This window comes from Brachyistius frenatus, unplaced genomic scaffold (assembly GCF_029030835.1).
Source record: "Brachyistius frenatus isolate BFR_SWC_R1_liver_20210118 unplaced genomic scaffold, ASM2903083v1 Contig_67, whole genome shotgun sequence".
Classification (NCBI taxonomy): Eukaryota; Metazoa; Chordata; class Actinopteri; family Embiotocidae; genus Brachyistius; species Brachyistius frenatus.
The window spans coordinates 1,511,540-1,624,316 of record NW_027210666.1 but is presented as its reverse complement, the minus strand read 5'-3'; the positions used below and the strand labels follow the sequence as shown (position 1 = coordinate 1,624,316).

Below are 112,777 nucleotides of genomic sequence, written 5' to 3'. Positions count from 1 at the left end.
CAGAACACAAAACTAAAAGTCCAAACAAAGCGTGTGTGTGTGTGCGAGTGAAACTCCTTTTCCCTCCCTCCTTCCTCCTGCAACCAACACTGTCCATCCCGAGCTGCTTTCTCTCTTCTGGTGCAAAAATAACGGGAAGCCTGATCCCTGCTTTGGGAGTCTGCTGGTCACCATGGCAACTACTCAAACACGCCGGGAGGAGGGGGGGGGAGGAGGAGGTTGGTGTTGGGATAGCTGCCAAATTTGTTGCGTTGCTCCTCTGGTCTTCCCGTCCAGGAATCCGTATCGGCGCAGGGGAGGGCAGGTGGGAACACCGAGGGAAGAGGAGGAGAGAAAAGAAAAGAGAAAAAGAGGCCAATCCTTCTCAGAGGTCACAATCTCTCCTTGTGCAGCTCGGGTGGAATCACATCACCATCCTCGGTTCACTCATCCCATCACTGGACTTTTCGCTGTTGGTTATTTATCACTCGTGATAGACGAGCAGTTTACTGTCGAGGCAAAGAGAGTACGTGCACACGTTGTCATAGTTTGGGTCCTAGCCCAGAATACGTGACCTCTTCTTGTAATTTCTTTCAGCTAGAGGCATTAAAACCTGGAAGATTTGTGGGTTTTTTAGTTTTTTTTTTACCATCATCCACCGAGTAAGTAGTTGCCGCCACGCTCAAAGGCATTCCAACAGTAGTTCCTGAAAGACGTGAGGGAGCAACCGCTTTGTCACTTTTTCTCAGCAAGGATTAAATCGGTATTATATGCACTCGGCTTAGTCACGCTCAGCTTTAGCTCATCCACCTTTCATGTGTCATTTTGGCGTGATACCAAATTAGCAAACATGTTTGAATGAAGCCTCCTCAAGAGGGGTTGTTGACAAAAGGACAACAAACATTTACAGAAGCTGCTGCACCCTCCTTGGCAAGACGAGTGGGAGATGATGACATCAGAGGAAAACACAGTAATTCGCTGTTTACGTGGTTTATTTTCAGGGTCCTGATTGTGTGTAACTCCGACGTTTTAGAGGCTTTAAGAACACTTTTAACCATCGGGGCCCTCGGCCAATCTTATTATTGCCTGCATCTGTTGAAAACCAAATAATGGTGGGTGGTCACCTTTCATCATGGAATGATGGGAATGGGTTCTGTAAGGTGAAACCGTCCAACGCAGGCTCGGCTGTGACATCACTGCTTTTAAATTTGTTTTCTGTCCGCTCGCTAGCAGTGACAGGAACCATCTGGGCTGGTTGGAGAAGGCCTGGATGATCAAGGGGATAGCTGTGTGTGTGTGAGTGTGCGCGTGTGCGTGCGTGTGTGTGTGCGTGTGTGTGTGTGTGTGTGTATCTGCACTTGTTTAAGTAAATCCTTAAACTAAAGCAACAATCCTGTGATCATATATCTAGCAGGTACACAAATAAAAAAAAAAAAAAGCTATTCTATACAAGTGGAAAAGAGGTACGCGTAGCACAGTCAGAATGTGTGAATTTTTGAAGCTGACACTTGTATGTTGTGTTATTCTGTAGCTTTTTAAGATGATCGCGCTGTGGCTTTGTAACCCATTTTCCAGTTTGACTTTTAATGTGCTCGTTGAAGAACGAGACGGCGCATCGTGAGGAATGTCGGGTTTCTGGGTGACACTGAACGATAAAACGCGTTTGGAATCACGGAGCGATGATCCACCTTAAAAAACTTTCCGGCGCTCTTCCGGTCTCCTCCACTAAGCTTATTCTATTTGTGCAACCCTGCCTACACTAAATACACGTATGACTGCACACACACCACCACAGACACACACACACACACACACACACACACACACACACACACACACACACACACACACACACACACACACACACACACACACACACACACACACACACACACACACACACACACACACACACACACACACACACAGCTACCCACTACCGCCACCCTGCCCACACTCTATTTCAGTCTGGACTTTACCGTTCCAGAGACCACAGGCCCCACCACATAGAGAGGACTGTGTTGGGCTCCCTAACCCCAGTCAGACCAGGGTACAGTCGCCGAGGTGGGGCGGGGTGGGGCGGGGCGGGGCGTTGTCGGCGGGAAGGTGGGGTGAAGGTGGTGGTGGTGGTGGTGTGGTGTGCGTGCGTGTGTGTGTGGGGGGGGGGGGGGGGGGAGTGGTGGTGGTGTCGTGCTATCTCGCAGCTGTTTCGCTAAGGACGGTGAGGTCTCGCAGCATAAATTTCACTGATATCACCTCCATCAGAGGGCCATAAAGCTGATTTATTATAAATACAGCTCTCGTGTGTTTACTGCGCGCATTCTTGAGCCTGCAACATCTTTCAAAGTGAGCACTTGCAGGTGCTCTGGCTCACTCTCCGTGGGGCAGACTGGAGGAAATCAAGGGAAAAAAGAGGAGGGAGGAAAAAGAAGAGAAGAGAAACCCAACAACTGGGAGACGCAGCTTGAGGGGAGGAGAACAGGAGGAGAGAGGGATGAAGCTGGTGAACAAGGGAAAACATGGCAGCCACAACAGCAGTGATTGAGTTACTTTCTGTCACCTCGCTTTTAGCTCTCCGAAAATATATCTGCAGGTGAGATACTTTCCTCCGGCCGAGAAGGAAGTCACAGCTTTGATGATGATGATGGTACACAACATGCCAGAGAAGAAGGTTTTTACTGTCAACATTTTACATATGTACTGTTCATGAATTTTTAATTTGGATTATGTTTGGGTCATAATTTGGGTCATTTGACAAAACAGTCTTATTTCAGGGTCCCCTTATTTTGAAGTTTTGCAGAATATTGTACTAAACCTATTATTTACCGAGATCTAGGAATACATCAACATCTTTCTTTAAAAAGAAAGAAAAAAAACAACAACGACGAAGTGTAACATTATTGCCCAATTATTGTTCCCTAAAACGATAACAATGTGTAGTCTACGTAACACACTAGATTTCCCGTGTTAAGTTTAGGACTGTCTTTAGGTCGCTTTGGGAGTGAATGAAACACGGCAAATGTTTGCAGTTTAAAACATGGAACTGAACTGCAATTTATTATAGTTATTAACACGCACAGAAAATCAAGGGAACAGCTTAAAAGAAAAATAACAGATTCAAGTAATAACCCCAATACCGGTATTTCTCCCAGTCAGTCAGTTTCAGTCTGTTGTCTTTCAGTCTACTACCCGGGTAGTGTGTGTCTGTCGGCTCTCAGACTAACTCTTCACACACACACATGTACTCATGTCTCAATGGAATCTATCACTTATACCCAACAGGCATTATTTAAACGTCCACAGTTAGTAAGCAACACGCACTCAACACTGTTCTCACAATCTGACCGTTTACCTCTGTCGCTAAGCTAAGAAAATGGCGTCAACATGCTGAATACTTACAACCTTTTCCACCTTTTTGGACTTAACTACACTGTGGTCCAAGATCTTACTGAATAGTTTGGTAAATACAATATAATTGATGCAAGACTACAACAAGAATAATTAGGTTGTAATAAACCAGCTTTATCTGCAAAATGCAGTGCATTATTTCTGTATCCTTTAAATCATGTATGAAAGGTAAACAGAAATTATTTTATTGACTAGTTCCTCTTGCTGTCATGAATACAATAAACCTTAATGATAATTCCGGTAGTTAATAAGAGGTTTCCTGCATTTAAACACATTTTGTCTCATGTTTTTTCATCAATGAACTACCTGTTTCTGTTGTCAGACAAGCAGCAGGATAAAATCTTATCCCTCCACCTTCTGGACATGAACCTGTTTTTGTATAGCAGCGCTGCTGTCAGGGGGCATGGGAAAACACATGATGCAGCGAGGACATGAAGTGGCATTTAATCTTGTTTATGAAACAAAGACTTGGCACCAGCCTTGTGGAAAATCATCATTTCTCATCTTTCAACTCCTGTTTATTTGAAACAGTTTTATCAGCTCACGTAACAGGCCTTCTCCTCCTTAATCTTGCCACTTTATTGTTTGATTGCAAAGCAGTGTGACAGAAAGATAACATCTAAAGGAAACAAAATGGAGTCCAGATGACCAAGAAGGGAGTATCCTTCACCGTATGCTCGGTGTATTTTGCTTTCTCTTGATCATCTCACCTCAGTTTCCAGCAGTGACACTGCAGAAAGGACAAATCAAGAAGGGAGGAAGGAAAGTAGAGTGGGGAGGGGGGGTGGGGGGGAGGGGTGTACATCTGAGTAGATCAGCAATAATTAAAAAGAGGACGGCGAGGGAGAGAAGAAATGTGAGTCATTCCAGAAATGCGAGGGAGCTGCTTGCTTTGTGGATACAACAGGAGATTGACTAAACCTAACACCAGGAACTGTGAACACACCACTAAGCTGCATCATTGTGTCTGTGTTTTATGATGCCAAAAGTGAAGAAAAAGTAAAAGCTTTAGATCCTGAAAACAGGGTTAGGGTTAGGGTTGAGAGGATCTGCAGTTAATACACAAAAAAGTAAAAGAGCGGTGGGAGCTCCAGGTTTTTGATGAAACGAGGACAATTATGAGGAAATCTTTCACTTTGATGGAAGCCTTTTAGTAAACCTGTCAGCGATGAATGTGTTCACTTCATGCTCCAACAACCCTTTGTAACCCCTCACTTCTTCCCCTCAGCTTCATCCCTCCTCTTTTATTTGTTGAACACTTCAGAATAAAAGCATGGGAAGCAGCTTTGGTAAACAGTAACATTAAGCCACCATTGTTCCAGAAGCACCTGCTATGCCATGTAAGGGCGGTTAGGCTTGGTATTTATTTGTAAAAGGCACACACAGCAACATGTAAACAAATACCCACAATCGTTCTACCACTAGTCCACAATCTGGCCTGTGTTTGCTCTCCAGCATTTTTTCACAGGGTGGAAATATTTAGCCCTGATGAAACGTGCATTTATCTAGCGTTTTTATTTTTTTCTCTCCCCAACCACAGCCTCTAAAATCAAATAAACGAGGGAGCTCTATTCTTTTTTTCTTTTTTTTTTCTCCATAAAACCCCATCAAGAGGAATGCTGGTAATCCATGTCTACTCCTCCATCATGCCTTGTTCCTCTCATTACCAGCCATGTTGTTCCTATTACGCCTCAACATCCTCTGCTCTTATCAAGATAAATGCGCTGAGATATCATTTCATGTTCCCCCGTTTTTTGCTTATTGCCTGCCCAAACACAGAACACAGGTTCACTGCACTGAACCAATTTACTGCATGGTTGTGGTGTGGGAGATACTTTTTTTTTTCCCTTCCTTTTTCTCTTTTTCTGTTTGGAGAGAAATTTCCACTGACTTTCCTGGCTGTTCCACATTTTTAGTTTTTTTACTTTAACAAAAGGAGTTGTTTACTTGGCTCTTGTTAAAGATTGAACACAAGCCTCAGAAACTTGAGTTAGTTAAAGTGATGCAGAGGAAGAAAAAAAAAAATCTGTACAGAAGGGAAGTGATCAGAGAGGGCATTACAGTGAGATTTGACAGGTTCCACATCAGAGGAGCTTTTCAGAAACCAGATTTTGAAATTCCCTGATATTTACAGTTTTTGATTTGCAAACTCATTGTACATGTACAGGATGTCTAATTTCTCTACAAAAATACCACCGAAGAAACAGCTTGGCGCTCCAGGGTATCATGTTCGACGATCACATATCTCACAGTTTATATTCTGTGCAGAAAGAAATGTGTCCATGTCAGATTTTCAAACATACATCTGCCTTTTTAATGACTCTTATCATGATCTGTCCCAATAGCCTTAAAAACTCTCCACTGATTTTATCATCACCCGTTTCGAGATGCCAAATCATCCATCTTTTCATTCTACAGCGGCCTGGTAAACGCCACACCTACAATTTTGTTTTTTCATTACAAACTTATCTCCCGACACAGTCAACATTGACTTAAGTGATATCAGAGACTCTTAATGTGTAAAATTGGTGCAATTAAAAATTCTAACCAGACCGTAGTTGCCAAGTAGCATTTTCTTAAGTTTGGCATAAGAAGTTACAAAAACAAGAAAAACATTTGTCAGAGACATCATCTTATCTGTTTTGTAAAACCGTCCAATTCTAATATCACATCTCCTATCTGGCAGAATGGAAAAGAAAGACAAGCTAGAGGGTCCCTCTATAAAGACCAGAAGCCCTAACGTACTTCTTTTTCCCTTTTTTCTATCACATCTCATATAGGGTATGATTAAAGTTAAGGAAAGATTGTTGTCATATTGGATAAGCAATACATAATGCAATGTTATGTAACTAAAAGACTTCATAATACTAAAGAAAACATTGTGATATTGATTTAAAATAAAATAAAACATTAATCTCAGGTCACATCTAGATGCGTTAAATGGCCACCCACCACACTCATGCTTCCTACTTGGCACCACTTTTCGCACCAATGCAAATCGTATTTTGCAGATTCGTCCAATGTGAACATAATTCTCAGAGATACTTGGCTGTCAGCAGTGACTGGTATCAAACAGCTGCTTTCTATGTTGGTCCTTCAGCAGACTGACTAAACCTCCAGGAACTGTGAGCACATCAATTGGTCATCACTGTTTGCCTCCCTCACACACACACACACACACACACACACACACACACACACACACACACACACACACACACACACACACACACACACACACACACACACACACACACACACACACACACACACACACACACACACACACACACACACACACATTTGTAGTTCCTTGTACAAACCATATGATGTAAAGATGAGGCTGAAAGTGAAAGAAAATGAAAAGCATAGTGAATGAACTCAGTGCTGTAACGTTTAACCTGTGACAGGGATCAAATCGAGACAAATGAAAAGACATGACATTCTTTGAAGCAACATTTTTTTTTGTGGTTTAAAATTGAACTTGAACGCTTCAGTTTTACTTCAGGTTTCTTTCCTGTGCTTCTTCTCCACACAAACTGAGAATGTGCAGAGACGACGACAGGAAGATAGAGGCCGAGGGTGGTGTGAGAGAGAGAGGACAAGTATGAGTACAATTAGCCAGTGTGTGAACAAGCTCTTGTTTATTGACTTTCAGGGGGAAACTTTATTAACCTGCCCAGCCTTGAATGGAAGACACCTGCTGTTGGCACTTAGGCTGTCATTACTGCTGTAGAGAGCCGCAGGGAGGGCCCTCGCCATGCCCGGTGCTGCCTGCTGTTCCATTGTCCTGCACCCCATCATCCAGCAATTGAGTGCTACAACGTTTACAATGAGATTGCCCTTTGTTGGGTATCGTCGCTAAGCTGACAGACCTTTTTCCCCTCACTTGTCAGCAATCAAATTATGGTAGACAAACCCACCGACTCCCGTTTTGTTCCTTTTGTCTGTCAGTAAAAATAGACGCTGCCCGTGATTGACTTTTTTGTTGGGGTTGCCATTGGTGAAGTGGGTGATTGCAAAAGAATTAAATTCACCACAATGCTTACACAAAACAAGTTTAGATGGATAAAGAGCCCAAATGAGAGACACTGAGTCATTGTAGGCTATAAGTGAGCGAGTGTGGACACCGGAGATAAGACCGGTCTTTCTGATTTCACACACTTCCCTGTCAGCGAAGAATTCAGCTCTGACACTTACAGCAGCGGCGGTAAAAGCAGCAGAATGGTGCTTATTTATTACAGCTTGGGTCTTGTTTTGGTAGTTTTGGCAATCGTTTTTCTTCATCACATGCAATGTAGGGATTTGAGAAGCGTCAAAATTACTATGATATTGTCTGATGGAGAAAGAAACGTGCAGTGTGAGAATCAGACATGCTCTAAACAAGCCAGCAGTTAATCCAAAGTATCTAGATATGTAAATAGTATTTGAATTTAAAACAAAAAGTGAGTTGGTAATGTGATGGATGTTTAAAATGATAAGATTTAAGTATTCATTTTACAATTCACCTTTGTTTTCTCCTACAAATAAGTTTGACTAATCTGGAGGTTTGTTTAAAACATGCATGATCATTTTAAATTAAAATCTGTCAATCTTAAATTGATGCAAGCGGCGGCCAAAACCACAAAATGAGTTCCAGGTTATATGAAACCGAAGTTTTATTTTTTATCATCTGCTGCATGACAGAAAATCTATTTACCGATGAATAAAGGGAGTTAATGGTCAAATCCACATTTTATAGCCAACATTATAGTGATAATGATAAGCTAGCAACCAGTACGAATCTGTCTTTATCTGGACGTACTCGTGAATAAATGCAATTCCGATGTTGCCCCAGAAAGGGGAACTAACTGTCACTGAGGAGATGAGAGGATGGATGGGTCCTCCTACTGAGTGATACTTCCTCTAAAGTGCTTAGTGTCAATGGCTGACTTTCAGCAGAACAGATAAAAACCCAGCTCCTCTGGCTTTTATCGTCTTTCCTGGGCTCAGGGAGCGCTGATACCACCCATTACAAGGACAGCAGTAAAGGCGAGCCTGGATGCGTGGGCTTCAGTGTGTCTGCAGCTAAAAGGAGTATCTGTGTGTACACTTGTGTGAGTGCTTTTCCGCGCGCTGTGTGTGTTCACTAAAAAAAGGTAAGGGGAAGGAAAATTAAAACGATAAAACTGGAGTGTGCATAGCCGTCTAAAGTCTCTTTATGTAAGTGTGTATTTATTTATTTGTTCTCATTCAGGAAATTAGGTAACTGGAAACCAAAAGCAGTTTACAACCAAACATCCACAAATATACAAGCTGTGCACATCCAACTTTTAACCTTACTGGGGCCAACATGTACTCTGCAGACCCCTCGGGCAAACATTATGTTGATGATCACAGCTCAACAAAAATAATGTTGCAAAATCAGCCACTGGCTTGTCCTTCCGTCCTCCCAACGCGCAGCAACAAACTATTCATTTGTTTATACAACGTTGGAGAAGATTTGATAGCAGACACTGAATTTCCTGCTTTTGCTTCTTTGTGTGCAACTTCTGCTCTCATTCCTGTCAAACTGGCCCACAGCTCTGAGCATGTACGAGAGCCGTGGTGATTAGCTGTCGCAAATTCCCAAGGATTACCAGTCGACTAACAGTTACAGGTCAGTGCTGCCTGCCTTCAGAAATACCAAACTGTAAACAAGTCAAAGCATGACATAAGCACACATCTTCAGCTTTGCTGCAAACCTGCATTCTACGATACCCTGAAACAAGCTGCTATATGATGTTATTCAAAGAAAACCGTGTAAATGAGGTGTGTGTGTGTGTGTGTGTGTGTGTGTGTGTGTGTGTGTGTGTGTGTGTGTGTGTGTGTGTGTGTGTGTGTGTGTGTGTGTGTGTGTGTGTGTGTGTGTGTGTGTGTGTGTGTGTGTGTGTGTGTGTGTGTGTGTGTGTGTGCGCGTGTGCGCGCGCGCCTATGAGTGAAGCATGGGGAGTGTTAATTAGGAGTGGAATGATGACCTTTGCCAGGCCTAAAGGGACCTTTATGCATAGCGGCTATGGAGAGAATAATAGGTATTGCTAGGCAACATGAATATGGGGTCTGAAAATTCCATCTGAAGTCATTAAAAACACCTCATTTGACCATGGCAGCACCAAAACTACATGCAGTGTTTAAATGTGGACCGTAAAGCTATGATTTATCCCATATAAATGATCTACATGAACTTTGTTAATGCTAGGTTACCCAAAATAGATGACATGCAACGCTCAGATTAGTTTGTGTACTTGACACTCGTGGCTTCTTAGTGACCAATTCGCTGACAAAAAGTAACTACATGTGAAACAATGCAGAGATAACAGAGGCCGTTTGTCCAAATGAGGAATGAACAGCATTGTCAAAGCTTCTGTTCATTGTTGTCTCACTTAGCCTCACGCTAACAATACACATATAAAGCAGAAGCCACGTTAGACGGATTGATGTCTGTATAAATATAAATGTATTGTCGACTTCCAAAAGGCATTCATTTTCATGACTCCCAAAACCTCCTTTCCACCCGTCGTCTGCTGCTCGTTGGCCAGACTCTGCTAACCAGCCCTCTCAAGAGAAGAGGCAGAGGAGCTGGTGTGGTGGATCGACCTGTATAAATAGATATTATAACATAAAGGCACTACGTTTCAAGCTTCCGCTCCGTCTTGAGTCGTTCAATCCGCTCCATTATGTGTTCAAGCCTCGCCGAAGCCACTTTTGTGGTGCTTTTCAAGAGGAACCCCTTTGAGAGGCAGCTCCTCAGGGACTGGGGACAGGCAGTCGGCCAGCTTCCAGAGTAAACATATAATCATCCCTCGGACAGCTATAATTATATCTGGGACGTGAAGGAACAGAAGCGAGCAAGAGCCGGGCAGATGCACAGTAGCAGAGGTAAAGCAGAAAGCCGTTCACTTAATATTTGTTTTCTGCTGCGAAATAAAGCTCGGGTTGTGTCGAGGAAAACAGTGAGAAGGAGAGGGGTAGCTGGAAAAAGCAAGTCGGCTCGCAGCCTGTCGTGGCGAGTTCGGAGGCAGTGTCAGTTTTGCACACGGTGTCCGTTGAATGTCAAGACGGGTCCGCGTCCCAGCGTATATTCACTGGCATACACACCTTGCATGCACATCGACACCCACGTACATTTGAACCACAGAAGGAACAGTGGGCGGTTTCAGGGACAGTATGGGGCGCTCCCCTCAGGCCTATTCTTTTATCCAGCGTCTCTCAACAGAACTACTTTAATGTGGTTAACTAACTGGCAGGCTTTTGTGGTGAACTACCATTCCAACAGGCCACGCTGAAGAGAAATTGATTACAGTGTCCGGCTGGAAAATCAAATGACTTCCAGGATGGTTTTTTTTCTGTTATTAAAAATTAATTTGTCACTACTGAGCAGCAAAAAAATGAACCTGGCCTGTGAGTACCTGTTTTCCTTTGCATCACCTGACTCCGTTCAAAACCAGCCAAGCCTTCTTCTTTTATGAGAAAGTTGCCCTCTAATTTTCCTTGTCTGTGGTGCCCTCGAGCCAGGTTGGATGGGGGTGGGGAAGGGTGACATCACACCATTTAGGCAAATTCCATATGAAAGAAAAAAAAAAGGAACGGCTCAGGCTATTCTTGATAAAGCACTGGAAACACAGTAAATTTATAGGAAGCGATTAGCTGATAATTAAGCAACTTAAACAAACCCCCACCGCTCTCATACATCATTACTGCCTCCCAAACATACAAAGCAGTGCACATGTGCACACACACACACAGTGGAGGTTGAGAGAGAGTGTCTCCAGGGCCGCAGGTTTGAGGTATCAGGAGCAGCAGGGACCGAGGAGGGAGGGCCGAGGGACCGGGCTGCAGCTGGGGTCAGAAGAAGGCACGTTAATCACCGCTATCCTGTCAACAACAGAGAGCAGGCCTCACCCAAATGCTCTGCTCGGTAGCCATAATAATGCCACGTGAGTCATGCAGAGGTGTCACTCGAGAAACCAAGAAGAAGGAAGTGAAGACACGGTGTGATGATGCAATTACAGGAGTGAAACGAGAGGGGAGGTACGGAGAGTAAGACATGAAAAAAAAAAAAAAGGTTCCTTCTCTTGCTTAACTATCACTTAATTACAACCACAGGGTTTTTTTTGGAGCGAGATCCCACACACCCTCTCACCCCCCAATGAAAATGCCATAAATTACCATCATGGGCTGGTATCTGACATGACTTATTGCTTGTATGCCCCACCCATCCCAGTAATCACAGCTACTCTTTTCATCTGACACTGAGCTTGGATACATGTACTACTAGTTTCTTTATTTCTGCACTGAAGCTCTATGACCTCCTTCCTAATTATTTTAAGGTAGTCTAGACATTGAAGAGGCTTCTCTACCTCTCTGCCAACACATACATTCACATGCACTCCTTAGTTTCTCCCAGTAAACGTGTTGTTTCAAGCTCCAGTAATTGAAACACAAGCCTTTCCTCCAGTGACCAGACCGCAACCCCCACATCAGGTCACATTACTGAGCAATGGACATGTTTAGATGTTTCACTCCAAAAGAAAACATCATTAGGATCTGAGAGCGTGTTTCACTTTTCCCTCATGTCCACAACTCAGAGGTAATGGCCACCCTACTCCGCTCCAAGGACCGTGGCCTTAGACCTGACCTTCAACCTACTGGGCCTTCACAGTACACACAAACACACACACACACACACACACACACACACACACACACACACACACACACACACACACACACACACACACACACACACACACACACACACACACACACACACACTTCAAATTTCTGCATTACATTTTTTTTTTTTTTTTTTTTTTTTTTTTAGCATTAGAATTTGCACATGTGCAAACTGTCTCAAAGTGGTCATTTTTTCACCCTTCCATCTGGACTGTCTCTGCTCCAGCAGTTGTCTGATCTGACACAGCCTGATAATCGGGTCGGGCCCAAGTGAAACCAGAAACAATTTGTTTTGGTCTGAACTATCATTCCATTTCCCATAAGCCATGCCTCTCCCTTCTCTCCTCTCAGCCCCTCTTTGTATCTCTTGCCAAGAATTAAAAGGCATGACTTTAGACACAGTTACAAAAAGCAGCTGCTGAGTAACTTTCCTCTTAGAAACATACTAAAGGCCATTCCACATTTACATATCTTATTCCAAATCACAAACTTTGCATGCCTTTTGGAGAGCCCCGCGGCCCTCCGCTCGCTCAAATGGAGCAGCATTTCGGAGCCCACCTCTGGAATGAATAAAGGAGGAAGTGGAGAGGCCACACTCACCCTAAGGCAGGAAGTGACATACATGACGATGGGCAGCAGTTGTTTTGAATCTTGTAAGACAAAAAGAAAGTTCTTAAGAGCAGTGATAGAGTGATGGGGGGTGGGGGGTATGAGGAAAGGAAAAAGGTAATTTAATTAAAGTCATTGCCTACAGCAGCATTTTCAATTCCAAACATGTCCATCCTAAACCCGCTGATGTAAACACAGCGTGCTCTTTGACCTTTGTGGTAAACATCTGTTCAAGGATAGGCTTTCGCCCTCATTCAAGCACCGCCTGACATGACATTGATGCATACACTTTTAATCACCAAAAGTAACACATGAAATGAATCTTCATTATCTACTTAAGTACAAAAAAAGCAAACACGGCTGTCTGTGAGTACCCACAAGTAGAGCTGTGCAAGGAACTTTGGATGGACACAAATGGAACCGAAGTTTCAAGCTTGTAATTCGTTTATTGTGAGCTTCCAAAAAGTTTTTGTCCTTCAGGACTACTTTTACTTCATCAATTCTAGCGATATCAGCAATAATCCCTTCCCCTTTGTCTATTCAATCTTGCCAACAAATATGCTTTGCATGCTGGTGCCGTTCTATTGGCATCATCTGTAAATGAAGACACGTCTCTGTGCCTTGGGAGACATGCCTCGGGAGAGAAGGAAGACCCTTGAAAGGGTGAGCAGCAGCCGGTGGGTCCGGGTCCTGGGGCTCGTAAAAGAGCCGCAGCCAGCTCGGCCGAGGGGGAGGAGGAAGGAGGCAATTAAAAAGACCTGCAAGTGGCCTGAGCGCTGGCCACCAGCTGACTTTGTTCATGTGGTGGAATAAGTAGATGTAAAGGTGGTGGAAAAAGGAAGGAAGAAGGAAAAAGAGAGGAAGAAATCGGAAATGGAGGTACAGTGGAAGGGTCCAGTGACTCGGCTCTGGACTGGGGCTGTAGGCCTGGCCGGACCACCACTGAGAAAAGGGGCAGACTACCAAGACAGACGACTTCCTACCACTACTGGAGTCTGATTATCCCCTCGAGGCCCAGAGAGAGCCCTATAAAAGCCTCCTCATTAAGACCGGACCATTTATAGATGGCTTAATGAGTCTAGGCCACTAAAAGAATAGAGGGAATGAGGGACTGATAAAGAGAGTGTCCACTTACTACTTTGGGGTTCCCGTCTCTGCACCTCCCTGCTTAAGAGGCCTAGTCAAAAAAAAAATCACAACACTCTCAACTGAAGATAGAAATTACACACAGCCAAGGAAACCAATGCAAACTGAGAGCATAGTCAGATTTTAGAAATGAAAGTTTGAAGTTATCTGTCCCACAATATCTGTTAACTTACAAAAGGAAGAAAAAAAAATCCGTATTTTTTTGCTATTGCTGCCTTCTGTGCAGTGTTTGCTTTATTAGCATGCCCTTATTTCAAGGAAGTTAACATATGTGGACCGTAGAGTCATGCCACAAGTGTCTGAACATGTAAATCTACTTCCTTTTACCTTTGTGTATACCGGAATGTACCCAAACCTCCACATGACCTATTCAGCAGTGGGACAGTAGTAGTAGTAGTAGTAGTAGTAGTAGTAGTAGTAGTACATAGTAAGACATATCAAGACCATTGATTGCTCATGTAAATTACTTGATCACATGTCACATTTTGATTTTAATCATTTTTTGAAGAGTCTGCAAAACAACTCATAATTGTTGGCCTCAGAGGCAAAAACTTTACTCCAACCAAGCCACTGGACTGGCCCTCGGCATCTGATAAGTCCTACAGTACAAACAGAGCGATAAGCTCCTATAGGTCATTCATCATGCCACTCCCCCTCAAGCTCCATGCATCCTGGTCACCGCCCTGCATGACTGATAACCCACACTGATCCTATCTGTCCCCTCCGAGAACAACAAACGCTACACCTTGACACCAGCTCTTTTGAAATCACCCCAAACATACACACACACACACATACACACACACACACACACACACACACACACACACACACACACACACACACACACACACACACACACACACACACACACACACACACACACACACACACACACACACACACACGCGCGCACGTGCAAGGGCATAAATACCCACCTGTGGTAAGTACGCACAAGTATTTAGAGGCATAAATACAAACCACATCATCTTAATTAGAACCAAATACTCCTTAGAGAGATGTTTTAGAATAATTTAAATTAATTCATTAAGAAAAGGATAGAAAAACCAGCAAAATCTTTTTCATCTGCACTTTATCTAACACCATTCTCAAGACCACATTGTAAAACCCTTGTGAGACTAATCATGCAATGTTTATAATAATGCAATGCCCATAAATAGTGCAATAAAATTGCTGGCAGTAGTCCTGGAATCTTTTCACAGGGCACTTGTAAGGAGTGCAGATGAATAGGTCCCTACCTCCTCACTTGGTTGGTGGCTCGCTTGGTCTTATTCTCTTCCTCGCAAATAAAGAGGTGTTTTGTTCTTTCGAGAAGGGCTTTGGGGTGGTATCAGTGCGCCACTTTGTGCCAAGGCAGAGAAAATGAAAGTGAAAGCAAGTGAGACAGTGTGAAGAAGCGACCGAAACGAGTTGAGGATTAATGACGCAAGCAGCAGGTAGGAATGAGGCGCCACAATAACACAGAGTGATTAAACTCTTACACATTTAATGAGATAGGTCCCCTCCTGCAGATCTCTTTAGCATATGAATTCAGGTTGAAGCACAATGCCATGACACCCCAATGTGAAAGTGATATCATAAAGAAAAGTAGTGTCCCACAATCAAAGAATAGCTGAACCCAAGGGAACTTTTTTTTTCTTTCAGCCAAACTGGGAAGCACCTTGGAGCATGAAATGTGGCTCCAATTGTTTCTCTGTGTGTGTATCCACCCATAGCGCTGCAGAAGGGTTATTGGCAGGCAGGCAGGAGGGGAGTTTCGGGAGGGGATGCTGAGCTGAGAATGCCAGGAATGTCCAGCCCTGTTTACAGCCCGGGCCGGTTCACACCTGCAGGTCAGGGTGCTATCACCAGCTCCGGGCCCTCCCTCTCCCTTCTGCCCCCCTCATTACAAGGGGGTCAAGCTCAGAGGTGACCTAATTAGAAGCTCATTACATCACAGACAATCTCCATTAGCATGCCAAGCTGGCCTGTTAATCCATTAGCACCACAGAGGCCCCCAGTGCAGCCTTTACATTCCTGCCCCTGTGGCCCTCACTCAGGGCCCCTGTCACACACAAACACACACTCCTCTTCCTATTATGATGGGAGACACCGGAATAATGCAAACACTCTATCATGCACACAAACAGTGCTACCCATAAAGTTATCAACAACAAAAAGGAGCATGCCAAGCCTTTCAGTGAATATCTTAATGTATTGGTTGGCAATATGACTCATGTTGAACTGTAGTATCAAGCTTCAGTATTTTTAACTTTTAAAAAGTCATTAACTCCGCCAGGGAGTTTGTGTTTGTTCATTTGTCTGTTTGCCAGCAGAGTTACGGAAAAACTACTGGCCTGGTGGTCATGAAATTTGGTCTGACAGTGTAGCTTCGGTCAGTGAAGAACCCATTATATTTTTGCGTTGTTCCGAATCAAAGAATGAGTCCACCAATATTTTTTAAATAAAGTTTGAGGTTATTTTTTTGGTGCAGTTCCCTTGTTTGGTTGTTAATTCGTTGTCAGCAGGATTGCAGAAAAATTGCTCGCCTGATTTTCATGAAACTTGGTGTAAGAGTGGACGAAGGAAGAACCCATAAAATGTTTTTAATGGATCCAAATCACGGTGCGGATGTACAAGTTATTTTTCACTTTCATTAACATTGCGAGATAGAATGTTAGGTCCACTAAATGCTGTACATTTTAAAATCCAGTAGGCGGGGTTCTGTAGTGACAAAACATTAGAAATTCTAGAAATATGATGACTGTATTTCAGTCCGAATTCACAGGCACCAGTAATCCTATGGGATATATGGAGCACTCAAGGACAGTGGTTTTATAGTGGAGAACTGGAATTGTTACAACGACTGAGATGTGGTGCTTCAGCTTGGCTCAAGCCTATTTTGACATCATTCTCATAGTTTTAGAAATATGTCCAGACATATACAGTATGTAGAGGTTGCAGTTGCAGATTTGTACTTCATAGAAGAGTGGACTATTGGCCTTGGAGGAGGTTTGTGCTCTCTTATTGCTCTTCTATTTTTTTCAAGTGAGCCATCCTGTCAAAACAGTTTTGATTCCAGGTTTCATTTTTCATAAATCACATACTTTCTAAGGACACGGTATGTCTTTTAACCCAACACATCAATCAGGAATGCTGTGAAAAAAGTTGAGAAAATCCAAATCAGTCATGCGGTAACTTGGATTTTATCAAGTAGTGTTGGTTTTGTGAAAGCTTCCATTCATAGAAATAAGCTTTAGGTGGGATTCAGCCAACAGGAAAGTTAGTAATTTCGATGAGGCAGTGATGTCCTGACACTTCAAGGTGTGTAGGCACAGTGGGACAGGCAGAGGAGGGGGAAGTGTCAGCTACTCTGGGCTTTTATACGACTGTGGTCTCTGAGCAGGGCTACACCTGAGTGTTTTGGCTGCAGAACAGGCTGGAGACAAACTCAAAACATGTTAGCTCTAGTGTAACTTTCTACATCTGCTGAAGAGCATGTGCAGCTCCAAGATAAATCCTTTCCTCCCCCTTTTGACCATTAGAGAGAAATGAATAAAAAACACAAAACTGCAAGTCATATTTCAGTGGGCTGTTTTTGGCAGAGAAATTGCAAAGTTACAACCCTCTAAATACTTTTGTGTATTTGCCCTTGGTCTGCTTGTCATTATTGTACGCCAAAGTTTTTAAAAAAGTCAGAAATTTCAGATCCTCTCACAGTAAGGTGCTGGGGTGGAGTCAAGCATGTGTCAACAAATTTCCCTGCTTCTTTTTTTCCACTATTTACCCCCATAAATGAACTTCCCTCACTGTGTCTTTGTTGGATAAGGCCTCTAAAGTGCTGGGTGCAGCTGTGGGGTTGTGGCCCAGTGCTTGGGACTGAAAGAATCAGTATCTATCTCCTCACTGGGGACCTGGGAGACACTGAGCCCCACTACCTTCCCTTTGAAACCTCTCCCCTCTGGTGACTGGCAGACCATACAGCGCACAGAGCTTTGTAAGTGACTCCATTGTCGGGGGCAGATTGAGAGGAAAAAAGGGGACTAGCCCTAGGGATAGAAAAGCAAGGTGAAACAAAAAGGTCTGGCTCTGTGGTCTGAAGAGGGCAGGAATGGATCAAAGGACTGGGTGCTGACCTGCGGCCTTTGTCCGTCAGACAGCCCTGGCTTCATTTAACCTCTCTCTGGAGGTCGGCAAAGCCCATTGGGATATCGAGCTACACAGAAGCCATGCCCTATGGGGACATCTCAGTGCCTCCTCTGCAGCCCCTCCACCTGGGACAATATCACAGGTGAAAGTGGATGGGAGGGGTTGGTCTGTGCATCGCCCCAACCTGTCAGGGATCCACCACAAAGGGAGCTGAGCCCTCTCTCCGGATGCCCGGCGGCCAAGTCTTACCTTACTACACGGCATTCACATGGCCTCGCTGCCTCCCTGCCCCGGCTCCGCTGGGAGAGCCGCATCATGGAGGGAATCAGAACAGAGGGGAGCTCTCAGTCGCTCACCTGGGGATGGTAAACCTCAGCTATGTGGCCAACAAAGGTGAACTTAGTGGATCTCTGCTGCATTGTTTAGTTGTGGAAACTTAAATCTTCTACCCTTAATGAACTGTTGAATAGGGAGGATTTTCTATGGTTCAGGGGGCCATGTGTGACTTTTAAAAACCTGTCCATCACGCTCTCCGTAGACCCAACAAACAGGCTGTGCACAATACATCCTAGGATCTGCTCTGAAACAGTCAAATACAATTTTCAGCAATTGCATCAGAAGTACAGTGTTTACTTTAGAATAGGCCGCATGAAAATAATATACTTCTACTTTCAGCAAAATCTCCTGCTCATCTTGCTAGCCATGAAATTGCCTCATAAAGATGTTGTATTCGAGCAACAGGTGAACATTTCCAAGAGATTTACCAAACAAAAGCAATTTGCTGGATCGCTGGGTCATTCAGCCCCAAAAGGGTACCAGAGGTCAAGATGTGGCGCATTTGAAGAGGAAGAACTTGGGGATGGGAGGCAAATGGAAGCAGGAGTACCTGCACTCAAATGGGGATGGGGGTCTAACTATGTTGGGAACGAAAGCGGCTAAATTGTCCTGCTTTCATTAGTGCGCTGAGTGAAGCCTCTGCCGAGGCCTCGATTCCCAAGACTCTCAGATAACAAGTGGCTTCCCACACTGAGGCTTTCTGTTTTCTGTTTCCTCTCCAATAAAACCAGCAGCAGAGAGGGAGAGAGAAAGAAAGAGGGAGAGAGACGGGGAGGAAGAGTGATAGACTGGTAGGGAAAGGGGAGAGGGGACCCCCGTGGTCTGCTGTTATCTGTCTAACTCAGCCATTTGGAGAGGGGGTGCAGTTTGGTTTATTTTCCCCGAGCCCAATGAATGGCTGCCGACAGGGCATTTCTGATGGCTGTGATAAGATATCCCACCCCCAGTGTTCTACGTCTATAGCCCCGACCAGACCTCCAGGTCCGGCCTTTCAAGTAACCAGGTTAACCGTCCCTCCGAGAGCCGGTACTGAAAGACAAAGTAAGGTGGTCTTGTGCTGAAATGCACAAATGTAGCAGACTGAGTGAAAGCGGAAGGCAAGGAGTGGAGGTCGCTAATATGACCTCCCACACACAGTAATGCACCGACCAAGACAAAAGCATTCCATTGGCAATACCAGTCATCCTGTTAGTGATAGACTCTAGATAGGGTCCGCAGAGGACTCAACTCTATGCAGCTGGCTGGTGTATGCAGAGAATGTTATGTTTGTCTGAGGCCCAGCCACAGTCGTATGGATGCTGACAATTTGGATGTATAGAGGTCAGTTCTGTTGACTGTTTAACCAGCTGCCAGCTGCTATCGTACTGTATTATCAATTTATAGTCTATATATCCCCACCAGTAAAAATCTATAAAGGTTCATCATAATGTTATTGTTCCCTTAGAAAGAATTAAGCAGTGATTGGTAAGAATTTGTCGACCATTGTTTGCTTCGGTTAACACAAAGTTAAGAATGTAAGTTCAAACAAATGTAGATATATGGTGCAGGTTCTGTCACGAGGCCAGTCTTTGTGACAACATGGATGGACGGTTTCCTCCACTCTGTATAGTGGGCCTGTTTAACGCCACATAAAAAAAAGAAGTTAGCAGGAGGCCATATACGGAAGGCAGAGTTAAAATCCTGCAGACGCGGCCTTATTACTTCCTGTCATATAGCCGAGCAACCCTTCTCCCTCACAAATGCCATGAGAGGAACAAACATGTGCATTAAGATAAATGTAAGTGACACAGTCATAAACCACTTACTTACAAATATCTGCTATAACAGCCTAAAGTTTCTTGTCAAAACTAAGAATCCGGAGAGAGGATCTCAACGAACAATGAGGCAAGGTGAACACGCAACCACTGAATACTGAGCCAATCGGATTCTGATTTAGAGGTTCCATTACAGACCCCTACACCACCAAATGGTCCTAATCGAACCTCCCCGCTCTAACCCGTCCCCTCACCTCTGCTGATAGCAACAGGACGCTCAGCCCACTGGGAGAGGAGGTGGAGGGGGTGGGGGCGGGGCGGGGAGGGGAGGGGAGCAAGAGGGTGTCTGTGTTGGAGAGGTAGGGTGGCAGGGGTGATAAACTGTGACCTTCTCCTCATACTGCAACATGCCTAATGGCCACTCTGAGTGCTCCAGCTCAAGGTGTCTGAGCCTCTAAATGGAGGGGTATTTTTATCCCACACGCACACACGCACACACACACACACACACACACACACACACACACACACACACACACACACACACACACACACACACACACACACACACACACACACACACACACACACACACACACACACACACACACACACACACACACACATATTAACAAACACTGTGAACGGTGTGTATAGCCCGTAGCTGACGTCCCGGGTGCACCACAGGGTGAGCGAGGACTGGCGAGTTGGCACGCAGCGCTGGCAGTACTCAAGTTCCTGATAGCTTTCAGAGGCCTTTGATGTTCTTTGCATCCCCCCGGCCCCCCTAACCACTCCACCCCACCTCCCACCCCCCACTCTCCGGCCTCCCCCTCGCAGGAAATTGCATTCTATCCGCTGCCATAGCAGATAAATGAGCCAGGAGAGAGGGACTGCATACTGTCACCAGCCGACCTGGCCTGTCTCACACCGCAACCTGCAGTGTGTTAGCCGGCGTGTGCTCTCCGATCCAGTACCCACGGCCGGCCTCAGGGAAAGAGAACGCATTCGCACACACATGAATGTGGCCTGACACGTATACACACAGAAACATACAAAGTGTGGACAAGCATGTCATTGTATCTCACACACGCACACACACGCACACGCACACACGCACACGCACACACACACGCACACGCGCACACACACACACGCACACACACACTCTCCTGTGAGCTTAGAAGCTCATGCTAACAAGTGGTATAAAATATACTGGCCTTTTACAGGCAACTCCCAGTAGCATGTGTTCACGTGTCGTCTCTGACATTAGCGCATCAGCATCAGACAAGGATAACAACACTCTTCACGCTTGCATCATCCAGCGTGTCACAATTGATCACATCATTGTGAGATTCCTGCAATCCCTCCGTAGACATTGTCTGGGAATGTCAGGAAATAATACCACTGAAAAGGACCGCTCACGCAATGGGGACCCCAGTGGTACTTATGGGCATGGAGGCGACCAGAAATTTACGGGAAGTAGCCTACGAACATATGTGTACGTACACGTGTGAGATCATGCTTTTTCCTTGCGCTGTATGCGATGGTGTGCGAGTGTGCACGTGTGGATATAGGTGCATGTCTGAGATCATGGGCGTATGTTCAAGCCACTGGCCTCAGCCGACAAGTATGTTTGATTAGTGTTTCACTACATGCAATAGGGTCTGCTGCAACAAAATGAGTTGCAGCTACAAAGTGATGTCAGTCCGACTGGAACCCGACGGCACAACTCCACCCTGCGCGGTATAGGTTTAGAGTCCCTCTATCAGCGACCACTGTGTCACGCTGCTAAGAACTAAACTGTTGCTTTCGGATGCTGAAGTTTATCATCGTATGCTACAAACCTTTTAGGCACCAAAATGATGTAAGATTGCTTTCAAAAATAACGCCAGGAATAATTTATCAATGAACTTACATACTCAGTGCAATAAAAAGATATACCTAAATCAAATCAAATCAAAATATCACCACTTCTCACAGGTAGACCTGTGCACAAGTGGCAAGCAATCCAAACATTTTGGACAATTTGCCACAGTTCTTCTGTGGATTAAGGCCATCCCAAATCCCTTCGTCAAGTCACATGATCCAAAACTGACTCTAAAGTGTCTAAAATTCTTGCACAGTACCATACAGCATATTTATTAAATGTTTCATTCAAATTCATTTTTCATGTCAGAGTTCTGACATGCTGGCTCTGACCTTGGCTCTTATCTTTCTGAGGTTTTATCACAATGCTCAGCATTCTTTCAGAAACTTTAGAGTGCAATCCCACATTCCCAAGTGTAAAGTTTGATGTTGTATCTGACTTCATGTTCATTACATGCTCATGGCCTCAAAATGTATTACTTTATTAAATGGTAGTTAATCTTCCCACTCAATAGCCCTCCTCTTTTTCTCAGGCTAATGACTGAAGATGTTTGGCTTAGACTGAAAATAGTCTGTTCCATTTTCAGTGCAGTGTGTGGCCTGAACCAACCGAGGATGTACCAGTCTGTGTGAGTTGTGTCCTTTAAGACAAACACAAGAAATTTGAATGTCAAGCCAATTTTTGGTCACAGGTGCATTACATTATTTGGAATTAGGGACATTGCAGTGACAGGCATCCCACATCATGTTCTTTATTAAGGGGGTTTTCTGGTGGATTGGGGCCATGTGACATGGCATGATGCTTTTGTATTACATGCTGTATTTCTGTTTCTTTCAGCCATCAATGTGTATACTCTTTTGTGATAAGCATTTTTTTTTTTTAAATACAAGTTTAGCTACTTTTTGCTAAGTTTCTGGTGTTGCAGGTTTTTATCCGCAAAGTGAAAAATGTACCTGACGCCACTTGTATTGGCATATAACACCTGTCATAATGACACCGGACCGTACAGAATTTGTAGGTGACGGAATGTGGATTTCATAAAGTTAGTTCATAAAAGAATTCAATCATCTCAGTGAAGATAAACTTGAGTTGTCGAATATGTTCACGAAAACAGCTTTAAAAGCCAAAATGGAGAGAAATTCATGCATTTTTAACTGCAGACAGCTTAATTCCTTCAACCTCCTTCATCCCTCCTCCATGCAACCAGCAACACTCCCCTCCCAGCAACACTCTCCTGTTGATGGGAGTGATCCTGCATGTGGTGAGTGAAGAGAGCAAGGACACCATGTGGTTCTCTACTGTGTAACACTCACGCCACATGCACACACACACATTTATGTACACACCGACCCCATTACCCACCGCCGCCACCTCCACTACTGCCCCATATGACCCTTCATCCTCTCCTGAGCTGTAGCAGAGCCCCCCTACACATCAGCGAGCTTCTGATTGACAGGCCGTGAAGATACACCAACATGGTCTCCATTTAGCTCAAGTACCGCACCGCCAGCACCTCAGACACCCCTCCCTCCCCCTGCCCCTCCACACCCGCCCTCTTCTTCATGTCCCAGGAGAAAACACACTTGAGCCAAAGTGTTTCAGAGCAGGATGTTTCCTGGGGAGAAAAGGTTTCGTCTCGGGTCAGTGTGCACTGCTGTGATGGAGGGTGCTTTTTCACGAGGGTGTAGGAGGGGGGCAGTCAGCTTATGGTGAGAGGAAAAATGAAGAAGAGGAGGGGTAGTGAGAAATGGAAAGAAAGCGTGTGGATGTTTGAAGAAGCAAGCCATGGCATAGGTAGAGTGGCTGTGCGTGTGTGTGTGTGTGTGTGTGTGTGTGTGTGTGTGTGTGTGTGTGTGTGTGTGTGTGTGTGTGTGTGTGTGTGTGTGTGTGCGCGTGTGTGTGTGTGTCTGTGTCTGTGTGTATAAGGGGCTAGAAGTGGAAGTTAGGTGAATGTGTAACGAAGTAGTGGGGTGTCTAGGGGTTAGAGAGTTTGGAGAGATGAGGTGGTGGGGGGGTGCTGAGGGTGTTTAGTCCTGAGAGGAAACATTAGCAAAGCGAGGAGGAAAAGCTGCCAAATTAACTTCTCACCCTTTCAATCACACCCCTGAGAGTTCCTGCCCCACTTTGCCTCTGCCGATCTGGCTCCACTTTTTGGATGAAGGACTTGTTTCTTTTTTACCCTTTTTTTTGTTTTTTTTTTGGGCCCCGCACTGTAGAGAAACATCACACCCTCACACCAACCCAAGCGCAACCTTACGACCCTTTACACCCCTCCCCATGCATCTTGTCTTGTTCCCGCAGTTGCACCCTGTTTCATCCACTGGCCAAAACTGACTACAAACACCAGTTCCGCAGCCAATCGGCTTGCGGGACCTCACTCTGCCTCCAGCTCCCAGTTCTGCAGCAGCAGAAGTGCTTCGAATATGTCCATCCGAAGCAACAGTAATGCATCCGGGATCAAACTCGTACCTTGTTTAATAAATCCAGTCCCAAACACGGACCAAGAGAATGAATGAAGCCTGAGAGAAAAGAAAAAAAACAACAACACTGAGTTGATCGCATCATTCCAGCAAGAAGAAAAAAAAAAAACAGCATTAATGTTGGGTTTAAAAGATCACTAGAGGAGTGGAGCAGATGGTCTGTCATGACTGGTGCTTTTGTAAAAGCCATCCATGTGCATTGAGCTCAACTCCAACTCCAGCCTGTGCAGCATGGTCTGGAGTGTGGTAATACAGTTCAGATCTCTGCCATTCCCTCCCACCCTCCCTGACATTCCTCCACAGAGCCACTCTGGCCTAATTTGTTTGTATTTGTGCATTTTTTTTTTCAACCTTCCCCGCTTTCTGTTTTGCCTCTTGTCTTTTCTCACTCCCTCTCTATCATGTAGCAGATTAGGGGGTTGGTTCCTCCTCCTCAGGTCCCTTCAATCTAAAATAGATGATTAGAGTCATTCTGCAAGACAAATGTAACTTTTCTGGACGCTCTAAATCTGTTTAGGCACATTTAATAGTGTCAATTATTGTGGGGCCAGACAGGGGACTTGGGCCTTTCTGTAGTCAGGGCCCTTAATAACATTGGCTACAATGAGAAGCAGATGCTGACCCGCTTGGTCCCTTTGAAAAAAGACATTTGAGTAGTTCTGCTTCTAATTTATGAGCCCCCCTCCACATCTGGAATTCTTTATAATTAAAACATAAACCCCAAAGTTCTACTTCCACCTGTCAAATGTTGAGAAGATGAACATAGTAATGGGCTTCTCCTGCATTGGTGGAGAGATGGAAAGACTGGTTTTGCTTGTTCTTTTTTAAGGAAGGGGGAAAGGGGCAATAAGGGGGTGCAAAGAGAGGCCTACTTTTGTGATTGTTTTGCTTTATGGTCAGGTCTGGTGCGCCGCATGATTCTCAGCTCCTCGAGTCTAACCCAGACTGCTACAAATACATCCACAAGTGGTCGTGGAAGTGGACAAATTCATATTAATCAAATCCCCTCTGGGTCAATGATAGGTGAAGAAAGGAGAACAAATGTCGAGCCATTTTTCTTTTGATGTCTTTTTCTCCTTAACAATTAGGTTCAAAGTGATCTGAGACAAAAGCATTACGGCTAGACGGAAACACAGATTTCCGATCTCACACCCGACGGGAGCAGGAAGCATCACGTTCAAGCTTAATAGATTTCCTTTTTCTTGTATTAGGAAGTAATGAAAGCAAAGGAATGGATTTGCCATGGCTGGTGAATAACATAATTGCCCATAATAGGGTTTGTTCCAACAGATCAATAGGACCTACATGAGTGAGAGCTGAGTGTGTGTGCATGTGTACGTGTCTGTGGAGGTGTGTGAGCACAAAGCCTCTCAGACTTCAAACTCCCTTCATTAAATCGAATTAAGATCCTGCACCAAGCAGATTAATTTTCTTCGTCTTTTTCTCCTCTTTTCTTTCTCCCCTCCCTCCCTCCTCCTCCTCACACCCTCCCTCTTTGGAGAGCAAGACAAAAGCAGCTGTGAGAGGGGCCGTCGAGCTTGTGGAGGTTGGAGAGTGCAGCTCGTGCAGTTAATCCTGCTGTGAGTACGGCCAGGAGGACAGCATTCCTTCCATTTTCTCCGCTATTACCAGATCACCATAATTAAGTCTTCAGTGTTAAAGGGGCAACCAGGCCCAAACAGGGACCTGATCCACGCCAGCTTCCTGTGGCTACTGAGGGTTCCGTATAAGATAGGAGGAAAGGATCTGTCCGGTAATCTCCTCCCAAACGCACACCTGTAACACCAACAGTGGATATATAAGCATTCCAGGTCACATGGAAACGCAGCGAGACACATAGCTTTTTATTCCCAGCATCCTGCAGGTATCATGATCCGAGCGGGGTCCCCACAAATCTTGCACTCTCCAGACACTACTGTTAACTCATACTGCCAGCTATGATGAAGAGAGTCAACAGTGTCTGCAGGTGTGAAGCAGTTAAAACCAGACCAAAGCACTTCCTAACAACAGCATAAAATGCACAGCCTCAAAGGAGATGGAGGTGGGTGTTTTTAAAAGGAAGGAGGTTACACTCCTGTCCTTAGGAAATGAAATGAGCAGTGTGCGACAGGTTTTGGGAAAAGAGGGCAGCGGGGAGGAGAAAACGAGCTAAACAAGGTGAACGAAGAAAGAGGTTGAGTTGTGCACAAGCAAAAGTGGGGATAAGTGGCAGAAAAATAGGGTGAGAGGAGAGCAAGAGAGGGCGAGCTACTACACAGGGAGGAAGAGGGAGAGGGAGCCAGCGAGAGGAGGGCCTCTTTGTGGATCATTGGCAGATAATGGGCTCATTAGGCCAAACGTAGCTTTAAAAGGCTCTGGCTCTCTAAACAAACAGAACAGGCGCTGAGGAGACGGACTTAAGGGCCCGACATGGAGAGAGATATAATGAGGTCCTCCGCCCTGGTCCTGCAGAGCAAAGGAAAAGCCTACCAACTGGCTGCCCGCTCAAATTCCCCCAATGATCAGCCAACCTGCTTCAACCCCAGTTGGCCCCCCCCCCCATGAACCTCCTCTGATACTCTATTTGTTTCTATTCCTGTTTTTTTCTGTTTCTCTGGGTATTTGAAAACGTATTTTCCTTTCTGTTTTGACCCTCTGTCTGCACCGAGTTTCCATAATTAATTATGAAAACCTGTTTCCTGCATTATTGCTCTTCACAGTTGAGGTTTGGTCTTTAGTAACGTTATGGTTATGTGTCACAGAGATCACTGGTTGGAGTTAGGGTAAGGCTTAGTTGAATATAAACATCATAGAAAATGGTTGTGGTTAGGAAAAACGTTTGGGCTCAGGTTAAGGAAAAGGAAGACCAATACATCCTCCAACCCAAGGAACCATACAGGTCATTTGTTCCTACTCTTAAATATGATCCACAAGAGTGTTTCCTAAATTAGCTCCCCCTGGTTAGGTTTGGGCACATGAACCACTTGTTTAAGAAAAGATAATGGTTTTGGTTAAAATGACGACTTGGACCGTGTTGTTCTTTAAAGTTACTCCTTCCATAAAGTTACACAAACTAAGTCATTATGGATACTGTCAATCCGTTTTAGAGGATCTGAGGCAGAGGGAGGTCCTGCTTCCCGACTCATGGTTGGAAATGGGTAGCTTTCTGCAAACTTCATCGTCATGTCAACAGTAAACGCTTTTTTTTTTTTTTTTAAACTGTCCCAATTTGTAGTTGCAAATGAGTAATTGTCATGGCAACAGTAAACGCGCTTAAAAAAAAAACCCGACTATCCTGAGTTGTGGTTGGAAACTAGAAGCAAACACCATCCATCCAACCATCATCCTCCTGACATGGAAAAACTCACATTATTTAGACATCATCTGAACTGTGTCACTTTACCGGAACACCAGATTTTCGTTATTTGTACGACCACTAGAGGTCACCTAAATTTCAAAAGTAGCTGTGGGTCGTAATAAGCTGCTTGCACAAAAGAGCTATGGGGTAATTTTTTTTGGGGGGGGATGGGAGGGGGGGGGTGGGGGGAGTCACAGGAAAATTCAATGGGGAAACAGATTTCGACACAACAAAATCCCTGTTCTTTACTGGGCATAGGGGAGTTTTGGAAGATACAGTGTGGCTCACTCCGTCTTGACCAGGAGCCATGTGACATGAATGCCACCTCTCTGATCCGCTCTGTGAGCACTTAAATTACTGATTTATTACCCGTATTTAGGCTTACATAGATTCAGATGGTTCTGTGGTCATAAATTAATCTGTTTCCCAAAAGAATGACATAGAGGAAGAACTTTGACCATTTTGCTATTTCTTTGAAATTTCAGAGATTTTATTAAAAAAAAAAAAAAACTAAAAACACCAGTGTGGATGTGGATCATTTTGACGCACAAGTGCTGATTTCAGATATAGCCTGTTTAGTGTAGACATAGTAATAATTGTAAGCAGTTCTGTTTGTTGACGAGTGGGAGATACTCACATTGACTCATGCATTAGATTTGTACTCCACTACAAAAACACCTGGACTCAGTCACCTTATAAAATGTAGTCATACTGTACATAATTGTGCTGTATTATTCACTCATTAGGCTCAGCAACCAGGCACTGTCCTCGTCCAAGCTCTCCCCGAGGAGCATTAGTGCTCCGGAAAAAAAAAAACTCAAGTGATGCAAATAAAATGTTACAGAGTCAGAAGAAATGTGAGCTGGAGTGTTTAATGCTTGTGGTAAAAGGGTGCTGTTCCAACAAAGACGTCTGTGGGAAACTTGAATTCCTATTAAGCAACTGGGATGTGAGCTGCATTGCCAGAAGGGGATAGGCCTTCAGTTGTGTTCACTCGGATGCCACTTACAGTCAAGGACCATCTCTATTCAGCAGTTGCTTTGGTGAATAACATATTCCCTTTAGAGGTCCGAGTTGATATTGTATGACAGCGCATACGATTGAAGTGCTCCACTGTAGCATACTATTAGGTACCGTGGCTGTAAGCAATAACAGAGCAGTTTGCCTTGAACTCCTTTGTAATCAACTCAGGGAAACGTTAACACAGAGCATGGCTATCCGACCATTGAAACTGCCACAAGATTTATAGTGAGAAGAAGTAAAGAGGCTGCTGTCTGGTTCTCCAGGAAACCAAAATATCTTCCGCTCCCATTACTGAATGTTTGCCTTTGTTTGCCTTTATTAATACCAATATATTATGCTGTGAAAAGCAGGAGAGTTTTACTTGGAAGGACAGAAGCGGGGGATAAAAAATGGAGGTATTGCGATGGGGGCCGAGGCGGTTTCTGTTCATCTCCAGCTGCTACCCTGCTCATCACGCTGAGAACTAACATGAAACACACTCACGCTACGGCCTCCTCTCGCACACATCTGACATCCATTAAGGATACTGATGGAGGACCAAGCCTCTGAGGAGACTTGCGGTCCCATCTCTCAGCTCTTCTCATAGAAAAAGAAAGGAAAGGCAAGGGGGAAGACAAAAGAGATTGAAAGGAGGGGATATTTCTGACAACTAGAAACTGGTCCAAACTTGGAATACAATGCATGTTTTTTTTTTTTTTTTATCCTCTAGATGGGAATCCAACCACTTCAACATGTGCATATATTTTTCAACCGAGCTCATACAACAAAAATATGTACAATCTGGACACATTTCGAGGAAACACACCCCATTCTACCACGAAGACATAAATTTTTTAGCGAGTTTGATTACCAGTAGAACAATACGTAGCCACATTTCATGAAGTAGTGAAAAATAATTTTGTATAGGCGGGTCACTTTAACATAAAATTAGTGCTGTAGGGTTTTGTGGTCTAGCTTTATGCTTTATGACCCATCAAGGCATCCAAAGAAATCTGATTTGGTGGCCCTATTCCATTTCAGGTTGTCGGGTAAAATATATATATATAAAAATAAAAATAAAATACATAAACAGACAGACAATTGTGGCAGAGACGTTTCTTGCCCAGGTTACCAAAGAGGCAGTTTTGCATATGGAGCATAACTGTATTTGAGGGCCCCAGGCCGTTCCTGTAAAAACATTCCAAAGCTGTTCGTGGGATATGTCTATTCCCTGGGTACTTTTCCCCACTCAGATAAGTCAACCCTGACAGTGTGAAACATCATCTAAAAACACAGAGGATTGGCCAAACACATGTAAGGTCTTCCGTGCAGGCCCGCAGAGGTCCGGAGGGCAGAGCACTCACCTTGTAAATGACAGACAGAGACATTTTACTCACGGACAGTGGATTAGCCATCACCCTTTCTGCTTATACAGGGAATGTCATCCCTGCTGGAAGAGAGTAAAAGGCATGTTGGTCTGGCAGACACTAATACAGGTGCAGACAGTGACAAACAAAGTAAAAATGTGTGCATGCATGTAGACATAGCTTTGAACCATCTAACATCACTAAAGCTTGCTATTTTACCTTCATGCAAAAATCATACACGAAAAGTGTAAAAATGTACATTTGTTGTTTTTGGGGGTTATGGACCTTATGACCAGACAAGACGGCAAGAATCCCGGAAGTCACCGAGTCTGGCCAAGAAATAGTCCTGTCACTAATATTCTGTTACCTTCGGACGGAGCCATCCTATCAGCAGCTTGCTTTTGTTTTTAGGTGAATTCACTGTATGTGACAGTGATATCCATCATCTCCCCTAACTCTTAGCAAGAAAGACAATTAATGCATTTCCTAAAATGTCAAACTATTCCTTTAATAAGCCTCCTCAAGAGAACAAAATGAGCTGGGTGAGAATAATGCTATATGGTGGATTGAGGATGAAACCATTAGGAGACGATGAGCTTAAAAAAAAAAAAAAAAAAAAAAAGGTGTTTCTCCAAACAAGGTAACACAAACTCTTTGTTTGATGTGTATAAAGATGAATGAGAGGAACATTGCCCTGCTGTCTCCTCGGCTTGTTTACTCCAGCATGTTACCCCCGTAGGGCCACCCCACACGTCGCCCCGCAGCCCACACAGTCAAACGGGAGGGATAAAGAGAAGGATAGTGTGAAAGAGAGGAAAGGCACACCTCATTAATCTTCCTGCCACTTTCCTCTCTATGGCTGTCTGTTTTACCAGCGAGTTTACTTTTACGCAGAGGTGAAAGTGACAGATGCTCAAACGGCTGCCTTAAAATGCAAAATGTTCAACATCACCCACTATAACTCACACAGTTTGCGATGTACTTGCTGTCCTGTTTTCTGGACGTTTCCATTCCCTCCGCGTTGCTCGTCTCTTAAAATGGAATTCAAAATATATCTGGACGCGCACTCAACTGGCACGGCCAGCAGCGGAGTGAGTCTGTTATGACATGCTGGAGAGAGCACGTCAGAACTTTACCTGATATGTGTTCCCGTCTAAAGATGGCCTTCAAGAAGTGCACTGACTCACTCACACCGTCTTATTTTACTCTAGTTAAAGAGTTGTGTCTGCAGATACAAACCAGGCAGGCAGCCTTGTCCAGAGGTGGAGCGTGTCTTTCTGAGTCGCTGACTCTTCCAAGGAAGCAGTGGTCAGAGATAATGGAACTGTTTGACATTTTGGGAAATATACTTACTCACTTTCTAACAGAGCGTCAGACGAAAGGATTGCAACGAGGTTTAAAGGCAGCCGGAAGACTCCAAGAGTTTGACACATTATTTTTTAACAAATTAAAACACAAGATAATACCATGATAGTTTGTAAGCTTCACAGGTGCTGGCAGGTAGATTTATTCACCTTTGGGTCGAACCGGGCTAGCTGTTTCTGTCTGTTTCCAGTCTTTGTGCTAAGCTAACTATCTCCGGGCCTCAGTGGTATCGCTCTTCCCTTCAAAATCTCAGCCAGAAGGAAAAAAAAGTGTCTGTCCCCAAACTATTCCTTTAACCTTGCTTGTATGCAACCGTTACCTACTTATATAGTCTTTTTTTTGTGGTTTGTTTCCCAAGTCAGATGACAAAAGAGACATCAACTCAGACACTAGAACAAACTGTAGACTTGATAATTAGGAGGTCTTTCCCGTGGGAACGCGTAATTAAAACACACATTCACTCCCACAAACAGGGACAGCAGTAAGGCAGCGCACCCCAGGCCGGGCTCCAGTGCGGAGGGATATCAGACTTGTGAATTGTAGCAGGGAGTCTGAATGACAAAGGGTCTGGTAGCCCTGCAGGAGGTCATTAGGAGCAGGCAGTGGCTGCTGCGCGCTGGAGTCGACAGCCCCAATCACCTACCTGAAACCTGGAGCCCAGACAGCCTGGGGGGCGGGGGGGGGAGCCGACGGCCTGACGGCTGCAGGGACGGAGGATCCCCAAAAGCAGGGCTATGATGCTGTTGATAACCAGCAAGTACCCTTCCTTCCCATTATATTTGCCCAAAGCCAGCCTGGTTAAATTCCCCTCCATTTTCCCCCCATCGACAACCAGCTCCTCCTTTTTCAGGACCCCGTCGACCGCACCCACCACTCCCCACCTTAAACTGCTGGGCTCCGGTTTAATCACCTCTGGATGTGAGCGGAGGAGGGTGGGGGTGGAGGCGAAAACCACACATTACATCATGTATTTACTTATCCAGGGTAGCTAGCGAGTGACATGGAGAGTGGAGCTGGGGGTGAAAGGTGAAGGATTCAGGAGTAAATGAGTCATGACCAAAACCAAAGGGTTGGATTCTGGGGGACAAGGTTGCTTAAACACCAAAAGGTACACAACACCTCCACAAAGGCACGAACATGCCTGTGGTTGGAGGGTAAAAGTCCGAAAACTTTTCACCCTGAGGTTCATGTGATTGCTTCAGACAAATTTCTAAACTAATCCTCAGAGACTTCCCAGATGTACACGTCTTAAACATAACACCATAATGTTTCCCAGAATACAGAGTAAGCACTTTGAGATTATTTGCTATTAATGACAACAATTAGGGGCTCAGGCTTTTGGTAGCCTGCCAACTACTGTTTCAACATTTTCCCTACCTTGCAAATGGAATTTGAGCTCTCTAAATTGCTTCCCTTTAGTAACAATGCAGTAAACACCCTCCAATCCCCTCTCAACCATCTGTGCATGGTCAACATCACCTCAGTAACTGCCAGTGACATGTGCCGCAGATTGGCCTTGTAGTGCATCCAACTGCCCCACCTTGGCGAGGTGGTGCAGCTCCGAGAGACCAAACAGACGCGGAGAAGGTAATCTGCAGATTGTTCCATTTACTGCGAGTGTGGGATTTCTGTGTTGCAGTCAGGGGACCCTTCATCTTGCTACAACGGGTGCCTCAGAGAGGGTGAAACAGAGGTAAAAAGAAAGATAGAGGAAGCAAGGGAGGAAAAAGTAGGGATGAGTGGATGGATTTCAACTCATTCGTCTGCCATGTCCCGGGAAAAGCTTCCCTGTCTGTTGGAGCGGCAATGGCCCACGCGGAGACATCAAGCACATTCCAAGAGTCGGTCCAATTACGGGCAGATGAGGGGCAGTTCTCTTTGTTTAAGAACAAAGCCAGAAGTGACACAACTGGTCTTTAAAGGGAGCTCTCACAGCCCCGGCTGAGGAGAGGGGGGCCCGGTGGGTAGGGGGAGGTGACCAGCTGGTTATAAATATCTATTTGGTCAGTTACTGGAAGGAAAATTTGCAGTTTGTTTGTCATCCACTCATCCAGGTGGTGGGCCTGGCGGTTGCAAAACATCAGAGCACAGGGAGAGAGAGAGAGAAGAAGAGGCCAACCTGTTTGAGTTTGACTGCCAGAGAGGAGGAATTTGACTAATTCTTATATGAAAGCCATATGTCATCTTGCAGTATAAACCTGCAGTGAGAGAAAGCTCTTGGCAAGATCGGACTGCATATTTAACCCAGTAATTATTCTGGTCATACACATTAGAAATAGCAGCAATGGGAATTAGTCTTGCACTCATAACCAGAGCAGTTTTTAATGACTATCGCCTGGAAAATACCAATATTAGAATGTTCATATTGAGTTGATAGGGATGATAGAAGATTTTCAACAAAGCAACCAAAAATAAAAGGTTTCACATGCAGAAATTGGAGTTTTGGTCTCAGTAATACATCTATCTATGTTTTGAGTGTCAAACATTTCTCCCAAATGGGACAAAGATGCCTGTAGAAAGTTTTCTTGTTGCAAGTTAACAACTAGCAGCGGTTCACCATTCAGTTAGTGGCAACAGTTTCCAAAAGTGACAGATTTTCACGATAGACTTCCGCAGAAAAATGCTCTTTCCAAATGTTCATTCACAAATTCAGTGTTCTAAACAGCCACCTTTTCCCCCCAAAATACAGCTACATCCTGCTTCCACATAAGTCTAATGGCTTCAGAAGATCCAAAGCTCCTCCAGAAGCTGAGTCTTTGTGAAAGACAACATTTTTTTTACAGCCACCTTTCAAGCCTACAGGGGGTGTGAATTTGATACTAAAAAGACAGAGTTTGGGTGGAGTAACACTTTAATAACGCACATTGTGCAAGTGGTTGTTGATGGCCAGAAGCACAGAGTATCTGTGTGCGGAGGGGTGGGACGAGCTTAAAGTTTAATTCCCACTCTGCAGTAAATTAGAACACAGCAGGGTAATGTCTGTTTATTCCAAATCCAGCTGCCTGGGCCTCTCTCTTATCCCTCTCTTTCTCTCCCCACAGACCACACCACGGCCTCAGGATCACCTGGACCAGCAGTGTACACACAAGTGTTGCTACACAAAACACACATTGTGCAAACACACGCACTTGCATAAACAAACAAACAGGCACATGCATCCATGCAGGCATGCTCAGAGATACAAAGTCGCACTGCAAAGATGTAAACACACTAGGTAGCACTATAGCAGATGCATTGCAAGTTCAGTTCGGTGACACCGATGACTTCAGGGTTGAAATTTAAAAAAAATAAATAAAAAAAGAGGCAAATACTTTGTGGCTATTTGCTTCATTTTCATTTTGCGGGATGAAAATTTGATTGTATCTCACTGCACACCTACGTCAGTTACATATCAATCAGGTATCGTGAATAATCTTATGGAAAATAAGTTAGTCTATAAGAAGGACTCTGGACTGAGAATGTTTTCTTCAACCGTGGAAAGTGACGATGTACATTTACTCAAGTAATGCACTTACAATTTTGAGGCACTTGTACCTCCGGTTCGTCTGGTGTCCCTGTATACAAGATTGGTTATGAAGTTGTTCAAACTAGCTCCACCTGCAGCCTCTCCAACAGTAACACGCATCAAACGATGCGCATATAATATACGAGTCCGGTTTATCTACAGCCTGCTGCTAATACCTAAATATGTGTACTTTATAAGGTTTCAGTGCAGCAATTTTACTTGTAATGAAGTACTTTTACATTGCTGTTTTGGTACTTTTAAGGCTCTGAATACTTTGTCCAACACCGCTTATTTTAAATCTTATAGCCGTAACAAAGTTTTCACTGATGTGGTGTTGAACTCTTCCTATTATTGACTAGAAATGTGTGTTGTTGTTTTTTTAGAAAGTAAACCTACTCTAATCCCTCCTGAACAAGGGAAGCAGACCAGCCGGTACTTCGGTGTTCATTTATTTTTATTTTATTTTTTTAAATATAGATAGAGCTTTGCTGCCCTCTAGTGGGCAAAGTTAAGTCACCGCACGTCGTCAGCGACGAAAGCGAGGCCGATGACGATTAGTAGGTTTTTGTCTCCCTCTAGAGTCACGTTCAGAACAACGCATTTTTAAAAAAAAAAGAAAAAAATAAAAAAAGAATGAAGTTGTCATGGTCGCGCATTTTATCGACGTGCGCGTTCACGAGTGGATCCCGTGACCCGTGTGCGTCAGCTGTCAAAAGGCGTCCACACGCGTACTACAGCAGCGTCTCTATGCGAGATTTTGTTTGGACAACGAACGAGTCTGAAATTCCACAGAGACGCAGGTAGCCCTCCGAAAAGTACGGCGACTTTGCAGCGTTACGCCGGACCGAAGCGACTCGATGACGGGGAAGTGGTTCGCTGTCGGTTTGTGTTGTTTAAAGGAGAAGAAAACGGGTGAATTTGTTTTTTTGGTTGTTTTTTTTTCTCTCCCCCCGGTCGCAGACTTCCTCCAACGCGAGTTCCAACCGGCTTCGTTACCTTAGCAAAAGCTAGCCAGCGAGCTATAAGTGTCGTCGACAAAGCCGCGGCGGCGCTTCGCGGACATGCAGCCGGATCTCGTCCGCGGGTCTTTTAATTTGGACATTTTGAATGTAACGCTGTCTAATGCGAACCGCGACGATAGCTGAAGTCGGGGATGGCGTCGTCGGGGTGAAGTTAACGCGCACGAGGAGGTACTAGTGAGGCGGGGCGGGGAGAGGAGAGGAGAGGGGGGGGAGAGGGCTGGCTGCCTGGCTCCGATAGTTATGAGCGGTTTCAACAACATCGCGAGCAAAGCGGCGGAGGGTTCGTCTCTCGGTGTCGACGCGACCGACAACAACAACCGGTGGGATCTGGGGAGCGATGTGTTTTCGTGCTGTCACGAGCTGAGCCTCGCGGACGACTCGATGCGGGCGGGGGTGTCCTCGGTCCAGCCGGGGCTGTCGGACGGACACCTGCCGCTCCTCCACGCCAAACACCGCAGCGCCCAGGACGCGCTGCTGCTGGACCTGAGCTCCCCCGGGGGCTGCTACCTCGACGGCGGCTCTCTGGAGTACAGCGACAACGACGGCAGCGGCGGCGCCGGTCCGCTGTTCGACAGGAGGAAGAGGTCCCGGTCCAACAGCTCCAGGCACCGGTTCAGCGAGGTGGTCACGGAGCTCGGTCCGGAGGAGGTGCGGTGGTTTTACAAGGAGGACAAGAAAACTTGGAAGCCATTTCTCGGCCACGACTCGCTGAACATCGAGCTCGCGTTTCGGAAGTACTGCGAGCTGAACCCCGCTGCTACGGGCTCCCGGGTCGTCGGCGGCGGCGGGGGACAGGAGGAGGAGGAGCGGGGCGAGGAGGGCGAGGGGGGCGGCGGCGGTTGTAAAGGACTGAACGGTGCGGTGCCAGTAGAGACGAGGACCAGCAGCGTGCACGGAGGCCGGGGGTCCCTGGACACATCCACCGTGTCCTCTGACGAAAGGGACATTCTCGGCATTGAAATCAACGTCGACCCCGTGTGTGTCAGGGGAGGGCTCTACGAGGTGGACGTCAAAGAGAGGGAATGCTATCCCGTCTACTGGAAGCGTAAGTTTTTAATCACAAACACGCTCTGTAAAACCATATTTCTGCTCTGCATATCAGTCACACACATTATGCAGCTCCCATGTTTGCAAGTCCCAGAAGCATCATTGAGAAATTCCCGTTGTGTTCACGTGTTACTTTATCGACTTTATATTCTGCACTATAATGGCTGACGGCATCCAGATTAATGGCCCACGTCCACTCACAATCAAAGACTCAACTACAAACCACAGCCATCAATTCTCCTATAAAAGTTTAAAGGTCAAACCGGTTCAGTTAACTGCAGAGTCCTGCATTGTTTTGCAGTTGTTGTTGTTGTTGTTGTTGTTTTTTAATGACCAACTAATTAAACAGCCTCAGCGTTCAGGGTGCATTATCAGTCTACTGGGCTCAGCTGATCTGCACTAACTAATTCATGGACATTTCCAGGAAAAGGCAGAGAACAAACGAAGGCGGTCGCTGGAGAGCCTCGGAAAACCCGACCGCGATCAAAGGTTCAGGGGTTGCTGGTTCTTTTGAAGGTTAATGTTAAGTGACATCTAGAGAAGATGTTACTTTCCTGAATGTTCAAGCTGTGGATGTACTTTTAAGCCCTTTGTAGTCAATTCAGACCTCCGCTGCACAGTGAACTGCACTGTTTCAGCTTGGTCTACGCCAAAGCCAACACACATGCCACGTTATCACCTAAAAACCTTGATGTGCTACTTTTGAGATACTGACGCAAAAAGGAGACTTGAGAGGAGTCATCAAAAGCATATCTGAGAAAAGGAGCAAGAGTTCTGTTGAATGTAACAGAAGCTGTGGAAGGATTGTTGATAGGCTGTAACCCAAGAAGCAAAACGTCCAAATATGTGGACAATTACTCAACTAAACCACAAGGTTTTTGAAAAAGGATTTGGCACATTGTTCTCTTTCTGTTGACGTATTTCGCAAACAAGGTGAACAGGTCGGAGTTCATATCACGGTGACATTGTGTGCCAGCTTATCTTCTTCAACCAGGAGTGAACCACCTTTAAAAAAAAAAAAGAAAAAAAAAAGGAGTGAATGGTTTCTACTGAGTCTCTAGCTGTCTTGATATCAGCGTTGTGGTGGGCCACTCTGTCTGTAAATATATATGCTGATGTGGGTTTTCTTTTTTGTCCCGATGACTCCGTGCAGAAAAGGCCCTGTCTTCTGCAAAGCGTGCCTAATTTAAGATTTTCTATCACACCACCAGAGAATCAGTCGGTGATGTCAGTCGTGACTGTAATCAAACCTGGCCTCGCTCCGCTGAGACTCGGCCCTCCTGGATTTGTCAGACTCTTTGAGTTAAATGGAAATCGGTATACGTGGACCAGAACACCAAAAGTGACTGGAGTAACTTTTTTTGCTTTGATTTCTACTTTACTCACGCACAGCAATTTGAAAGGAAAAGGTATATTGTGTCTTCTTTTGTCCCCAGCCAAAAAAACAACAAAAGTCTATCTGTACAATGAAGTTATTGTTTTACATCTGCGACTTAATCAGTGCCGTCACTGTCTTCACAGAACAAGACCACATTCCCGTGATGAGAGGCCAGTGGTTTATTGACGGTACCTGGCTGCCGTTGGAGGAGGAGGAGAGTGAACTCATTGAGCGGGAGCACCTGAGCCATTTCCGCGGGCAACAGATGCAGGACACCTTTGAGACGGATTTGGTCGTCAGGACCGTTGACAGCAAAGACGGTGAGCGCCGGGGACGGGCAAGGGGAGAAGAGTTTTGAGTTTAGTGCAAGTTGACGTTCGAAACGTTGAAAGCTGCAAACTGTATCGGCTCTTTGAACAACACAGCACTGAAGCATCCATTCTTGTAATTATGCTCTCGGGAAATAAACACGATCGATTATCACTAAATTTAATAGTGAATGTTGTTGTGGGGTCAGGATGTAGTTGGGGGGGTGGGGGTTGAAACGAAAGCCAAAACACAAGTACACGTTGTTCCTTTTTGGATTCACCGGACTGCATTTTATTCCAGCCAGGCAGGCAGCATCTTGCACACACACAAAAAAACCCCACCTTTATGGCAGCGTGTAAGGGCAGTAAAGTGAGGAAATGCTCCCATAGGCTTTTATTAGTTATAAACTCCATTAAAAAGTAAGTCGCCATCTTCACAATAAAACCAGAGGAAAGGCATTGTGACTCATAAATGATGAGTTATGAGACAGTCCTGCCGGCTGTAGTATCGACACAGTCAAGAGAAATGAGTGAGGCAGGTGTGTGTGTGTGTGTGTGTGTGTGTGTATGTATGTATAGAGGTTTTTGTTGTGTCATCCTTCCAGCGTAAAAGCAGGTGCAGCTCGTACGTTCTGGCGCGTCACCCCTCTGAGGGCTGGCTCGGGGCAAAATGTAGCAGACCTTAGCTGTGAAAGGCAAAAAAAAGAAAGGGCTTCTTTGATTCAGCAGTCTCCTTAAGGCAGCCAGATCTACAGGACCTTCAGTGGTGACGAATGCGTGGGTGTGTGAATGTAGCAGATAAACAGAGCGAAGCAGGGAGGAAAAAGATGCGGCGGCCGTTAAGGAGAGTGAAAAAGTGTTGAGGCTTCATTGTAAAACCACGACGCAAAACATCATCAAGGTTAATCTGGAGCGTTCACACTAAAATACTATATTAATAACATATTAGACGACATGATGAATGGCAATTCAAATGTAATGACGCTTAGTGCCTGTGACTCTGATTGGCTGCGTTTGAATGACAACTGCTTAATGACGCACTGTGACTCGGAACAGAACGCCCGAGTCAGACCGTGGACAGGTTGCAGACGCATGTTGCGGGCGCTGACACGGTCGCGACCCTCTACTCTGCTCAGAATGAATTAAGGCCCACAAATAAAAGCCATCAGCGGAGCAGAGGTCCGGTGATTACACTCGGGCGGGCCACTTGCGTCGAATCACCATTTGCGTTGTACGCTCAGAGCGCCGTCGTCTGGCCGCCGTCGGCCCTTTTCCAACCGACCGAGTCGTAAAGTCACTCGTAAACTGCGCGCCCACACTAGAAGATGTGGACGTGTACGGATGCAGGTGTACGAAGTCACAGAGGACGGAGGCGTCATTGGCGGATTATCTGCCCGGTGCGTTTGTAATGCAGTGCAGGGGCACACAAATAGTCTTTGTGACGCCTGAAGGCCCCCCTCCGTTGCACAGCACGCAGATCACATGACCTCAACTTGTCCAGCAGGCGACTTGTGTTACTGCGCGGAGGGGTAGCGCTGCATATTTCTACCCACCTTGGGGGCACAGTGAGAAAAGTAGGGGCGAGGTTCCATGCCTGCTGCCCCCGTGTCCATATGTAATACGTGGATTGGAAACATTCAGTTCCTGCTCGGAAAGGTCCTGCTGCCTTTGTTGGCAGATTGTTTGCCGCGTCTATATTTAGCAGAGCATGAAAGCAAACCGAGTGATAGATCCTGTTCGCTCACCTCGTGGGTCGTCGTCGCAGGCGGCCTCTGCCGAAGAGTATTTCATCCCGGAACCGATAATTCAAAACGCCGGAAAGCCATAATGAGGCTACCTCGAACCGCGTGAAACAATTGATAAATAAGGCTCGCAACGGGAGCGAGCTACAGTACATGCGTCTCCCCTGCTACCGCTCGCGTCTCTCTGCCGTCTACTCCTTCACTACTGGAAGGTACCGGGTGCGCGTGGACGTCCTGTTTCTGACGATTGTCTGCGGACGATCGACACGCAAAATTTCAAAGTGTCACTAATTCACGATGCAGTTCATCCACCGAAAGACAGACCGGTGACTTTTTGCGGTATTGTCAAATGAACAGTGGGAGCTTCCACTGCAGAGCTTTCACAATGTTTGTAAAATAAAAAATACGCGTCGACTCGATGGGTTTTGTGGACTTGGAAGTGCTAAATTGTTTTTCACTTATGGTTCCCTTAAACCGAGATTCAAAGTCTGCTTGAAATGTATACTTTTCGATATTTTAGAATTCTCTTTATCGTCCCAAATTCGTCTTCCCTCATTAATGTTTCAGTGTTGCTGCTTGTAACCGTGTTTAAAGAATATCTGTTGCCGTTTGAGCCGGGAGAAAGCCAGTGAACTTGTGGCATCAGAAGGGCGGCAGCAACTCTTATTTCAGATACAGAAGCTCAAAATCTCTACGAGGGCTTCACAAATAATTCATGGATCAGTGGAGTTTATACATTTTCTTTTCATGTTTTTACATCTTTTGGCCAACTCTGATCAGAAAAACTATTTCTTAACATAATCTAAGCCCGTCTGTGGGAATGGTATTTGTAATCTTTCAGCGCTTTTGACATAAAAAAAAATTAAGCAGATCCCGTCCATTCACTTTAAGCGTGCACAATCTGCGTGTATAGAGGAGTGAACCAGCGGCGAAACTGTCGGGTGTGTCCCAGCCTGTCAGACTTGAAAGACGTCAGGGAAAAATGAAGCCAGCAGGCTGGACGCAGTGTCATCTGTCAACATTGAATGTATGTTTTTATTTTTAGGTATTCAAGGCCTACGAGCTTATTTGTTTATGCTGCACGTTCATGAGACTGGGAACAGATCGCACGATTGATGACCAAAATGTGTTTTAAGTCATCAAGTGGCAACAGTCTTGAACAGTTGATAACTATCCGATTGTCTAAATTTCCTTCTCACTGTCACAGGAGAGTTGTAATTATCGGAAGTGGCTCAGTTTCCTTCAGGTGGACCTCACGGTTTGATCCAACCCCCCCAGGATACTTATACATCATAAGATACCACACAAATGCAGGTTACGAGTTCATTATGACCTCCACGTACCGATTCTGTGTATAGTGGATATTCCCGGCCATTAGAGAGCACTTATTTCGGAATGGATCCATCAGTGCTGTAATGCCCAAACGGACATTGCTAATAGCTTTCACAGAAAACAAACCTCCTGTTCACTCAGCAGTTCTCTCCTCCTCCGCAGCCTTTCACCTCTGCTGAGGGAAGCACTGCTGACATTTGCAAGTCTGATGTCTGTGTTATCCACGGCTTGAATGATTTAGTCAGATACGAGACTTGTGGAGTTTCACAGATTTGACTAACAAATTCTGCGGAGACCTTTTTTTTTTTTTAAATGTCACGTCAAGACATCTCCCTTGAAAACTGATTCAGTAATTTCACATCTCCAGAGCTTCTGTTTTGTTCTAATTTGATTCAACTTTTTGGTTAATTATTTAGATTAAGATACAAAAGATGAACATTACTAATCATTTTGATACAGGGAACACTTGCAGACAATAACAAAACATTATGTATAACCTAACTTTTGTTTCTGTCTCTCAGTTGACATATGTTTAAGTTGTTATTATGTTTTGAAAAGCCGAGCACACAACTATATTTGCCTGTTGCAGACTCTTCCCTTTAAGTATTAGATAAGTTAGAAAGCACTGGCATTTCTCCCTAGAGAAAGATTACATCATCTCCTCAAAGTCAAATGAATAATAGAGATAATTTCTCGGATACTTGTACCGATGATTTTGTATGATTGTAGTCGGTATGGTTCTTCCATTTTATGAGTGGGTTTTCAACATCGCATCCATAAAGCGGTTATAAAATTCACAGTGTAAAGCATTCATTCAGCCAAATGGAAATACGAGTGCTGCTAAATGCTGTCAGACGTGTGTGTTACACAAACGCAAAAAAGAAATGGGGATTTGACTTCACGGCATGTTTAGACACGGTAACGACTTCTGTGATGAGTGTAAAACAAGACGCTGCCTCGGTCATCGAAGGCATCGCACGTCAAACAGCGCTGCATTTGGGGCTCTAGGCTCATCCTAACTTTAAACCCGAGCTCTGTTTCGGCTCTATTTCCTGCAGCCACTGGGTGCCTGCCGTAAACCAGAGCAGACTCCCTGTCTGTCCTGGTTGAAGCGGTAACCTGACTGCAGCGCTGCTTGATAGATTGACCTGTTCAGGAGCGATGACAGCGGCAGTCTGTGTGACTGACACCAGGGTTACGGCCATTACTCACTCTCTGTTGGTTGTTAGTTCTCTCCCACCTGCCCCCTTTCTACCTCCCCTTTCTGTTCAAATGGAGCGGATATCAGACGAGTGCTAAAACCACATGTCACAAGCGCAAACGCTGCCAAGGTACTGTAAAATAACACGTTTTTTTTTTTTTTTTTTAACTCGTTGTCTTAGCTTCTAGCTTGTACCCCCTTCCTTGTAGACCCTAGGTCTCTAGATTTTCCTTCCTTTTGTGGTTCAGACTTTTGAAAGCTTAATAATTAGAGCTAGACCTGGGCTCAGTTAGACATGGTTGTATTCAAATGGCTTTTCTCTCGGTTCTCCATTGCAGCCTTAACTGGGCCTAGTTGCTAGAATTTCTTCCTTTTGTGCTGTCACCCAGAGTTTGTTACTACTGCTGTTACTGCTTTTTGGGGGAATACTGTGTGTATCTGTCTCTCATCTCCATGCTGGAATAGTGAGTAGACAACATGGTTCACTCAACTAGGGCAAGACCCCTTAAACCAGCGGACCTGGAGTAAATAAGCAGGTCCTCAAAAAAGCCACTCTGCTTTACTTTTTTTTTTTTTTTTTTTTACACCTCCCCAGCCTTGTCTCCCTCTTTCTCTCGCATTTCTTCTGGTAGTTTGACTGTATTGTATCCTTAATGAACCACCATCACCAGTTCCCACTCTAAGGTCAATGAACAAAGCTCTCTGTTGAGAGCCTAGCACAACTGAAGAGCCAAACAGAAGAGCCATTGTGGCCCTTTACTATTATAGCCCTTAACATGTTGTGTAGAGTCGCCCTCTTTGAGGTCCATCACTGTCTTACTTCTGGGTGCATTGAATAGAGTAGTCTGGGGGTCTGTGTCCTCATCTTGTAGAAAATCCAAGTGATCATTGACCCAAAGCCTCGTCTGCAAAGTAGCGCAGAATGTAGAGCTGTTTTTATACTACCTGATTTTAAAGTATTGCAGCACACCATGGTTCTGTTTAGCAAATATTACATGAACAAATATGTCTTGTCCTGACGCAGAAAATCTGATGAATGAAATCTAGCTGTTATGTTTGTCCCGCCATAGCCAAGAAGAACTGTACGTTCAAAAACAAATGTCTCAGTTTCAGGCCTTCATCATTCCATCTGTTGGATATTAGTTTGAAAAAGCCCTACGTTTTCATCACTTTCCCTCCTCCTCTTCCAGGAGCTTCTTGTGGTTTTCCTAGACTCTCTTTCACGTCATTTCTTGAACTTCAGTAGTTAACACAGTCCCTTCCTATCCTTTGTCGCGTCCTTCACGTCCCTTCCTTCTTAGCGCTCTCCCTCGTCCTGGGTCCTTCAGTAATTCTCCATAGCCGTATTAGAGCACTTAGATCAGGGAACTCCCTCTCGGTTGACTGCCAGCTTGTCTGGACAAGTTGATTTCGATCCCCTCCTATTTCCCCTTCCTTTCACAATGCACTGCTTTCATTGTAAAACAGGGAGTGTTCTCGGACGACCCCGAAGTATCATTCCATCCCATTGGCCACATTTTCACTCTATTTGATATAAATAAAACCAGCTAACTGGGGAAGTTCAATATCATTTCTGTTCCAGCTGGACAAATAACTCCTGTTTTACAGTGGACCCAGCTGCAGATGAATCTCAACAGTCTGAAGTGGCGTCACCCTACGCTGTATCTGTATGTGTCTTCGCTCCTATTTGCAGTAGGTGTAAGAGGAGAGGAGACCACTTTCAACTGTTTGAGATGAAGCCGGGCTGGATGGTGAAAGGTCCTCTTCTCAGAAGAGCTGATTGTTCCCTTTTTCTGCTGCTGTCAGAGTGGGTTAGTGTCGTTTCGTGTGGTGGTAGAAGTAAAGCATACAGTACGTTTCCTTTGCTGTTGAGTGGTTTCATTTGAGGATCTGCAAAGATACGTGGAAATGTGTGACCAACGAAACTGTCCGTGCCACCAAATACCTTACCTGACAAGTGTATCAGGACATGGGGGAAAAACAATGTCCAATCCCTTTGTCCACATTTGACTTTCGCTTGTGATTTTACCTCGTCTCCTTCCAGACTCTGCTCGTCCTCACCTTTCAGAGGCAGCCATTCATTTCCACACTGGTTGAACTCAGAGTAAGAAGGTTTCAGCCCGGGTGCAATAAGTGCTTGGCCTCTCATTACCCACCAGTCACGCTTGTCTAATGAGGAAATTGGCCGGCCTGACGACAGAGGACCTCCACCATGTGACTCATAAACACATGGGCACGGTTGAAATATATCTTGTTTCATTAATTCATGACGAGAAAAAGACCTAAATTTCTTACCCCGTTGATCTGGCCAAAGAATGTCTGATAAATGTCCAAATGTATCAGGATGAATAATAAGAAGAAACACCAGGAAGAGGAAGCACATGTCTGACACATGACACAAGATTTAGCAGTCATTTTTTCCACCGCTGTATGACGGCATGTACAAAAGTCATCCTGTAAATTTAGGCTCTCAGCAGCTTCATGGTAATACAACACTCTTTCTTTTACTCTTGCGTTGGTTGTGGGGCTGTATTATTAAGAGTTCCAAATGAAACACTGTCTGGAAAATGTTCTTAGTGCAGAACTTTACCCGGTTCTTAAGGGTTTTAATCCCCAGTTTGGTTCAAAGCAGTACAAAGAGCCGTGACTGCGCACTGGACGAGCTCCAAAGTCCTGCACCAAACTCGTCCAAATGAACCCGACTGAACAGGGTGTTTTTTAAGGACATGCAGCAGAGGCACAAATAACACTCTCAAGTCAACCAGTTTCATTTATTGCTCTTAGTTTATGTAGCAAACGGCGTCTCCTCTCTAGCCATACCTCTGCTCTTGCTTGCCCAAGTCGCTGCATTACACTTTGAGACAACAAGCTGGAGAAACATGTAATGAATTTAGATATCAAAAGAGCATAAAATGTCTCCATCTGATGAATATATAAGCAGGACGACAAGCAAGAGCCGAAATATGCAATCCCGGTGTGTGATAGTTTGATGTGTTTTTTTTTCTGTCTGCAGATCAATGCTCCACGCTGCATTTGATTGAGCTGTTTGAATAGATTGGTTCTAGACTTTTGCTGTTTTGTACTACATTCGGTGCTATTATAACTTGGTGTCTTCAATCATTACTCTGTCTATGAAATTTGCAATCTCAACCCTTTGTGTCAGTGAACCTTTCTCCTTCTTCCCGTTCCCCGACCTCCCCTCCTCTTTGACTAAATTCCGTACACCCGTCTGCCAACGGCCTCATCTCTTTCCTCTGTCCATTCATTCGCTCACTCCTCTCTCACTGCCTTCCTGCAGCCATCCACAGTCTGAAGCTGAGTCGGACACATGTGGACTGGCACAGCGTGGACGAGGTCTACCTCTACAGCGATGCCACTACCTCCAAAATTGCACGCACCGTCACTCAGAAACTGGGCTTCTCCAAAGGTCTGTAATCACTCACGGTCATCTTCCCTCCTGATAAGAGGGACAAGCAGTTTCTTAATCACACAGTACTTGTGTGTTTGTAGTTTTGTCACCACTGACGTAGTTTGAAACCGACAGTTAGAGCAGTATACCGATTACATGATTTGCTGTTAGATATATTTTGATCTATAACTACTACTACACTACAAATATGTGAAGTGATAAACCAGCAATTGTGTGATTATTATATTACATTAATGGGACAATGCTTTGGTCCAGACGGGAAAATCATAACAACTGTTAGACTTTTCCAACAGTGTTTTAATGACATTTAATAGTCCCCCAAACTTTCCTAGCACCACCCTGAGATAAATGCTTTTGGAGGGAAATGTCTAAACGCCTGTTGCATCAACGGCAGTGAAATGGGGTGCCCTAAATTGTGTGAAACCAAACATTTCCTGAAAAAACCTTATTGTTTTCCGGTTTCAGACGGTCCACGTCTCGTGCCTTCTTCACTGCCTATCTAATGCACAGATGATGTACCTGTTGCTGTATTTGCAGTGTGCAATCATTTGCTCGTATTAACAACCATTAACTAACTCTTATTTAAACGTGGCTGCGTACAGTTCAGTCTCTCAACTGGATTAGCCCAGAAAATCACGCAGCGCCCGTGTGCCATTTTCAGGGGCTCAGTTTGGCCAAATGTCCCAGGCTCAAGTTAACTTCAGTTTGACCCCAGGTCTGATGTTTGACCTGTATGGGTGACTCTAATCTGATGCACTGTCTCCAAACTCTGCGGTACATTAAAGAGGAGGAGCTGTTACTGGTTATCTCTATCTCTGAGACAAACGAATAGCTCAATGAAGGGATATCTGTGAAGTGCTACGCCGATAACGGAAAAGCCCCAGTTGGCTCCTATCACCTGTACTAGATTATAGATTCTAAATAAAGACGCACGCACTCAGACCTGTAGGCACGTTATAAGTGTGCATCGTCTCGGGCCAGTCACAGCAGGACGCCCTGTCTCCCTACTGGCCTCTTTGGACCCAGCACAGCGCGTTACGTTCAACACAATCACTCAGCTATTTATAGCCTGTTAGTGAACACAGTGGAAGTGTGTTTTTCGGGAATGTGGTGCAGAAAATACTGAAATTTCAATAATTGGCTTTTCACAAGCGAACAGCTCGCTTATTCTAAACTAAAGATCTAACCCTGTCCTCACTCCTCTTTCAGCCTCGAGCAGTGGCACCCGGCTCCATCGGGGTTATGTTGAGGAGGCCTCACCGGAGGACAGACCTCCTCGGACTACTCACATTGTCTTTGTAGTTCATGGGATCGGACAGAAGATGGATCAGGGCCGCATTATTAAAAACACTGGAATGTGAGTTGCAGTCTTTCATGAGATGATTTGATTTCAGACTTTCCTTTGTGCATGTTCTTCTATCATAACAGCATTTTCATTTGTATTCCATTAGTCTGTCATCAGGCTAGAACACATTTAAAAAGGAGATCTTTTACCTATTTTATTCGTGCATTAAATCCAAATCCTGTCCACAAGCACATAGTGAAAACAAATCTTTCTGGGATGTAATGTGATGTTTGAAATGCCACAAAGTTTTGTTTTTTTCCCCTGTTCTTTTATTTTCTGGTTGCCCAGAAACAGTCTGTCTTCTCATTCTGTTACGTATTTGTCTGCAGCTTTTATGAACACAGCTCACTTCCTTATTTTCCCCTTGTCTCTGTGTCGCTGGCACAAAGCAGAGTACAATTTTGCTACTTCAAAGGGTTATAAATCGTCCCATAGTTTTTTCTTGGGGTTAATTCCCCTGGCCTCCGTGACTAAGCCTTTACCCCCGTGTTGTGTTTTTCATGATGAAAGGTTTCGGATATAAACCTGTCCGGCAGATTGTTGTAATTCCAGGTAACATTTTTGCTTGACAAATATTCGCAATTACATAAGCGCATTTACAGAAAGAGTTCAAGTGTCATATTAGTGAAATAACTAAATCAGAAATGTCACTCTCTTTCTCCATCTTTGTTAATCCGAAGCCACTTGCGGTTAACACTTCAACCTGCAAGCTTTTCCTTTCTTCACCTCTCCTCCTATTACGATGCCCAGGAAGGCTTTATGTGCTGATAAAACCACAAGGGAACATGCACTGCAACCAGCAGCAAATACAGAACCGGAACGCTATGCACGCTAACGCAGTGAAGTCCGCTGCAGCAGGACGAGCGTGGGCAGAAATGTGTTACTTTAAACTAAATTTACAAACGCTGTGCAAATTTACAACACGTGATTCAAATTCATTTTTCGATGCAACTATTCAAGTTGAGCAGTTCAAGCGGAAATTATTCAACATCCGATTTTAGTGACACATTTCTGTCTTGACATGAAGTACATACTTAATCAACTCGGGCCACTCTCTCTGTGACTCGCTCCATCAACTGCATCAATCCAAATTTCATACCCGTGCTGTTAGCTGGGGCAAATGTAACTCTTGATGCTTTGAACAACACAAATAAAATTCCATTTATTTCGATTTTATTTGGGTGGTGGCTCAAATGCAGAGAATAATAATCCACAATTTTGTCATATAAAACTATAAATGTCGCCTGATGCTGCTAGCTTTCTCTTTAACAGGCCTTTTATGGATTTGATGTTTTGATGAGTCAGTACTTGTGTTCTCAAGCCTCTAGTAGGGAGGAAGTTACAACGGCGGAGCACAGTACTCACTCCCCTAGAAATCTGATAAAGCACGTCATCACGGCATCCCTTTTTTTTCGAGGAGATTAAGTCTCACTGGAGCTCTGCTGTGAATTGGATATAGATCAGTTGCTGCTTAAGCCGCCCCTTTTTATGTTCTTGTCTTTTATGTGTAAGATTGTGGTGCCCTACCGCTGTGTTCAGCTCGGCCCTGCTTAGTTCTGCTGCAGGCAGTAGTACAGAGTGTATGGTCCAGAGCCATGTGTGTCACAAAGTTGGCTTTGGACCACGGCTCTGGCTTAGGCCGACTAAGCAGGTAAAGTAGACCAAGTCAAGCTGCAGAACACTATAAGCCTTCCTTCTATCTCCTTGTGGATTACAGCACACTTTCCTCAGTGGAGAGTGAAGATCAGTCCGACATGTCTAGCCAGTTCCTTGTTGTTGTTGTTTTTTTTACCTAAATTAATTTCAGATTTCTACCTTTTGACAGTTCCAAAGTTTAAAATCTTCAGGCTAAATGTGTTCAGCTAAACCTAAACGCAAAGGAGGCCTTGTGGGTGCAGCACAGAAATCTCTGTAATGCAGCACTCAAACCTCTGAGTGTTTAAGTTCCCTGCAGACACACTAGATAGTCCTGTCAAAACCTGCATTAGGTTCCCCATTCACAGCCCAGTCACCTAAAAGCCTCTCTCAGCCTCCATTACATGTTAACAGCTACCTCGCCCTCCTTCTCGTTGTGTATTTAAGTGTGTCCTGTAAGCCAATGCTGCCCCACATCGGCTCACGAGAGAAGCTGCTGCATCAGTGGGCAGTAAAGTGGGCGTCACTCTTCTTTTACCAGCAGTCATTCCAGTCTGAGAAAGAGTGCAAACACGGACTCCCTCGTCAGTCTGTAGGGAGGCTGAATGTACACACAGGATGTTACTCAGCCACCCAGAACCTGTCATTAAAAAAAACCCTGGGACCCAGACAATATAATCATGCCATTGTGTGTACGTCAAACCAAATATACACTTAAGAAATGAAATTGGGTGTGCGCAATGTTTTCGTCATAGTCTTTACCTGCTTTATTGTGTGTGTCCATTTAGGCTGCGGGAGGGTGTGAGGAAGATGGAGGAGAAGCACTTTTCAGAGCACAATGAAGAACATGTGGAGTTCCTGCCTGTCGAGTGGCGCTCGAAACTCGCACTGGATGGAGGTGTGTGTCTTTGACAGTGTGCATAGGGGCTCTTTTGTTTGCTTTATGAAGCAGCTGCCAACCATTGCAGAATTTGCAGCCTCGTAACAATAAGAGCCGATATCTTTGTGTTTCCGTAGATACGGTAGACTCAATCACGCCAGACAAAGTGAGAGGACTGAGAGACCTTCTCAACAGCAGTGCCATGGACATCATGTACTACAACAGCCCCCTTTACCGCGACGAAGTGAGAGTCACACACTTTCGGAAACTATTAGACATCTCTGATAGCCTAGACGTCTCTTTAAAACCTCCCTGCTCCTTCTGTCCAGATTACTAAGGGCCTAACACAGGAGCTGAACAGACTCTACTCGCTTTTCTGCTCCCGGAACCCTGAGTTTGAGGAAAGGGGCGGCAAAGTGTCCATGGTGTCGCACTCCCTCGGCTGTGTCATCACCTATGACATCATGACAGGTTGGGATCCCGTGCGCTTCTGTCTGCAGGAGCATCGCGCCGTGGAGGAGGAACTGGACTTGCGCTGGATGTCTTTCGAGGAGAGGCACATTTTGGAGCAGCTGAAGCACACAAGAAACAGGTAGATCAGTGACTCTCAAAGGCGGTTTGTATAGATCCTCACGGATTTGGGTAGAAAGCCTAGAAGATCTCAGGGAGGCTTGAGACGTAACTTTACTCAGCAGCAGATTGCCAAACAATAAATAGCTGGATGTTTATATTGGACTTCATTATTTTTCGTTCCCTAAATTTGCCACTCTCTTCTCTAAATGGCAAGTTTGGTTTTCTGTTTGTTTTGTGTGCGCTGCTGAGTGATTCTAAAGCTTCAAGATCAAATGGAGGGGAAGAGCCCTTTAGTACATGCACCACCCATTGTGCAGTATCATTTAGTGTGTGTGCCATTACCTTAGTGAGACAAGAAATTACTGGAATAAGGGTTATTGATCGGACTGATGCAGGGGTTGTTTGACGACTGACTTGAGGAGAAAAGGTTTCTGTTCTTAATGGTTATATATCTACTTAACATTAGCTAATGAATATGGGATATTATTGATGATTGTATTGCAGATGATTTTCAGGTCAGATGTTTGGATTTATTTTTATAGTATATAGTTCAGGAGACTGTTTTTTTTTGTTTTTTTTTTTCTACAGGTTACGGGAGCTGGAAAATCAACTTGTCACACTGGAAGCCTCTAAACCTTCAGCACCCCCGGCTCTCAAATTTAAGGTAATATTCTCACATATGTTAACATGCGCCATTACAATTTGACATTCCTGTAAAATTATAAATAATGGTGTCAGCATTTTTTTTACAATGTTAATACCAAAGACTCCTTTTGGGACGTTTGGGTCATCTTTGCACCTGTTGCCTCTCAGGTAGAGAACTTCTTCTGCGTGGGTTCTCCTCTGGCTGTGTTCTTGGCTCTCAGAGGGATCCGCCCTGGTACCAGCTGCCACCAGAACCACATCTTGCCCACCTCCATCTGCAGCAGGCTCTTCAATGTCTTCCATCCCACAGACCCTGTGGTCAGTCTCCCTTGATTGCCCCAGCTCTTGACAAATGCTCTCTCTCACTCAGTGTTTTGACAGGAAGTCAGATTGTCTTTTCTTTTTGTCTTTTCAAAAGAATATTTTTGTCTCAGCTTACACTCATTGACCATGTGCTTTATTTGGAAAAGTTTCCTGTTTATACTAGACTTAAAATTGAATTGAATAGACTTACCATTCTCCTCTGTGCTCTGCTAAATTAACAATGTTCTTTATATTAACTGAACTTTTACTGCTCTCTTTAGGCCTACAGACTGGAGCCCCTCATCCTCAAACATTACAGCAACGTCGCACCTGTTCAAATACACTGGTAGGAACTTCAACCTCGAAACGCCTGATGTTATCCCTTATATTCATAACATTCATAATGTTTCCAGAGTATGTAAGATATAAATATCTGGGGTTTGTTCTGTTCCTCAGGTGTAGCGCCACTAACCCTGCTCCCTACGATGAGATCCGGCCCATCTTCCTCAACCCGGTCAAAGAGCCGACATCTGACACTGAGAGCATCCCCAGCCCGAGTACGTCTCCTGTCCTCCAACGCAGGCATTACGGGGAGTCCATTACCAGTCTGGGCAAGGCCAGCATACTGGGTACGGCACAACCATCTTTTTTTTTCTTTCTCACTTCTAAAACAAACCAAGCTCTTGTATTTCCATGACTAGAAGAGTTGTGGCGTCACAATCTGGGAAAGATTTTAATGGTAATTTATGAGGAAGCATACAGTACCTGAATCTGGGATGAAAAGTACCTGAGGTGTCAAAAAAGGTGGTAGATGTTCTCATTTAAATCACACTTTAGAAACTTTTATTCTTCTACATTTCCTTTTAAATAATTGGAACATAATCTTTAGGTATTGACTGTTACTACAACTAGGGACAACAAATGAAAGCTCAGAGAGAGAATTGAACAAATTTAATTTCTCCTTGGTGAGAATCCGTACAAGTCATTTCCATTTTCTTCTGTGAGGTCAGTGTTTGAAATGAGGGAACTGTAGCTGCTCCTTTTGGTCTCAGCATTGTGTCAACAGTGCCATCATGTGGCAATAAGGGGAATAGGTTCCTATTGTTGACTACATTTTTATTATCCTGTTGTGTAGAAAATACAATAAATACATTATTCTTTTGTGGGGTTTTTTTTCTCTCTTTTTTTTTAACCATATTCCAACTAATTTACCTCCCTCGCGATAGGAGCGGCGAGCATAGGGAAGGGCATTGGAGGCATCCTCTTCTCGCGGTTCTCGCGCTCCAACAGCCAGCCCTCGGTGTCCTTAGGACTTGAGGGCGGAGCAAACGCCGAGGAAGAGGAGCAGAAGCGCACGGAAAGCCAGTCAGCATACGGCCTCTCCAGCTTGATTCGGCCCACCTCACCCACCGCTGACACGTCGCGTAAGTTTACTGACCCGTTCAGTACGAAAACGATCACAAAAGTCACATTTTAACTTTTAAAGCAGGTTCTGAAAGGGTGTTGATTCTCAATTCATGGCCGCGCTACTCCGTCTCTGTTCTGCAGTGGAGCTGGAGCAGCGCGTGGACTTTGAGCTACGAGAGGGTCTGGTGGAGAGCCGCTATTGGTCGGCGGTGACCTCGCACACCGGATACTGGTGCTCACATGACATAGCTCTCTTCTTGTTGACCTTCATATACAAGCAGAAGACGACACCCTCCGACCCAGCAGAAGATATCCAGGAGCCAGACTGAGGCGGCACATTTGTTACACACACACACACACACACACACACACACACACACGCACACACACACACACACACACGCACACACTCTTGAACGATTACTTGTAACACTGGAGGCATTTCCCTTCTCCTCAACCATGCTCAAAAAGTGACTTTGTTCTTCTTTTTTTCTTTTTTTTTTTTGCTCATAAACTTCTAAAATACACTAAGAAGAACCTTCCTCCATCTCGTTGTGACCTAGCTCTTTTAACACGTGGGAATCATTATTAAGAAACTGACTCAAAACCTCGTTTTAAAATGTGCTTTTCTTTTTTTTTGTCTCTTTTTTTTGGTGTTTTTCGTGCACAATTGCGCACCCTAAGGGTGACAGCGTTGGACCAGGAAAACCCCTAAGGCGGTGCACCGTTTGCCAGTACGACCCGAAGGTACATATACGCGTGGAATAAACGGTGTCATGAGTCTGATGCGTAGGAGTTTGTTGCACCTGTTGGGAAGAGAGCTCTGACTTCATCTTCACCTTAACGTTAAACCTGTTGATAAAGTGTCCATAAGTTCCCCGTTCGCTCAAACCCAGCCGCTTTCCCGCAGACTCGGGCTGGAGCCTTGTGACACATTTGCCTGACCCTCGGTCACCGAGGCTTCGTGCTCTTTGTCTGATCTGTTTTTTTTTTTGTTTTTTTTTTCTTTGGCACAAAAGAGCGAGAAATATAACTGTCAAAAAAAAAAAGTAGGTTTTTCTTTAAACGTCTAGCTACATGTCAAAACTGAATGCTAACAAGCAAATGCAATGCCTTTCAAAATCAGCCAAACGATGCTACTCATGCTGAATATTTATTTAGTTTTTTGACACACACACACACACACACACAAAGAAAAGGAAAACCAGGGCATTATCCCTTTAATAATGTTTTGGCAATACTAAGAAAGACATAACGAAAGTGCTATTTTTTAATTTGTTTTTGTTCCTGTGTTTTTCTTCTCTATTTAAGATCGTTTGACTCCTGAAACAGATGAGCAGCAAATTAACTTAAGCAAAGCACCAGTTTTTTTTATTATTATTATTTTTTTGTTTATAAACTACAGAGTCAGCTTCTTTTATGTTTTGGTTTCTGAAACAAAACTGTACAGTTTTTGTTTTCATACGAGGGACAAAATGTCTCATTAAAACAGCATTAGATTTCCTGTGACATGCGGAGGTGGACAACCACACGAGGCAAATCGTCGCTCTCAAACAAGCAGCGGACATGTATAGTTATTTTCTTACAGTTTATAAGTGCAAATCATGATTTAAAAAAAATATTGATGTCATTTACAAGACGAGAGTGACATTCCTAAAACCTAAATTCATGCTTCTATATTAAGGCTAAGTTATGGAGAGCACTTTTTGTCCTCGTATCTTTATATTGATATCCAAATGAAATCGGTGGTATTTAGATGTATTTTTGGTTAAGAAAAAAAAAAATAAGAAAGAAAGAAAGAAATATTTTTCCAATCTATTTTCAGGCTATCATGGATAAAAAAAAAAAAAAACCTAGATCTCATGAGGATGGGAAATGGGATTCAAACTTGTGGCCAAATAACATGTGTATGTCTAGCTTGTTAGCTGCTAGAGTTTAGTAACGCTAACAACTTGTCAGTGAAAATGTAATTGGCCCGGGGTAATATTTTTATTTTTTATTTTTAGGCTTTTGTAATGCATCGCACACTAATTGTATCTTGTTTGCCTTTTTTGTGACCGATTGACAACTTTCCCATTTTGAGCAAAGGATATGTCAGCTCGTCTTTTTTGGTTTGGGTGTGAAAGAAGGGTTTCTTTAATCCTAAAAACCTGCATGTGGCAGTCATTCGACTGTGTGAATTCCCTAACGCACACTATTTACAAATTTATTCCAGAAAGGAAAAAAAAAAAAAAAAACGAAAAATAAGTGGAAACAGCAAAATGATTTGATTTTTTTTTTTTTTGCCTTAGCAGTGTAAACAAACAAACTACTGCTGGAGCTTATATTAGTTGCCGGTCGCGGTAATAATCCTGCAGAAATTAGAATACCTACTCACTATTAGATTAATAGTAAATGGATGTTGGAACAAGAAAACATTTGCAGAGTGCCAACACGCATCCAAGAAACTTTGTTATGACTAGAAAACCACTCGTGATCGTTTCTGGATTTCTAATGCAAAACCTTTTAAACACATGGATGAAGAAATGGAACTGTCCTCGTATTAATGTTCACGGTGTTACCCGTGATTACTGTCGGTGTCAAATTTTGATTTGTGTCCTGCTTGTTGGAATATCATAGTTATCGAAGAGCTTATTTTAATTTGTTATGGTGCAAGCTGCAGCTTTATTGTACCACACAAGGGCTTCTGCTTACTGGTCCGACACTAACTGGAATCAATTTATTGGTGTTTAATGTCTGTTACATGTGCAAAAGGCCCACTGACTAAAACCCTGGCTGCCTTGGTGAGATGACCCGATAGGTAACGCAAAAGCAGTCGGGACAAACAAGGGAGAGTGACGTGTTGCTATGTTTGATCTGTCTTGTTGCTCTGCGCATTCATCGGCTACAAACTGCGCGGAAAAAAAAAAAAAGAGCCCGGTGGGGATTTTATTAATTCATATTTTGCTGAGCGTGTCTATAGATGCAGAAAGCGATTACAACACGTCACCTGGACAGTAAGCATGTCGTTATTAGAGACCTCAATGTGTTAACGCAACATACCGTTCCATTGTTGCCTCTGCCTCTTTAAATCGCACTGTGGGGGTTCAGACACGGAGAATACTGTACTGTAGGCGTGGACGCAACATTGGGACAATAACAACAATGTTCCTGCCAGTGTTTGGGATTTGGCCGTGTTTCCAAAAATATTTGAAATTTGCACATTTTCCAATTCTTTCAATTTAGGATTCAAGCACAGATTTTCAAATGTGTTCACTCTGCTTGCTGGAAAAAAAAACAAAAAAAAAAACTATCGGGTTAACTGGAGAGCATTCAACAGAATTTTGTGACGAGGCATTGTAATTTTGACTGTATGAGCATTTAATGTACAGCATTTTGAACGACAAGTATATATTTTTCTTGTTAAAGGCACCACAAGCATCAGGGAAATGTCCGCTGTTAAGTGTTTTGTAGATTCGACACACTTGTTGACGCCAGACTGAAGCCATCAACGAGTAAAATTCAGCACAGATGTGTTGCCGCTCTTCAAAATGTCCACAAGTTAATAAAGAACATGGCCTGCAGCCGTATGTAGTCAGACGTGGGGTGAGAAAGATTAAGCCTTTAAATTAGGGCGTGTTGAATGAAATTCGTTTCACACTGTTGTCCTAACTTTGAATGGATGTCTGGAAAAGTGTTTTATGTTTGTCCTTAGAGCTGTGCAATAACCCATGCCTGTAATGGCCTATAATGGATTTTAACTGCCATCCAAAGCACTGTATTTATTTCCTTTTATTAAAGCATTTCTTTTTGGATACAATCATTATTTCTATGTCTGTGATGTTGCACACAGGACTGTTGAATCTGGAACCTCTGTTGTCGAGGGAGGAGGTTGTAATCAGCAGAGGAAGATGGTCTCACTGCTCATTTCCAGTTTAGATTTTGGAGGACAATAGGGCTGCTTGTTCATCTGAGACTCGCATCGGATTCTTTCCGAGGCGCCCCCTGAAGTGAAAAACAAAGCTGACTTATAGTTTATGAATAGGCCACATTGTAATCCATAAGCGGTCGTGGCTTCCACATGAGCTCCTAGGGTTTATAATGCTGTTTAGCAACATCTGCAAAGGCGAGCCTCACAGATGGGACCAGTTAGATTGGAGGTGACTCATGCATAATGGACTAGGCCCTGCTGTTCTGTGTTTGGCCAGAAGAGGTCAGTCATCTATTGGTAATACTGCAACAAATGACCATCTGTCCACCGTCCTGTCTCTCATCCTGTTTCCACGTCTTGGCCTTTTTTTTTTTACTAATTGAGAAATTTTAATGATTGTAATGTGCCAAATATAATCATGATGGATCAATTGTATTTGTAGATTTGTAAGAATACGATGTCAAACTGGAAGAGAGTCAAAGAATCTGATCAAATGTCCTTACCTCCTCCTCTCTGCTTCCTCTTCCTCTCCTTCGCCTCCTACGTCCTCATCCACATCAGCAGCAGCCAAGCCAAGCTTTCCCTATCTGACTCTCCTGCACTGCATCTGACTGACTCAAATGTTTACGCCGCAATTAAAACACGGCCTATAAAAGGCAACGGGTCGGCTGCCAGACGCTGACGGGGGGGTCAGAGCTGCAGGGAGCGATGTTATAAATTGCTTTGATGCCGACCGTAGTCTGAAGGCCCAGATTCCTGAGCTGCAGGATCGGAGCCGAGCGAGTTCAACGGGAGGCTCGGCCAGAAACACACTTGATTCATGGCTCTTTGCTGCAGAGAGCGTGTGCCGGAGTGTCTATTGTGCTGCTTGCTTTGGAAAGAAAGGAGACGGATGCCTTCATGTATTCCCCCCCCCCCCCCCAAAAAAAAAAAAGTTATCATTTGTGTGATCACTTGACTGAGGGCATTTACAAAGTGCTATTTTTCATACGACAGAAAACACCTGATGCCGATCTGCACGCTAATATTTTTCGCATAGTTACAGAGCTATATTGGGGAAACTTGGCTTGAGATGTCTGAATCATAGCAAACTCTCATTGAGTTTCTGTAATTGAATGAGTTTCTGATACAGTGACTGTCCTATTGTGGCGGTTAAATATAGTTTCTGCATCCAGGATGAAATGAAAATGTGTTTCGTGGGTAGAATCAGATAAAGTAATGAAATATTCATTTGGTCTCTGGATGTTATCTTTCTATTCCATTATATTGGTATATTAGAGGTAAATACTGCCATTTTTTTTTACAACTTGCCTGCAGCTGTATGTGCTTGTTACACTCCCGCGTACGATTTGCTGTTCTATAAAATGGTGAAATATGATGGCTTTCTTAACTTTTAAAACCCCGAAGAGTATGCGAAGGAGTTAGAAATACCTCGGTTTGGACCCGCTACAACATTACAGTAAAATGTTCCTTGAATATATGTGAAGTGTCAGGAATTCGAATAGATATCTTGTATACCTTGGCGAACGTGTACACTTCACAGTCATCCAATGGGACGTTCAGTCGAAGTAAAATAGTCTGCACTGATAGAAAATAATGGAGAAACACTAGAGAATATTTACATCTTTTTACTAAAGGGGAATCTTTGGAGAAACGTAGCAGTTATTAAAAAAAAATTTTTTTTTTTAAATGTGTCTGTTATTTTGTGCAAGTTACTCCCAGGACTAAAGAAGCAAAGGTCCCAGGATGCTGATGCAAGGCTCAGCAGCTCTATTGCCATAAAAGGCAGCCTGTGATCTCAGCTTGCATGTCCATTAACCCTGCCACTAGCTGTTGAATGATCTTCTGACGAGGGTTCAGATCACGCTGGAAGTTTTGCCGACAATAAAACGCAGACGCCTTTTAAAAATACAGCTCGAAATAAGATTTAATTTGACATCAAGCGATGAAATGCAACAGATTTCAGTTGTTTAACCCCCCCCCAAACGGTTGTTAAAAGAAAAAAAAAAGAAGAAAAAAATAGCCTGCCAAGTGGATAATTAAAGTAATAACATCCATTAAGGGATCCACAATAATATTCAAGTAATAGAAAATAGGAGTTCATATTTTACTTCGGAGGGCATACCGATGCTTGTGTTGATACTCCCCCCCCCACACACACACACACTTTTATGATATTTACTTGTAACAGTTGCTACCTTTAGCCTACTTAATTAAAAGATGATCATTTAAAAAAAAAAAAATGTTTAAACCGGATATGAGACCAAGTTACTTTGTTCAAAAATAATGATTAAAAAAAGAAGTTTTATTTCTATAAAATGGCTTTAATAAATGAATTAAATATAATAGATGTGTGTGTGTGTGTGTGTGTGAGTGAGAGAGAGAGAGAGAGACGGGGGGGGGGGGGGGGGGGACCAGCAGACCACCAGTAGGCCGCCAGTATGAAAGGAAAAGTGGGATTGGAGCAGCGGTGACGTGATCCGCTCGGTGGAAAGAGGGAGGGTTAAGGGAGAAAGAGAGGGACACGGACGGCTGCTGGACTCCATTAAGCCGAAAGCCTGAAGGAAAACTGTTTGGGATACTTCACTTCTGCGAGTTTCTTCGGGGGGGTGGGATTTCTTCCTGGTTTTTTTCCCCTTTTTTTTTTTTTTTTTACCGCCCGAAAAATAAGACTTTCTACATGATTTAAAGAAGGAAGGGGGACTCGTTCTGTACCGTGTTGTCGACTGTTTTGAGTGGGGTTTTTTTTTTTTTTTTTTTTTTTCCGTCTTTGTGAAGGTGAGTGTGCAGATTTAAATGCTCGTCCTCAAAGCTTTGCTCGTCCGCTGGGAAATAAGGAAAAACGGTTTTGTTGTTGTTGTTGTTGTTGTACCGCTTCTACAAACAACTAACGCTTCTATTAGCAAGTTTTTTGTTGTCCCCCCCCCCCCCCCACAGGTTTTGGTTGGTTTTCGACACACTTTTCTAGTGAACTCGGTCTCTTTAACGAACGACTTGAGTGACCGGGGGAGTTGTTGCAACGGGCTCTGCTTACATAATTCCCCCCCCCCCCCTCGGCCTATTTGTGCCTTTACCGTTATTTTTATTATTTTTTTTAACAGGTGAACCGGCACATTTGGCGGCGATGATAATAATAATAACAGCCGCCAAAGAGCTTTTTTTGTTGGGGCTGCGGGCTTCGAGCCTTTTGTCCCGCCGCCGCTTACTGATTAGACGACCGGTTTCGGTCGTCAGGCCACTCTTCTTCTTCTTCTTCTTCTTCTTCTTCAGCTCCGAATCAAAGAATGACAGAGCGGCTACAATGTAACTTTTTTGTTGTTGTTGTTTTTGACGGTGACCTCGCACTTTTAAAGGAGCGCGTAACGGAAGAGAGGCACCGCGACGGGGACACACGTCCATCTCGTCCTCCTTTCGTCTCGTCCCCTTCCCGTTAATCGTTCTTCAGGGTTAAAATGTTCCACCGGCGGGTCAAGTTAACGCAACTGTCGCCATCGCAGGAGCGCGCCAAGTGGTTTTTTTTATTATTTTTTTTTGGGGGGGGGGGGGGGGGCTGCGGTTTGATTGAAGGAGAATGATTCCATTAACGAGAAAGAAATTAAAAAATAATAATACTCCCATCGTTAACCACAAGATCTGCATTCAAAATCTTATTGATTCAACAGCAACATCGTATATGGAGAAAAAGAAATGACTGAGTTATGGACTAACCCTTTTTAGAAGTGGCTGGCAATACATCCGCGGGAAAAGGACTGATTCGTGTTTATGCGTAAAGTAACCAAATTGAGTTGCCTGTTTTTTTTGTTAAATCGAGTGTTAAATCAATCTTTCCGTGATTTACTTGCCTCTCCTGCAGCGACCCTACTACCAATAGTGGAAAGCAGCTACGTACCATGCACTCGGGAGTACCATTTTGAGGTGCTTTTACTTTTAAGCTTTTCCTTCACACTTCCACATCCCTACGTTTCGCGGAGAAACGCTCTACTTTCCTGCTTCCTTACATTCAGTTACTTTTCAGACGGAAGATGATTTGACTCCAAAGCTTTACAACCTTTTTTTTGGGGGGGGGGGATTCTCACGCCTTTAGAAATAGTGTGTAGTCACGGTCACGTTTCAAATCTGTACGAGTTGTTAACACCTCCACCAAATAGTGATTCCCCCCCCCACACCCCTCTTTTTCATTTCCTCACATGGTTTCGTTTCCATATATGCTCAAATGATTCCGAATCTCGCAGAGAATCAAAAGATTAGAGATGAGGTCCAAACGCCGAAAACAGATTTGTTGATTTCTTCTTTCCTCTCCCAGCCATCACCTGACGACACTGGGATTTATCTGCTGTCCCTGTATGGAGCAGCTACGACAAGCTGCTTGCGCAGTGATGCGTCACTAATAATGATCAAATGATGTCATGTGTAATAATATATCAGTCATAGGGACCGAACCAGAACTTTTATTTTGATACTTTAACTATATTCTGCTGCTAATATTTATATACTTTTACCGGTATGATTTTTCTTGGAGGACTAACGGAGTGTTTTTACAATGATGTATTGATATATATATTTTTTTTAACCGGTGAGGGAACTGAATATTTTATCCGCCGCTGCATACGGGACCATAACATGTCGATTTCATTCCAGAAACTTCCAACGTTGGGACGTTTGCGAGAGAACACGACGAGCTGTGATCATCTTCCACGGCATGTCGTGTCACATTGTGTCCAGGTCCATTTCATAATCCAGAGCAGGGCATCGTTTTATGAGCAAATCCCCTATTTTACTGCAGCGTGGACTGAGCTGCTCTGGCTCGCGTACCGTACGTGAGCCAAGTGTCCTTGTTTTGAAATATCTAACCGTTCCCTTTCAAGGGCTTGTGCGCGTGGCTCCGCGCCACGTTTGTTTCCCTTCGGGAGGTCGAAAGGTTTCTTTTCACGCCGGCGTGACACAAGTTCGATCAGACCTCCGCCCTCCCCTCTGACTTTGGCTCTGTTTGGCAGGATGGCGCTGGACGGGATCCGAATGCCCGATGGCTGCTACGCCGACGGGACGTGGGAGCTGAAGATGCACGTCACCGACCTCCACAGGGACGTGTCGCTGAGGGTCACCGGGGAGATCCACATCGGCGGAGTCATGCTCAAGCTCGTGGAGAAACTAGGTATGTGTGCATGCTGCTGTCACACGAGGACCGCGGCACCTTTCCAAAGCAGCTTATCTAAAATGTAATAAACAGGCCGCGTACGCACAGTCTTAACCGGCTTAATTTGGACACATGATAGATATAAAAATTAAAAAAAAAAAAAAAAGCAGTCCACCATGGGTCTGAAGATTGGAAATGCATTCGTATTTGTAATAGAGTCGAAATGGAAAAAAAAACCTTTCCTTGTTTCATCCTGCTGTACAAGAATTTCTGAGTCAATGGCTGACTTGTTTTATCTGTTCATATTTGTTGGCCTATAAATACTTCTTCTTTTTTTTTTTTTTTTTTTTTCAAAGTAGGTACCATTCTGAGAAATTAGATAAACACCACTCTTTGCAAAAGTACAAACTGTTTCTGTATTCTTGCCAAAGTCAAGAATACACAATCTCCCAACTTTGTCACGGCTCAGAAGTAGCTAAACATTTCACCAGAATACAGAGAGAAAATGGATGAAATCAAAGCAAGAGGCTCAGTTTAGGAACAAGCCACAACATATATATATATATATTTGTTTTTTTAAACATAAGGTAACCTGTATCTTTGTAAATAATGCGCAGAGATGGAAATGTATCAGAGTAAGAAAGTTGCTATTTGTTTCTTCCAACCAGCTCAAACAAGGCTTAATGTACCTCTTTGTTACCGCAGCACATATGGGTCTGTAACTTGAGGTATAAAGAACCCATACACAGCCCCCCTCCCTCCCCCCCCCCCGCCCGACTCTATCATGCACTGTTCTGCAACTGCAGTTATGCATTTGACAAGTTTGGGCGCAAGGAAGCACAAGAGTCCGCTGTTCCAGCCACTTGAACGCTGCCCTGTTTCACGGAGTCTGGAGGGGAAAGGTCAGCGGCGGCGGCGCGATTTCGGGAGTGACGGTTTGTTGTGCGTTGACGGCGCGTGAATGCTCAGAATTCCTGCAGCGCTCCCGAGGTTTCATCCCCCTGCCTTTTTGAGCTCCCCCGTTAGAGCTCGACATAATTGAGGCCTTTGTTCCCCCGTGCTCGTCCGCGCTGAGCGGCGTCTGCGCCGGGTGGGCGCGGGATGACGCGATTTCATCGGCCGTCCGGCGCCGACTCCGCTCGAGGCTCGGCCTCGTCCGTTTGTTCTGAGTCGCGCTGGTGCGTTTTTTTTTTTGGGAAGCTGCGATTCGAAAGGGTCTGGCTTTTCTTCGGAGGACACCTCCTCTGTTGGCGTCAATGTGGCGAATGCGCTTTCTCCCGCCGGCTGGCCAGTTTGATAAGAGAGCTTTGTTTTGTCGGAGGGTTTTTGCCGTTTTAAATGATGTGTTTGAAACTATATTGATTAAAGGAAGTTTTATTGGGGACGTTAATGAGTGATGGGAGCTGACCGCTCAGGTCTTTATGTCCATGTCTGACAATAGTTTTGATTTGTTGGGATGTTGCCGAGTCACACGATAACAGGTTGTTGAGAATACCTCGGTCCCAGACTTGGTTACGATTCATCACCACATTTAGATCCCCGTCACGCGGTCGTACTACTGCCTCCATTAATGCCACTGATTGAGCTTATTGAAGTACGTTTGAAGGCAATGGACCCTCTTACCATAAAGCAGAACTTGTGCTGTGACACTAAATTTGTTCTGCGAGTGTTCAGATTGTATTTGTTTCTCTCAACTGGTTTCACGGTGAGCGCGGGGACTTTTCTGCTACCCTGAGTCAACAGGTCGCTTTCCATTGTAATCATTAACCCATCCACAGTATGGGTTTACCACATGGCCACGCATTACAGGAGACTCTACGCTGTCCCATTTGCGCGTAGTATTTTGTCCTTTAGGGTTTTTAAGTCGGTTGGGAGAGTTTTAGATGAAGCTTTCTGATGAATATTTGTATCACGTTTGACCTTTTTTTTTTTTTTTTTTTTTTTTAAACATTATTTTCAGTGGAGACCTTCTTGTAAACTCCTCAGCTGTCTCTCCGGTTGTCAGGAACCTGTTTTCAACACCTTTCAGCGCTCGCAGATGACAGTGCTGCCCAGTTCTCTCCGAACGCCTCTTAAGCGTTATCGCGTGCTTGCTGTTGGATGCACTGATGGCTTTGATCCGGGGCTAGCTATACATAGGACACTGTACATGAGCAAATGCACAAGTGCACACACACGGTGCTGTGAGAAAGGTCACGTAGATACAACAGAGTTTTGGCCAGCAGCGCCTCACTGTCCCATCGGTGGGACATCCGGGGTTCAATGACAAATATTCATCTCTTGAAGGAACTCTTGTGTTTACAGATTTGTCAGTAGACTTCCACAAGGCTGACAGCTGTTTTTTTGGGCTCCCCCCCCACCCCTGTAATGAACATTTGTTGCTGCGTATAACGTCTCTCGGTATGTGCGCCGTCGGTGTGAAAATGTGTCGACCTCGGCCGTCTTCGGTACGACGGCCGATGGCTCTCATCGGTGGTGCCGGCGCACGTGTTCCCCCAAGGCGTGTCTCCTTCACACGTAATCCTGCTTTCGTCGCGCGACTCTTCCTGTGAGCCGCAGGTTTCTCCCGTCCACGTTGCGGGGCTCAGATGGCCTCCGATAATGGATTAAATAGACAAATGCCAGGAAGGCACTTAGCTATTGATCACAGCGGCGGACACTGCTTCCATTTCCCCGCAAACCTGCAGGAGAGCAGTATTTAAGGCCAGCTGATGAACCACCCTTCCGGTTCCTCGCTCCTGTAATCCTGTCATCCTGCCGTTGCTTTCCATCGCTGGCGCTTTCTCCGACTTTGTTGATGTTTTCCGAATGCGCCGCGCTCCTCTCTAAAACCTAATATTGTGCCATTTAGGGGGGGGGGGGGGGGGGGAACAAATATAAAATAAACAACATTAGCCGGAAGGAGTTTTATTGGATTTAAAGGGATGGTTCCCAAGCCACGTAGCTTTTAGGTCCGGTAAACCGGCTTACAGTGAGTGCCTCGGATATTAATGTTTCACAGAAATGGAGGTGGAGAGGCCGGGAGATGGGAACGATAGATTTCGGGTAACTGTACAAACCACAGAGGAAACAAACCTTGAAAGGAGTAAGCTGCAAACCTACATGATGGCTGAAAATGTTGTCGCGCTTACATTCGTGGCTGCGCCCAGTCTCACAAAAACAGCTGAGGGTCGAGAGAGAGAAAAAAAAGAGAGAGAGAGAGAGAGAGAGAGAGAGGCCTGAACTTTCTCTCTTCTTGCTGTCTCTCCTCCTCATTGTGACGTTAGCCACGCTGCTAGAATTCCATAAAAGTCTTCCATGAAGCAGGAAATGACTTCCAAGGTTTGGCATGTTGTGCTCCGGTCGCTGCCGTCATCGTTGGAGTCTCTGCTGTCTGCTTCATCCACCTCCCACTCTCTCTGTCAACCCTCCCTCTTTTCCCGTCTCCCCTCTTTCTCTCCGTGTCACTCCCGCTTCATCTGAATATATATTTTGCGGCGAGCGTTGGCAGCTACGTCTCAGTATTCGACACCCGTCCGCTCCTTTTAGCCGCGCAGCGAGACACGATAGTCGGTAGGAAACACCGAAGTGCGCTTGGTTCATTTTCTCTCAGTTTCGGACTCGGGTCCGTGCACGCTGACTGTTCAATGTTCCAGAAATAGAACTTGAGCAAACTAATTGGTCTGGTGTGACTCCCGATAGTTCATGTGGTTGTTTCCAGTGAGCTGAGGGGCCGGCAGAGTTTTTGGCCGCTGCACCACCGGCCCGCCACAGAGAAGTTTCCCTGCGTGTCAGAGAAAATGTACTTCTGTATTTTCGATGACCTACATATTCACACTGCAAGTAATTTGATGAACGTCATCATCCCGCAGTCATTTCAATCTTATCGGAGCAAATCGTACGGGAAAAGCAGTCAAACATCAGTTGTTGTTACATTGTTCAATCACAACTGACTGTGATGTTTCTTCTCAGTAACTTTGGTTTTCAATATAATTCTGCGTCCTTTTTTTTATAACGCCGAGCTGCTTTCTGCTGGAGGGTCTGGTGACCAGAGGCAGATGGCTTTGGTTTGACAATGGAGAGCAGGTTTCATTAGGAAATGGACGCTATTTAACACAGGATGCTTAACTTCCTTTGAGCTTTTTTTTTTTAATGCTCCTTCTTCCTTCTGTCTGCTTCGCGTTCCCGCCTTCCTGCCTCCGTAGCGTTTCTGGCATTTTTCAGGGTTATGAATCTGTTGGGCCGAGGGGCGAGATCGACCTGAGATTATCACAGTCCGATCTTCCCCGATGACGCAAGAGCGGAGCCGCGCATCTTTCTGCTCGCATATTTTACCGTCATTATTGTGCGGAAGGAGAGTGCTGATCGGCGGCTGTGAGCGCGTTCCCTCTCCTTCCTTATATCATCTCGCCCACGACACACGGTTCAGACGTATCACTGTGTGTAATGAGACTCATCGATTGTGACCCGTGCAGCCGTGGTAAAGGTCTGACATGATGAAGTGAGAAATGGCCCGGCAGCCAGTGGCGACTATCTTGCTGTCTAATCTCTCTGACAGGAAGTAGTTAACCTAAGTGGCGGTCCAGCCCAGGCCAGAGCTTTCCTGTTTCACCAGCGAGATGCTGCAGTGATTGTGCTGCTCTGTACTCACGCATGCAGATGTGGTCCGACGTAGACCACTGGCCTGTGTAACTGCATGCATACTCGGTGTTCCCCATATATAGACAGTTTGGGCAGCCCACTCAAATCTGTTTAAGGTCTGTTTTTTTTTTTTTTTTTTTATATATTCTGCTTGGCTTAAAGCTGAAACTGTTTTGTTGTTTTGTTTTACAGTAAATTTATCAGTTTGGGATTTTAGACTGTTGATCGGAGAACTCAAAGCTATTTGAAGAGATCAGTTTAGATGGTTAAGGATGTGTAAACCATTTTCGGTCATTTTGTAGCCCAAATGAATAATCAAATTTTGATTGCGTACCCAGCAGGAATAACGATAAGCATAACAATATGACCCGACCTGTTAAAGGACAACAATATTGTTATATTTTGTTTACAACATGTCGCCATCAAAGAGCATGTACAGGACAAGGTGTGAAGTACAGAAACCAGCTTGTGGTGAATCTGCGCTACGATACCGAGGTAATCAGGGACACGTCGTACGATGAAGAGTTTCTGTTGAACTTGACTTTGACTCACTGGTTTTGATGTGTTCCCTCCATGAAGGGTCCCGTGAGAGGGGTATCAGGTATTTAATGCCCCAGGTATTACTCCGCTATTATTCAGAACAGGATAGTCTGGAAGTTTTTGCCACTTTTAAGATTTAAACATTTTTGTTTTCCATTGCTTTAACTCTCTTCAATCACCTCAATGGAAAAACTGCTGCGCTCTTAACGGTGATTTAATTGGTTGTTTTTGGCATCTTAGACGCGTTATCTCCTCAGCCAACCGCTTTTTGTCCCTCTCGCCTTCCTGTGGTGCAAACAGCACAGTGGATCCAGTGGAAGGAAACTTTAGAGCACCGCATTGTTGTTGCAACACCACACACCTGCGTGTCAATGGAGTAAACCGATCTGCGGTTTTTGTTTAGCTTCTCAGACGGAGGGGCGGGGGCAGTTTCGACATGAATGAAATGTCTCTGCACTCTCCTTTTTTTTTTTTTTACAAAGCAAAGCAGCGTGGGAGATGTTTGTTTTCATAACTAACGATCACTTAGTATTAGAGAGATTGAGGAAATGATTGAATAAAGCCGGGCCGCTCTTAATGCATTTAATTAAATTTCTTTAAAAGCAGATCGACTGAGCTGCGTTAAGTGTCTTAGCGTTTCAATTTCCCATGCGTGTCCTCCTCAGCGGTTCTACCGATGCCGCAACACAGTTTCCCGTCGTCCAACTCACAGAGGCATCAGTCTGGCAGCATGCATGCATGGATAGAGAGACAGATGAATATTGTATATCTGCGCCATTGATCTTAGTCAAAGAATTTCTTTGTAATGTCGTTATTCCACCAAGTCCCTGAACATTTAATTGCATAAAGCTGTGTCAGGGCGGAGGGGGAGTTACCCCCACTGGTTTGCTTTGTTTGGCTTATGACACAAATGAAAACAAATGATCTGTCTCTAAGGAGGTTTCCTTTAATAGCCCTCTGGTCTTTCTTAATGCGTCACTGTTGCCTCCTTTTTACTCAAACAGGCTAGATGCGCCTAAACGTCCTGTTCAGATTTCAGATTCACTCCAACAATAATAGCTTTTTGGCTTCCGGTGGTGTCAGAGCTCGGTTTAGCCTCCACCGTCTTACATATAGATCTCCATATTTGTATCCAACTCTCTGCCTGTCTACTTCAACTACAGAAAATCTGTTTGATCTCTACCTCAGGAGACTGGGGATGCACTGACGCTCAGGTGTCTGTCAGTCGCTATTGGAAACCCGGAGGGCCTTTTTGCGCTTGAAAAGATGTCATTAGGACATGATGTCTGTGGAAAGAGCCGAGTAGTTAAACCTGATCCGATAGGCTGCAGTGAGAGGCGGAATGAGACACTGTCCATCTTGTAGACTACAGGAGTCAGACCAGCTACGTCCAGCTGGATTTTATTTTGTTTGAGAGTCAAGTTCTGACTCGTCTTACTGGAAATAGAGTGTTCTTGTGTTTTGAGTGAAAGGAAGTTATGTAGATTTAGTCGTGTGTGTGTGTGTGGCTGCCTGTGGGAGAAGGTCGCGTTACAATCAATAACACATTAGAATGGCTCCTTACTCCTCTTCGTGCGTATTGCATATTTAATGCTTGTGATAAATGGCACGTTTGATGGATTATTGGCAGGATGCTGAGCTGTTGTATAATAACGGCCCGGAATAGTCTCGGCTAACCTCATTCAACTTAGCCTGTCGATACAAAGCACTCGAGTTTTGATGGTATTGGTTCGAGAATACTCGAGGGACATGGCTGGAATAGATCAACACAGATGTCAAGGATTTCACCTTCGCTGGCGCTTTAGTTTTAATGACATGAAGAGTTCATTGGCAAAAAGCCTGTGTTTTAACCTGCAGACATTCGTGAGAGACCTCAGCTTTCATATTTGAAGAGCCACCAGACAAGCTCACTGTAGACCTGACTCATATTTTGCCTAAAATTTGCCTCCATTTTTTTTCTCAGCTTCTTTGAGAAATGCACTAAACTGGAAACACATGCAGTAAATATATTGCATTCCTTCATTTATTATTTAGTCAAAACCAGTATCATTTGTTGCTCTAAGTATTTTTCACAGTTTTCAAATTCCTTAGCCCCCCCCCCCCCCCCCCATATGTAACTCAGTAGACTATTCATTATGCCACAGTTTGATTGTTTTCATTCAGTGTTTACTTGTTTAAGTATTTGTGAAGTGTAGAATAAAGCACTCGGGTGATCTCGGTCAGTTCCTGATTAGAAACAGTTCAGGCACTGAACAAACGTCCTCTGCGTTGTGTTTACAGCCACTGGACGGCACATTTCCCTCAAAGCTATAACAACCCTTTGTATGTAAAGTTTCGTCTAAACGATACGACGGCACATCTCCGGGTGAACGTAGTTGCTGCCATTTTTGAGTCACCTGACTTGAATACTGTGTCTTGAACAGTTTTGTGGGGTTGAGAACAGCCCGGGCATTTGACTCGTGAACTCCTCGTGTGTTGCCGGTATGACACACTCTCAGCTGTGTATTAGTTAGAACATGTGCAAGTTATTTGCCAAGAAGGCTGTCCTGCATTTATCTTAACATCTGTCGACCTTGTGTCACGAGTCCTGAAATGAGTTCGTCTTCTCCTTTGCCCTCCTTGTCACTTGCGTCGGGATTATGACTAGTTCGAGCGTCGCCCATTGTCTTGAACACGAGTTTAGGTGCTTTTGAATCCACCGTATCGCTTCAATCTCCCACTGTAATCCACTGTGGCTCTCCGTCTCGTGTCTGCCGCGCAGATACTGTCATCACCTGTGCGTATCGAACCCGTTGGGTATCTGATGTTGATGGTATCTGGCGTGACTGCACGAGCTACGAAGTGCCTGAAGGACATTTACAGTCGCTCTAATTTAAGGACAGTGCAGAACAGTTGCCTGCTGCATCTTTGCTCGTCAATACCGACCTTCACCCTGCTTCAGACGTGGAGTATATTTAGAAAGAGAATAGCTTTCATGTTTAAGAGGGGGATAAAATGTGTGTGTTTTTGTCAGCGTGTGTGTGTGTGTGTGTGTGTGTGTGTGTGTGTGTGTGTGTGTGTGTGTGTGTGTGTGTGTGTGTGTGTGTGTGTGTGTGTGTGTGTGTGTATATGTCAGAGAGATAATAGGTCTGACAAACCTTCTGCTGTGCGTCTTTGTTGTGTGTGAAAACAAGTTGTCGCTTTGCACCGCTGCCCCCGTGGCGTCAGCCCGGAGTCGCCAAGGAAACGGCATGACCAGCTTCACCCAGCTATAACGTTTTTATCAGCTGATGGCTAAAAAAATGACAAAAGCTTGACTGACGGCGAGCAGATTTGCTGTGATAGCTAAAGGGGAGAAAAAAAACAACACGTTTTTAGAGAGAAGGCTCACTGTACAAACACAGCAAAAAGTCCAGACTTGTAAGTGGGTCTTCTTTGAAATGATCTCCATCAGTGATCCGAAATGAGCCTGGATTTTTGCTTCAGGCGTCAGCTGACTGTCACTGCTGTGCTGGGTGAACCCTGATAAAGAGAAAAGATGAGTCAGTGAGTGCACATGCAAGAGCAAGGATTGCTTTCCTTTGAGCCTAAAAGCCCAGAGTCACATCTACTGCAAAGCTGCAGCAAGTCGTTGCAGTTGATAATCAGCATCTGTTAAGGTTTTTAGAGCAAAAACATTTTGCAGTTTCATCAAGACTTTTGTGTGGATTCACTGCTGTTTTTCGTCAAATGTATTCGTAAATTAAATATGTATTTTGATTTTGGAAAGTTAATTGAAGAAAATTGACACTGATAATTTCACATTGAGCCTTAAGAAACTGGTATGGACAGTTTTCACAGTTTACTGACATTTTATAGAGCAATTAATTCAAACAAAATAATCAGAAGACCAATCGATGGAGAGAAGAAGAAGAAAAAAAAAAGCAACCTTCAATTGCAACCCTACTCAGACCATTTCAGCACTTTCATTACTAGCATTTCAATTGATCAGAGCACTCACAAGTCAGCTGGTGTTTTACACAATGCAATCGACATAACCATCTCTACATTATGATTCGACTGTCAAATGTCAAAGTATGATGTTGTTCAGCAACAGATGGAAACATGCCACCTGTCAATAGAACGCACAGTGTGAGACCGTAATACAGAAATAGCTTTTCACTGAAAAACTGATGATGTGTCACACCTGTTATGTACCAACTTTTTGTTCTCCTAGGCATGAAGACATTTTTCAATTTTTATGGAAGATATAAAACTGAAGATGCTTTTTGTATATAAGCAATGCTTCTTGCATGTAGTAGACTTTCATTTTGAATTTCCTCTTCCTCACGCTGGCTATTGCGTGTCACATATTGTTGCGTCCCCAGTCCGAGCTCCTCCCCCGTCCTCTGCTCGTCCTCCTCATCTTTCCTTTTCATGCCCTTTCTCTCATCCTTTTTTTTTTTTTTTTTTTCATGCTCTCCTCTGTTGTCCTGCCCCCTCCCCCTCACAGACAGGGCTCCATAAACATAGCTGCCTCCTCATGTAAACACCACAGATACTAGTAAGGAGATGGAGGGAGTGATGTGGAGGAGAGGTAAGGAGGGACAACTCGGTCTCCTCTATTATCCCAATGAATGCTCTTGAGACTGAGTACTTTTGAGCCTACGGTGAAACATCTTCTTTTAGTGTTTGCTGTCTTTGTTTCTGTTATTTTTTTGAGGGGGGCGGGGGGTTTGGCTTAATTGCTTCCTAAGGTATAGCAGTAATAATCAATTTCTGTTCTTTAAAGCAGTATTTCTAGCTGTGGTAACTTGTGCACAGAGCAGGGGGAAGTGGTCTTGGTTGGAAGCTGCGGCAGTGATGGTGGTGAATGAAAAGAACTCGGTTTGGCAGAATTTATGAATTAATTTTGCTCGTTAAAGCACAGACACACACAACAGAGAAAGCTAATGTGGTTAATGGATGGATAAGAAGAACACCCTCCCCTTGACAAGTACCCAACACACACACACACACACACACACACACACACACACACACACACACACACACACACACACACACACACACACACACACACACACACACACACAAAACACAATCTCTGTATCATCTTTCATGTCCTGCAGAGGTCATAAAACATGGTTTTCCCATTCTGTTTCCCCTCCCCTTGTCTTTCAAAACTTGCACACGCATACACACACACACACATCACGCCACTAAGAGGCTGTGGGTCCACATTTAATGCACCCAATTACTTAGGCCCCCTGCTCCTCTGGCCGCTGCATTACGTCAGGCTTGGCAGGCTGTATTTTTAGCTGGTAGATGCCATTGGCCCTCTCTCCCTCTCTCTGTGGATTGAGTTACCACCTTATTGGTGAAGGAGCCCAATGGGAGCCTACCCGAGCTGGCCTCATCCAATCACAACACATCGAACCACTGCGCAATGACACACGGAAGGAAAGGGGAAAGACTGTGTCTAGTAAGGTTTTGGCGGTGGGCAGCTAAAAGAGAAGCAGGGCCGTAGGGAACGTGTTGAAGGTAACTGAGACCATCCAAGATGCGCATTCATGTCTTGCCACAGATTGTATGGCAGCTATATGTGCTGCGCATGAGGACGTTTCTACATAACGTGGTCTGTGGTGAAGACCTGAGTGCCAAATGTTAATGCTAGCTGTTCTGCATTGCTCCCAGACACCAGAAATTACAAGGTTGTAAGAGGAAAAACTGTGAGCAGTTATGAAAATACATTCGGGATTATTTTCAGTTTTTCTCTGCGTACTCCCTCTCATTATTCCAGCCTTTAATAGCTGAAGAAAACTTAAGGGAGCAGTTTCTCTTGGTGGTAGCGATGAAGCTGTGTTCGGCACAGCTGAGGCATCAGAATGGAGCGATGACAGCCGGGCCCCATGCTGCTGGAGTAACTCACACAGGGTTTCAGAAAGCTTGGAATGTTTTCACTTAACTACCAAGTGTTTGCCCGATGGAGTAAACGGTAAAAAAAAAACAAAAAAAAACAACAGCTTGACAAACAACCCCTCCCCAAGACAATTCACAAAGACCTGGGCATTCACAATGACGTCTGCATTGAGATGCTGGTGGCCACTCTTCCTCTTTAACTCGTGCTCCCCATCTTGATTATTATTTTAATCTCTTCCTCGGTCCTGTTTGCTTTACTCACAGCACAGCGGTTTTATTTCCTTGGTCTAAACGGCCAATCTGTTGCTTCAGCTACTCGCCCGCTAATCCTCTTCATTCAGCTCTTGAACGGGGTCTGCAGGAGAGTGTCGACAATGCACATAGGTGCCCCTATGCAAAGGAAAGGTCAGGGAACAGAACAGCAGTGCATGAAAACAGAAGGCCACTCGAGGTTTAGGTTGCCACGGCACCAAGCTGCTTGATTGACAGATGGGGAAGATCTGCACTGAGCAACATTCAAGATCAGGTCCCTTATCTTTAATAATGTTACAATACTCCGTTTATAGCCTGAGTGAGCAACAAGCATCTGCAGTGTTGAAATATGATGGAAACATCAGAACTGTTGGGTTGATGTGACGTCTGTGTTGTGAACTTTTAACTGCTGTTTGCCCGCCGTGTACCCGAAAGTAATTGTAATCCATTATGGCTCCAGTTTGTCCATTAGTAGCTGTGTCCTTTCTCCTGTAATAGGTGCGCAGCATGTAATATTGCCGCATTAGATATTGTGCTACCAGCCTTGAATACAGAGTAGACGGGCGTCCGTGTGGGCATATATAACAGATGTGCTTCATCGTGTACAGACTGGAAGATTAATTGATTATTGATTTGTTGCAGAACAACAATTAAACGCAAAGGTAATGCACACCGAAAATATGTTTAGCACGAACTTGTTTTTGATCAGTGTATATGCCTTTCTAAACACGCTGACATCACTGACGCAGCAGCGTACCAGTTGAACCGCTTCAGATCGAATTGTTGGATTTAAAGGATGACCGAGCAAGCCGACGTCTCCGTCTGGGCAGAGCGACTCGTGAGAGTAGAGAGAGCCGGAGATGAAGCTGGAGAAGCAGTGAAGGGCTACGTGGGTGGAGGAAATGAGACACCACTCTGGGAAGTGCCTTCCTGGAATAATGCCGGAGTAATGACATCACTACAACACTACATTATACTATCATAGTCTACAACAAGACAGTCATATGCTGTATTTGAGCATAAAGTAACATATGTATGCACAGTGTGGGGTACATAAACAGTTGGTAGGAGGTTTTAAACACTCTAAAAAGTAAGTCCTTAAGGTGGCTGCTCAGCTTTCTCAGCGATTTGAATGTATCCCATTAATAAACTGATAAAAAAAAAAATGGATTTCTCACTCTCTCTGAGATGTTGTCTTTTTCACTTTTACCTTTTACTATGAAGTGATTTGCAATTCAGACTCAGCGTCAGACCATCAGTGCGCTGCTCGTATAGAAACCAGAACAAAGTGATCTGCAAAACAGATGCTTTGAGTTCCCTCAAATCCCTGTGGCTTTCACTTTGTCCCTTGAAGTCAGACACATACACCATGAGACCACAGGTCCGTCCCCATTGTGCTGAGCCCCTGTGCAGCAAAAGCCTGGAAGCTATGCGGGGTTTTGGGTGCCTTGTGTCTGCTTAAAGGGATCACAGTGTGACTTTGCTACAAAGAGGGAGGTATGAACCTGATATTCCCACTGCGTCGCACAAACAGCTACGTCTTTCACACACTCAGTCCTCTCCTCCCTCTCACTTTGACTTCACCGCCCCCATGCAAACCTTTTCTGCAGCCCCCATTCACCACAACTGTGACCTCTGCCCTGGAGGGGACATATTTGGAGAGCTTAGGTCATTACAGTGTGAAGGATGCGGACTGATCGTTCCACTTACACTCTCCCTTTGCAACATATCCATTTAGGGAAAGGCTCAAAGATGAAGTATGTAAAACAAAACAAATGCTCAGTTCTTTGCTGTGTTGTCCTACGTAGCGTTTCTGTTTTAACATCGGTCATCATACAATTACTGAAACTCACCCATTCCAATCTTTTCTTCCGTATTTTAGATGTCAAGAAGGATTGGTCGGATCACGCTCTGTGGTGGGAGAAGAAGAAGACATGGCTGTTGAAAACCCACTGGACGTTGGACAAGTACGGCATCCAAGCTGACGCCAGGCTGCTCTTCACGCCGCAACACAAGCTGCTGCGCCTCCAGCTGCCCAACATGAAGCACATGAAGGTCAAGGTCAACTTCTCGGACCGCGTCTTCAAGGCCGTGTCCGACATCTGCAAAACTTTCAGTGAGTGGAACCTTTGACTCATTGGAGAGGTGGTTCAGAATGGTTTCATTTTAATGTGGAAAACAGTCATAAAACCATTGTGAGATGAGGTGTGTTTGATTTGCAGAGATTTAAGGGAATTCAAATTGAAGTGTAGAGTTCAGTCTACTCTAAGTGCCCACCCTTAACTGAAAACTTCCCGATGATGGTATTTTTGGAAAAGTTCTGGAAATGCTCTGCATCACACTGAGCTAATCATGTCCTTCCTCTCAGTTTGTATCCCTGGCAATTTGTTGTGTTTATTAAACAGACTCTTAAGCTCTGTATGCCGAAGTCTCGTCCCCCCCGACTGGCAGTCCAGTCTGAAGCCGTGTCCTTGGAACCAGGGCTCCATCGGTCTCACAGTAATGTTTAGTAAATAGAGATTATCAATCTGTCCCTGGCTTAAAACAAAGGCAGAGCACTAATTCGTGGGCACATAAATAACTCATAGTGCAGCTCCCTGTCTTGTTTACCTACCATCTCTTCCACAAATATCAGATCCAAATTTAAGTTTCCCCCCCATGGTGTAAGTAGTAAAGGTCACGCACACACACTATGGATATCCTCCACCACTGGCTCCACGCTGTCCAGTCAGAGACGTGTCAGAGGTCACATGCTGGACTCCAACAACCCCTGACCCGCTAACACCCACTTTTCCTCAGCCCAGACCTCGCCCCTAGCCCCTACCTCTTAGTCACTATCTCCAGTAGGGTCTGCAGGTCTGGAGAACCCTCCACCCATGTAGATCCTTCCGTCAGACAGGGTCAAAATGCACCTGTTGTGTCTTTGTCACTGGACTGTGTCCAGTGGGCAGGGTCGCTGGCTCCAGCAGCAGCTTTCCTCTGTTTTATTGGCTTCTCCAGGTAGCACTCGGCCTTGGTTTTAATTTTGGGTCCGCAGAGGACTTGTATGAAATGCAAGAACAAATGGCACATTTTACTGAGTGTAAATATACAGGCTGTTTTTGAAAAGAGGGAAGGAGGTGGGACAGAAACAGGACGGTAGTCTTTGTGACTGATGGGAAATGCGACTGCAGCTTCTGTAATAAATCTGTTTCAGCTCCACAGAAATTCCGGCCAAATTGATTTTAGCTGACTTGGCACATGTCAGGATGTGGAAAGATTTAGTACGGTGATTGTAAAGGGTCCTCGGTGTGACGTGTGCGTGCTGTTTTATTCACTGTACGTTACTGTTAACCGAGAGTGGGAAAGTTCTTCACTGTGTGACGGCAGATTGAGCTGAATTGCAGCTGCTCTGGCCTGGAAGCCTTTTTTGTTATCTCGGCAACTTTGAGTTTGACAATTTCCTGTGCATATTTTCTGCTGACTGCCTGAGAGCTGCAAAGCAGAGAGAATCAGAGGGGACAGGAAGAGACGAGGTTTGTCCAACTGGCCTTCGCTCCAGACAGCAGAAAGGGAGGGGCAGAGATACTGGAAGATAGAAACGGAGAGAGAGAAAGCTAGAGGAGAAGTTTTTGTTTTTTTTTCTCCCCAGAGATGAGCAGCTCACCATTGGTTCCAGTTCTTATTATCGTACTAATTTCTTTAAAGGGGCTTTTCTCTGCTCCTCTATGGTCAGTTGGCCACACAGAAGCTACTTCCTGTTCCAAAACAATTTCTAAGTTGAGTCCTTGTTTGGCTTTTAGTGTTGCAATTATTGTTTATTTTGGTTACTACGTTCCACAACCTTAGAATAACTGTATGCTGTCAAAAGTCTGTCTTTTATTCAGCAATATAAACAAACATCATGTTGGCTTTGTCAAACTATTTCGTCTGACTTTCAGTCCTTTTAGCACAAGTAAATTTTGACAGCGAACATCCCCGTCCAGCAGAGGAAGTCAACACAACAAATTAAAGGTATAAAACCAATTATCACCGCTGTACTTCTCCCATGTCCAAGGCAGCTGTGTCCTGACACGGACACTGTCCATCTGGGCCGACTCGGAGAGAAGCAACTCTGCTAAAGGCTGATGTACTGTAACATGAAAATCGCTCAGTTTCACTCCTGTTTTGACCTTTGTCGCTATTTGGCAGCTCTCGCATCCTGCGCTGCTTAGTTGATTAATGAAGAAAGGCATTTGGGATTTTCTACTTTTAGGTTCAAGATAACATTTTTGAACTCTGTCAACAATTCTGCGAACTTCCTGATACCATGTTTGTGTGGTTTTATAAGTCTGACAAATTGGATATTTGTTGTGTTATTCTAAAAGGGATGCAACTAACGATTATTTGTATCGTTGATTAAACTATTGTAGTAGAACTTAAAAGATATTCAGTTTAACGTGATACAGAACAGAAAAAAATGATCAAATCCTCACATTAACGATGCTGCCACAAAGAAACGTATTTTTTTGCTTGATAAATAATTTAAATGGTTAATGGATCGTCGAAATTGTCACCAAATATTTTTCTGTCATCAACAGATTATCTCATCTAATTGTTTCAGCTATAAAATCTTGTATGAAATGCGAAAGGCAAGGTGTACAGTTGAGGAAAAAGTGAGTAGCACTGAATTGGTTCCTCAGAATTTGTCCCGTCTAGACAACCTGGACTCACTTCCAACACATTAAATGCAGGCATACACCTCCTCCCTCTGACAGGAGGTGGTTAAACTCTTCCTCTGAGCCAGCACACAAAATGTTCTCTTCACCACTGACTAACACATGACTGTGGACCCGGGAGGCCGAGGTGGTGCAAAAAAAAAAAAGAAGCTGCTTCTCTCAGCAAAGCGCCACTTCAGGGTAACAAGAGTCAGGCTGCTACACTTAACTTTAGTGTGCAAGAACTCTTTTACTACCATGTGTGGGAAAACAGACACAGAGTGGCGTTCTCTGGAACACCGACTCAGCAGACCGACCCAACACTGTAACATCACGGTGAGTCAAATAAACGGATGACCAGGCGGGAAAGGAGGGAGACCGAGGCCAAATGCGTCAGTGTCGCCCGACGGAAGTAGCGCAGGAGGACGAGTTTGATATGTAGGACGTTGACGGATGAGAAGGTCTCTTGAAGGAAAAGTGTGTTTTTTTCCCTTCAGAAACCTTCGTGAATTTGTGGGGACTGTTGCTCTGCCGTTCTGGTCCAGCAGATTTATCGCCCATCAACCTGCGGGCTGCTTCACTGAGCCCAAGTGTGCTGGCTGCTGTTGTCAAAACACCGGGAGGGCCGTGGTATGGCCTCAGCTCCGACTCTGAAATTAAACTGCATTATTATCCTTTCAGCACATTTTTAGCTTCATGTCTGACAGATAAGGAGAAATTCTGTCACTCTTCGCACGTCATTAAGGCTGGTTGATGTTGTTTATCCTCAAAATTCGAGTGAGAGGTAGTAGAAAGGGATTTGTGCACCACACTGTTTATGATTGACAGTTCAGATAGTATGATTTATCTTACTACAAGTGCCAACAAATTTAACTTCATTGTACTTTGCATCAGCTAAATTCTTTAGACATAAAATGTCCACGCCATGTGTGTTCATATCAGTTTCCTTTCAGACTATGTTCGCAATCTTTTACCGCTCACTTTATGTAACTTTCCGTGGAATAAATGTTTGAATTATTGTTCCCAAGTATCGATCAGTTAGACCATTTAGAAGTATGCAAGGGGCAAACAGAACATGAAATCACTCCCCTTTAATTGTTTTTTTGTCCATGTAGGGTCTCTATCTGTTTCTACGGTAAACTTCAGTGCTGTAAAATTAGACTGTGACTGTGTTTGTGATTCTTCTGTGGCTGGACTTACTCACTGCAGTGAATCATCTGTTCCAAGGAGTAGATCTTGCGAGCCCAGCTGGCTCTCAGTCAACCCCTCTCTTCTGGCTGCGGGCCTGGTTACTGCCACAGGCCTGCAGGATGGAAGATCGGGGACTTATTGTCTAGGTGTCATTTCTGCTAAAGGAAATCAGCCAAGCCTTTGTAAGCACTCTGAGCATCACTCACCCTTCCTCCTCCTCCTCCTCTGCCGATGTGGTATGTGGTGAAAGTAGGAGCTATCATTCCCAAAGATTACGCTTCCTAAATTGTCATTATAACATACAATTCAACACTCATGTCAGCTATGTCAGCAGAAATATAAGTATAACACTTGCCTGTCTAAAAAAGTCTAGTGGAACATTTTTAGTATTTTTCTCTGAGTCTCCTTTGGTCGTCTTTAAATCTGTGTTTTTAAGTCCTTGCCATCGTGGTACGCTGTGTGAGGGACATTATGTCGTTGTTGTGCTTTCTGCAAATACATTCTTATTAATACATTAGCTAAAAAAAGATGCATAGTAGAAGCGTCATACGTACAAAACATACACCTTAAAAAGTCGAGATGATCTGATTAGATGTTGGTGCACCTTACTTGTATAAATGTGCATGTTAATGAGGGAACACTGTTTTCCCAGAAATTGCTGCAACTCCTTAACATGTTAATCTTACAAATTCAAACTGATTAACTTAATTAGGAGGTAACACAAATTTCCTTGTGACGGCAATACATAGTAGAAACGTAACATTCACCATTTGAAGATGATGATCTGATTAGATTTTGGTGGGCGGTGCTGCTTAAATTTACATATTAAAGGTGTTAAATAATTATTTTTTTTTTTTTAAATGGATTACATTTTTCCATTCAGGAAGACAAACGATTAATACTGTGGACATATGTTTTTTTTTTTGTTATAGCAATAATGAGTTGAGACATAACGCAAGTGTCTCTTGTTGATCCTTTAGCAGACATTAATTCTCCATGTCAACTACGCCGACTCATGAGTGATTGAAAAGGCATATCTGTCGGTTTACTTCTCCCACCCACCCATTTCCCACTTGCAGTCAAACAATTGGTCTGCTGGAAATATTACTTTTACAGGAGCATTCATATTTCTATTTTCTCCTCTGGTAATTGATCCTGCCTCTGTTGCTGAAAATTTATTATTTTTTTACCAGATTTTGTAACGGAAATCTCTAAAACACAGCTCAATCAGATGTGTCAACTCCTATCGGATTCCTTTTTCCCAGTAGACGGCTAATATTTGCCACACGGATAAATCAACCAGTGTTGACGATGAGATCACAAGAATCAAACGGTTAAAGTGACTTTGTAGTAAAATACCTCGTGTGTCTGCACTACCTCACCAGGAGACACGGTCCCGTCCACGTACGCACAGTTTCGATACACACTTTACTGTGTGTGTGTGTGTGTGTGTGTGTGTGTGTGTGTGTGTGTGTGTGTGTGTGTGTGTGTGTGTGTGTGTGTGTGTGTGTGTGTGTGTGTGTGTGTTGGCCTCCCCACACAGCTCAGTGGGGCTAAAGTCCAGCAGCACGCCTGTAGCTCACATGGCTGTATAAGGGCACAGGGACTGTGCTCCGCTGCTACAGCAGAGCGAGAATGAGGGAGGCGCGAGGCGGCGGGATGGGTGAGCTCCCATCTGGTAGTTCTTAAAACTCCTGGAATGCTTTTGCTTTAGTTACACAAACCAAACAAGCTTTCTCACCAAGCCAAAACGTTCTCTCGACCCTTCTGCTCGTGCTTTCCTCGACACCCTCCGCAACCTCTTCAATCAGTGTGCAGCGCCGCTCCAATTCTTCATCTCTGGAAAAAAAAAAAAATGACGTGATTTATTTCAATGGATATAAGAAAAAGAAAAAAAAATAGTTACGCGCATGACAGAGTGAAAATAATAAAACAATGCTCTCAAATGTCAGCTCGCTCCTTCATTTATATCTAATCTGAGAAAACCAAATCCAGCTGAGGGTCCAGATGTGTTCTCCTCTAGACTTGCTCCATCTATCGTACTCCTGACATATTCTGGCCGTCTCACCCCCCCCCCTACACCAGAACCATCCCAAGCCCATCTTAAAACGTCATGGCTGCTGCTGAGTGATGGTTCCCTGGCCTCTGAGCCCCAGGGATGGAGAGAAAAGAGGAGAAAGAGGCCATGGGATAGATACTGCTCTGTTTTAGTCATTACATTCAGCGTGGTGTCTTACTGTCTGATTGGGATTTTGGTTGTTTGTCTTTTACTGTATTGTATTCTGTATAGTTTGTTGACATTGATGAATATTTGGCGTGCTGTTCTACTACACACCAGTAGCAGATGGATTCTGTTTTATGTGTGGGAGGGGGCGACCTGGTAGCCGAGTGGTTAGGAGGCATTTTACAAGGGAAGAGTCCGTGGTTCGATTGCCGGACGGAAGCACAGAGCCGTACTGCATGTCCCTCCTTTCTTTCCCCACATTTCCTGTCTGTCTCTACGGCACCTATCTAATAAAAACAAAACAAAAAGAAGAGAAATCATCTTTGAAAAACACCAGGGGGAAAAAAAAAGAGTAGTTGGAGGAAGAAGGGTAAGAGGGATAGAGGTTGTGTCTGCCCTGTCTCAGTTGGGGATTACAGTTAAAGCGAGATTTGTTGGGGCCCTGAGTAAAGGGATTTGCAATTTTCCACCCCTCGTGTGCACAGCTGTCTACAGTTCTTACCCATCTACATGTGTCTCTTTGCTTTCTCTCAGTCCTTCTCCCTTTCTGCCGCCGTTTTTGCAGTTTAAGTTGACTTTGCATCCGAGGTCATGTGGTTTATTTCAAGCCTGTAGTTGACAAAAAGATTACTGTATGTTTCTAGGGACTTTGTGACATCAAAACCCTGCCTATCTTAGTGTCTAGATTGGCCTGGCTTTGTTGCCACTCAAGGTTATGTTTACATGACATCAAATGAACTCTCTTGCTGTCTTTCCCCCCCGTCCCTCCTAGACATCCGCCACCCGGAGGAGCTATCTTTACTGCGCAAACCCCGTGACCCCAAAAAGAAGAAGAAAAAGTTGGAGGAGGCAGAGGAGGACGATCTGGAGTTGGAGGGTCCACTGTTAACCCCTGGATCAGGTGAGCTGCATTCACGGCCTGTTACGGTGTTTGCTGCAAGAATTAACAGCCGCCCTGTTCAGGTTTAGTAGGATGGAAGCTTGAAATTTACAGCCAGCGATGGAAATAATCTTCCCTGAATTAGAAAATGAGAAGAGTGCAAGAAGTAGTGTGTGTGTGTGTGTGTGTGTGTGTGTGTGTGTGTGTGTGTGTGTGTGTGTGTGTGTGTGTGTGTGTGTGTGTGTGTGTGTGTGTGTGTGTGTGTGTGTGTGTGTGTGTGTGTGTGTGTGTGTGTAAAATCCTAAATCTATTCACCCAGTGTTGTGTAATTTCTTAAAAGTGGATTGTTGTCCTCTTACAGTGTTATTATTCAGACCCCTTTAAATTTTTCACTCTTTGTTTCATTGCAGCCATTTGCTAAAATCAAAAAAGTTCATTTTATTTCTCATTAATGTACACTCAGCACCCCATCTTGACAGAAAAAAACAGAAATGTAGAAATTTGTGCAAATTTATTAAAAAAAAAAAAAAACTGAAATATCACATGATCATAAGTATTCAGACCCTTTGCTGTGACACCCGTATTTAACTCACATGCTGTCCATTTCTTCTGATCCTCCTTGAGATGGTTCTACTCCTTCATTGGAGTCCAGCTGTGTTTAATTAAACTGATTGGACTTGATTAGGAAAGGCACACACCTGTATATACAAGACCTTACAGCTCACAGTGCATGTCAGAGCAAATGAGAATCATGAGGTCGAAGGAACTGTCCAAGGAGCTCAGAGACAGAATTGTGGCAAGGCACAGATCTGGCCAAGGTTACAAAATAATTTCTGCAGCACTCAAGGTTCCTAAGAGCACAGTGGCCTCCATAATCCTTAAATGGAAGAAGTTTGGGACGACCAGAACTCTTCCTAGACCTGGCCGTCCAGCCAAACTGAGCAATCGTGGGAGAAGAACCCAAAGATCACTGTGGCTGAGCTCCAGAGGTGCAGTAGGGAGATGGGAGAAAGTTCCACAAAGTCAACTATCACTGCAGCCCTCCACCAGTCGGGGCTTTATGGCAGAGTGGCCCGACAGAAGCCTCTCCTCAGTGCAAGACATATGAAAGCCCGCATAGAGTTTGCCAAAAAACACATGAAGGACTCCCAGACTATGAGAAATAAGATTCTCTGGTCTGATGAGACCAAGATTGAACTTGTTGGCGTTAATTCTAAGCGGTATGTGTGGAGAAAACCAGGCACTGCTCATCACCTGCCCAATACAATCCCAACAGTGAAACGTGGTGGTGGCAGCATCATGCTATGGGGGTGTTTTTCAGCTGCAGGGACAGGACGACTGGTTGCAATTGAAGGAAAGATGAATGCGGCCAAGTACAGAGATATCCTGGAAGAAAACCTCTTCCAGAGTGCTCTGGACCTCAGACTGGGCCGAAGGTTCACCTTCCAACAAGACAATGACCCTAAGCACACAGCTAAAATAACAAAGGAGTGGCTTCAGAACAACTCTGTGACCATTCTTGACTGGCCCAGCCAGAGCCCTGACCTAAACCCAATTGAGCATCTCTGGAGAGACCTGAAAATGGCTGTCCACCAACGTTCACCATCCAACCTGACGGAACTGGAGAGGATCTGCAAGGAAGAATGGCAGAGGATCCCCAAATCCAGGTGTGAAAAGCTTGTTGCATCATTCCCAAGAAGACTCATGGCTGTACTAGCTCAAAAGGGTGCTTCTACTCAATACTGAGCAAAGGGTCTGAATACTTATGACCATGTGATATTTCAGTTTTTCTTTTTTAACAAAATTTGCACAAATTTCTACATTTCTGTTTTTTTCTGTAAAGATGGGGTGCTGAGTGTTGTTTACTTTTTTGATTTTAGCAAATGGCTGCAATGAAACAAAGAGTGAAAAATTTAAAGGGGTCTGAATACTTTCCGTACCCACTGTATTTCTATAGCAGGTTGAACAGCAGGTTCAGTTAGCTCCAGTGGAGCATCTCCCATCCTTGTTTTGTGTCTGATTACACTTGTGGTTCAGAAACCACTAAGATAACTCCAGATTGCTGCAGCCTACTCCTACTGACCAAATATGCATGTGTGAGTTTGAGGCCTGCATGGGATCTACAGCCATGGCTCTCAATTCCTTGGCAGGGAGGATGAAGAATGGTTGAGATTCCACACATAGTTGGTCACGCTGCCATTTTAAACCCAAACCAGGCAACACGAGTGCAGTCATAATGACCCTCCTCCCTCCTTCGGCGAGTGATGGGAGCGTTACAACCATCTGAGCAGGGAGGGGCAGAACAAAACAGACCGGACCCGCTGTCACAGAATTAGCATGAAGCAAAACTGCTAACGCTATGAGACAGGGTGACTGGGACTCTTTTGTGTAAACAGCGTCTCTTGTGCTCTGCAGAGTTAGCACAATGTGCACTGCATAACTATACATTTATATACTCGCATTGGGAGGGGATCTCCATGGGCAACCGGCGTGAACTTGAACCATCGTGCTTCTTGCGGGCAAGAGAAACAAATTCTCCTAACATGCAGATTTGGATCACGGTAAAATCATCCACAGGTGATTTATCTTATTTGCCCACATACCGAAATAAAATGAGTGATGGAAAAGGCAAAAAGCAAACAATTCCCAGTAGCATATAATGATCCCACCCAGAATTGCATCAGAACATTTTAAGGGTGTGCGACACTGATGCCTCCGGTGCAGATACATTCTGTTCCCAGTGGGTGAATGTGGTCACACTATTGGGTCGTGCAGAGAAGCAGAGTTTCAACAGGAATGTGCAGCATCTGTTTACTGTCACCAGTCTCCCTGTGGTGTTTTGTGTGACTGAACACACACACACACACACACACACACACACACACACACACACACACACACACACACACACACACACACACACACACACACACACACACACACACACACACACACACACACACACACACACACACACACACAAGCGCTTCCTGCCATCCTCCCATCCTCCCTGTCAGGTGACATGCTGCAGTCAGGGAGTGTGCTTCAAGGCCAAGTTGTAAGACGTTATCCCGTCCCTCGTGGGGGAAGAGCTGGCCCCTGAGCCCGGGTCTTCTGATAGAAATCACAAGGTATTGCAGAGAGCCAGAGATGCAATCAGACCCATAGCCTTCTCCTTTGTCCCTGTCCTCTTTCAGAAAGACTGCGGTCACATTTAGAGCTGCAGGGATTAGTTAATACCTACAGTATAGAGTATGTATACGATACATGGAGGTCCACACTGACCTCAGAAGCAAACAACATGGGTGGATGGTAAACACTTGCGGTCACCAGAGTTACATGGCCGTTTATTTCCACTTGCTGGCTGGCAAACCTTTTCCAAAACCTCAATCTCTATCTTTAACTGTACCATTTAGGAAACTCCATGTCCCCTGTACGTCTGCACATTCATGTCAAGTGCCCCACAGACTTGGTAATTTTGGTATGAAAAAAAAAAAAAAGAGAGAAAAGAATTATGTGACTAATCTTTTGCTGTAGTTGTGACTCAGACTGAGCCATGATGTTGCCCATGATGCCAGTCCATCAAGCACCCCCGGGCCCACCACATCTTGACGTGCCTGTCGCATCTAATTGTCCTTCCTGTCAGCGTGGACAGTTCATGCCAGTTCTCTACATTTGTGCTGCAGGGCTGGGTCATATTCATATTGACCAACGCCTTGCCTGGGTTTTCAATCAGTCATGCTGTGTCGGATGGTTATGAATGAGTGGATGGAAACGACAGAACCTCGCTAGTCATGCCAGGGTGATCTCCCTCTGCGAAGAGGGCAAACTGAGTCACCCACTCTGAGGATAGCAGTTGGCGTCGTCTGTGGAAATGCCACGGATCTCCTCATTCTTGTATTCTTCAACGTTTGTCTTTTTTTCTCCTCTGTTTCCTTCTCTCCAGTGTTTCAATATCCTAAATCTATCCACTCTATGTTGTTTTTCTTCCATTCCACTTCTTCCCTCCACTTTTTTCCTGCCTTTCTTTTTCTTACTCTTTCTCGTTTCATCCTAGCCTCTGAGATAATATACATCGGACCTGTCAAAGGTAAGCTCTCCTCTTCCTCTGTCCTTTTTTTCTCTTCAGCACTGCTTCCTCACCCTCGCCTCCTTATCCCCCCCCCCTCCCCTCCCCACAGCTGGATTGATAAGGTCACATGACATCTGTAACCTTTGGGACTTTGCAGCCGAGTCACCTGACTGCTTCCTCCGGAGGAAGTCAGCTGATTCGGGAGGTCTCATGACAAAGGCTTTGCGTCCTGTTAGAAATTAGCTCCAAGCTCACTTTTCTTACAGCTACTTGAGGCTTGCTCACGGTGCGTGCTGACTGATGCGCAGGAACACTTTTTTTTTAGCCTTTGAAAGTTTTGCTTGAGGTAACAGCAGGTAGACATACAAGTAGGCAACTTAAATGTAGGATAAACTGTGCCTTTGCTATACGGTGGTGTTCAGAATCATATGCTTATCATACAACATGCTTAATTTAACAGTTAAAATCCACAAGAGATACTTTCATTCATTTGACGGCGCTCTCAAGGTTTATCACAACTCTTAACATCTGATGGTGGTCCAGCTCCCTCAATGAATCCCCAGTGTGGGAGCATCGGGGAGTAAAGTCATGCTCACATTCTTTATGACTTTTCGTCAACATTGGAGAGTCAGTAAACAGGATGGAGGAGGCCCAGTTGTGTTGTTAGTGGACTGCCAGCTTTCACCTTACGCACGGTTTCTCTGGATATTTGGCATTCCTCAAGAGACCCTATGGGAGATGGGAGTACTCTCCCTGCCCTGATGAACTTGGCGTTAGCGGGGGAAATCTTGAAGGAACCACTGAATAACACCCTCCCCCACAAGGGATGGGTGGCCATCGCTTAGCCTGCACTCTGTTCTCATGACCTAAGCTCACAAACACACACACACACACTCACTCATAAACACAAACCAAGCCCACTTCCTGATTTGAAAAGGGATCTGGTGGTTTAGCCAGTGTTGCTTCTTGACCTAGGCCCCCACAGAGGGAGAGAAGGAATGGAGGGGAGTGTGGCCAAAAATAGTCCACAAGGTTAGCCAACAGGAAATGCAAACAGCTTCACTTTGGTGGCTTATGTTTGTAGCCAAAATTCAAAAGAATAAATATGCACATGAATCAAAATTTTGATTATGTAGACGCAAACATTTGGATTTACAATTGTGCTTTGTTTTTTTTTTTCCTTCCATTTTCTTGGTACTCCCCCTCTCCTGTGGGCTAATTGTGCAATCGTTTGCTGTGTGCAATGCATTCCTCCAGGGTTTTTTTTTTTTTGACTGTGAGTAAATGGGTGACCCTGATCTTGGTGTGCATCATCTGCATGCTGATCCACATCAGTTTCACCAGGGAGGACATGGTCGAAGTCACTCATCTGCAATGTATGGGCTGGTAGTGGTCACATGGTGTTGTTTAGCGCTAGCTGGTCTGGCTAGGCTGCAAGTGTGTGTGCTTTTTAAGAAGTGTTCTCACTCCTTTTGCCTTTGGTGCTGTTTTAGTGGCGTATTTGTGAACGTGCACTTGATTTCAATTGTGTCAATATAAGGCAACAAATATATCAAAATGAAGGTAAGTAATGTTTATTTGATGAATTAAACTGTACGTGTCTTTTTCTTTGGACTACAAGGGACTAACCGATGGCTGTGTTTTTTCAGGGAGCATCTACTCGAGTCCAGGCTTGTACAGTAAGACCATGACCCCCACCTACGACTCCAGGGACGGCAGTCCTCTGTCGCCCACCTCCGCCTGGTTCGGAGACAGCCCCCTGTCCGAGGGCAATCCCAGCATCCTTGCTGTCAGCCAGCCAATCTCCTCACCAGACATCCTGGTCAAGCTCTACAAGCCCCAGTCCCTGCTCGACAAAGCCAAAATCAATCAGGGGTGAGATTAACTTTGGTAGTTTGTAGAATCGTTTAAATCTGTGCAGTTGATGGAAACAATTGCAAATATTGTCTGTTTCTAACTTGCTATAATTAATGTCTGCACAGGTGGTTGGACTCATCCAGGTCTCTCATGGAGCAGGATGTAAAGGAGAACGAGGTGCTGCTGCTGAGGTTTAAATACCACAGTTTCTTTGACCTCAACCCAAAGGTACATCCCACAGACAACAACAACAACTTCACAATACAGTCAGCCGAGACATTTATTGAGAACATGCTGTACTAGATGGCTACTATGCTATGATGTAATGTTTTATTCTGCACAGTTGGCCAAATATGATATTATACGGACCACCTAACTGGAACATCTGAAAGTCAGCCTGCTTGGTTCTCTCGTTACAGGGTGTCATTAACCACATACAACCTTTTAACTACTGCTCCACCAGGTGTAGTCCTGTCCCGTGTGTTCAGTTTTGTGCTGGTATGTGTCCACAGTATGATGCCATCCGAGTGAACCAGCTCTATGAACAGTCCAAGTGGGCCATCCTGCTGGAGGAAATTGAGTGCACGGAGGAGGAAATGATGATGTTTGCTGCCCTGCAGGTAAGAAGACGATGTTTCTCTGCTCGTGCCTGCACTTAATCTTCCCGGTTTCAGCATTGTTTCGTCAGGGTCTGAAATTTGAAGGCCTGCAGTCCTCTTTTCATTGTGCAGCGGGCACATTGCTTTCCGAACCGCAAGCTAATGAATTGGATGGGATTGCAGCCCAGAGCCGAGCCAAGCCATGTGGCTGCCAGTTCTGCTGCGGCACGCATACTAAAACTTGGCTGTTGTATATTGCTGCAGAACGAGTTAATGGGGGCATCATCGCGAATATTCCCACTGGGCTTCTCGGTAGGCTTTAAAATCAATCAGGTTCCTTTTATTTCTGACTCGGTTCGTAGCAATTAAAGGGAGGCTTTTGAACAAAGAAATCCTTTTTTGAATAATTAACAGCAGTTATGTCAGATGGAGAAACAGGATGAAGTGTCTCCTTGCTTGCCAGGAAATCCGCTCTAGTGAGTCATCATGACAAAGACATGAAAAGCTGATGAATTAATATTATTTTTAATACAGGTTTTTTTTTTATTTTATTTATTTATAGAAACATTTAAAAATCTGCAGCAGTATATTGTTCCAACATTTTAATTCGAAGGTATTTCGTGCATTTTTGTCGTTTGGACTGCAGCTTCGCGCGAGTCATTTCTTTACACCCCGAGGTTCGTCGCTGCAGCCGCTCATAAAGTTGGTCTGCGCCGGACTTTAAAGACACAAGCAGCACCGGACCCACGAGTTTCCCTGTGGAGACAAGTTTTAAAGGAAGATTACAAGACGGGGAAGTTACAAGAGTAGACATAAAGGGGAACTGTGGAAGCGACGTACAGATGTGAACCCCTTTTGCTCCCTCAGGTTACCACATGTAGTCTGTGGGGTTGGTGGCCCTGCTATTTCTGACCGTCATAAACTGTGGGTGCCAAGACCTGAGGACGCCACCCTGTCCTCACCCCCATGGTAATTATAGTGCATCTTGGGCCACGGGACCCCGTGTCTCAGCCCGGACCACCCACCCCAGCGAGATGCAGTCTCGTAGACCTGCTCGCATTCCTCTGAAAGCCCTCATACACTCCCGAGGTGTTAGGTGTGTTTTATCAGACCGGTTACAATTCCGCTTAACTGGTTTCCCGTTGCTCTTCCCCGGGAGAGATGCTGATCCAAAGCACGGTGTTTAGACCGGCGGCTGCTCTGTCGCTACCTGTCTGTTAGCGCTTCGGTAGCTACGACTATGTTTCAGTTTGGTAGTATGAGCTCAGGGTTTTTGGCTAAGGTTTCACAGTTGAGGAATGCGAGGGTCTAAATAAAGAGCAGCAATTGTCCGGATTCAGCATTGCTGCTGGCTGGTGTTGGCATCCCATCACCTGGATGTCTCCACAGGAATGAGGTAATAAGGAGTGAAGAACAGTAACTGACCTCATAGTCATGGACTTTGGGCACGGGTTGCACTTCAGCAGATGGAATACAAACGGGAAACAAGCGCCCACCGGTTGCAGTTTTCATTTGCATTGTTTTGAACGGAGTGAAGAGGTGGAGGGTTGGACTGTCATGGCGAGCCCTTTGTCCCACATTTTGTAACCGTAGCCACCGGAAGCCTCACGTATCCCTTTCAAACTCTTTTTTGTATCTCGCTCTCTCTCTCAGCAGCTGTTCATTCATATATTGGTGGGGGGGGTTGGTGATGGGTTGACATTATAAATACCATTTGTCAACAAGCTGTATTTAGTGTCTGTGACTCACGGTCGGGTTTTCGGTAATGAGGCTCCATACTAATGAAATGGTGTTTCCATTGTGACGTGAACGCACGGTCTCTTACACCACACACGTACCCCTTGGGAAACCATTTTATTACATGTAACGGTTCAAAGACATTCTAATAACTCCTTAGTAATCTGAGCGGATCGTTGTCACCTATCACTTCATCCCCTCTTCCTCGCAGTCTCATCGTCGCCATCTCGTTACAAAATAAAGAACATCGCTGGTAAACTCAATGGTGCATACTCGCTTACCACTACTTGCACTTGCTAACATAAGTGCCAACACATCTTAAAGTATTTATATGGCAATTATCACAGACCCATTCCCTTTTTTATAAGAAGTTGGAGCGTTTGTGCACCAGTAGCACATACCAGGGAACTTTTATAGAAATCAGAAAAACTGTTGGGAGCAGCAAACTCAATCTCACGATTTCTTTACACTCCCAAGTCTCAAGTATTTTTTGTCTATCAGCTGGAATCTTCTGCTAGTCAGAAACATCATCTCCGATTGTACGTTTCATCTCTATGCTTTGAACATAGAACACTGAACCACTTGTTGTGTACAGGTCTCGTAGTTTGTAGATATCTGCTGTTGATTAAAAAAAAAAAGGTTTCAGTTTCGAAATATCAAAATGATGAAAAATATCTAGCAAAACTCATCATCCTAAAAAAAACAACCTGAAACCTATAATTTGACCTGACCGAGGGGGGGGGGCGCGTCTCTTTTTTTTTTCTTTCTTTCTCAGTACCACATCAACAAGCTGTCAATCATGTCTTCAGACAACCACATGAATAACAGTGAGAAGGAGGTGGATGAGGTGGACGCAGCCCTGTCAGACCTGGAGATTACTTTGGAGGGAGGGAAGACATCCAACACACTGGTAGGACAACGCCGACGTCTCCACCATCACCACGTTTATTTTTTTGGGTGGGGATCGCGAGGGAATGCTGGAGTTCTTTTGTCCAAATTGGCATCATTGTGTGAATGTGTTCTCCCACTCGTGAAGGCTTGGCATTGTTTTTGCTCCTTTGTTCCTCGCTCTGATGAAGTCTCTTTTCATCAGTGGTATTTAACAGGAGGGGAATTCGGCATACACAATAAACAGCTCAGTTCACTGGAAGTGCAACATTTCACACAGTTATTTATAAGGCCTGCGTTTGACAAAAGGCTGTGGTTGCATTACATACAGTTGCACTGGAAAAAAAAATATGTCTGTGCTGTTACAACAGCAGTTGTTCAGTTTACACAGCTTATCAGAGGAAACTCGGCATGGAAATATTACATAAGAAGTGTTATCTCCAGCATGCTCTGCTGAGCAACGGCATTAAAAATGTACAAAAGTCGTACATGGGGTTATTGTTTTAACCATGTTCTTATTCTTGTAAATTAAAATCTATCAGGGTTATACAAACAGTTTTTTTTGTTGTTTCCCCCCCCCCCCTTCCTCTCAGGGTGACATCACATCTATTCCCGAGCTAGCGGACTATGTCAAAGTCTTCAAGTAAGTTCACGTCCAGAAATACCTGATCCCACAAGACCGCATGAACTTTCTCTCTTATCGACATCTCTTAACAACTGTTTGCGAGTTCACGCAAAGACTGTATATTTACACAAAGGATGGTTTAGTCGATCAGAGAACCATGAAGCAACATTTTCTGGCTGACTAAGAGATTTGTTGCCTGTTTTGCATCAGTCTAATAGGTTGGATTGTTCGCCAAAGAACATTTTTCAGGCTGAGCTCTCAGTTTGGCTCTTCAGAGTGATTAGAGTTGGACCGAGCATATTTTAAATCATATTCATTCTTGGCTTGAAGCCTTTGCTGACAAGCAGGTGGACCCGATGGTGGTTGTCTTGTAAAATGTATAAACTGGGAGGGGGGGGGGCATGATATCAAGGGGCATTTCCTCTTTAATGGTTTTCAACAGTTGCTGGATCCTTTCCTGTTCACCTCGCTGACTTTGCACTTCAGAAGCTCTCCCCCTCCCTCCCTCCTCCTTTGGACTGATTTAGGACACCCCCTCCATCCCCCGCTCTTCCTTTTGACCACCAATTAACAAAATGGATGGGTTTTTTTTGTACCTTCTGAAATCTGACTTGTCTTCCTTTATCTGTTTTATATTTTCTAGACCCAAGAAACTGACACTGAAGGGCTATAAGCAGTACTGGTGCACGTTCAAGGACATCACAATTTCCTGTTACAAGAGTAAAGAGGAGGCACACGGGACACCTGCTCACCAAATGAATCTTAGAGGTGCAGACGATCATTTGCATACAAACTGGAATGCAATGCTTCATTTTTCTCCTGCGAGTACGTTGTCTTGGGTGCGTGTCTGTAGAATGGCTGTGATCTTTGACCTCCTCTTCCTGTCTGCACTTTGGCTTCTTGTGTGTAGGTTGTGAGGTAACGCCAGATGTTAACATCTCGGGTCAGAAATTCAACATCAAGTTGCTAATCCCCGTGGCCGATGGCATGAACGAGATCTGGCTTCGGTGTGACATGGTAAGGCCGAAGTTAGTTCACCCTTTTGCTGCGATTTCACGTCCCCTCAGAGGCATTTAATTAAGGTTGACTTTTCATCTGCAGGAGAAACAGTACGCCCACTGGATGGCTGCGTGCCGCTTGGCGTCCAAAGGGAAGACCATGGCCGACAGCTCGTACAACTTGGAGGTCCAGAACATTCTGTCCTTCCTCAAGATGCAGCACATGAATCCCGACCCTCAGTTCATTGAACCGATCACCACTGACATCAACCCAGAGTGCCTGGTGTCCCCACGCTATCTGAAGAAGTACAAGAACAAGCAGGTAAGCCATACATGCTGTAGGGAGCTCTAACACACAGCATCTGAATGCACTGGAAGCTCTGTTCACAGCAACACGGGAGGTTAAAAATAATAAGAGACGGGTAATGAAGGGTAATGAATAAATGGGCACCTCCTGACATCAGAATTGTCTCGCATTGGAATGTAACCTCCCTCTCCTCCCCCTTCTTTACTCTTCCTCCTCCTCCCTCCATTTACCCCCTCCCGTCTGTCCGAGGGGAAACCAGGACAGCAGAAGTCCAAACCACTCCACATGCTTATGTTTCAGTTTTTTCTGCTGGCAGACAAAAGGGCCGGACGAAAAGCGCAGAGATCTCAAGTCACAGTCACATGGACACATATCAGCTGCAACAAGTCCGAATCTATTGACTTGAAACACTATAACATGGAGTTGACATTTTTGATGAATGAAAGCACAGCACGAGCGAAAACATCTTATCAACCAGGTGCAATGTTTAATCACAGAATGAATCTGTATTCTCGTCAGCTTTCATTAGCTTCAACGGACGTGCCCGGCAGATTTGCATGTAAGCAACAGGCTGGTTTGTGTGTACACTGGAACAGCTGAGCACACAGCTGCCATGGCCGTGTTAGTTGGGGATGGGTGAAGGAGGCGCCTGCCTCCCCCACAGCTTACTCACTCAAGTCTGGATTCCTTTAAGTTGTAGTAGAAAAGCGGAATGTAGCTCAGGGTCTGGAAGGATGTCCGGAGGCTGCTGGTACAGTAAGTGATGTGCAGCATCAAAGGCGGACATTTAGATGGATGTCTAGGAGGAGACGTAGGCTTGAGGTGAAGGATTACGGTTAATCCTCGAGTGAGAAAGGATGTGACACAACGCCGCGAAGAATGAGCGCCATTAAATACGATCGGAAGTCATTGACGCGACAGACACAACAGGAGATGATTCAGGTCTTGTAAATGAGCCACAGCATCGCCCGGTTGAATGTGAATACTGAATGCCCCTAGCACAAACCACTCTTTCTCTTTTAATGCTGTTTTCTTGCAGGAAATCTGCACGTGACGTAGTGCTTCTGAAAACTCGGCGCAGCTAAAAAGTCTGCGCTGACCCAGAAATATAGAAGTAAAGAATCAAGTTTCAGTTCTGTCTCTTTATTTCTCACTTTCTCTCTTTTTTAGATTAATGAGAAAATCCCTTAAACATACTCGGGGTGGAGGGGGGGGTCAGTGACATGAAGAGAATTCCCTCGTTCTCATAGAAAGGCCTGTGAAACCAAAGTGTAAAAGACATTCATTCACGAGTCCGGTTCACGTGACGTAAATGAACCCAATTTAAGTGGTCAACCTGGCCGGTTTCATTTTTCAGTGTATTTTTTTTTTCATCGTCCACCTCTTGGGACAGCTTTTGTTTGATCGCCCTTCGATTCCGTCTTTGTTTTGTCCTTTTCATCATTTCCTGAAACATTACACAGACGTTTTCTGACCGCGTTCTACCGTAAAAGAGCATTAAAGAACTACAGCTCCCATGAGCCGCACGCGTGGTATCAAACTTCACGGGGGGGGGGGGGCTTTTCTTGTTAAATCCTAACAAAGTCACTGTGTTTTTTTTTGTTTTTTTTTATCTTTGTTAAGATACGTTCTGTACAATACGAACAAATTACCTTTTGTGGCAAAAAACAAACAAATGACCTGGACCAGAGGCTGAACTCCGAACCGGAGGCAGTGGGAGTATTATTAGTTGTAGCTCAGCCGGATGTGTGTCTGTCTGTTGTTCTTTCTGGCCCAGCTCCAGACTCGCACGCCAACCCAGTTTTGACAGCGTCAAAGAATAATGGCGTACAGTGTTTCTGTACGCCATGAGTCCGTACCCTTGCTTTTAAAACACATGATGTGTACTTGTGCGGCGGGCGTGGGGCGTCAGGAAACGGGCCGTGCCCGCGAAGGCTGCGCGGGAAAACTGCCTGGGAAAAGTCCCGTTAACTCTCCAGTCAGCTGCAGCCCCTCCCCGGCTCCCTTAAACTGGAACTTCCTGTTTTAGATTTGTCCGAGGGGACTTCCGCTGCGCTGCGGCTCCAAGCGGATACGCACGCGGGGATTTTTGAAAGTGGTTTCAGGCGAAATCTATACATTTTACACAGAAAACAAACATTTAAAAAAACCCGGGAATGAACTCCTGAAACAGTCCTCTTCAAGCTGCTGCTTGTACATATCGCCATCTTGTGGATGAAAGAGGAATCACGGTGACGTTTTCTACACTTGAAAAATACACTTCCTGTGCCCACTTGCTTTATATACAACCACACAATTGTTCCTTAACCCTCACTGATTGCTGCTGGACTCTCCTTGTGGCTGAATACTGCATGACACCCCCCCTCCCTCTCCCTCCACCCTGCGCTCCACAGCACCATCTCCTCACTCTGTTTCTTTTCTTACAGTTATGACCTCCTGCGTTGTTGTTCGGATCTTTCCACCTTCGCCAGTGATCTTACTTGCTTGTCCTCTTTTCTCCAAACGTTCTTTTTCTCTCTCGTATGCGTCTCCTTTATTCCTCTGCGTCCTCCCATACCCACCTCCCCTCTTCAGCCAGGCTATATCAGGGACTTGGTAAGTCACGTGTCCACTGGGTGCCTTTTAAGCTTCAGACCTATTTGCATGATTGTGTAAACTCGGAACACCTTTTGTGTCCAGGTTGTCTCCCCTAACTATAAGTAACTATAACAAGTCATAGTAGTTGTCCCAGTAGAGTAGAAAGCCTCCCTCTTGATAGCTTGTGTTTACGTTGGTAGACAGACACTGATTTTGCTTGTCTGTATATGAAAAGCATAAACTAGAGACTGCTGAAGGTCCAGTAAGTGATCCATCACAGTATTTTTCAGTTGTTGTTGTTGTTGTTATTATTTTTATTGCAATGCAGTTGGGCAGAGACCGCTGAAGAGAAGCTGTGACGTTCAAGACTTGTTGCAACTTTTTTTTAAACGCACAAAATGATCAATCACTGTCTCTGTGATGCTTTACTTTTTACTTTTACTTTTAAGTCTTTTGCTCGTTTGAATTCTACACTCATATGAACTAAAACCGTTGACAACATGAAATGGAAGATAAAGCCACTCATAACTGTTCTACGGGCCTAAAGTAACCAAGTATGTGAACGCAAGTAGTAGAATCGCTATCTTGGACGGGACGGTCGTTTCGGTCAAGTTGTTGAGTTAGTTGATGAGCGTTGGGCTGCAGCCGTAAAACGGATCAGGGGGATAACACGTTGATAGACCGATGCATGCAAACTCACACGGGTTGAAAGCTTCTCTTGGCTCATTAACCTTTAGTCGGACTTCTCGGGGTGGGGGGGCGGGGGGGGGGGGGCATAGATTTACATTTGTCTGTTTTCTAACTGTGTGTGACATAGACATTCACTGGTTTCTGGATTCTCTGATTTTTAGCTCTGTTGGCTTTTTGGAATTGGCCACAGCTTGTTTACTCATTTTGTGTGTGTGTGTGTGTGTGTGTGTGTGTGTGTGTGGATTTGAGTGCATCGGGTTGGTTTGACTCTGGTGATGGGATGCATTTGTTTTACTGTGGGGAGTGTTAAAGTGTTTATGATTGCTTAAATGTCACGAGCATATTAAAAAAAAAAAAAATCACGTGTTTAATGCGCGCGATTGTGTATTTGTCAGATTTCAGCCCGGATTCTCGAAGCCCACCAGAATGTGGCCCAGATGAGTCTCATCGAGGCCAAGATGCGCTTCATCCAGGCGTGGCAGTCCCTGCCCGAGTTTGGAATGACTCATTTCCTTGCGAAGTAGGTTTTGTGACAACTGACGAAAAGTTTGTTGAACTACTTGATGCACGCTTCTACTTCCGTCTCCGTCGCCCCAATCTGTGAGATTTGTGTGCCGACAGCGACCTCATTTGGTCGTTTGATTTTCACAGCCGATCCTCTCTCTCTCTCTCTCTCTCTTTTTCTTCAGGTTCCAGGGGGGAAAGCGGGAGGAGCTGATCGGCATCACTTACAACCGTTTGATCCGGATGGATGCCAGCACTGGAGATGCTATCAAGACCTGGCGCTTCAGCAACATGAAACAGTGGAACGTCAACTGGGAGATCAAGATGGTAGGAGACCTTATGAAGTGATTTAATGTACATTACGGTAGTCCTACCTTTTTAAAAAAAAATTTTTTTATAAACTATCTTCTTCTGGACATTATCAAAAGTTATTCAGTGTAACGGGTAATCAGTCATAATCAATTTACAACGCTGGCCGTCAATGTTTGTCTGCCGGATCAAGATTCCGTTTTTGCCGTGCTGTGCTCAGGTGACCGTGGAGTTTGCGGACGAGCCCAGTCTGTCCTTCATCTGTGCCGAGGTGGACTGCAAGGTGGTGCACGAGTTCATCGGCGGCTACATCTTCCTGTCCACGCGCGCCAAGGACCAGAATGAGTCTCTCGACGAGGAAATGTTCTATAAGCTGACCAGCGGCTGGGTGTGAGGCCGTCGCAGACCACCAGGGGGTCGATGATTGTAGGTCAGGGGGGCCAGGAGGGGAGCGGCTGTGGGGGGGAAGTAGGGGGGGGGGCAGTGGGAGGCGGAACCGCAACATATGGGGTGGGGGGTTTATTTTATTCTACTATGTCTCTGTCTTTTTCATTGTTTGGAGCCGCGCTGCAGAGCCCCCGGGGCGGCACGACTACGGCCGCAGCCGACGCTATTTCTGTTGTTAAAGTTTCTTTGCGTTAATGCCGACAAGGTCGCAACACTAACATTGCGGGGGGGATGCGCAGTCCAGACGAACTCCTGAGGTCGAGGAGATGATGCCTTCACACCGACCGGGAAGTTTGTCAGCTGTCCTGCAGCCAGCTGTCTCCCCTCCTCTCGGACCGATGGCCGCCAATTTACGTCCACGACAACCCTTTAAACCAATCAGACATCAGATTTAATCCCAAAGAATCCCCCCCCCCCCTCCACTTGACTGTCCTCTGTCTTCTCTCTCTCTCTCTCTCTTCTAGAACTGGACTAAAAGAGCTGACATCAGACTGCCATTAAAACAGGTTATAGATACCCGCAGTCACATCGAATTATTGATCCTAAAAGACAGACTTTCATCAAAGAGTCCCAATTGAAAGGGTTCCCGTAACACCCGCGGCCACCCGCTGCAGCTCCGCATGCCCACCCTGTCCGCTCTGCAGAAGGTTTAATCTCTTCGAAGCCACGCGTAAAGCACTTGTGCAGCGTACGGTCCCTGTTTATGAACAAGCTGTTGTTTAAATCTCCTTTTCGCTTCTGACGCCCGTCGTCTTCAGGACGCCTTGTCCTCTCCGTTGAATGTGTGTCAGCGGACGGGTGCGACATTGTGAGGCTTGCTTTGTATTTAACAGACCGCTGACGGCGGTCTGAAAACACAGTTCACAGTTCAGTGTGCACTGGGATGAGCGTCCCCGTGGGGGGGGGTTGAAGATCTGGTCTCCGGCTGGTGAAAGTGTCCTTTGCCGCAAAAAAATGTTCATCTCAAAAAGTCATCGAGTCTCGTCTTCTAGTCAAATTAAAGCGTTAAAAAACAAAACAACAAAAAAAAACGTTGCCAGTCGGCATGTCGGGCTAAATTTAAAAATGTCTCATTCCGTCGGCGGCCGTTGACGCCGGTTTTTGACGTTTGGTCTTAAAACAAACGGAAGTGACTTTTTAAGAAAACGCGACCGCGCATTTTTGTCAAAATGTCTTCTGTTTCATTGCGCAACATCCCAAGTGCGCCGATGGCGTGCCCAAAACGGCATTGGTATTTCTGCCGAACATGTCTTGTTTGTGGCTGCTTTTTCCCGACGCCGCTTTTAAGTCGGCGTATGTCAACGTCGTGCTTTTTGACCGTATCGTGTCCACAGATTTGAAACCACCGGCGTCTCGTTGAAACGGGAGGGACACTTGTCACAATTCCCTCGTGCTACGTTTGCCATTAATGCTATTCTGTTTCTCACACCGTATAGTATTATTATTATTATTATTATTATTATTATTATTATTATCATTTGTATCAGTACACACCAGCAGAAGGTCACAGAGTTTAAAGAATGAATATGCAAACTTTTTTTTGGTTTTGTTCTGTCCTCAGTATGAAGGATCAATGAATGAAGTATTATTTTTTGTAACTAATGTAAAAACACAAACGTTTTATAGAATTGTACAGTTTTGTTTTTTTTCGCCTGCTTTTTATTTGGTGGGTGTGGGGGGTTGGAGGTTTTTTTTTTTTTTTTTTCCTTTCAGAAAAAAAATAAAAGGGGGGTAAAGCCATCTGTCAACATGTGTAGTATTCAGATTTGTGCCTGCTTACGTTGTGGTCTTACTGAGTTTTCAGATGAAGATATATATATATATATATATGAATATATATGAAGATAACACTAGTCTCAAACTCCAGGCCTGGTTAAGATGTTTGTCGAGTACATATTTTAAGATACACGTGCCTTTTCAACGTGCCCTGTTTTTCTTGCATTTGTGCTAAGAGTTATCAATTCTTCTGCTTTTTCTTCTACCACGTGCAGATAATGTCCATTTGTGGCCGAGTTGCATTTTAGCTGTTTTTTTGTTTGTTTTTTTTTAAACCGACAATGATACTTTATGTGCATTTTTTTTTTTTTTTGCTGCAAATTTGACTCGCTCGTCGCCTTTTTAAAATATTTCACTTATCTGTCTGTTTTTTTTTTTGTCACAACTGAAGTGTGCCATTTAATAATGTCCATATGAAGGAGACCCTGGAGTTTGAGACAAAACGGCAAAAAAAAAATGAACAGAGGTAAGAAATAAAAAAAAACTAAGCCTCGTCTGTTTTGTTTTTTTGTTTTTTTTCCTCTGATGTTGTTTTTGTTTGCCTCCAGCGTCAGGAGCAGCGGTGCATGTCCTGCTGCTCTGTTTTCTGACTGTAAAAATGCATTTATTTTAAAAAAAAATAATAAAGTAATTTTTATTTAAACAGTATGTAATCTGCCCTTGATTCCGCGTCGTTTAATTAAAGGACGTCGACGAAGTCGAGGTGTATTTATAAGTCAGAGGATGCTTGCTGTGTAATCTTGAACACGTTTTAATGTCTCTGCTGAGAGGCTTGATCAAGACTAATTCAAAAAAATTAAAAAAAAAAAAAAAGCTCCCTACAGTTCAACATAGTGCAACTCTTAAATCCTTTTAAATAGCTGCAAGCACAAACGACAACAAAAACGGTTCGCAATATCCACTGACTGATTTTCTCCCCCAAGCTTTCAACCAACATTCTTTGACGTAGATCTTCTGACTCCTGGTCGATGACCAGTCGATGCTGCGGCCGCTTACCGATCTGAGGTTCGTCGTGCTCATTCACTTGGGAAAACCAAGTAAGTACAATCCCATTTCCTTGAAGCTCATTTTATACTGTTATCTTATGAATGTAAATTGTAAACTTGTGTATTTTAAACCGAAGGGAACCTCTAGAGAACGATGCTTTCTTTGTAAAAACAAACAAAAAAAAGTGTGTAAGCACCAGGTTTGTGGAATTATCCCGAGTTTATGTTTAAAATGTCAAATTTGTTGTAATCATTTGCCTCAAATTGTATCTGAAGCATTTGTTATAAATATAATGTTACATCATCACATTATCTTTCGCAATACTCCACGGTATGGCCACAGATGCCCGCTACATTTGCACCGGTTATGTTTCCCCACCAGAGAGCAGCGTACAACCGTCCGTACGCGCCCCCGTCTTTCTGCTGCAGTCTCGCCGCTCGCTGCGTTTCCAAACTTCTCCAGAACGGCGTTTGCCCGAACCTGACATGTTTACCTGGCAACCCGGCAGAAACCAAGTGCCAGATTGAGTAAGAGATTAGATCACAAGAGCGCCTGCAGGCGGTTTGTCCATTTGCAGGTTCCTGCCCATTCCCTACAGTGGACACGACACATGTCCGTCTGTCACCTGCTGAGCAGCTGGGATGTGGAGGTGTCGGTGGCATTGATAAGTAGGGAGCTTCTCACGCCACCCGATGTCCACAGCGGTGTCATCTAGAACGGCAGCAGGGGGATAAAGGGAGGTTTCGGAAAGACGTTACGGACGATGATGATTGTGATCACAGCCGTGGACAGAATACTGAAGGTCCTACCAGGCCCAGACCCCAGGGGATGTCAAGGGTGGGGTGGGGGGGGGCTGGACTTATCCCACAGATACTATATATCCCAGAAAGAGACACCAAACAACTATAATGAGATGCAAACGAGGCATAAATTAAGACTTGAAATAAAGAGGCATAAAGACCACGGAGACAAATATTTGATACAAACAGATGCAAAAGAAGTCAAATGTGATGGAAAACAACCACACAAATATGTAAAATGACCAGTTCAGACACAAAACAACCATAAATGCTTATAAAATGCCAGAATGTGACACTATGACCAAAATTAAACACAAACTACCACAAAGACATGCATAGCAGGACCACAAAGAGACACTAAAAGACCACAAAGAGACACAAAACAACCACAAAGAGATGAAATACCGTGACACAAAATGAGCAGAACATGACACAAAACATTGGGCCATCAAATGATCACAAAGAGATGCAAAGCAACCAAGAAAACAGCCGTGAATAGATGCGAAACATCTGCTCGATGCAGAGTTTGAGACACAAAACCCACATATGCGACTTTCTCTCTGGGTGACTTGCTCCTCTGTGGGACGAGCGAGGGGCCTTTTACACACATTATTTCATTATACGTCCATGAGCAGAGGTGACGGTTTACAGGTTGGACAATTAGTGCGTTAAATGAGGTCCAACTAAAAAAAAAAAAAAAAAAACTGCTTTAAGAAGAATCATGGGTGAAAAGATTTTTTTTTATTGTAAGTCGAGGTTGGTGAGATGAAAACCTGCAGACACGTCAGTCTTGATGACAACGTTCTTTCCAGTTCGGTATATTGCACATTTTATCTAAGGATTTAGTTTTACAGTAGGCTCTTGCTACGGGGCCTAAAGCATCGCATCATTAAAAGTCTTTACAGAGCAACTCGACGGCCCGCGAGCTCGCACCCGCCCTGCAGTCAGATGTGGGATCAGATGAGGTGAGCAGCATCACAGTGGGAATGCTGAATCGAAGTCTGAGAGAACATCGCGTTCTTGTGGAAAATGGGTCTCGGTCCGACACTTTAAACTGGCAGGTTTGACATCAGCTGATGAAGACGCATTTATAGACGGGATCTTGCTGTGGAAGCGCGCAAACTATTCCTGCAGCATCTGATGTTCCCTATATAGCTCATAATCCAGCGGGATATGGCCCATTGTGTCCGCAGCGTGTGCATGGGAAGTAAAGGAGTCTCCGTGGTGGCTCCACCCATTGACGAGGAATTTCTCGGACCCCTCGGGAGGATGGGGTGGATGACGGCCTTCACGTGACAGGAGAACATGCGGGAGGAGGCTCGGAGATGACATTTATAGATTGTGCCGCTTACGAACATTCCCCGCATATCGCAGGAAGTGAAAACATAAAAGACGTAACACAATACAGGGGAGCAGAGTAAGTAGCACCTGTTGCCATTCAGCGCAGCAGCTTCCTGCTTGAGCCAAGTGCGGAGTTCAAATTACAAGGAAGTACCGCTCTGCTTTCCTGCGGTTCACCCCGGTTAATGTCAACGTTAATGTCGTGGAGCTCTCCGTCTGGGAAAGTGTTTCTGACACTAACCCCTTGTGCCTGCGGTGCACAGAGCGCTATAGATAATGTCAGGCTTGACAGCAGATGTGCTGATGAGCTGGTTTCAAGTCATCCGTGAGATTTTCTTCGAAGAAATAGTTTCCTTTTCTCTTCAGTGCTTTGACCCTCGTCTGGATCTATTGGTTGTTTTTTTTTAACCTGTTTCTCAAACCGATGTCATCAACCGTTGAAGGTTCAGTATTCCAGATTTATGAGGATCCATTGGCAGAAATAGAGCATGATAGTTATTATTATGTTTTCATGAGTGTAAAGAATCTTCTAAAACTACGAATCATTGTGTTTCCATTACCTTAGAAGGATCTCGTGACATCTTCAAATGGAGCAGGTCCTCTCTCTCTCGTGAAGGGGAGAGTGAGGTGATGGGTGTTCACCACTAGATGCCACTAAGTCCTAGAGACCGCTCATTTAACATGAGGAAGTTTTTAGAGACGTCAATGTTGGCGTGGTGGTCGGTCCACTGTCCAACATTTCAACAACTGCTCAGTGGATGGCCTCCAAATTTTGCACAGACGTTCACAGTCCTAATATGATGTGTCCGTATGGCTTTGGTTAACCACTGACTTTTCCACTACAGACACCATGAGATTTTGTCTATGATATCTTTATCGGATAGATTGCCACGGCATTTGAAGATCGGGCTCTTCATTTTGTCTCCAGCACCTTCAGGTAAAAAAAAAAAAAAAAAAAAAAAAAAAATCTTCGATTGTCCAACACCCACAAAAAAGGGTGCAAAAAAAAAGAAAAAAAAAGTGCAAACTTTTGGAACGAACACGCAATTTAGTACCCTTTATTTGAGATCTTAGTAAATCAGGCCCACAGTCTGTGAGTTTCACCTCGTTTCACATATCGAATCAGAAGATTTCCCCCCTTGAAATAACCCATGTGTTATTCCCATTATATTGGATACACGAATCCAGATATTTGTGTTGAAAAGGTTCAGTCTGGGCTGAAGACCAAGGAATTCCAAGACTTTTATCTTGATGTCATCAGCTACTCTTTGGAGCTGCTAAGCACAGTTTAAACGATGAAAACATGCATTCTGGTTCAAGGTCTTTTTTTGTTGTTTTGTTCCTAGGCTAAAACAACAATTCAGTAAACCCAAAAATCATGTTTGTTTTTTTCTTCGTAAATAAAATTCACTTGAGGTCGGTCAGATGGGAAATGATGTATTCAAGCTGTTTACAGATTTAACAAGTGGATTACATTTTTTGGAGGACTCTGTAGATGGAAGTTTTCATATTGGTCATTGTATTAAAGTCTTTGTTTCCATACAGACAAAATTGTCTCATTAATGAGATTAAAAAAACAAAACAAAACAAAACAAAAAGATTCTCCCTCGCCCTTCTTAATTTAAACATGAAGACAGTGTCCGAACAACATTTGGCAGTACTACATCTACTGGACGAGTACTGGAAGCCTGAGGTCCTCCACCTTGTTAGTCTTGCCTTGAAGTCCGGGACACGCATTCGCAGGAATATACTGTAAGTATGTCATTAAAGTCTCAGAGTTGCCCCGGAGGGTGTCCTCTGGGCTGATGAGGTCACGTCACATGGCGTTTATTGAGATGAGATGTGCCTGTTGCGAGCCAAGATGCTTGCTTCATCACTTTATGCAGCACGCAATGTTGCACGGTCACGCAATGCATACACAAGTATAAGTGAAACAGGCTTTTGTGTGAGAAATTATAGCTCAAGCTAAAGATGTTGTGCATTTCAGCTCACAAAACACTTCAAGTTGTTGAATCTTCTCTCTGGCTTTTTTTTTTTTTTTGCTGTGAGAGGTTTTTTTTCTGAAGTAATCCACTTTTCCCCCCAGGGACCTTTTGGCTTTAAGCACTGTTGCACAAACTTGGGTAATTTGCATCACCTCACTCACTGAAACCCATTTTGTATGGCTAAATCGTGTTTTTCAGCTGAGTTGATGCAATTTAAAGGGCTGTTGTTGTTCGAGAATACATTTGGAGCAAACAGACTAGTGTCAGGTCGCCTCATTTTTTGTTTTCTTTCTTGGTGGTGGCAGACCCTGTCTTTGCCTGGGTTATGATGGGAGTGTGCGTCTGTTGACTTGTCTCACAAGGAGAAAACAGATTTATCCTGGAAGATATTTTGTCAAAATCTTAACGCTGCAAGAATCAATAGGAATTGTACTTTTGGGGGGGAAAAAAAAAAAAGTCAATTTAGGAGAACCGCTCTTTTTTATTTCATTTAGTATGAACTACTACGGAGATAATTTAGGTGTTTATGAATCAATCCCTTTGGATCAATAGTATTAAAAAGGCATTTTCAGCCACCACCTTTAACGGCACCACTGGTGCTTTCTCTCCCAGTTTCATCCTTTTTTTATTACCTGTTTGTTAATAAGTCTTGTATTAATGTTGAAGCCTCAGTGCCCCCCATGTCCATCTCTGCATCGCCACCCCTACCTCCCTTTGGTGTAATGGATATGGCAGTGTCTCCGACTTGTCCTGTGGACAATAACGACCAAATTGAACGTGCAAAATAAAATATGAATCTTGGCTCTTTGTTGATGCCCGGAGGGCTCTGCTCATCGATTGGCTAAATGAGCTGCCTTTGATTGTTATCTGGCAATGAAACGGTAATGGGTGGAGAGTGAATGGGTTACTGGCAGGCAGGGACGGAAGACGAAGAAGACACAAGACATGGCAACAAAGACTCAACAATACAGACTGAAACCTAAAGCTGGATCAATAAAGGCAAAAAGTGAAATGACTCGCGATGCATGTGCTGCTTTAAAGAAATAGCACTATCCAATGCGATACAATGGCGTGGTACCAGGTCCCAAAGTTTACAGTATTGTAAAGCAACCCGGTATCAGAGCGTGAAATCGAAACACTTTGGGGCTGTCTAGCTATGAAAGAGTTATTGTAAGCATGAAACTCACACGCACATAAATGTCATGTGACGTGGGATCACATGACCAAGGTACCGCAAAAGAGGTTTTGCAGAACAATGAGGTTCGAATCCAAGCGACGACAGCATTTTTCTTGAGTTTTTGTTTTGTTTTGTTTCCTCACCCCGGCCGTGTTCTTTTTCCAAACCCCAACCATGGTTTTCGTCACTCACGTGCTTATTCAGTAACCCCAACAATGTGTTTTTGCAACAAACAAAAAAAGAATTTTCCTGTAAACCACATGGCTCAAAGCGTGCAATAGGTGTCATTTTTCGTCCACTACAGCAAAACTTGCAACTTTCACGCCTGGACAGCCCAAAAGCGTGGCTATCAAATGCTTTGCCGTAGTGGATGGGCGTGTCTATTTCACTCTTTGTAGTGATGCTGGGGGCGATTAAAGATATTAGCAGTGTGAGGGCCATAAAGGGTTATACTGAAGGACGTGTTCAGTGTATTAGACCAAGAGGCTCCAATCAAGATTACAGGTGCCTGAGTTCTCTATGATGACCAAGGTGACTTGTTGTTTTGAGGAATAGCACACACACACACACACACACACACACACACACACACACACTCATCGTTCAGCTGTCTTGCTGCCATGACAGAAATGGATTTAGTTTGCGGTGTTCAATGATGTGTGGCTCCATTAGAGTCTTTTTCCCAGCGAGTGGCTCTGAAATCTGACTTCAGCTCACCCTAGTGTATTAACTTTGATTCAGGATGGGTTCTCCTTTTGAAAATCCTTTTTATCCCACCCCCCCCCCCGGCATTAAGCGGCTGCCTGTGGGCAAAATTAGTTTCTAAAGGGGTGCTGCGATGCATGATGGCAGGCAGGGCAAAACAGAAAGGACTGAAACACATTTTACAGTTATGAAGTGTTTTGCATACCACATTATATTTCCTTTGTAGTACAGCAGTAGTCTCACAATGAGAGGTTGCACGGTTCATATTTACCGTTTCCACTTTAACAACTTTCTTTTTCAGAACATCCCAAATGAAGAAAAATAGCAATTACAACCAGTACAGTGATTGCATTGGCACTGCTTTCATGTTATAATGCAAATCTGAAATGTGTGGGGAAAAAAAAATACGAGATAACTCCATGTGCTCACGCATGTTCAATCTTTTGCACATCTAACACAATTTCTCTTTCTTTTCACTGATCTTCAAAGGTTTCACAGTTGAAGTCATTCAGTATGTTTTTAATTGGCTTATACATTGAGGAAGGAAATATTGTTCAGTTGGAGACCAGGCACCTCAAAAGTGTAATCTCATACAACCAGTTAATAGAATATTATTGTAAAATTGGTGAGACCTCCCCTTTTTCCCCCCTCATTTTTTTTCCAACCGTCTGAATTTAATTAAATATTGATTTTTTTTTCCTTCATATTAAAATGTGTAATTGATTGAACAACCAGCTTTATATTAGTAATACAGAATTCAAAAGAGAGATTCAAAGCAAATACAATTTCCATAAAAATAAAGAGACAAAGCCGCGATGATTGATCTGAGAATGAAAGCCATTTGGCCGAGCGCACAGATGATGGATGCTTAATTTCTTGTTTCAAATCTAATTAAAGTGGCCGTCTCTGGCACAGGACTATATGACTGGTCCCAACACTCGGCAAAACTGCTGTCAAAAGTTATGTCAAGTTATAAGAATGGCTGCTGGGGTCGTTTTTTTTAATTTTTTTTTTTAAAGGAGTGACAGGTCTTTCTGTTCCGGCAGGGGCCCGAAGGGTCACGTGGAAGATTCCCATAATCTGACAGATCTTCTGGACAAATCAGATGAAGCATTTTTGACAGCGTGACTCACTGTATACGTGCCTTGGAAAGTGTGCAACAGCCGTCGAAAAGTAGTTCGGCTCGACGCGACGTTCTCTCTGTGGAAGCTTATTTGTATTTCCACGCCACACCGAACACAATTGTGCCTGCAACAAAGGAGCTCGATTGGTATAGGTGTATTAAAAGTGATGATGATTACTAGACGATTTAAACTAAAACACACTCGGGCAAAGAACTGTAACTGAACACGAGAACAGGCAATATTCAAGTGGAAAGGCAAAACAATAATGCAAGAAAATACCTGAAAAACAACACAGAGGTCAGCGTGACCTCGGTTGTGGGTCTAATGTGATGAGTTCGGCCACATGTAGGAGATATTTTATCAGGCGCTGGCAGCTAACATCAACACCAGAACTGAAGTCTACAGTTTTCTTATTTCACACTACTTAAAGATTATCAAAGCCGATTGTTACACTTGATCTGGTTCAGTGATGTGAAGAGTGCACGAGGAGAGCGACGAAGAGTACGCACGCACACACGCACGCACACACACACACACACACACGCACGCACACACACGCACACACAAGCTTATTTCATTTGCTAGATCAGTGGAATCCAAACAAAGGGTTTGAGTCGCCTCCCCCTCCCGACAACATATTTCACTGCCAAGTTTCCTGGAGTTACCAAGAACCCCCAAAACAACTCTGATGAAGGAAAATAAAACACCCACTCTTTGATGTTCTCTGCCTGGAAGGCAAAGACCTACACAATGAAATCACAATTCAAGACACGCAACAGCTCACACGCTGCAGATTCACACTGCTGTGTAGGAAGGCGTGTCAGCGTGACCACAATACGTTTTTCTCTCTAGGGAGCTCCCATTGAGCACCAGTGTGTCTGGTGTGTGTGTGTGTGTGTGTGTGTGTGTTTCATGCCTCACACTGTGCAGAGTAAGCAACAATCCCGCATGAATCCAGCGTTTGATTAGCGCAGCGGAGAGACAGGGAGGGTGGGGATGGCGTGTGTAAATGTAAGAAAGCCATCTGGCCATTTTGCGGGGGGTGGGGATGAGAGGCAGCCGGTGGTTGGAGCGGAAGGTCCCTCGCACCGGTCCATTCCCCTTTTCTCAGGTCTCCGTGTTTACCCTGCTCGCCACGTGGACTCGAGGCACCTCGTTCTCCCTAGTCCCCGCCAGGCCGCGCAGAGTCCCGGTCTGACGTCACGGGCCTGCAGGGATGTTTCTGTTTTCCAGGATTTTGGCGGGAGGGAGTGAAAAGAGAGAGGGGGGGGCGGCAGAGAAGTGCCAGGTAGAGCTCTGAAAGTAGCTCCAGCCTCTTCTGGGAGCACCTTGCAGGTCCATCGTTACAAGCTCGTGTCATGAGGACAAATTTGTATTGTAGCCCAGACAAGTTCTTCTTACTGGTGACAAATACATCGTACAGAATTACAAGGAAATAAAATGACGCACAGATGCAGAAGACATCTGTAAGTTTCCATTTCATGTAAAAGGAGGCTATTAAAAGAGATTTATATATTTCACTGACTACGGGGAAATATTATAAAATCTGTTGTGCTGGTTGAATAATATATACTTTTTTTCCCTGTCTAACATAATGGAGCAGCTGAAAAGAGGGAACTGTGTTTTGAATATTAGTTTCTGTGAGGGTGGAAAAGCTTTGATGGAGCAATGTAATAGAACTCGCTCCATTCGTTGCCTCTCGTGTATTACCATTACATCAGAATCACAGCGGTAGGTGTCCTATTGTCCTAAAAATGTAGACTTACTGATATTTATAAAAAACCCAAAAGTTTTTCCGGAATCCCAAAAGACTCTTCAAACTCAGTTGATGAAACTGCATTAATACCTCACTCTTATTATTCTCCTGTAAACATTGAAATTTAGTATGATCCTGAAAGTTAGTGGATCAGTAATTAGTATTGGTATATTTCTTTATAAGAGAGGCTGCGCTCCACCAGAAAGGATTGCGATTGGTTACTTTTCCGCCGCCGTTTCCTTTCCGAGGATTCCAGTCCTGTAACACACGTTGGAAACTTCGAACCACACATGCGAAGCCTGGAGGATGTCTCAGTCTCTGTGGTGTGTCATGCATCCAAAAACCCAACCTCTGCATTGAATTGAGCAATGAGCAGAGCCAAGCTTTCAACATATTGGTTGGGCAATCAGTCTTCAGACAGTTATTGAGACTGGTGGCGGCCGCACAAAACCTTAACTTGGTTCCTTGTTTTTGCCTCTCTCATCGGAGCGAATCACCGACCGGGCTCTCCCTGGAGAGACTCGACTGACTGAAATCCCAGACTCACCAGCGGGAAACAGCTAATGCCCTTTTCACCCTCTCAGCTTGTGGCTTTTCATGTATGCATTATGCCCCGCCCCCCTTTCGGTCACGGTCTCCTTTTCCCTCCACCTGGAAAGAGTGAGTCATTACTGCGAAAGTGTTTGCTCATAGGGGGAGCACGGAGGTGCAGTTCAGAACAACAGTGTCACAGTTTCTTCTTGTTGCTGTCCCGGAGGCCTCGCAGCCAAAACAGTAAAACGTTCCTCTCCAGATCCAAATTAACACTCGATAGGAGAGCCAGCTTAAATCAAAGTGGATTGTCTGAAGGTAAGCGCTGTCTCAGGTAGTCTCAGAGGATTCAATTCTTGAAATGAACTATTTCCGTATGCTGTACCAGATGGCTGAGCAGCTCGCATGAAATCAGAAAGCCAGATAAACTGCAATATGATCAAGAGGAAGTTTAAGGAACATTCATATTTGATTACTGGTGTGAAAGTGGAGTTTTGTTTTCTGCCTGGATCAGAGACACAACTATTAGATGTATTTGTTGTCAGTGTGAAAGTAAATAAATTGTATTTAAGTGGAGTGAATAAATGAAAAATGAAGTATATGAACGCAGTATTTTCCTTTGGCACAGAAATGTAGAGCCAGGCAAACCCCTTGCAAAGTGTTTTCACTGAAAATCTGAAGGTTGCAGAAAGCAACATTTATATTTGATTACAAGATTGCCGTTTGTCAGCCACGAGTGGATTTGTCATCGTGCATTAGTTATCACGGCTTTTTTTCAAAGGACCCAAGGACATCTGCTGTACAGTACAAGGTCCTGCGCTCATCATGACAAAATAATGACAGCTTAAATGCTCACTAGCTCCCTTTGCAACACGTTAATGATCAGCTGCAGCAACCCGGAGGCAAAAAAAAAAAAAAAACAGAAGCAAATAAAACATGAACAGATGAAGCCGCAGTGTCCAAGTCTGTTCAAAAAAGTAAAAGAAGCAAAATCTATCAGGAGAGGAATTAATGCTCTGTGGGGAATTTGTCTGACTCACAACCAGTGAAGCAAAACATTAGACAGCCAAAACACTCGCACAATGCACACACAGTGTGTGTGTGTGTGTGTGTGTGTGTGTGTGTGTGAGAGAATTCCCGTGGAACAGATTTCTGTTGGCATGGCTGTAGAAACAAAAGATGGTGGTCAAAAGCAGGCAGTCCTGAACACTGACACCTCCTACACATCCAGCAGCGAGCGGTTGGAAAATGTTCAGGTAGCGTAGGCCTGTCTGAACAAGTGACTCAATGAAGTCAAGCTTGTTTTTGTTATAGTGATCTTGGGGAATGCCCTAGTTTCTTTTTATCCTGTCATAGTGTGGGAGGCTTCGCGTAACGAGAGATTTGTAACGTTTGAACCTCAGTGAAAGGGCGATGAAGGCTATAGAATTTTATTTCCAACCTGTTTGGGCAGCGGGGGGCATGTCGGAGCGCTTAAAGGTAGTTAAGCAGGCTTTTGTTTTTTTATGATGCCCTCGGAGAATGTCAGAGTTACTTAGTCAGTCTTACTGCGGGGAGGCACTGTAATCGGATATATTTAAAGTTTGAGTCATACTATTTTGTGCCATAATTGCAGTCATACTGTTGTACAGTATATCATCAGAAGGACTTAAAGTCTCCGTTGTGAGGCCAGTAATTCCTCAGGCACTGTATGCTGGTCCAAACAAATCATTTAAAGAGGTCAAGCTGCTTTCATTTTTTATGGTGAATGACTAAATAATCTATTTACTGTTGAAGTTATTGTGCGCGACACCTGCTGGAATCAATTTTTGATTTTTGAGACCCAGAAAATAGTGTCCCCCCCCATACTCTAAAGTCTGAGACACAGAGAGGTCGCTGGATGTTTCCCAGTCTTATTGTCTCTAATAATGATAACTTAAACTCAATGCTTGAGTCTAGTCGGCAGATAAGTAGGGTTGTACTAATACAAGAGGTTGACAATGGTGACTTTAGGATATGTCCTCGTCACTGTACTGTACTAGATGTTTAAAATGTCACCGAGTCCTGTAAAGGGTGTTTAAAAAATAAAAATAAAAAATAAAAAAGTTATCCCCTTTTCTTGTCAAATAGCCAACCTGTTGTTTTAAGAGTAGAAAAAAAGAAAGAAATGCTAGTTTATGCCTCCTTATTTAGCTACATGTTGGCTTGTACATCAGCCACTAGCCCACCTGTGAATTATGAATTATACCGTCCTATTATGATTAAAAGATACTTAGGAATATTGCTTGTGCTCACAGCATACATTTATTTAATCAAAGGGTACAACTGCGTCAGTTATTAGAGTAACAAGACGCTGGAGGGCTTTTTAATTTGAAAGGAGAACTTTAATATTTAACACCATCACAGTGTAATGCGAGCTGCAATGTTTTTGTACGGTGTCATTGTAAAAA

At 44.4% G+C, this 112,777-nt stretch overlaps 2 protein-coding genes across 7 annotated transcripts; both read left to right on the top strand.

Annotated features, from left to right (window-relative positions):
- Positions 1-36,220: 36,220 nt before the first annotated feature.
- ddhd1a (DDHD domain containing 1a) lies at positions 36,221-57,051 on the top strand. Of its 2 annotated transcripts, XM_069707160.1 has the most exons (14): positions 36,221-37,068; positions 38,592-38,768; positions 43,060-43,161; positions 46,330-46,458; positions 47,671-47,818; positions 50,230-50,339; positions 50,459-50,565; positions 50,651-50,913; positions 51,483-51,558; positions 51,708-51,857; positions 52,124-52,188; positions 52,299-52,471; positions 53,069-53,266; positions 53,391-57,051. In XM_069707160.1, exons 1-14 carry the CDS (start codon positions 36,264-36,266, stop codon positions 53,576-53,578), a joined length of 2,691 nt encoding a protein of 896 aa, XP_069563261.1. In that variant the 5' UTR covers positions 36,221-36,263; the 3' UTR covers positions 53,579-57,051. The 2 variants fall into 2 exon arrangements, with proteins under 2 accessions (XP_069563261.1, XP_069563262.1); XM_069707161.1 differs by lacking the exon at positions 43,060-43,161.
- Positions 53,979-98,165, top strand: fermt2 (FERM domain containing kindlin 2). Of its 5 annotated transcripts, none has more exons than XM_069707164.1 (17): positions 53,979-53,996; positions 62,154-62,311; positions 75,468-75,701; positions 82,449-82,577; positions 86,614-86,646; positions 88,278-88,503; positions 88,611-88,713; positions 88,998-89,105; positions 91,597-91,731; positions 92,303-92,352; positions 92,978-93,102; positions 93,245-93,351; positions 93,436-93,654; positions 96,214-96,234; positions 97,302-97,426; positions 97,596-97,737; positions 97,940-98,165. In XM_069707164.1, the coding sequence occupies exons 2-17, from the start codon at positions 62,155-62,157 to the stop codon at positions 98,111-98,113; spliced, it is 2,088 nt and encodes a 695-aa protein (XP_069563265.1). In that variant the 5' UTR covers positions 53,979-53,996; position 62,154; the 3' UTR covers positions 98,114-98,165. The 5 variants fall into 5 exon arrangements, with proteins under 5 accessions (XP_069563265.1, XP_069563264.1, XP_069563267.1 ...); XM_069707163.1 differs by lacking the exon at positions 53,979-53,996 and adding an exon at positions 59,650-59,937; XM_069707166.1 differs by lacking the exons at positions 53,979-53,996; positions 86,614-86,646 and adding an exon at positions 59,650-59,937.
- The last annotated feature ends 14,612 nt before the right edge of the window (positions 98,166-112,777 follow it).

What these genes read in the sequence shown, in the direction of transcription:
- ddhd1a (XM_069707160.1), top strand. Translation starts at nt 36,264, where the DNA reads ATGAGCGGTTTCAACAACATCGCGAGCAAAGCGGCGGAGGGTTCGTCT. An exon ending in GAAACTCGCACTGGATGGAG is followed by an intron (nt 50,340 to 50,458) that starts GTGTGTGTCTTT and finishes GTGTTTCCGTAG; the next exon opens with ATACGGTAGACTCAATCACG. An exon ending in TCCATCCCACAGACCCTGTG is followed by an intron (nt 51,858 to 52,123) that starts GTCAGTCTCCCT and finishes TGCTCTCTTTAG; the next exon opens with GCCTACAGACTGGAGCCCCT.
- fermt2 (XM_069707164.1), top strand. Translation starts at nt 62,155, where the DNA reads ATGGCGCTGGACGGGATCCGAATGCCCGATGGCTGCTACGCCGACGGG. An exon ending in TCTTTGACCTCAACCCAAAG is followed by an intron (nt 88,714 to 88,997) that starts GTACATCCCACA and finishes ATGTGTCCACAG; the next exon opens with TATGATGCCATCCGAGTGAA. An exon ending in GGAAGACATCCAACACACTG is followed by an intron (nt 91,732 to 92,302) that starts GTAGGACAACGC and finishes CCTTCCTCTCAG; the next exon opens with GGTGACATCACATCTATTCC.